This window comes from Macaca mulatta, chromosome 10 (assembly GCF_049350105.2).
Source record: "Macaca mulatta isolate MMU2019108-1 chromosome 10, T2T-MMU8v2.0, whole genome shotgun sequence".
Taxonomy (NCBI): domain Eukaryota; kingdom Metazoa; phylum Chordata; class Mammalia; order Primates; family Cercopithecidae; genus Macaca; species Macaca mulatta.
Window position 1 is genome coordinate 114,896,148 of NC_133415.1, and position 111,709 is coordinate 115,007,856.

The following is a 111,709-nucleotide window of genomic DNA, read 5'->3' on the forward strand; positions in this document are numbered from 1 at the left end:
TAGCTGGGACTACAGGCGCCCGCCACCTTGCCCGGCTAAGTTTTCGTATTTTTTAGTAGAGACGGGGTTTCACCGTGTCAGCCAGGATGGTCTCGATCTCCTGACCTCATGATCCGACCGTCTCGGCCTCCCAAAGTGCTGGGATTACAGGCTTGAGCCACCGCGCCCGGCCTGAAATCTGGTCATTTAAAAGTATGTGGCATACCAGCCTTGCTCCCGTTCTCACCATGTGATGTGTCTCCTCCCACTTCTTTTGTCACTGTGACTGGAAACTTCCTGAGGCCTCCCAAGAAGCAGATGCCACTATGCTTCCTGTAAAGCCTGCAGAACCATGAGTCAATTAAACTTCTTTCCTTATAAATGATGCAGTCTTGGTGAGGTGCGGTGGCTCGTGCCTGTAAAGTTGATGAAGACCTAGCCTGGCATGTGCTCATAAGAGCCAGCCTCTCGCCACAGGAGGCCATCAAGGTCAGGAAGACTCCAGGGAGTCCTGCTATGGGGAGACAGGATCCTTACAGGCTTTTCTGGAAACGCTGGAGCATGCTGGGCCCTCCCCATCCCCATAGCCACACAAGGCCTTACATGTGCTGGTGTGCTGAGTTCCAGAACCCCAGTGAGAGGCCCAGGAGCAAGAGGCAATAACCTAGGTGGGGAAGGAATGGCCAGGGAGGCAGCAGTTGCCTCTACTCAATGGCACATCAGTCCCAACTGCCAGTCCCCAACTGAGCAACCCAGCAAGTCACTTTTCTTCTCTGAGCCCCATCTATAAAAAGAGAGGGACTTGGCAATTAAGCAAGAAGACACAATAAAGGCATCTATATTGAAAAGGAAGAAGTAGGCTGGGCACAGTGCTCATGCCTGTGATCCCAGCACTTTGGGAGACCGAGGCGGGCAGATCACCTGAGGTCAGGAGTTCGAGATAAGCCTGACCAACATGAAGAAACTTCATCTCTACTAAAAATACAAAATTAGCCGGGCATGGTGGCGCGTGCCTGTAATTCCAGCTACTCAGGAGGCTGAGGCAGGAGAATCACTTGAACCCGGGAGGCGGAGGTTGCAGTGAGCCAAGATCACGCCATTGCACTCCAGCCTGGGCAACAAGACACCAAGAGTGAAACTCGGCCGGGCGCGGTGGCTCACGCCTGTAATCCCAGCACTTTGGGAGGCCGAGGCGGGCAGATCACGAGGTCAGGAGATCGAGACCATCCTGGCTAACCCGGTGAAACCCCACTTCTACTACAAATGCAAAAAAATTAGCTGGGCGAGGCGGCGGGCGCCTGTAGTCCCAGCTACTCGGGAGGCTGAGGCAGGAGAATGGCGTGAACCCGGGAGGCGGAGCTTGCAGTGAGCCGAGATCGCGCCATTGCACTCCAGCCTGGGCGACTAAGCGAGACTCTGTCTCAAAAAAAAAAAAAAAAAGAGTGAAACTCCATTTCAAAAAGAAAGAAAAGAAAAGGAAGAAGTAAAGTCATCTCTATTTGCAGATGACATAACCTTGTACATAGAAAATCCTAAGGAAGCCACTGAAAAAATATTAGAACTAGCACTTTGGGAGGCTGAGGTGTGAGGATTGCTTGAGCCTAGGAGTTCAAAACTATCCTGGGCAACATAGCAAGACACCGGCTCTACAAAAAAAATAAAAAATTAGCCAGGCATGGTAGCACATGCCTATAGTCCCAGCTACTTGGGAGGCTGAGACAGGAGAATCACCTGAACCTAGGAGCTCAAGGTTGCAGTGAACTGTGATCACACTACTGCACTCCATCCTGGGTAACAGAGCCAGACCCTGTCCCAAAATAAATAAATAGTAACTATTAGAGCTAACAAATGAGCACAACAGGGCTGCAGGTTATAAGATCAATATATGAAAATCAATTGTGTTTCTATACAGCAGCAATCAGCAAACTAAAAGTGAGATGAAGAGAAAAATTCCATAATACTTAGGAGTCAACTTAACAAAATAAGTGCAAAACACATATTCTGAAGACTACAATGCACTGTTGAAAAATTTTTTTAAAGACCTAAAGAAATGGAAAAACATCCTATGTTCATGGATTAGAAGCCTGAGTATTTTTAAGATGACATTACTGCCCAAACTGGTTTTTATTTGCATTTCCCTAATGCCACTGGTATGGTAGATTCAACACAATCCCTATCAAATTCCCAATTACCTTCTTTGCAGAAATTGATAAACTGTCCTTAAATTCATACGGAAAGGCAAGTAATCCAGAATAAACAAAGCAATCTTGAAAAAGAACAAAATTAGAGAACTCATACTTTCCAATATCAGAACTCACTACAAAGCTACAGTAATCAGGACAGTGTGGTGCTAGAATAAGGATAGACATATACATCAATGGAATAGAACAGAAAGACCAGAAAGAAACTCTCACATTTATGGGCAATTGGTTTTTGACAGGGGTACCAGGCACATTCAATGGGAAATTTGTTGAAACAGTCTTTTCAACAAATGGTGCCCAGAAAACTGAGTATCAACATGCATAAGAATGAAGTTGGATACTACCTCACGCTATATACAAAAATTAACACAAAACTAATTGATATAGCTTGTATATTTGTCCCTGTCCAAATCTCATGTTGTATTGTAAACCCCAGCGTTGGAGGTGGGGCCTCATGGGAGGTGTTTGGGTCATGGAGGTGGATCTCTTACGGCTTGGTGCTCCAGTCTGGTATGCCACTGCACTCCAGCCTGGGTGACAGGGCAAGACTCTGTCTCAAAAAAAAAAAAAAAAAAAAATTACACAGTCTCAGGTATTTCCTTTTTTTTTTTTTTTGATACGGAGTCTCGCTCTATCGCCCAGCGGGGAGTGTAGTGGTGCAATCTCAGCTCACTGCAAGCTCCACCTCCTGGGTTCACGCCATTCTCCTGCCTCAGCCTCCCAAGTAGCTGGGACTACAGGCACCTGCCACCACGCCTGGCTAATTTTTTGTATTTTTAGTAGAGACAGGGTTTCACCATGTTAGCCAGGATGGTCTCAATCTCCTGACCTCGTGATCCACCTGCCTTGGCCTCCCAAAGTGCTGGGATTACAGGCGTGAGCCACAGTGCCCAGCCAGTCTCAGGTATTTCTTTATAGTAATGCAAGAACAGCCTAATACAGAAAATTGTTGCCAAGGAGTGGGACATTGTTATAAAGATACCCGAAAATGTGGAAGTAACTTTGGAACTGGGTAACAGAGGTTGGTAGAGTTTGGAGGGCTCAGAAGAAGACAGGAAGATGAAGGAAGCTTTGAAACCTCTTAGAAACAGGTTAAATGGTTGTGACCAAAATGTTGATAATGATAAGAACAATGAAGTCCAGGCTGCCAAGGTCAGAGAAGGAAATGAGGAACTTATTGAGAACTGGAGCAAAGGTCACCATTGTTACGCCTTAGCAAAAAACTTGGCTGTATTCTGTTCATGCCCCAGGGATCCATGGTAGTTTGAACTCCATAGTGATGATTTAGAGTATCTGCTGGAAGAAGTTTCTAAGCAGCAAAGCATTCAAGAAGTGACTGGCTGAGGCCGGGCACGGTGGCTCATGCCTGTAATCCCAGCACTTTGGGAAGCCGAGGCAGGTGGATCACGAGGTCAGGAGATCTAGACCATCCTGGCTAACATGGTGAAATCCCGTTCTACTAAAAACACAAAAAATTAGCCAGGCGCCTGTAGTCCCAGCCGCTTGGGAGGCTGAGGCAGGAGAATGGCGTGAACCCAGGAGGCGGAGCCTACAGTGAGCTGAGATCACGCCACTGCACTCCAGCCTGGGTGACGATATGAGACTCCATCTCAGTAAAAAAAAAAAAAAAAAAAAAAAAAAAAAAAAAAGCTGTAGTGAATTAACACTTTGAGGAAGTATAAGGGAAAGCATGTTTGTGTTTCGCAATGTGAGAAGGACATGAGATTTGGGAGCGGTCGGGGCCGAATGATACAGTCTGGATATTTGTCCCTGCTCAAATCTCATGTTGAATTGTAATGTCCAGTGTTGGAGGGAGGCCTGGTGGCAAGTGTTTGGGTCATGGGTCCCAAACACCTCCTAATTGGTCCCTCATGGCTTGGTACTGTGTTTGTGACAGTGAGTTCTTTTCTTTTTTTTTTTTTTTTTTTTTTTTTGAGACGGGGTCTCGCTCTGTCACCCAGGCTGGAGTGCAGTGGCCGGATCTCAGCTCACTGCAAGCTCCGCCTCCCGGGTTCACGCCATTCTCCTGCCTCAGCCTCCCGAGTAGCTGGGACAACAGGCGCCGCCACCTCGCCCGGCTAGTTTTTTGTATTTTTTAGTAGAGACGGGGTTTCACCGGGTTAGCCAGGATGGTCTCGATCTCCTGACCTTGTGATCCACCCGTGTGACAGTGAGTTCTTGTGAGAGCTGGTCATTTAAAAGTGTGTGACACGTCCTCCCCCCTCCCTCCTTCCCTCTGCTCCTATTCTCTCCATGTGATGTGTTTACTCCCCTTTCTCCTTCCGCCATGATTGGAAGCTTCCTAAGGTGTCCCCAGAAGCAGATGCTACTATGCTTTCTGTAAAACCTACAGAACTGTGAGCCCATTAAACTTATTTTCTTATAAATTACGGTCTCAGGTATTCCTGTAAAGCAACGTAGGAATGGTCTAATATATTAATCAAAGACCTAAATGTAAGGGCAAAAACTGTAAAACTCTTAGAAGAAAATAGGCATAGACCTTGGATTAGGCAATGGGTTTTTAGATATGACATCAAACACAAGCAACAAAAGAAAAAATAGGTAAGTTGGAGATCATCAAATTAAAAAACGTTTGTTCTTCAACAGATGACATTAGGTCCAGTGCAGTGGTTTGTGCATGTAATGCTGAGGATGGAGGATCACTTGAGCCCAGGAGTTCAAGACTAATCTGGGAAATACAGCAAGACCCTATCTCTACGAAAAAAAAAAAAAAAAATCCAGGTGCCATGGCATGCACCTGTAGTCCCAGCTACTCAGGAGGCTGAGGCAGGAGGATTGCTTGAGCCCAGGAGATCAAGGTTGCAGTGAACTATGATCGTGCCACTGAATTACAGCCTGGTGACAGAGCAATACTCTGTCTCAACAACAACAACAACAAGATAGTTGGGTGTGGTTGTTCATATCTATAATCCCAGCACTTCAGAAGACTGAGACAGGAGGATCACTTGAGGCCAGGGGTTGGCAACATAGTGAGATCCCATCTAGCCAGGCATGATGGCTGGCATGGTGCACATGTCTGTGGTCCTAGCTACTCATGAGACTGAGGTACGAGGATCCCTTGAGCCCAGGAGCTCGAGGCTGCAGTCAGCTGTGATTGTACCACTACACTCCAGCCTGGATGACAGAGCAAGACTTATCTCAAAGAAAAAGAGGCCCTTATTGGCTCATGTCTGAAGAATGCAACAAGGGCACAGGTGGATTTAGCCTCCAAATTGCCTCTGGAGGTCTGTCTCTGTCCACTTTGGAGCAACATCCCCCCCAACCTACCCCCAGCAGCTCCAGGCTTGCAGCTGCCATCCAGGCAGCCCAAAGGAGGTGGAGGTGGGGAGGGGGGAAGCTCCATCCCTGCAGGGCAGCAAAAGTCCCAGGCCATCTTCCCATTGGCCAGGCTGGGATCACATGACCACATCTGAGCCAATCACCGTGATTTTGTCCATCCTGGGCATGGGGGAGGAGTGAATTCTGCCCTTCCCCCAGCCTTTCAGACAGTTTTCATATCTCTTGGTGACTGAAGTTTACAACAGCGGCAGGGCTGCTGTAGAATTCCTAGGGCTGGGACAAGGAAGAATGGCAAACCGGAAGTGAAAGCTGGCCCTTCTTGCTGTGGGTGCTTAGGTGTCGGGAGGGTATTTGGCCCCAGAACAGACAGCCCCTCATGCCAGCTCCATTGGGGAGATCTGTCATGAGTGCCTCACTTGCCATGAAGGCTGCCAAAGGCCAAGAGCTGCACACACATTGGGCTCCAGAAACTGACATCGGAAATGAAATACTGGGGTGGGGGTGGGGGAGGGGGAGCTGTTGGGGAGTGGGGATGATTCATGGATACAAAAATATAAATAGAATGAGTAAGATCTAGTTTTTGTTTTTTTTTTTTTTTGAGATGGAGTCTTGCTCTGTTGCCCAGTCTGGAGTGTGATGGTATAGTCTTGGCTCGCTGCAACCTCCACACCTCTTGGGTTCAAATGTTTCTCCTGCCTCAGCCTCTTTAGCTGGGATTACAGGCGCTGCCACCACGCCCAGCTAATTTTTGTATTTTTAGTAGAGACAGCTTTCACCATGTTAGCCAGGCTGGTGTTGAACTCCTGGCCTCGAGTGATCTGCATGCCTCGGCCTCCTAAAGTGCTGGGATTACAGGAGTAAGCCACCGTGCCTGGCCAGATCTGATATTTGATAGCACAACAGAGTGACTACAGTCAACAATAATTTATCATATATTAAAAAATAACCAGCCAGGCGCGGTGGCTCACGTCTATAATCCTGGCACTTTGGGAGGCTGAGGCAGATGGATCACAAGGTCAGGAGTTCAAGATAAGCCTGGTCAACATGGTGAAATCCCGTCTCTACTAAAAACTACAAAAATTAGCCAGGCGTGGTAGCACATGCCTGTGGTTCCGGCTACTCGGGAGGCTGAGGCAGAAGAATCACTTGAACCCGGGAGGGGGAGGTTGCAGTGAGCCGAGATTGTGTCGCTGCACTCCAGCCTGGGCGACAGGGTGAGACTCCGTCTCAAAAAAAATAAAAAATAACTAAAATAGTATAATTGGAATGTTTGTAACACAGAAAAATGATAAATGCCTGAGATGACGGAAACCTCATTTACCCTGATGTGATTATTTAGATGCCACATGCCTGTATCAAAGTACCTTATGTACTCCATGAATATATGCAACTACTATGCATGCATAAAAAATTTTTTTTCAATGAAATGAGACCAGGCAGCTCATGCCTGTAACCCCAGCACTTGGGGAGGTGAGGGTAGGAGGATCACTGGAGCCCAGGAAAACAGTGAGACCCCACCTCTCTCGCTCAAAAAAAAAAAAAAAAAAAAAAAAAAGCTGGGTGTGGTGGTGTGTGCTGGTATAGTCCCAGCTACTCAGAAGGCTGAGGTGGAACCATTGCTTGAGTCTGGGAAGTTGAGGTTGCAGTGAGCTGTGATCACGCCACTGCACTCTGCACTCCAGCCTGGGCAACAGACTGAGACTCAGGCTCAAAAAAGGGGAGGGGGGAGGACCCCCTCCACCTCCCCTGGAGCTGCACCTGGGCGTGTTGGCCCCACCGCCTGCCTCTCTTCACTGCTCCCGGCTCCTCTGCAGCCCCATAAGAGGCGCCGCTCGGGGCGCTGACTCCAGCCCAGCCCCGTGTGCCTTTCCCAGCCCCATGAAGACCTGCCATCATCAGTCTCAGCACCCTCCTTTGTGCCCCAAATGCAGATTCCCAGGACAGAACTAGCTGGCCCAGCCTAGGGACTGGTTCCCCTGGCCAGGTGACCAGCTCTTCCAATCAGTGGTGACAAAGGATATGGCCAGGCAGCACACCCATGCCGCGGGAGCCCCATGTCCAGTCCAGCCGGCGCATGGGGTGGACGCTGATTTCAAACGCAAGGACTACGGCAGCTTCCCAAAGCGTATGCATGACTCCTCACGAAATGGCACACGAGGACATTGCCGAGGGCATGGATTACGATGAATACCAGCATCCTCCCCATGGCAGAGGCAGAAAGGTGCCGCCTGGATCCCCATCCAAAGAAGGACTACACCCTCCTGCCGGGGGTGGAGTAAGCTGGCAGCCTCCAGATGACCATTTCAAGCCAGGTCATGTTCTTCTCCAGTGATCCGAGTCACTGTTGAGCAAGGTGGTGGGGCAGAGACAGCTATTTCTGCAGGCAGCAAGATGGGTTTGTGGACAGGACCGCACTCCACCTGGTCAGTGACCAGGACTCTCCCTGGTTCGAGAGGCACAGCCAGCCTGGCCGGCCCAGCTGTTCATGCTCTCCCTGCAATAACCTGGGAGAATGAGAGGGTGCAGAGACCGTGGCCAGTCCTGTGCCGCCACAACCCAAGCTGATATGGGTTCTTAAAATGTGTGGCGGCCGGGCGCGGTGGCTCAAGCCTGTAATCCCAGCACTTTGGGAGGCCGAGACGGGCGGATCACGAGGTCAGGAGATCGAGACCATCCTGGCTAACCCGGTGAAACCCCGTCTCTAGTAAAAAAATACAAAAAAATAGCCGGGTGAGGTGGCGAGCGTCTGTAGTCCCAGCTACTCGGGAGGCTGAGGCAGGAGAATGGCGTGAACCCGGGAGGCGGAGCTTGCAGTGAGCCAAGATCCAGCCACTGCACTCCAGGCTGGGCGACAGAGCGAGACTCCGTCTCAAAAAAAAAAAAAAATGTGTGGCAAGGGGGAGGATAATGGAATTGGAGGGTTGTTAACTAAGTCGCATTGACTTAGAGATGGATAATGACAAGCTGAGGGCAATTAACAAACAACTGAAGACTAAGTGTGAGAGCCGGCACGTGTTGGCTTCCAAGAAGCCCTCAGGGCAGGCAGGCAGCAGGGGTGCAGCACGAGCTCCAGTTCAAGTCCAGATTTCACAGCACAGTGGCTGAACGCAGAGATGGCTCAGCAGCCAGTGGAGTCACAGCTTAGGCTGTCAGGAGCCCTGGTCGGGAGCCCTGGGACACCCTGCTGGGGGTAGAGACTGAATGTGCAGACCGTGCTGAGGAGTTTGTAGCATTTGACCTCTGCTACAGGATGCCCCCTTCCCCATCCAGAGCCCGCTGTTCCCCAGAATCCTGTAGTGTAGAATTCTCTCCCCAACAAGACAACAGGCTCCTCCTCTCTGAGAGCTGTCCTGAATCCTCTCCGGGCCACCAGACCCCAAACCAGACCATAGCCCAGCCGGTGACACACTGGGCTGACAATGGAGGAAAGAGGCCACACCCCCGGGGGGCTGCAAGTCTGTCAGCGCATGCTGCCATGGCTGGGGGACACTCGTGGCACTGGATTCCAAGGGTGCTCAGGGCCCTTTTGGGCATCACGGCACCCCCTGGCCCGATCGTTTCTGTGCATGGACAAGCGCGGCCACCTCAGCCCGAGGAGGTCCAGTGGCCGGGACTCAGGGAAGGAGCATGAACCTCCAGGACCTGCAGTGGCCACAGCTGAGGCGGGAGGGTGCAGGAGGGAGGGAACGCATGCCAGGTGGGGCCCCAGCTCGGTCACGGCAATGGGGGTTCATCTGCCCACCTTCCTGCTCTATCTTCCCCCTGAAGGGGCTAGACCCCGAAGGAGCAGCTCCTGCCCAGGCATGGGACAAAGGCCCTGGGGCACAAGGGGTGGACAGCACAGAATGTACCACTCAGATCTCCCTTCAGAAAAGGACTAGGCACGTGGGGCTCATGTCTGTAATCCCAGTGATTTGGGAGGCTGAGGAACGAGGATAGCTTGAGCCCGAGGATTCAAGACCAGCTGAGGCAACAGAGGGAGACCCGTCTCTACAAAAACTTGGGGGAAGAAAAAGAAAAAGGAAAACAATTAACCAGGCATGGTAGCACATGCCTGTAGTCCCAGACACTCAGGAGGCTGAGGCAGGAGAATTGCTTGAGCCTGAGAAGTCAAGGCTGCAGTGAGCCATGATCACACCACTGCACTCAAGCCCGGGTGACACAGCAAGCCTCTGTCGAAATCAAAAAAAAAAGAAAAAAAAAAGAAAAGTGGCTCACACCTGTAATCCTAGTACTTTGGGAGACTGAGGCAGGTGGATCATGAGGTCAGGAGTTTGAGACCAGCCTGACCAACATGGTGAAACCCCATCTCTACTAAAAATACAAAAATTAGCCAGGCGTGGTGGCACACGGCTGTAATCCCAGCTACTCAGGAGGCTAAGGCAGCAGAATCGCTTGAACTCAGGAGGCGAAGGTTGCAGTGAGCCGAGATTGAGCCACTGCACTACAGCCTGGGCAATAGAGTGAGACTCCGTCTCAAAAACAAAAACAAAAAAAAGAGAAAAGGAAAGAGGCCAGGTGCGATGGCCCACGCCTCTAATCCTGGCACTTTCGGAAGCCAAGGCAGGTGGACCACTTGAGGCCAGGAGTTCGAGACCAGCCTGGCCAACATGATGAAACCTGTATCTACTAAAAACACAAAAATTAACCCGGTATGGTGATGCATACCTGTAGTCCCAGTTACTTGGGAGGCTGAGGCATAAGAATCACTTGAACCCAGGAGCCGAAATCACGCCACTGCACTCTACCCTGGGCAACAGAGTGGAGACTCTGTATCAAAAATAAATACAGAAATAAATAATTTTTTTTTAAAAAAGAAAGAGACTTGCTGCCCAGCTCCTTCTCCAGGTGTTACCTGCCTGTTCCCCAGTTTCCTGCCCGCAGCTGTTAGAGCCTTGAGGGTTTGCTTCTGATTTTGCTGAGGTGGCACCTGCTGGGGTGTCCGCAGCCAGTGACTGAGTCAGGCAGTAGTACCAGGACCAGCCACCTCTGCCCCGTCAGGGCTCCTGTACTGGCCACTCTTTCCTCCCAACTCGCCAAGCTCCCCCTAGGCTCAGCAGGTGCTGTGTCAGGTCCACATCTCGACCAACAGCTCCAGCCTAATCCGCTTCCCCCAGGTTTCCTCTCACGGGTGTTACCCTCCCATTAACTTTTGTACCCTCAGTTCCAGCTCCTCGGCGTCTCCTTCCTGGAGAAACCAGCCCACAGCCCTCTCACCTGGCCTTTCTTTTTAAAGTTTTTAACTTTTTTGAGACAGGGTCTCATTCTGTCACCCAGGCTGGCGTACAGTGGCGCACTTCGGCTCACTGCAACCGCCACCTCCCAGTCTCAAGCCATCTGCCCACCTCAGTCCTGAGCTGTGACTACAGGTAAGTGCCACCACACCTGGCTAATTTTTGTATGTGTTGTAGAGATGAGGTTTCACCATGTTGCCCAGGCTGATATTGAACTCCTGGGCTCAAGTGATCTGCCCACCTCAGCTTCCCAAAGTGCTGGGATTACAGACATGAGCCACCATGCCTGACCCAGCCTTTATTTTTATTTATTTATGTATTAATGTATTTATTTTAGAGAGAGGATCTTGCTCTGTCACCCAGGCTAGAGTACAGTGGCAAGATCACAGCTCACTGTAACCTTGAATTCCTGGGTTCAAGTGATCCTTCCACCTCAGCGTGCTGAATAGCTGGGACTGCAGGCACATGCCACCATGCCCAGCTAATTTTATTTTTAGTAGAGACAGGGTCTTACTATGTTGTCCAGGTTGGTCTCAAACTCCTGGCCTGAAGTGATCCTCCTGCCTTGGCCTCCCAAAGCACTGAGATTATAGGCGTAAGCCACCGCACCTGACTTCACTTGGCCTTTATTGATGACAGGCAGGAAAGGCAGAGAGGGTTCATTTATTCACTCAGCAAATACCTGAGTAGGATGTGTAACACCTTGCCTAAGACCATGGGTTCTCCAACCTGGGTTTGTATGAGGGCTCTGCTGGGACAGTGGGCATGTTCTCTAACTGCCCTGGTCCTCAGTTCCCTGGCTATAAAGCGGGGACACTCACTAAACCTGGTCCAGAGTGTTGCTTTGAACATCACACACACAAACGGCTCAGCACAATGCCCAGCACACACTCAACTATTAGGAATTTTGTCTGCTGTTATTTTCAATTTCTTGGTGCATTCACTTCAAGGTTTTGGGGATGTGGGGCGTACTATTCAGAAATTAGAATGCCTGGTCTGACAACCATCGGGGAGGGATGGTACCAAGAAGACTGAGGATTTGGAGTGGTGAGATCTGGGGGTTTCAGGGTGCATGGCTGCTATTCTCATGAACTTATATGGCTGGCTGGCTGGCAAAGCGGAGGCTGCATGTGTCGCAATCTCTGCGTCGCTCTTCCCAGGAGGGGGCTGCCGACCCCGGCCCATATAAAAGAAGCCTCTATCTGCTCTGCTCATTTGTGCCTGAGGCAGCTGCCGTCAGGCAGAGTGGACCCTTGGTTCTGAGGCACTCATCTGAGCAGGGAGATGCCTTCATCCCCGGGCGGAGGAACAGCCCCATGGAGACACCAACACCCTTTCCCCAGCCACAACCAATATCTTAAAAGTGAGGTTTCTGCCTCACACACGGCTCCTGGGAACAGGAAGTGGTGCAACCACTTTGGCAACCAATTTGGCAGCTTTTCACACTGTCAAACAAAGAATCACCACATGCAGGCGTGCTCGGTGGCTCACACCTAATCCCAGCACTTTGGGAGGCCGAGGCATGTGGATCATCTGAGGTCGGGAGTTCAAGACCAGCCTGACCAACATGGAGAAACCCCATCTCTACCAAAAATACAACATTAGCCGGGCGTGGTGGCACGCGCCTGTAATCCCAGCTACTCGGGAGACTGAGGCAGGAGAATCACTTGAACCCGGGAGGCGGAGGTTGTGGTGAGCCAAGATCGCACCACTGCACTCCAGCCTGGGCAACAAGAGTGAAACTCCATCTGAAAAATAAATAGGTAGATAGATAAATAAATAAGAATCACTACATAACCCTACAACTGTACATACCCAGGAGAAATGAAAACATATGTCCACACGAAAACACGCACAAATGTTCATAGCAGCATGATATGTAACAGCTCAAAAGTGGAAACAAGCCACATGTTCATCAGCTGGTGACAGATATGCAGCATCACACGGTGGCACTGCATTTAGCCCTAACGGATGCACCATGAAACCAAGAGACGCGCTACATGAAGGGGCTGGGCATAGAAGGCCATCTACTGTATAACTCCAAGTACGGGAAATGCCCAGAAAAGGCAAATCCACCAGGACAAAAAGGAGACCAGTGGGTGCCTGGGACTAGAGGAAGGAGGATGGAGAAAGGCTGCTAATGGGCATAAGGTTTCTTTTTTTCTTTTTTCTTTTTTACAACCTCCGCCTCCCAGGTTCAAGCGATTCTCCTGCCTCAGTCTCCCAAGTACCTGGGATTACAGGTGCACACCACCATGCCCAGCTAATTTTTTTTTTTTTTTTTAGTAGAGAGGGGGTTTCACCACGTTGGTCAGACTGGTCTCAAACTCCTGACCTCAAATGATCTGCCTGCCTCGGCCTCCCAAAGTGCTGGCATTACAGGCATGAGTCACCATGCCCAGCCGGAACTGTACACTTCAAATAGGTGAATATTACAGAATGTAATAAATAAAGAACCTTAATAAAGCTGTTAGACACATAAATAAATAAGGCACGAGTTCCGGTTCAACCCAGCACAGAAGGGCCAGATTCCGAGGTTCCACAGTGTGTGGGGAAGGCCATTTGCAAACACGCTCTGCCCCAAATGCAACAAGGCTCCCAGGGCAAATGGGGTTTCCATGTTCTGGTGCTTGGGAAAGACGAACACATATTCGTGTCCGTTCGCGACTGCCTGTATCAACGAGATGAGCCACCAGAAATGTCTCAGGCGCCATCCTCCCCATCCAGCTCCTGGTACCTGTTGGAAAAGCCTGGGGCAACCCTGCACTGGCACGCCTTCTTCTCACCTGGCCCATGCTCTGTCCCTTCTGCTGCACACACTGCCACATACCCAGGTATGGGCTTCACCGCCAGGGTCTGCCTCGGCGGGCCTGTGTGGGTGCCTGCCGGCTTCCGATGCACATCATTTCTTGCCACACAGAGCCCCAATCCAGCCTGTGCGCTCAGGGTGGTGAAGGCAGCGACATAAGGAAAGGATTACGGTGTTAACAAGTCGGAACTGAACGCGAGTAAAAATAACCACGTGCCCTGGCAGAACGCTTTCCATCTGACGGCGAGGATGTCTTGGTGCACGGACGAGGGTCCCCGGCGGCGCTGCTGGGTGAGGACAGGCTTTGGAAGGCCTGGCACACCTCTCCCGACATCTGCACTGCTCCTTTATTTACATGACCTCATTCCCGGGCTGTGGCTCTGCCCAGCAGCCGCTCGTGCAGCATCAGGCAGGCGTAAAGACAAGTGCCCAGCCTGGGACGCGCCCGCAGGCCTCTTGAGTAACCATGGCAACTCTCTAGGACGCACCCGACATCCTTTGCATGGAGTCAAGAGAGGACACAATGTAAGAGGAGAGACTCTTGAAGAAGAAGCTGCTTCCTTCCCTCATGCCCAGCGCCAACCTCAGGTCGGTCTCCATCTGGACATCTGCAGAGCATGAGCTCCAAGTGCAGAAATCGTGTCTGGGCTTTGTCCCCTCCTGCCGTTCACTACCTCCTCCCCCTGCCCCAACCTGAAGGCTGAGCACAGAGGACCACCAGGGAGGAGGCCCGGACATTGAGCACCCAGGGTTAGCAGCTGGCAGACTCAGCCAAGAATCCCAGCCCTGTCATGTGCTGGCCGTATGATGCTGGCTGTCACCTAGCCCAGGCTAAGCGCCTGGTTTCCTCCACTTCGAAGGTGCAGCACCATATTCGGAGGGCTGTGGAGGGGTTCGGGGAGGAAATGCATGGCCGGCTTGGGTACCAGGTCTGGCGCAGAGCAGTGGGACCGGACTGGTGGACACTTAGTAAGACAGTGGTGGATTGACTTAGAAGAGGCCTTTCATCGTTTACTTTCTATCCAAGTAGAACACAGGGCTGGCGAATGCTGTCCCACTCCAGCCATTCCTGAGCCCCTAAAGCCCAGGGGCCCCTCACAGTCACCGGGAGAGAAAAGCTACTGGCCTCCTGCTGACGGCCGTCTTCTGTTCCACCAGGATCTCTCAGCATTTTATCCTGCATTTTGAGGTGGCAGTGCCAGGGCTGGCCCTATCAGAATCTGACATTTCGAAAGCTGGTGTCTGGGTCTGCCCAGGTTCTCATCAGCTTCGCCCCGCTGTCCCTCCAGCTGCACCTGGAAGTGTGGCCGAGCCTGCCTGCTGGGTGCTGGAGTTTAACACGCTCCTCTTTTATTTTCCAAGGAACTTCCCATCATACAGGGTTCATCACGCGGGGAAACTCGGCTGTTGGGGTGGGAAGGGGAGAAAGGGAGGTGGAAAGGGGACAGGAGGCAGGAGGGAGAGACAGATTGGAAGAGGGAAGAGGGTCTGAGGATGCCTGAACTTCAACCCACTGGTGCTCATCCAGCCTCCTGGGAAAACAGCCCTGCAGAGCCCCAGGCAGGAGGAAATGGATTTTAACTGGATTCAAAGAGAGCAGGTCAGACCTCCATGAGAATTCCTGATTGTGCAAGATCGACTCAGCCCTCCCTCTTCACCTTACTGTCCAACCACCCCTGTGGTTCCCTGTGCCCCGAACACCCTCCCTGGGCCTCACTGTCCCATTCCCTGCCTGGAAGGCCTCAGAGCAAAGCTGGTGCTGAGCCTCCCCACCCGGTGCACCTGTGCCCTCCTGAGCTCCCTCCCGGCTGCCGCTGTTGCACCTGTGCGGTTGGAGGGTCTTCCTCAGGGGAGGGGGCCTGAGGAAGGCCTGAGGCCTGCAGGGCTTCCCCAGTCCCCTCTCCTGTGCCAGATCCTGAATGAGGGGAGGGGGACGGTTGAGTTGTGTCTCACCAGCACTCGACCACACTTCAGACCACTGACTTATTTTATCTGTGGACCACCCATCGTTAACCACCTGGGAATTAACTCAGCTGTTTCGTGTGGCTCCTGCTGAGCAATGACACCTGTGAGATCAATGGCTGTGCCAGTCATTCTTGCTCAGGGAGACATTAGAGTCACATGATGGTTTTCTGTGGGGGGGGGCACCCTTACCTGCTGCAGGATGCTGGCCTGTGCCACCCCAGCTAGACGGATGACGCAACGTAGAGCAGGGTCCTGCCTCCCTGTCTTCCCACCTGTCACTGGGGACCGCAGCAAGCTCCTACATACGCAGAGCGAGCATGTAATGAGTGGCTTGTGGCTGCAGCACAAACCTCTCCAGCTGCCCCTATGGCCCTCCCAGTGCCCTCTGCACATGCCCTCTGTTCCTACATGTTCCTCCAGAGTAGCCCCCGGTTACCCTCACAGGCATGATCTTCTGGGGTCCTCAAGTACACCATTGAGATGGGCAGGCAAAAGGAGAAACTGAGGCAGGTAGTCCAACTGGCCCAGGGTTTCCCAGAAGCCCCAGCTCGTTCCTCTAGATCCTTGGGCTCGCTGGTCTAAAGCCTGGTGATAACCAGGTGGGTGGGCTGTTCAGACCTGTGCACAGTAAAGAGCTGCTTATAGTGGAGGAATTGGATACACGTGCCCCAGCCTGGAAAACAAGCCATGCCAGTGAATATCCAGGTCGACTTAGGCCTGGCACAACTGCTTGCCTTCTCAGACCTCTCCCAAGTGCCCTCCACTTTGGGCAGGACACCAAGCAATGAACGGCAGGGCCTGCATTCCTGGACCTGGGCACTACATATATTTTTAGCCTCTGCCTTCCTGGGCATTTGCAGGGTGGCTAATGTTCTCAGGGAGCCACCAGCTGCACACCCATGGGCTGGGCGGGCACTCGGAGGCCTCTGGGAACTGCACCCTCCCTGCTTTCAGTCCTGGGGCTCAGAAGCCAGCTCCTCTTTCAAGGTAGAACCAGCTCCTGCTAGTGAAGCATGCACCCCAGCCCCAACACAGCCAGAAGCTTGTGGCTCAGAAACTAGCAGGCATGAAGTACAGGATCTATGACCTTGGATTTCCTTACTTGGAAAGTGGGGTGGGGTGGGGGATAGAAGGACTTTGACTCCACACGAGATCACCAGGCCAGGTCACTCAGGAGACCTGGTTGGCACCTCCTCCTGACAGGTGCACCCTGTATGTCCAAGTGAGGAAGGCTGTGCTATGTTGAGAAGCAGAGTCCAGGTCGTGCTTCCCAGGGCCAGATGCCCCGGTCGCTGGAGATCTCTCTTCCCAAATGTCCCAGTCACTGGAGACCTGTCTTCCCGGGGTCACGCTTCCCAGGGCGAGATGCCCCGGTCACTGGAGACCTCTATTCCCCGGGTCGAGCTTCCCAGGGCCAGATGACCCAGTCGCTGGAAACCTATCTTCCCTCAGCTGGGCTGACTCCATGGCTTTGCTGTGTCTGTTCTCTTCCTGCACACGACATTCCAGGAGCCAAGAAGCAATTCTGGAATGTACAGGTCAATCTTGGCAGATGAAACTGAATTTTCCCTCTTCTCTTCTGCTTCCTGTGTCCTCTTCCTTAAACCCATCACTGTTCTCTTACTGGCCATTGCTGGGCTCTGGTGGGAGCAGGTTGGCTTCACCTTTGTGAAGAGAAAAAGAGACAGTGTGCTGCAGCCCCAAGCCTGTGGAGGATGCCACCAGGCCAGACTGCAACTTCCCTGTGTGTGACTCCCCGTGCTGGGCCTGTTTCCCCTTCTGTCAAATGGGGAGTCACAGCACCTAACCTGCAGGGCAGGTAAGATCTTCTCAGCATAGTCAGAAATACATTTTAGGTCCTTACCAAGTCCACACTTATACAAACAGGTGAAATAAATATTTCACAAAATAATACTTACTTTCACCATGTAAGATACTGTTATTTTCTTTTTTTCCTTTAGAAATAGGGTCTTGCTGCCACCCCTGAGTGCAGTAGTCCGACCACAGCCCATTGTAGCCTCCAACTCCTGGGCTCAAGTGATCCTCCCGCCTCTGCCTCCACCTCCCCAGGAGCTGGAACTACAAATATGTGCCCCCACACTCGCCTTATTTTTTAAAAGGTTTTTTGTAGAGATGTGGTCTCCATATGTTGCCCAGGCTGATCTCTAACTCCTCGCCTCCACTGATCCTCCCGCCTCAGCCTCCCAAAGTGCTGAGATTACAGGCATGAGCCACCCACCACGCCTTCTGATATTTTCTATCTTACTCGATTTCATTTTTATTTATTATTATTTTTCTTGAGACGGGGTCTCACTCTGTCGCCCAGGCTGAAATGCAGTGGTGAGATCTCTGCTCACTGCAATCTCCACCTCTCAGACTCAAGCGATTCTCCTGCCTCAGACTCCCGAGTAGCCGGGGATTGCACGTGCCTGTCACCACGCCCGGCTAATTTTTTTGTATTTTTAGAGTAAAGACAGGGTTTTACCATGTTGCCCAAGTCCATGTTGGACTTGAACTCCTCACCTCAAGTGATCCGCCCGCCTCCGCCTCCCAAAGTGCCGGGACTACCGGCATGAGCCACCGCGCCCAGCCTATTTCATTTTTATAGTCACCACCCGCTATTTTTTTTTCCGGGTCCCAATATTGGTCCCTGATCTGATGATATTCACAGTCAAGACGGTGGCAAAAAAAAAAAAGCACACACCACGCGCCCTCGGTCACTAATCACGCAGAGTACACGCGGGGAGGGCCCGCGGCTAAGCGACTGAGGGCGGCCGAGCTTCCTGCACGACCGGGGAGGTGGGCAAGGCCTCCGGGCCGCAGCCCCGGGGACGAGCGGAGGCCTCCGAGGCCCCCGGTAGCCAGTCAGAATTTATTTTAAGGGAAATGGAAAGCTGCGGCCGGCTTTGGGAGGAGGAGCAGGATTAAAAGAGAAAGTGTGCTCAGCATGTTATATTTGGAGGCTGCCACGCCGGAAGCGCCGCCTTCCCGGGAGCTGCCGCCGCGGCCGCCCCCCGCTGGCACCTGGGCACCGGGGCGGGAGTCCTGGGGCTCCCCGGGAACACCCGGCGCCCAGGGCCTCCGCCGCTCCCCGGTCCCCCACGAGGGTGAGAGCTAGAGGCCCACCTGGCGCAAAATAGGGGAGTCGTCCGGACCCCACTTTTGTAGGAAGAGAAACTGAGGCCAAGGGGGCAAAACCCCAGTGTTTGCGGCGCCCAGAGTCGGGGCCGGGGCCGGCACGCGCGGGGGCGGGGCCTGGCGCTCCTCCCCTGCCCCGTCCACTGAGCGTGCAAACCGCAGCCGCCCACCCACGCGCACGCGCGCTCCGCCCGGGCCGCTTCCCAGCCCTCACCCCGCCCGCCGAGTCTCGTGCTCCCAGCTCCGCCAGGGGCCCGCCGGGAGCCGGCCGAGGAGGGGCGGAGCGCCGGGGAGACCCGCCCTCGGCCAGCGACACCTTGCTGCGCAGGCGCGGCGCGCGGGCCCGCCCCCCAGCTGGCGGCACGGCCATATTTAAAGGACGGCGGGCGCGGCGAACCAATGGGCGGCGAGCGTGAGGGGGCGGTGCGTGGCGGCGCAAGGCCCCGGATGTGGCTGCTGCGGCGGCTCCTCCTCCCCCGCGCTCCTCTCAGAGCTCCGGCCGCGCGCCCCTCCTTGGTTCGCTCGGTGCCCGCGCAGGCCCCTCGGGCGGCGGCGACGAGGCGCCTAGGCGGAAGCGGCGGCGGGCGGAGGAGCGCAGGAACGGGCGGCCAGGCCACCGCGCGGCTGCGGAGCGGGCCGCGGCCCGGCGCTCGTCCCCCCCCGCGGCCCGACGCACCCCGGCCGGCGCCATGAGCGGCTCCTCAGGCACCCCGTATCTGGGCAGCAAGATCAGCCTCATCTCCAAGGCGCAGATCCGCTACGAGGGCATTCTCTACACCATCGACACCGACAACTCCACCGTGGCGCTTGCCAAAGGTAGCGGCCGCCGCCCGCCCTCGCGCCCGCCGGCCCCAACCGCCCGAGTCCGCGGAGCCCGCCGACCCCCGTCCGCCAACAGCCCCGGCCCGCGCCACCCTCCCCGCCCCGGGGCGACCCCAAGCCCGGCGTTGAGACTCCCGTACCGTCCCGGAGCCTGGCGCCCAGACCCCGCCCGGAACCCACCCAGGGCACCCCTAGGCCGAGATCTCCCGCCCGCGCCTTCACCCCGGACGCCCCCCGGGCGCCCCCTCCCGCGCGCCGCCCTCCCCCAGAGCAGCCGGCCGCACAATGGTCTCCCTAGGCTCCCAGGGCGGCGTTATTGTGCGCGGGCGCCGGGCGGTGTTTGGTGAGGGGCGGGCCCGGCCCCGGCGGCGCCGCCCCCTCGGCCGCCCAGCCCACCTCTGCAGGTGCCAGCTCCGAGGGGCAGGGCGGCTCCCGTCTGCGGGCCTCCTCCCCGCCAGCCTGGGGAGATTCCTGCGGGGGAGCCTCGAGGTCGGGCGGCGGGGCCAGTGTCCCGGCCTCTCCCGAAGGCTGGGGGCGGGGTCACAACACGCGAATCCTGCAAGCCTTTCTGGAACCTATTAGACAGCTGGGGCCTTGATCCTGAACAAATACCGCGTCCTAATGCAGCTTCCTGCCAAGGCAGAAGCATCCGTTTGGCAGCCAGATGCCCCGGTTTAAACCGTTCTCCTGCTGTATCCTGACGTTCACACTGTGGGGCTTACCTTTTGGTGACAGCTGCCTGTGGGCGCTGATAACCCGCTGTAGCCGCTGGGAGACTTACAGGAAAGGGGCTGTTCTCTAGAATCAGAATCTCTGAGGTTGTTGAGACAGCGGGTGGTCCAGAGTTTCTTTGTCTTCATCACCCAGAGAAGATGGGGAGTGCACTTCCCCTGCCTCTCAGAGAAAAGTGCCGGTGGAGCCATGTCTGCCTAAGCCCACGTGTGCTGGATCTGGTGCTCGGCTCCCAGGGGTTCTTGAAGTGTCTAGACGCGTCTGAAACGCTTCTTAAGTCACAGGGAGCCGCAAGTGTAGAAGAAGAACTCGTTCCAAACAGGGAGTGTCTTCTGCGTGGCTCCAGGAGCTCGCTGAGCATGCCAGGGCTGTGCACTCACTTGCAGCCGTGGGACCTCACTACACTTATTACAGGAGAGCCCAGTTAGAGAGACAGCCCAGAGTAGGCCCAGGAGTTAGTAGGAGTTGTGCTCTTATGAGTTAGAGGCTGCTGTCCCACCCAGCTCTGCCCCTAGAGGCTTGCTAAAAGGAGATTTGGTAGGGCTCTGGAAGCCTGCTGGTTAGGGGTTAGTGGGCTCAGAATTCCTTATAGGTGCGGAAGCCGGGGTCAGAGGTGGCTTTGGTCATAAAGCAGCCAGCTGGCTGTTTGATCTACAGAGTCATATGTGAACAGGGAGGCCTTGTGAAGCAAGCCTTGTTTTGCTGAGAGCTCTGTACGTTGGTGTGTTCGCACATGAGACAGTCTGTGAAATTGTTCCTTGTTATCTTTGTGATCTAGAACTGTCTGTTGTCTGGAGCTTCACCAATTGGTGCGTTATCAGCACTGTCCACTGAAAATTGGGGTGTTAAGTAGTTGTTGAAATGTGGACCTAGAGTCCCTGTGTTGTGGCTCTGAGCAAGTGCCGCCGTCTTCTGGAAGACTTGGGAGCAGTGGTGTCAGGGTTGATTGAACTGGCTGAGGACAACAATAACGTTTCTCTTTCTCCACTCATAAGTGAGGTCCTTTGGCACTGAAGACCGTCCCACAGATAGGCCTGCGCCCCCCAGAGAGGAGATTTATGAGTACATCATTTTCCGGGGAAGTGACATCAAAGATATCACTGTGTGTGAACCTCCAAAAGCTCAGCACACACTCCCACAGGATCCTGCCATTGTTCAGGTAAGTGTGCCACTGTCTCTCTGTGCACACTAAGAGATGCTGGTTTCAATTTGGAGCTTGGTGGCATGTTTTGTCAGAATGCTCAATGTGAGGAATAACCTTTTTTTTTTTTTTTCCTTTGAGACGGAGTCTCACTGTGTTGCCAGGCTTCAGTGCAGTGGCGTGATCTCAGCTCATTGCAACCTCTGCTTCCTGGGTTCAAGTGATTCTCCTGCCTCAGCCTCCCGAGTAGCTGGGACTAACAGGCACGCACCACCACGCCCAGCTAAGTTTTGTATTTTTAGTAGAGACAGAGTTTCACCATGTTGGTCAGGATGGTCTCAATCTCTTGACTTCATGATCTGCCCGCCTTGGCCTCCCAGAGTGCTAGGATTACAGGCATGAGCCAAAGTACTCGGCCTGAGGAATATCCTTTTAATGAAAAGTGGCTTATTTTTTGTCTAGGCCATTGCTGTTCTCGCGGAAGGTGTTGATTCTTGTAGCACACACAGTAGGTGGTGTGTGCTGTGTCTCATGGCTCTTAAGGAAGGAGACCTGGGGAGCTGGGCGTGTGCGCGCGTGTATGTAGTGTAGTGTAGTGTGAGTGGATGCTCCTGGACCTGTGATGTTTGGGGCATAGCGTTTGCCCTTAGTTTCTGGTTGGAGAAGTCTGAGCCCTCAGCAGCTGCTGTGAGTGGGGTGACATACCTGCAGGGACTGCAGGCTTGCCCTTGGGTTATGCCCAGATGTTACATGCTGCTGTTGTACGACACCAGATTTGTAAGTCTGATGCCACGTTCCTGCTTATTGGGTTATGGCTTATTTTGCCCATGCTCACACCAGGGAGCCCAGATTAATATTTTCTTCACTTCTAAACTTAAATATTCACTGGCTCCTCTGGGGTTCAGACTGCACCAGGTTCCGTGCCGAGCACCCGTCCTGGAAGGTGGGATCACACGGGGCAGGCTTTGGCAGCAGTGGGGAGCCATCCGATGGCTTTGAGTTAGGAGAAATTTGGGTTAGAATTACATGGACAAGACGCCTGTAATCTCAGCACTTTGGGAGGCCGAGGAGGGCAGATCATCTGAGGTCAAGTGTTCAAGACCAGCCTGGCCAACATGGCAAAACGCCATCTCTACTAAAAGTATAAAAATTAGCTGGATGTGGTGGTGGGCATCTGTAATCTCAGGTACTCGGGAGGCTGAGGCAGGGAAAATTGCTTGAATCTGGGAGGCAGTGAGCTGAGATCACGCTGTTGCACTCCAGCCCAGGCAACAGAGCAATGCAATGTCTCAAAAAAAAAAAAAAAAAAAAAAGAAAGAAAGAAAGAAAAAAGAATTGCATGATTACATGGACAGGTGGAACTGGAACTGAAATGCTGTGGAAAAGGCAGCTCTCACCATACTGGAAACTGGTACCCCAAGGGCTCCTCCAGCATCTCAAGGATGCAGGCTGATGGGACAGTGCTTGTTTCCCAGCTGAACAAGCACTCTGATGCAGGCGTGTGGGGTGATGGGATGGCCTTCGCTGTTCTCACCCGATGTCTCATTGTTCAGTCTTCCCTGGGTTCTGCCTCCGCCTCGCCCTTCCAGCCGCACGTGCCTTACAGCCCTTTCCGAGGGATGGCGCCCTACGGCCCGCTGGCGGCCAGCTCCCTGCTCAGCCAGCAGTATGCCGCCTCCCTGGGTCTAGGTGAGTGACCTGTTTCTGTCTGGTAAACTACCCGTGCGTGTAACTGTCACTGAGTGGAGCGATGGAGCCTGAGAGTGGGGGCGTGCATTCTTGTCACGCTCAGCTTATAGACTGTTTTATTGCACACTTAGTAAATTACCCAGTGCAACTTCAGCTTGTGAGAGCATTTAGTAACTACTCAACTGAGAGTAAAAGAGGCAGCGGCCTGAGTGTTGGAACAGAATAATCAAATCAAAATTCATTCGAAGAGTCAGGGTGGATCTAGGTGGAAGTCCTGGGCCAGGTATGGTGGCTCATGCATGGAATTCCAGCACTTTGGGAGGCCAAGGCAGGTGGATCATGAGGTCAGGAGTTCGAGACCAGCCTGGCCAACATGGGGAAATCCTGTCTCTACTAGAAATGCAAAAATTAGCTGGGTGTGGTGGGACACACCTGTAATCCCAGCTACTTGGAAGGTTGAGGCATAAGAATAGCTTAAACCTGGGAGGCGGATGTTGCAGTGAGCCGAGATTGCACCACTGCACTCTAGCCTGAGTGACACAGCGAGACTCTGTCTCTAAAAATAAATAGGTGGAAGTCCTGGTATATCTGCTTCAAAGAAGAAATAGCTGATATATATGTAGTGTTACAGATGAGGTCTAGCTATTTGCACATTTATAAGCCTGTAAATATAGAAGTGAAATGCAAGCCCACCCATCATGTTCCTTGTTCTACTGCAAGTGCCTCGCTCAAAAATGGTTTCAACTGAGATTGAACAACCCCAGAATATGATTCTACTCTCTGTATGTAGAGAGAGATCCCGCTTTGTCCTTTACCTGGACCTAGCTTTGCAGATGGGCTCAGAGTATAGAATTGGCAGGTGATCCACCGCCCTTGCTCAGAATCCAGCATGAAGTAGTGAGACAGGGAACCCTAAATGAGGTCTGTAGGCCACTTGCTGCTACAAATCATGCTTGTCTTGGTTGCTGTTCCTAGTGTGACAGGTGGCCTTCCCAGCCCAGCTCTCTATGTTTCTAAAATATGTTTGTATGACAGAGTCCTACAAGAGGTTGCTTGGCTCTTTCCAAGCTTGCTAGACACAAGACAAGTGTATCCTGACTTATTTGTGTGCTTTCTTTTTGCTCTTTCTCCTTTATCTTCCTTTAGAGAAGTTGGTAAGCCCTCCAGCCTCAGCCGCTGCTTCCAGCCCTAGCTCTTCTCCATCTCCACAGCCCGTTTCAGAGCTTGACTTGTCCTCAGAGCCACAGCAGCTCACTGCCAAGGGTAACAGCAGTTTGGGAGAACTGCATGCTGTCTTGCAAACCGTTCTGAGAGCGAGGGGTAAAGCAGCAGACAGAATGACAGTAGCTGTAGCAGATCATTTGCCAAGCCCATGCAGCCGCTGAGCTGCTTGTTTGCTTCAGCACATAGTCCTGATTGTGAACTCTCAGTGTTAAAGAAGGGATTACAAAGAATCAGCGGAGTAGTTTGTTCTCTCCCCCTGGGTCCAGGTTCTCTATTGACCTGTACCATGGCTACCACATACGGGAAACTTCACTGTTCACAGAAAGTCATTTCCCTGGGGTTTTTGCTGGGTCCTAAACGTGTTCTAGAGTGCTGCAGGGGGGACTCCCCAAAGCACCTCACATTCCCATGCTGCTCTTTGATCTGTGTGGTGCATAGGTCACTTGTTTAGGGGATTCAAAATTAGGGGCTTGGGTGACAGTTGCCAACTGTTTGGCCAGGTGGACAGTATCAGCCTGATGGCCAGCTGGCCAGTGCTGGTATACACCACCTGTGTCTGTGCTGTGGTGGCGGCGGCACCTGGGGTTTCTAGACCTTTCCTCACATTCTACTCATTTCCCCTGAAGTTCTAAAATTCACATTGACAATCTTTCATATGTTTGTGTTACACGTAGCACCCTGACAAGCTGAACCATCGCCATTACCCGGCCCTGGTCCAGGATGATGCCTGGGCTTTCCTTATGGCACACAGCTGCTGTCAGTCTGTCATTCTGCAGGTGCTGCTTTCCAAATCCTGCATGTACTCAGTGTATCTGAGTTAGAGAGTAGTCGAGTAGTCATTTTTTTTCCCCACTTAAAAATGACACAGATACTTCTGTTGCTCTTAGGATCAGTTACCTAAACCTGTTCATAGGGCAAGACTTTGTTTGAAGTAGTTGGTTGTGTAAAAAGCAGACAAGCCCCATGTCCCTGCAGTCACAGTATGATCAGGAAGCAGGCAATGCTATGCTCGTCTCCCGGACATGCTGAGTGAGACAATCGGTGAGAAAGTGGCCCGGGTGCATTCCTGCCAGAGAACGCTTACCAGACCTCTATGCGGAGCCGCTCCCACCTGCCCTTTGAGAGCTTCTCTTGATCTGGTTACAAGGAATTTTTTACAGGGAATTTTTGTTGTTGTTTCTATTCCATAAAAACAGTAAGATGAGATGCCCAGTCTTCATGTGTATTGGGCTGTTGCTCTAATAATAATTACCCCATGGTTAGGGCGCCTTTTCTGTTTCAGATCTCTATTCACTTAACACCCAGTCCCACATTGTCCTGTTTAGAGTCCCCACAGGTCCTGGAACTTTGGAAAGGGAGGAGATGGAGAGAGGTGGGTGGTGCTTCCCTTTTTCTTCTTGGTTCAGAGGACCTAGTTTCTGAGGGTTCATCCCCTGTGCATGGGCCTCAGACTGCGGTTTCGTAGGCACAGCTCCTTGCCAAAGGCTACCTAGGAGCCCTTCGCGTCTTCATGATGAGCCTTTGCCCTTGAGAGAAGTGTAGGCTGCTACTGTCTCGCAAGTCAGCTCCTCCTCCATAATTTTTAGTTTTATTGTGTCTTAAGTGGAAATGACAGTGTTCTAGAATTTAACTTCAGAATTTGATCACTGCATTTTCTAGAAAATCCCAGGCTGGGCTGGTTCTTCTCCAGTATGGACCAGAGTGAAACAAATTCTCAGATCCTGAATTCACCAGGCTCTTGGGGCTATGAGCCCCTCTGGGATGGGAGCTTGTGTGGTTTTAAGAAAGCTGTTTCAGCACTGCTGGGGAGGTGCCTGTTTGTAGGCACGGTGTTTTTCCTCTCCTTGAGGTTCCCTAACTTGGGGAGCTCAGGGCTTTTGGGGTAGGGAGTCCAAAGATGAACTGGCCTTGGTGCTGCCCAGTGACTTGGCCTTCTTTTGCTGTCTGGGCTAGCCTCAGAGGGAACGGCCCAGTCTGGGGGTGCTTTGCCTGGATTTGGTAGAACCTCTAGGCAGTTGCCCTCCTTTCCTTCCTGACATGCCAGCAGAAGAGAAATGCCTGGAGGTGTAAGGCTTGCTTCTTTTCTCTCTGTTTTTAAACCCTCCTCCCCTCCTCAATTCAGGAGCTGGTTTTCCATCCATCCCAGTCGGCAAGAGCCCGATGGTGGAGCAGGCTGTCCAGACTGGTTCTGCTGACAACCTGAATGCTAAAAAGCTGTTACCTGGCAAGGGCACCACAGGGACGCAGCTCAACGGTCGTCAGGCCCAGCCGAGCAGCAAGACAGCCAGCGGTACTTGAACACATTTTTTCCTGGAGTTTGCTTGATGTTCTAGAAGTGGCACACTGCTTCCTGGGCTATTTTATTTTATTTTTATTAAAAAAAATACTACTTCCCCATCCTAAGCCCCATGTGCTTTTGCAGGGCAGGCCTGTGCAGCAGCCTCCTGCGGTGCTGCTGTGTGTGCCCCGTGGTGGTGGGGCTGCTTCTGGGTTCTGGCTTCCAGCTTCTGTAGGAGCTTTGCCTTACTCTTCCCTTTTGCGCCTTAGATGTAGTCCAGCCAGCAGCTGTGCAAACTCAAGGGCAGGTGAATGACGAGAACAGAAGACCTCAGAGGAGGCGCTCAGGTAACCCTTGTTGCCACTTGATTTCTGGGGACCATGAGTGATAAGGCTGAGCTGCTCTGCTTGCCCTCCTGCCTGCTTCTCTGGGTGCTGGTTTCCGGGGTGCTGGTGTGGTGTCGCTGCTTGTGTGCTCTGTCCCCTCTGTGGCCTTGGGGGTGTGCCTGGAAACTCCTTGTGAGGTGTTTGAGATCACCAGGTTGGTGACCTACTTCAGCCAGGGCTGTCCTTTGTCCTCACAGGAAACAGGCGAACAAGGAATCGCTCAAGAGGGCAAAACCGTCCAACTAACGTCAAGGAAAATACAATCAAATTTGAGGGTGACTTTGATTTCGAGAGTGCAAATGCCCAGTTCAACCGAGAGGAGCTTGACAAAGAATTTAAGAAGAAACTGAATTTTAAAGGTTTGGCTCATTATATGAAAATTATCCTCTGCACAGGAGTACCCCTAGAGAGTGTTAGAAGTAGAGGCCTGGCGGGGTGTGGTGGTTCATGCCTGTAATCTCAGCACTTTGGGAGGCTGAGGTGGGTGGATCACCTGAGGTCAGGAGTTCAACACCAGCCTGGCCAACACGACGAAACCCCGTCTCTACTAAAAATCCAAAAATTAGCTGGGCATGGTGGTGGGTGCCTGTAATCCCAGCTACTCAGGAGACTGAGGCAGGAGATCATTTGAACCCAGGAGGTGGAGGTTGCAGTGGGAGTGAGCCAAGATTGTGCCACTGCACTCCAGCCTGGGCGACAGAGCAAGACTCTGTCTCCAGAAAAAGGAAGAGATGCCTGGAGGAACTGGGGAAGCCAGGCGGGTGGTGAGCGGCAGTGAGGAATCAGTGATACGAGATGCCGGGAGCTGTGGAAATGGGTGGGATAAGGTGCGGACTGCGCGGCCCGATGGCAGAACGAGGCGTGTGCTAGAAGGAAGAAGAAGGGATCTCTGCTTTGCACAAGGCGTAGTTGGCGTCTCAGCCCGAGGGCGGCTCCCGAGCGAGCCTGGAGGGACCACCCTGCTAGAAGGCCGTGCGCTCTGCCCCTCCTGCACCTCCGCGTGTTCTGCTTCTCTTTGTAGATGACAAGGCTGAGAAGGGGGAAGAGAAGGACCTGGCTGTGGTGACCCAGAGCGCCGAAGCGCCTGCCGAGGAAGACCTTCTGGGGCCCAACTGCTACTATGACAAATCCAAGTCGTTCTTTGACAACATCTCTTCTGAACTCAAGACCAGGTGAGAGGCTGAATGAATGAGGGGAGGACAGTCCTCCAATCTAGAAAGGACAGGACTGAGGGCTCTCAATCTGAAGACAGAGCTGGACTCTGAGCCTCAGGGTAGCTGTTCTAGGGTCCTGCTTGCATTTCTGCGTGATGAGTGCAGGAGTCCCAGCAGGTTACGTGTGGGAAGCCTCTTGGGGATCCTGACCTGAGGAGTCGGCTGAGGTCAAGTCCCTGTTTCCTCTTGGCTTTGCTGCGCTGTCCCCACAAAGGCTGGGCTGCACTGCCCTCCCCAGCAGACCCGTGTCCACATTCAGCATACCTCACTGTGCTCTGCTTGCTGGTCCCGCTGGCCTGGCAGCCTGAGGACCTTGCTTTGCAGCCTGAGGTATGGCTAGAGCGTGCTCACACTGGCCTTCCTTCACTTCATGGTTTGAGGCGAGGGACCATGTGGTGTGTTTTATTTTTCACACCTAACAGCTGGTCAGAAGTCCCACGAAGCAACCTACAGTGTGGGCCGGGCTTGGAGATTTGGGCCCATTTGCCCTGCAGATTGAGCGCCAGACATGCCGCGGGGGGCGTTGAGGTGGCCTCAGAAGGCAGGCTGGAAAGCCCCACCTCCTCAGGCTCATGTTCTGCAGGGGAAAGATAGAACAGCGTGTGGTGGAAGGCCAGGCAGTGAGGGCAATGGGATGGAGCTGTGGACTCGATGGGAAATGGATGATCAGTTCTCACAGGTGGAGCAGGCTGCACAGATGAGTGCGGGAAGTGCTTCCAGACAGGCCGAGTCTGGGGGATGGATTCCTGTAGGGTTTTGTAGGGCATGGAAGTGACTGGCTTTTGTTCCAAGTGCTGCGGGAAGCTATCAGAGGGTTTTGTGCTGAAGCGCATGGTGCGGTCTGATGTTTTACGGCTTCTTTGGTGATAGTGGTTGGACAGTGGGCAAGTGTGGCTGCTGACTGGCCAGTTAGGGGACTGGTGCTGCAGCACAGGTGGCTTGGAACCAGGCGGTGGTGACAGAGGGAAGGGGTAGAGTCTAAATGTATCTTGAAGGTGGTGCTAACAGAATTGGTCAACAAGAGAAGAGTCCAGAATGACTCCTAAGTCTTTTGGCCTGGACAGCTGATGGGTGGAGTTGCTGCTGCTTTGAACACGGAAGTCTGTGGGCACAGCAGGTTTCCGGCTGAAGAGGAGCTCAGGGTGGGTGTGCTGCCCTGGAGCTGCTGTCTACGTCGGTGGGAGTGCTGGGTGGGAGTGTTGGGCGCACAGTTGGATGTGGGAAATAGTCTCCCGCTGGCGGCTTGTTTGGGTGGCATGAGTGTCCATGTTGTATCCCTATTTTCCCAACCCCCAAAGCAGAAGTACCACATTCCAGGGACCTTGTTCCATCTAGCCTAGCCCCCTCCTTGTCTAGGAGGGTCCACTTCATGCTCTGGTCTCGGGTCTCCTGGGCCCCTGGGCCTCCCCGGGGCTCCTCTAGCAAGCAATAGGGGTTGCCTTGGTAGCCAAGTAGTATCACTGCTTGCCTGTGGTGACAGAGATGGTAGAGACGGATCCTGAGCCCCTGCCCACTGTGGGGATAGTCCTGGTTGAAAGTGTGGGGGGAGCACCTGCAGTGCCAGAGCTGGGGTCCAGTGCTGACGGGGCTGCCCCTTCCCTGTATACAGTGGCCCCGGTGAGTCTGTCCCCTCCTTCCCTGGGCCGCTGAGGACGAGGCCTGGCCAGAAGCCTGGGAGTCAGCGCCCGCTACAATCAGCGTTTCTTCTATGGTTTAGCTCCAGGCGGACGACGTGGGCTGAAGAGAGGAAGCTCAACACGGAGACCTTTGGGGTGTCAGGGAGGTTTCTTCGTGGCCGCAGTTCTCGGGGTGGATTCCGAGGAGGCAGGGGCAATGGGACCACCCGTCGCAACCCCACTTCCCACAGGGCCGGGACTGGCAGGGTGTGAGGGTGCAGCCAAAGGTGAGTGGATGAGCCTTCTGAATGCTTTGGTGGGAGGGTGTAGGGTCAGGCACACCTAGAGAGCTTATGAAGGTGGGGAGTAGGCTCCATTTCCGAGGAAAAGCCAAACCGAGGGCCTCGAACCTATGAGTCACCCAGGGGGCTCCTGACCAACTTAAACCTGCATCTGTGGGGGCAGGACCCAGGCCCCAGCATCCTCCGAGTGAGACTGCAGGTGTGGGAGGTGAGGTGATGCGGGAGTCGCGTGGGCCGGGGGCTCACCACCCAAGTAAAGCCAGCGAGCGAGACCTTGCTCCAAAGCCAGTGTCTTGGCCCAACCCGGCCCTAAATGAATCAGAGGCTTCATTTTTAACAATGTTCCAGTGGATTTGTGGGCACTTTAGGGTCTGGGTAGAGCGTCCCACATGGGGTGCCTGGTGCCGACCCCAGGTGGGCCCTGGAGCTAGGGACTAGGCCTCCTGCCACTAGCTGCCTCCCTGTCCCCAATCTATTGTACAAGTAGGATTCTCAGAGTGGGCTGTGAGAGGAAACGGGGGAAGCCAGCCTGACTCAGGGCAGGAGGGAGGCTGAGTGGCTCCTGCTTGCCAGCAGGGGCAACAGTGCCAGCTTATCCCAGCAGCTGCTTGACTTCCTGTCATCTCTTGCAGGCTCCTACTCAAGTGGCGCAGAAATGACGCTGTGTGTCAGGACGCGAGGAAAACGCTGCACTTACAGGGAGAAGTGGTCGCTTTGTTTCTGGAGTTTGGAAGAGTCCCATACTGCTACTTATGTTTTGGACTTAACTGAACTTGGACATGGTCTGAGTTAGAACCACTTGTTTTGGGGAAGTATTCATGGGTAACCTCTTTGAGGTCTCTTTACCTATGTTTCCTTTTTAGTTGCGCATAGCCTAATTCTAAGGTTTTGGTATTTTGCAAAGAGGTTTCTATAGTGAAAGCTGAATCCTTACTTTGTGACTTTTTTTTTTTTTTTAAATGACAGCTTTGACTTTTAAAAGTGGAACCAAATCTCATTTGGCAAATGTGGCAGCCAACTGCATCTCTGTAACTCAGCTGACCCCTGGTGCTGCTGGCCTGGCACCCCCACTGCCAAGGGTGGGGTCTCAGGAGTCAGGGCCAGCATAGGGTGGTGTGTGTGTCGGGGGTGGGTGGGTGGGGGGCACGGAAGGGGTTGTCCCATGGATCATGTTGTATAAGTGAACCAGACCACCCTGATGGTATCCACAGTGATGTCAAGGTTGGGGCTGGCCAGCGGTGGGTGGACTACAAACATTTCGGAGTAGTGGCCAGGGGCCCTGGACACTAGCCTTGGAGCTGCTGCACAGAGCCTGGTGTCCACAAGCTTCCAGGTCGGGGTTGGAGCTGGGATGAGCCCCGGCAGCGCCTTGGCCCTTCTGTGGTCCCTGCCAGCCTCTGACCTAGGCCGGTCAGTCATTGCTGGACTCTGGCCACACACTGGTGTTCTCATCCACTTGGAAACGAGCCAGTCTTCTGCAAGGTCAGTTGACCAAGAGCATATTTCCCCTTGGTTGTACATCCTTGTTTTGTGTTTTTGTTTTAATAGTGGGTGGAGGGAGGGCGGGGTCTACATTTGTTGCATGAGTCGATGGGTCAGAACTTTAGTATACGCATGCGTCCTCTGAGTGACAGGGCATTTTGTCAAAAATAAGCACCTTGGTAACTAAACCCCTCTGATAGCTATAAAGGCTTTAGTTCTGTATTGATTAAGTTACTGTAAAAGCTTGGGTTTATTTTTGTAGGACTTAATGGCTAAGAATTAGAACATAGCAAGGGGGCTCCTCTGTTGGAGTAATGTAAATTGTAATTATAAATAAAAATGCAAACCTTTAAAATTTTCTTTTCTGATGCTCTAAGAATCCTGTTGACTCTGCTGCCCAGGTCACCTCTGCATCATGTCCAGGTCTGGAGCATACTTAGGCTGGTGGAATTTGGGGAGACTTGGGCCCCGTCAGGTGATGGAACAAGGCAGCTGACCCAATTGGTCGGGTGAAGTGCAGCCAGCAGACCCGGCTTCTCCCTGTGGGCCACCCTTCTGGGATGAATGGCTCTGCTCTCAGAAACTGGATACAAAGTCCTTTTAAAAACCCAGTTCACAGATAACGCCTGTATCAAGCAGTGGCCCCTTTGCCACCTTCCTGCTGCCTCCAAGCTCCCCAGCTCAGGAACGTTCATGTTCTCAGGCACCGTAGAGCAGGTTACACAGCCATGAGCGAGCTGCACCCTGGACCCATGCAGAAAAACAAAGATACGGCTGGTTCTAGGCTCAGAGCATCCCATTTCAGTCTAATGGGTTTCCAGGTGACCTTAAAAGTGGTCCTCAGAGAGGATGAGGAGACACATCAGCTGCATGAGTTCTCCTTTCAGTACCTGCCTGTGGCCATTGGGTGGGGATAATGGATATCCTTGACCAACAGAAAAATAAATCTTCTGTTATGTGTGCCAGATACTGGTGGCCACAGTCCTCACCCGGCTAGATGACTTGGTGAAACAGGTATTGCCTCCCAGAGAATCTCAAGGTAGTCAGGTTATCGCATACCACCTGACCTTGCTGTTAAAATGTTAATTGTTTTGACAATTGTACATTTTATGCTGAGCTCAAAATGTATCTGGGCCCCTTTACTCCTTTTTAGAAGGTATGTGCCCAAAACCAAGGACCAGAGCAAGTGGTAGCATGGGAGAAAAGGGGTGACCCGAGGACACAAAAGCCTTCAACTGCTGCTGGACTAGAAGCCAAAATGCAAGAAAGGGCAGAGAATAGCCAGAACAGTCTTCAAGAGAAAGTAGGGAGCAGACATCAAGATGTGGTCTATGAAAGTCAGACATGGAAAGCTGCTTTGAACAAAGCTGCTGCTCTACAGAATTAACCCAGGGCTACCTGTGTTTGTGTCCTTGACATTATACATTCATTAGGGGACTAGAATGAAGGTCTAAAAGCAAATGGAAGTCATTCTGTGTCTACAACAGAGAAACGGGTCTGCTGAAGGCCAGAGGTTTCTCTGCAGCACCCAGGGCAGCAGCTGATTTCCCAAGGGAGGAATCTCTGTCTCACACTGGCTTGCTGTCTTAGCCACAAGGAATAGAAAGGAAAGCTCAAACTTAAGGCAGCTCAGGGTTGAAAAAGAAGGGTGAGAGATGAGAGGAATACTATGATTGCACCTAAAGATACACATTCTCTTAAAGAAAAAAAAAGGTTAAAAAATACGGAAGTTTATTGTAGGACACTCAGTGTGAATAAATGGAATGGAAAGGCCTACACATCATTGAGACTCATCCATGATTGATTTGAATTTAAAAATTACAAGCAAAGACATTTTATTCATCATGATGCTTTCTTTTGTTTCTTCTTTTCGTTTTCTTCTTTTTCTTTTTCAATTTCAGCAACATACTTCTCAATTTCTTCAGGATTTAAAATCTATCAAAAAAAACTTCATGGTTACCTAAGCCAAACAAGGTGCCAAGGAACCAGCGCCCTCTTCTGGGGAGGGTAGCCAGGCTTTGGCACTGCTGCTCATACAGCCTCTTTGGAGAGGGACCTCAAGGAAAACAAGAGGATGCTGGCCTGACCTAGACAAGTATTAAGAAGCAGCAGCAGATCTGACTGGCAGCTGCTCAGCATGCCCAGAGAACACGCGTGGACCATCTAATCAGAGGAAGATGGGAATCTTCTCTTTGACGTATGGGGAGCCTCAGAAAAACATTTTCCTTTTTTTTTTTTTTTTTTTTTGAGACGGAGTCTCGCTCTGTCGCCCAAGCTGGAGTGCAGTGGCCGGATCTCAGCTCACTGCAAGCTCCGCCGCCCAAGTTTACGCCATTCTCCTGCCTCAGCCTCCCGAGTAGCTGGGACTACAGGCGCCTGCCACCTCGCCCGGCTAGTTTTTTGTATTTTTTAGTAGAGACGGGGTTTCACCGTGTTAGCCAGGATGGTCTCGATCTCCTGACCTCGTGATCCGCCCGTCTCAGCCTCCCAAAGTGCTGGGATTACAGACTTGAGCCACCGCGCCCGGCCCATTTTCCTAATGTTAAAACCACAGAATGACCCCATGATGTTTCCTTCTGAACTGGTACTGCCCTGATCATGGAGAAAACTCACAGGTAAAGAAAGCAGACAAACTTGGTGATTACCTTGAGGGGTTGATCTCGCCTCATGACAGCAAGTTCAATGTTTTTGCCACCTGACTGAACCACCTTGAAGGGATAGAAGACAGGAGCATTAGCCACCTTTCCCTATTCAAGACAAAAGCAGCTCTCAGGAGTACCTTAAATAGGTGTGTACCCAAACCCAAGTCCCAGGAATGGAGGTCCCAGTCCCCCAAAACCTGTGTCTTTGTCCTAAATGCATTTACGAAGTCTACTTGGGATGCCTGCACACCCTCCTGCCTCCCAGCACTGGGACTCCTCTCTATTGCACAGCAGCTGTGCTCAAGGCCCTCCCCTTGACATAGTGGTCACCACCAGGAATCTTGATGCCTACACTCCAGCCTGGCCTTCCAGCTAGTCCCTCTCTGGTTTCACCTGCTAGCACTTCAAGGTCTCAACAAAGCCCAACCATATCTCCAGTTCTCTAATCCCGACTTTAGCAACAGTTCAAGCCTCTGGAAGGCCTAGTGATGGCATGAGGAGAACAGATTCCACAGCTGGACAGCTGGGTTCACATCCTGCCTCTGGTTCTCATGCTGTGTGCCCGTGCACAACCCTCGGCTGCCCCAGCTGGATAAAGGCACTAATGATCACACCTTGCGTGGCTATTTCAAGGAACACAGCAGTTAGGATACACCATAGACCAGAGCAGTGCCGGGCACATAGCAGTCATTAGGCATTACTGTTGGATCCTTGCCACTTTCCTTGCTGCCCATCTACCTACCAGTCACCACCAAAACGTGGTATCTTCACCACCTTGCCTGGATTCCAAATGCAAACTTACTTCCAGGAGCGCCTTGATCACCAGCTTAATGGTCAAATCATCTGTTTCAATGGCTTCATCAGTATAGTTCTTCTCCAGGAACTCGCGTACTGACTTGGCACCCCGGCCTATGGCATTGGCCTAAAACAGACATGTATGTTGTCACGTGGCATAGGGCATGACAACCCAGGGCCAGCCCTGGAACACGGCTGCCCCACATGGGCCGCCCAGCCAGTGACGGTGGCAGGAGGCAAGCTGGAGTGCTGGACAGCAGCCCTGGACACAGGCCCTGCCTTGTGGCTTCCTTTTGCAAAGAGCTCTTTAGAATTGGTGCTAATTCTTACCAAGAATGGGATTATACCTTTTATTCCATTATCAAGAGGCAATGGGAGATTTTTTTCTTTTTTTTTTTTTTTGAGATGGAGTTTTGCTCTTGTTGCCCAGGCTGGAGTGTAGTGGTGTGATCTCGGCTCACTGCAACCTCTTCCTCCTGGGTTCAAGCGATTTTCCTGCCTCAGCCTCCTGAGTAGCCAGGATTACAGGCATGTGCCACTATGCCCAGCTAATTTCTTTTGTATTTTTAGTGGAGACAGGGTTCTGCCATGTTGGCCACGCTGGTCTCGAACACCTGACCTCCGGTGATCCACCTGCCTCAGCCTCCCAAAGTGCTGAGATTACAGGCGTGAACCACCACACCCGCCTGAGGATTTTAATTTATGTGGTCTATCCTTACAGCTTGCTGCCCTTTGATTTTCTTCCAAACAGCAATGTTTAATACTTTTCTTGCTCTCATAGGACTAGGTTAACTTAAACCGACTCATTCACTGATACAGGGCCTACAGCAGGAAGCCCAGGACCTCCCCTCAAAGCCTTTTTCTGGCAAGATTGTCCAAAGCCCCTTTGTTTTGTCACGAACTCACCTTCCAGGCATGGTATGTGCCCGATGGGTCAGTCTGATAGAGCCTAGGAGTGCCATCAAAGTCGAAACCCACAATGAGGGCAGAGATGCCAAACGGCCTGCGCCCATTGCTCTGCGTATAACGCTAGCAAGAAAAGAAGCAGGTCAGTACCATCCAACTAAGAAATTGCATGTGAGGAAAGAACCGTACTTAGTCAAAGTATGAACATTTTAAGTCATGCCTAAGCCCCCTCTCAGATTATTAGCAGTTGAAATGATGTATTAGCCAACAGCTTTCAACATCCTTTTCTGCATTTTCACTCCTAGAAAGACTCACCTAGCACCAGAATTGTACCATGGAGGACAACTCAGGTTACTGGAAGTTACTTTGACTGGTAGACATGTATTCTGCTTACACGTTAATGGCATTTCCTCATAGGGTGGCTTCTAGCCCCCTTCAACTGCTTGGTGACTAGTAACTCAGGATGGCAAGACAAAAGCTATCATTTCCCTCTAGACACAGGAATTTGGAATATCCCATTCCAGGACCTGAGAACAGAACAGTGTTACTCAAATTGGTGAGCTAGGTCAAGTTACGCTTGTGCAAGTCAAGATCAGGATCATGGAATAAATCAGTTTTCTGATTCATCTGAAGTGACATGCAAATCCACATGAAGTGACATGGCAGGACGACCCACCATGGCGGAGCAGTGACTGCCCTGCTGCCAGAAGTGAGCATGCGATCAGGCAGGCACCCACCTGCTTCAGGCTGGCGATGTAGCGGGTGATGTACTCCACAGTGACCGGGTCCTCCACAGTTAGCCGGTGGCTCTGGCACTCCACCCGGGCCCTGTTGATGACTATCCTTGCATCGGCGGTGAGGCCTGCAGGGAGAGCAGAGAGGCTTCTGCTGGAGTAGAGAGAGAGCACAACCTACAGGCTGGGGGATGGACACGATGACCTAGCATTTAACCTTCCACAGACCCCCAAACCGGCAGCAAAGCTATTCTAAGTGACTGGCAGTGGAACCTGTCAGCCCCTGGGAACTTCTAAGAAATTGGATACAGATGCTTCTCGATGTGCAGTGGGGTGGTATCCCGCTAAACTCATCGTAAGTCGAAAATACCCAGCTGAAAATGCATTGACTACCCCATAAACCCATTGTAAATAAAAAATTGTTGGCTGTTGTGCAGAATCTGGATTTTTAAAAACATTGTAGATTGAACCATACTAAGTCAGGGACTGTCTGTATATGAAGAATTGTGTGCCTCAGACCATACTTAAACACGGTACCTGAGTCCTCTTGGGAATCTTAGAAATTGAGTTAATCCCTAATTTCATTACATAAATTGAGATCTTCCCAGATTGGATCTGCTGAGAGGAGAAATGAGCAAGACCAAAACAGCGCTGAGAAGATGCCGAGGCATGGCCTGCATCCGCCAGTGCGGTCCTTTTTACTGCTGGGGATGGCAGGACGTGGTTCTGTCCTCTCCATGCCACAGATGCAGTTAGCTCTACAAAGTCCAGCTTTTCTCTAGATTGTAACTGACTGATACAGAAAAATAACAGTGGAGGTCAAATTGCACAGCAGCCAGAAGTGTTTTCATCCATTTAGCCATTTCTCTTTCACCCGCTATGGCAGAGAGGCCACCAAAGAAACTGGCCAACTTAAAAGTCCAAATTCATTTCTTTTAAATGATTTTCATTTACTCAGTTTATATGGCTCACAACAGCCCACACACCGAGTTAATCTCTAAAGCCCTATTCTTCGCTGAGACTCTGGAGAGTAAGACAGCGCTCCCCACCGACGCGTACCTGCAAAGGCCATGCAGACATTGTCATCCAAAGCACAGATCTTCCGCACTGTTCTTTCATCCTGCAGTTTGGCCACTGACTTCTTCTCCACACCAAGAACAACAATGTCTCTTCCTCGAACACCAACCTTTAATTAAGATCCACAAACCACATAAGAAAGTGACATGAGTGCTGGGTGCAGTGGCTCATGCCTGTAATTCCAGCACTTTTGGAGGCTGAGGTGGGTGGATGACTTGAGTCCAAGAGTTCGAGACCAGCATGGACAGCATGGCAAAACCCTGTCTCTAAAAAAAGTACAAAAATTAGCCAGGCGTGGTGGCTCAAGCCTGCAGTCCCAGCTACTCTGGGGGCTGGTGGGAGGATCGCTAGAGCCTGGTAGGTGGAGGCTGCAGTGAGCCATGATGGCTGGGAGACAGAGACAGCAAGACCCTGTCCCCTCACCCCACCCCACCCTCCGAAAAAAAGTGACACATGGTTCTACTGCCAGGCAGCAAGCACTAGGAGCAGATTTGAACCTCGGTCCTGCGGGATACGTACTCTGGGTAGCAGCTCCCACTGGAAGGTGTGTGCACCCACACCCCTTCCTCCTCCACTTGTCTGTCACTGTGGTTGGCACCACATCCTGCAAACCCAGGGGCATTCATCTACTGCTGGTAGAGCTAGCCCAGGCGTGCTCACCTAGGTGCCCAACCTGCGCCTTTCAAATGCTGAGATGTAGTTTTAGTTACAGCATAGCTAGTAAGTAACCATTATATAATCGGCATGTGTTTCCTTTCAACCCAATGAATCAAACAGTCCCATGCAAAGCCTGGAAGCCTCAGACTTTCACACTCGAGTCTGGTGTTCTGAAGGCAGTGTTTCTGTAGTTGTGAAATTGTATTGAGCCACAATGCACTGTTTCCTGCACTGTGACATACTCATGTGACAGCCGTGGGAAGGGGCCTGATTTGCCACCAGTGGACAAGGTGTCAACTGTTATCCCAAATTGTTTATGGCTGATACTAGAGAAGGATGTAGCTGTTACTAAAAGCACCGACAATCACTGACAGTCAACCCCGAGTCAAGCCAGAAACAAAGGGAACCATCATTGGGATAAACAGCGGCTCCTGGTTTAGAGCAGGGGCTTCTCCCGCTTAGCACTGTGAGCACCTGGGCAGGCTGATCTCACTGTTCCTGCCGCCCTGAGCACGGGTGGGATATTGAGCAGCGTCCCTGGCCTCTACCCTCTAAATGCCAGGAGCACCTCTGCAAGGTCTTAGACCACTAGAAAAGTCGCCACACACTGCCAGTGGCCCCTGTGGGCACAAAACCATCCCTGGCTGAGAAGTTCTGGTCTCAAGTGTTCGGGTTTTCCGGGAGCTTTCTCAGGTACTGACTCACTTGACCTTCAACTGACTCGAGGCCCAGAGAAGCTACATGGATTTGTTAAAGCCAGGTGCAGCCAACTGGCGGAGGTGGGAGTATTGGGGTCGAAGGCAGGGGTCAGCCGACTCCTAGTGCTCTTTAAGCTGACTTAGATCACCTGATGAATAACTGGGCCTTCATTTCAAAACAAAGATTCAGAAAATGAAAACAATTCAAAATTTAGAGAACCGTGTGTGCTTTCTTTGCCTGCTCAAACCTCTGAATACCAGGTGATAAAAGAATAACGATCTCACAGGCTGACCAACAAAACTGACACGTCTTGATGCTACGAATTTAAGTTTCAAACAATGTCACTAAGGTCAATGTACACGAGCCCTCGTCAAAATTGAAACGGCCGTGTTCAGACCAGTCCTGACCCGGGCGGCTGCAGCCCGGCCCCGGGAAGGCTCCTTCCGGCAGAGTGCAGGGACCCGGGAAGCGCCCGCCACCGGCCAGACCAGCGAGCTGCTTTGTTCCCGAAGCCCACCTGGGCCTAGAGAACAAGTGTTGCCCTGGAGCGGGTGGGGGTCCCCGTAACGGGGGACTGAGCAGTTCGCTACCCAGCCACCCGGCTGCGTGAACAGCCCCCAGCGAGCGCACAGTCGATCCCCCGCGGCCTGCAGCGGCCCTCGCCCGGCCTCTGCAAACCGGGTCGCCGATGCGACCCACGCGCCCGGCCGGGGCCAGGGGTGCCCAAGATGGCGTCGCCACGGTCCCGCGTGCCCGGTGCCCCACGCGAGGCCGGGCCCCAAGCGAGCCGCTGGGTGGGGAGAACGGGCCATCGCGGCTCACGCCAAACGCCGCCTCTGCAGGCACTCGTGGAGACCGGCAGCGGGGCCCGCGCTCAGCTACAGCCCCGACTGCCCACGCCGCTGCCCCGCGCACGCCCGCGTGCGCCCACAGCTCCGCGCCCGACCCCGACCCTCTCTCGGCTCCCCAGCCCCACTTCCGCCCGCGTCCCCGGCCCCGCGCAGGCCCCGGCGGCTCACCGCGGTCGAGCCCTTCTTGACCGCCTCCTGCGCGTACTCCACTTGGAAGAGATGGCCGTCGGGCGAAAAGACGGTGATGGCGCGGTCGTAGCTCATGCCGGCGGGGCGGCGGCCGAGTTCCTTCCGCCGCGACTCTCAAAAGCGCACACTCACGGCCCGCGCGCACCCGCGACTCCCGGCGCCACTGCGCCCGCGCCCCGCCCTCGGCGCCGTGACCTGCGCTGCCGGCGACGGGCGGCGTCAGGCGGCGTCGGGCGGCGTCAGGCGGCGTCGGGCGGACGTGCGGGCGCGCGCCGGGGCGGGGCCAGGCCGAACCACCGGTGGCCGGGGGTGGGAGGCGGTGCTCCGGCGGAGGGCCGGGCGCTGGGTGCGAGGGGGCCGCCGGGGGCCACCGTTCGGCACTGGGCCGCAGACCCTTCTGCAGGGCGGAGCGGCGGCGCCGCGGGCCCGGAGGCTCGGCGACGGCGACGAGGCGGACGAGCCCATGACGCGGCGCCCCCCGCGCCCCCGCCCCCTGCCCCCCTGCCGCTACTGCGGATAATGAGCGCCTCGGGCCGCCTAGCGCAGCCGGAGTATCCACCCCGATGACCACGGGCTGAGTCCCGCGCAGCCACCATGTCCGTGGCCTTCGCGTCCGCCCGGCCAAGAGGCAAAGGGGAGGTCACGCAGCAAACCATCCAGAAGGTGGGCCGGGCCGGGGCGGCGGCGCCGGGCGGCGGGGCTGAGGGCGGGCGCTCGCGGGGCCGGGGCGCGGGCAGCTGGCGGGCGCAGGGCGCGAACAAAGCCGGGGCGCAGCCGGGCGGCCGCGAACCCGGACGGCGGCCCGGTGCCCGTCCCCGCGTTCCACGCCTGCGCGCCAGCGGGCACCGGGCCGTGTGGGGGGCGCTCCCCGGAGAGCCTGCGCCAACTTTGTTGGGGCGGCGGGTCCCTCGGGCCGGGGCACGGGGCGCTGGGGGCCGGGCGGACGCTGGAGGGTGCCGGCCCCCGAGCGCGCTGTCCTCCGAGTCCGCGGCGCGCGCTGGGAACAGTCCTGGGCCGTGCCGGGCGCACGGGGACCCCTCGGGGCCGGGGCGAGGGCTCGTCGCGCTCCGCAGCCAGTCTCGGTGGCGAAGGCGGGCGGCGGGCGACACTCGCTTTCTGAGCTCAGCTTGGGGAGTGGAGAAGGGCGCGGGCCGGCCTCCGGGCGCACGGAGATGGCGGGGCCCGCGGCCAGGGCTGCCCCTTCTGCCGCTGGAGCGAGGCGCGGACGATGGAGGCACAGAGGGACGCCTCCCAATGCCCATTTGGAGGGCATCGTTAGGCAGCTCGGCCCCGTAAGAAGCGCACCGCCCACCCGTATCCTCGCGGCCACGCCGCATTTCAGCGTGACACCCTCCCCCGCCGCCTCGCCTAACAAACTTGGTGGATTTGCTCCACAACCTTTCCTCTAGCTCCGTAAGTTCGGCCTTGTGGATTTCAAGAGACAGCGTTTACGGGGGTTTGGGACACCGTTATCCAAAGCCCTAAGTTTTGAAATTGAGACTTTGCATTTTCTGCTGTTTTTCGGTAGAAGACAAATTCGGAAGAAAATCAGCATTAGCCATTCCCGTTTCAGTTGTCGCAACATCTTTTGGAGTGACATTCGTTTTTTCCTCAACTCCGACTCCGTCTTCACCCTGGTGGGAATGCAGGGATAAACAGTGGTATTCCTAGGTTCCCAGGAGCGGCGTGTCTCCCTAAGGGGGTTCACCTTGACCTTGACTGTGGCTCTTATTCCTTGATGACATGCCAGTCTCCTGTGGAAGTTGTCCTAAATCTATCGCCTATTTTGAGACTACCCTTGCTGTTGCTAGTTTTAGAAATTTGATGGTCTTAACAAATGAGAACCTTGGCCAACTCTGAACAGGAGAGATTGAGAATAGCAGAAACACAGATTTACAAGTGTGGCATTTTAATTTACGTAGTAAACACTTATGTGTGCCTACTGTATCCCAGACACTGTTCCAAGGGTTTTATAAATTTTAATTCATCCAATTCTTCATAGAAGCTACTGGCATCCCGTTTAACAGCTAAGGACGCTGAGGTCTAGGGAGGCTGTGCCTTGCTGGTAAGTGGACGCTGAAGCCCGGGGTGCTGAGTGCCTTGCTGCTAAGTGGCACAGCCAGGTGTTGAACCCAGACTGTGACTCCAGGGTCTGCTCTGTTGGTACCCCTTGATCTGGGAACATTTGGCCAGGCGGAGGTCAAGCTCTAGGCTCAGAGGCAAATGTTGGAACCCGGAGCATCTCCTGGCACTCTGGTTTTTTGGACCTTAGCAGTCATTGTTCCTGAAGCTACTTTTGTCTTCAACGTTCGTCCTGTTATTTGCACTGCGCACACACTTCCATTGAAGCTCCCCAAATTCTCCAGGTAAAAGTGTGTATTGAGGTGCTGCCCCAAACATCAGATTAGAAAGGAAGAAATGCACCTGTGGACTGTGTGTCCCAGAGCAGAAACTCAGCCTGCTGACCATTGGAAATGGATCTTTAGTTTAGGCTGCTGACTTGGCCTGGTAGGGCCAGCAGGCTGCATATTGGGCTTGGTGTTTTGACAGTGAATATATTTACCCAGGGATCTTTTACTGGGAGGTGTGAGAAGGCTGAGAAGTGTGTGAGAGGTGCGTGTTCTATGCCTAAAACGTGTGCTGTGTTCACAGTGTGTGCTAGTAGTCTCATGCCGAGAGCATTAAGAGAAGCCAGGGACCCCTCTGAAACCCGCTTGGTAGTGAAGGGGAAGGAAGAATACAACTTGTCCTTAACAACATAGTGTGTGGGTGGGGATCTTCCAAGCCAACTTCTACTCAACCTTCAAAGCCTCACTCAAATGTTCCCTGTCTCATGCTCCCTCAGCCGTCATGTGGCCCAGGAAGCACTTGCTTGGGCTCCTGAGTTCAGCATGTGACTGATGAATTCTTTGCTGATCCCCAGCCTCTCGTCGTGTCTGAGCACAGTTAGTGCTGAGCACGTGCCGGTGCATCTGTGACTCTGGTTCCATCAGTGGAAGTGTTTTGAAATAAGCAGATGCGTCAGTGTCCTGTGACTTCCTTGACACATTACCACAACCCAGGTGGCTTCAAACGACAGAAATGTATTCCCTTACAGTTTTGGAGGCCAGAAGTCCCAAGTCCAGGGGTCAGTTCCCTGCTCTTCTCTTGGCTTCTGATGGCTGTGGGCAGCCCTTGGTGTTCTCTAGCTTGTAGGTGTATCCAGCCAGTCTCTGATTTCATCATCATCTTTTTTTTTTTCTTTTTTTTTTTTTTTTGAGATGGAGTTTCGCTCTTGTTGCCCAGGCTAGAGTGCAATGGCACCATCTTGGGCTCACAGCCTCCGCCCCCCCACCTGCCCACGTTCAAACAGTTCTCCTGCCTCAGCCTCCTGAGTAGCTGGAATTACAGGCGCGTGCCACCATATCCAGCTAATTTTGTGTTTTTAGTACAGACGGCGTTTCTCCATGTTGGCCAGGCTGGTCTTGAACTCCCGACCTCAGGTGATCCGCCCCCCCCCCCCACCCCCCTTGACCTCCCAAAGTGCTGTGATTACAGGCATGAGCCATCATGCCTGGCCTCAATTTCCCAGTTTTTATAAGGACTCTAGTCATTGGTTTTAGGGCCTGCGTTAATCCAGCAAGACCCCATCTTTGTTTCATTTTCAAATAGCTTGTTTCTGGTACCTCCCATGCGCAGGGACTGGGGTCCGGGCACAGTTCAGCCCACAAGAGTGCATTTGTGGTGAGGGCTAGCTCAGAGAAAGAGAGCCATGAGGCGGAGGCAGAGAGTCACAGAGGGTCCCGAACCTGGCCTGCATGGAGTAGGTATTGGGGGACCCAAAGTGGAAGGGCAGGGAGTGCTGGGCTGATGTAGGGAGGGTAGCTGGTGGTGACCAGGCAGCAGTGCATGGGTGAGATGGTCAGAACCACTCTGCGGCAAGCACCACAAGGGACATGACTGTGCTAGGGAACCCTGTGGTGGGGCTGGGCCATGTCACCACAGTGGCCCTTGGGCCTGGCTGGCTGTTCTCTGGCCACCAGCTGGGAACTGTAGTGTCCTACTGTCCAGTGTATGCTCCTTACGCTGCTGTTGGGGCTGGGGCTGCAGTGGTCACCACGGACCATGTGGCCAGACTTGACCCCTGGGTTGCCTCCTTGCTGCTTGGCATACAGTAATTGGTCAATAAATGTGTTACTGTTTCTGTTAGTATTGGTTTTCTCATTGGTTTCCTTGGCCGGATAATAGCAGTGGTGTCTGCCCGTCTGCTGGGTGTCTGGATCCCCAGTGCCTGTTGCAGGGCAGGGTTGGGGAAGAGCTCTGAGGGAATGGGACAGAGCTGAGAGGAGGTGGGGCCCTGGGTCTGCCTGCTGTGTGGGTTTGGTGTGGGAAGACAAGACCTTTGTGGGGTGGGTTGGTGCCGTGCCCAGGGTCTGAGAGCCAGGGAGTGGTTGAACCTGGACCAGCCCTATCACATGCCCTTGGTACCCAGGTGCGGGGGTGGGGCATGGGCAAGGGGCACACTTCTGGGTGGGGATGAGGTGTGGAGGATGGGGTGCACACCCAGCAGACAGTGGGCACCCTGTGTGCTCCCTCAGACCTGGAACTTGCTGTCTGAAGGAACGCAAGCTAACTTGGCTAGGAGTGTTTGTAAGGTGAGAGCTGTCCTGTGACTGAATGGCTTGGGGATGCCAAGCCTCCCTTGCACGTGGCTGATTGACAGCATTCTTCCAGCTATCAGAGGCTCCCCCCACCTGAGAAGGGGAGCACGGGGGCCTGTCTTTATATCGCCAGGGATGAGGGGTGGCGTCCCCTCATTCTGGAGCCTGGGCTCAGCCCCGGGGAGGGACCCCGCAGCCACAGGCCTTGCTTGGCCTCCTTGCTGTCTTAGGTCAGGTGAGGGAGGCACTCTGCAAGGCCCTTGAGCCTGAGCGCTGTGGGCGAGGCAGGCAGGAGAAAGGCATTGTCCCAGAGGGAGCAGCCGCAGCCTGGCCTCTGTCCCCTCTGTCTGTAAAGCCTGGCCATACACCCTCTTGCTGGGCGCTCCTGAAGGTGCTCTTCCCAGTCCTGCTCAGCCTGGAGGGTGAGGAAGCATTTGGATAAAGACACAGTGCCTGCCCACTGCCCTTTACCCCTGACCTTTCCAAGGCTGATGGGTCTCCAGAGTCCCTGTCTGCCATCCAGTCGCTGGGTGTGGAGTCTGGAGGCAGCAGCTGAAGGCAGCCCAGGTCTTGCCCAGGTGGCGCTCACTAGCCAGCGGTCTCGGATGTTCTCCTTGAGGCTCCTGGCCTTTGCACGGTCTGTGCCCCAGGCCAGTGGGTTGGAGCCTGGGCACCTGCCTCTGTGTGCTTGGAGTCCGAGGACAGATTTCCTGGAATCCCCGGGCTGCAGATGGCGGAAGAGTCACGCCCGCCCCCAGTGGATGCAGGACTCACGCCCACCCCCAGTGGATGCAGGGGTCACGCCCTGTGGCGTGGTACAGTGGATGGAGGAATGAACAGGCCCTGGGTGCTGAGGCAGTTAGCGGGCCGGCACTGATGGCCCGTAAGGCCTGTGGGGCCTGGGAAGAGGAAGTGCAGGTCTTCTCCTCTGGTCCAGGCAGGCACCTCCACTGCCTCCCTGCCTGTGATCACAAGAGGAATCCGAAAGGTTGGGAGAAGGTGCCGTGGACGATTGCGGGAAGGAGGCTCCTGTGATGCTGGTCCGATTCTAATCGGCCACCACAGTTGCTGTGCACAATGGGGACGGAAGTGGCCTATTTATATCCTCCTCAAATTGGAAATAGGTGTGGGAAGCAGGCAGGTCCTTGGTGTTACCAGGATGAGGATGGGGGCCATGGAACTGCAGGAGGGCAGGGTGGGGCAGGCCGGACTTCCTGGGCTCACATTCTTATCCCGCCGATGGTGATGTGTGCTTCACCTTTCTGTGGCCCAGTTTCCTTGTCTTTAGCAAGAGGACAGGGCTGTGGCCTCCCTCCTAGCCTGTGTGTATGGGTAAGACAATGCCTGGCAGCCTTGTCATTGGTCAGCTTTAGCCTTTGATCAGGCACGCAACCAGCAAGGAACGGCCGAAATTTATCCGTGGCATTGGGAAAGGGAGGTAAGGACTCCGTTCCATACTGCAGGAAACCATCGCAAGTCCAGGGTCGTGTCGAAAAGAAAAGGCAGTGTCAGCACATGGACGGGATGCACACAAACGTCACATGTCGCTAGTACAGTAAGCGCATCTTCAGCTTGGGAACTGTCAGGACCAAAGTGATTTGGTTGTGCTGTGCTGTGAGACGCCCCAGAGCACCATGAGACTGAAAGGGACTGCCAAGGCGTGTGCAGATGCGGCTGCTGTTGTGTGTGTTAAGCATGTCTTCACATGTTCTTAGAGTCTTGGAAATTGCACACGCTTGTCAAACACACAGTGGCGGGGCCATGAGGCAGCAGCCAGCTCCCCCCAAGGAGACTGCACGTGTAAATTTGGGGGCTCTTCTGAAGCCCACACACCGACACATATTCCACAGTTGGGCGAATGTTCAGAGGGTCCCATTGGCTTCCATCAGTGGAGTCTGTAGTGTCGGCTTGCTGACCTTGGGGGCAAGGACGGAGCAGCTCAGGCTGGGCTCAGGGAAGGAGAGCTGATGGGTCAGCGATGTCTGCCCCAAGAACAGGAGTGGCAGGTGCTAGCACAGGTGCCATCGCCGGCTCAGCCACCTGCTGATGCTCAACCAGCTCTCCGGTCTGCCAGGCTGGTCCCTCTCACACCTTGATGACTCCTAGGAGTTGATCCTGTGTCTGTGTCCACGCCATGCGTGGGGAGTGCGTGGCAGCCCTGAGTGTAGTGGCAGAAGACAGGGAACAATGTCAACGTCTGTCCGAGGAGACTGAGTACTACGTTGTGTCCATGTTGTGGAATTCTCTGGAGCATAGGAAACATTGAGGTGGTTTTTTTTTTTTTTTTTTTTAAGACAGAGTCTTGCTCCTTCGCCTAGGCTGAGGCGCACTGACGTGATCACAGTTCATGCAGCCTCGTCCTCCTGGGCTCAAGGGACAGGTGGGGTCTCTGTGCTGACAGAGGACAGTTTCCGAGATTTTTTGAGAGGAAAGGGAACTCAGTGGAGCAGCGGGAGTGGAACGTTATCAGGTGTGTGCAGAGTCGGGAGGGGAGCGCATGGACTCCGTGCGAGATGCTTCCAGAAGAAGCAGAGCTGGCCTCTGGGTGGGAGGAGCCAGGGGTTCCTCCTACAAAATTAAAAAGGTTCCGAAAGTCTTTGTAGTTAGAAAGGACAACCACGAGGACACCGGAGGTGTTTCTGCCCAGCGTGGGCAGTGAGCCTCAGAGCCCCAGGCCTCCTCTGTGTCCGGCTTCCAGGGCCCCACACAGGTTCGTCACTGGGGAGAGACGGTTCTGCTGAGAGCCCCTCACCCAGGTTTTTGCCTGACAGCCCCAGCCCTTCACCTACTCTCTGTGGGCTCTGGGACCCCAGTTGCTCTCCGTCCCCACTTCTCATCCTCACTCCCTCGCCTACCCAGTCAGGACCCCACGGTGGGGCTTCAGCAGTCCCAGGCCCCATCCTTGGTGCCTGGCTGTGCCCTGGACCCTCCAAGACACGCCCTGTATCCCCCATCAGTCCCCGCCTGCCAAATCCGGCTTCTCTGCTCAGCCGCATGGTCCATCGCCATGGCCGCAGCTTCTGTGCCCCTTGGGTTCGTCTCCCTGTGGGTGCTGGGCTTGGCCCTGGGCATCAGCCAGCCTGACCAACAGAGACACGTTGGGGCTGCCCCTCAGAGCCTGAGACCACAGGGGTGACAATGCAGAGAGGGAGTGGGAGGCCCGGGTCTCCCAGCTGCCCCAGCGGCGAGCCCAGCCAAGCCCAGCAGAAGATCCTCCCAGCTGGCCCAGAATCATGGGAATTAAGAAATCATGTTTCGACCACACGGCTCAGGGAGGTTTGTTGTGCATTGGGTGGTGGATGTACGCAGCCGCTGGGATCTTGGTCCAGCCAGCCTTTGCAGTGAGCACAGGCTTCAGTTGAGAAAGTAACCCCTGCAATGGGCACAGGACTCCCGTCCCCCAGCAGCCCCCGTTCCCCTCTTCTCCAGCTCCCCAGAGCTGGCCTCCGTTCCTGGACACGCCCCATGGCCTTTGCACATGCCTGTTTCCTCCGTCGGGCCGCCCTTCCCCCACCTCACCCATGTGCTCCTGCCCAGCCTCCAGCCCAGCTGGAGGTCAACCCCAGAAGCCTGGGGCTCCGCTGCCTCATGGCCTTGAGCAGATGCTCACGCACGTTGGTCTCCACCTGACCAGCCACCCACGCCTACTCCACCATAAGCAGAGCGAGCTGCACCTCCTCACTGTCACCTCCACTCACCCAGGCCTAGGATGGGCACATTGATGAAGCATGCTCAGAGATGGGGTCTCCCCACCCCTCCTTACTGCGGCCCCCGATGCCAGCCTCTAGCTCTTCCGGATGGAGTTGCCACCTCATCTCTGTCCCCAGCACCCTCACCTCAGGAGGCCTCAGGCTACCAGCTGCAGTGCTTTGCCAGCAACGTCTCTGACACAGGTTTACCCCTGAACCTGTAGAAACTCAGCTTCTCTGGAAAGGGTGGGGAGAACTGTGTCTCACGATGCAGAAAAACACACAAGTGCACATCAGGAAGCTGCGAAGCAGCGTCTGCAGAAGACAGCGGTAAATGCAGAAAATGTTGAACGCTCCGGGCCGCGTGAATGGCTTCTTCGTTCAGCCTAGTGTTAGAGGTACAACCGGGTAGAGGAGACTCAGGTGGGCCCATCACCAGCCCTGGCAACCCCAGACTCACTTCAGGCCTCTTTAAGGTCATTTTGCAGATGATACCGTGAGTAAATGCTTGTTTTAGAGATTTTCATAAACACAGACATGTAAGAAACTAGAGATCGACAAGCTCCAGAGCGGGGGCCGCAGCTGCCTGTCAGTGCATTTTTCTCCTGTCGGGGTCTTTTGCTTGGATTTTGTGCTCACCAAAGCCACGTGGGCACATGAGGAGTCAAGACGTGCCATGGGCGTGTATGTTCGCTGTTCTCTCACACGGCTATGAAGAAAACCTGAGACTGGCTAATTTATGAAGGAAAGAGGCTTAATTAACTCACAGTTCCGCCGGGCTGGGGAGGCCTCAGGAAACTTACAATCATGGCAGAAGGGGAAGCAAGGCACCTTCTTCACAAGGCGGCAGGAAGGAGAAATGCAAGCAGGGGAAATGCCAGGCGCTTGTAAAACCAACAGATCTCGTGCGAACTCACTCACCATCACGAGAACTGCATGGGGGAAGCGGCTCCCATCCATCCAATTGCTTCCCACCGGGTTCCTCCCACGACACGTGGGGCTCGTGGGAACTACAGTTCAAGATGAGATTTGGGTGGGGACACAGCCAGACCGGACCAGGGTGTGAGTAACCTGAGGAGTAATGCCTCCTGCCTCCCAGAAGCACCCTCTTGCCCTTCTCAAGGCCAAACCAAGTGGCCACTTTGGAACGGGTTTAGGGCTGGTGACCGGGGAGAACAGGTCACCAGGTAAGGTCTGCCCTCCCTGCTGCACACCTGCGCTTCCCACTCATACCCGTCAGAGTGGCTTTCTCTGGGGTTGGATCTGCCTCTGCTGTTGACGGGTGATGACAGACACCTTGCTCACTGCTGAACCACGCAGGATCGTGTGACTGCTTTTCCTACCTGGCTTTTGTTTTCCCTGGAGTTGTTGATTGTTTTCCTTTTTGATCACTTGTCACTAGTGTATCTCCTCCTTCGCTCAGGTATTCTGGGTTTCAGTCTCGGGGCTGCTCTCCGTGGGCCTCCCACCGTTGGCCAAATTCCTTTAGCTTCTCTTGGGTTGGGTCTTGGATCTTCTCCTGGGATTTGCTCCCTTGGTTTTGGGAGGGAGGCGCATCATTTTATGGCCTCCTGAGAACAGGTGTTTGGGATGTGCCCCTTTAAACAGAATTCCCGTACTCCCCTCATCTGACTGCCCGCATGTTAACGCCCCCTCATTTGCTGTCCCCTCCCTCTTCTGTCCTGTGGACACGTTACTTTTGCCCTGACAATTTGAGAATGAGTTGTAGACTTGGTGCCCCTTTACTCCCAAATACTTGAGCGTGACTTTGCTGCCAACATGGACATGATACTGTACAAAGATTGAAATGGGGGAGCTGATGTGGCAGCAGCGCGGCCGTCTGCTCCGACTCACTCTGACTTCCCTGTTGTCCTGGTAATGGCCTTTGTAGAACATCCTTAAGGATTATTGGAAGGACCCCGGGACCATGTCTGTTGAGTATCTCCTGGTTGAGAACCACTCGTCCATCTTCCTTATCTTTGATGACTGGCAGTTTTCGAAGAATGCCAGCCAGTCATCGAGTGCCCTTGGTTTGGGTACAGGGTACGTTTTCCTAACTTGCGGGTCTGAAAGTGCGTCTGTTCTCCCTTCATTCCTGGTTGGGGTCTCGGCTGACGATTTCTGTGCAGAAGCCTCCCTCAGGATCAGACCATAGCCCTTCTGGAAGCCTCCGTGGTGAGTTCATCTCTCCCTCAGAGCCTCCCTCAGGCCAGGCCATCAGCCCCCCCCCGAGGTCATGACCCCTCAGGGGGTGTATGGAGCACAGCTCCTCCGGAAGTCTCCTTGGGATTGTCACCCCCTGTGGGCCCACATAGGAGGCTCCATGCCCTCAGAATTCACTGTCCTTCACGTGGAACCTGGTTTTTCTCTCCTGTCATGTTTAGGATCTTTCTTTGTCCCTGGTCTTTTTTGGCAGACTGGTCACCTGAGAGCCCTTCCGATGGGGAAATGCGTCCTTCAGCTCTGATTGAAGGATTGGGGGGTGATTTCCTCGCTGCTCCTATCTCTGGGGCTCCTGGAGGGCCGCGCTGGTCCACTCCTCTCTTCGCAATCTTTCTGTTTTCTCCTCGGTCGATCCGTCCTGCTTTTCGGGACTCTTCTTCAACTTCATATTCTGCTCCTCTGTTGAGCTGTGTTATGGCTAACAGGTTTTCACCTCCAGAGCTCTGCCCTCTGTTGTTTCTAACCAGCATCATCTTTTGTGAGGCTCCAGTAACCTGCATCACTGCACCAGCTGTCTTCGTGAGGATATTAATAATAGGTTTTGTTGGATTTTTTAAAAAAAATTTCAGGCCGGGCACAATGGTTCATGCACTTGGGGAGGCCAAGGCGGGTGGATCACTTGAACCTAGGAGTTCGAGACCAGCCTGAGGCAACACAGGGAGACCCTGTCTCTACCCCAAAAAAAAAAAAAAAAAAAAGCATTTAGCCAGGCATGGTGGCACACACCTGTATTCCCAGCTACTCGGGAGGCTGAGGTAGGAGGATCACTTGAGCCTGGGAGGTGGAGGTTGCAGGGAGCCAAGATCACACCACTGTATTCCAGCCTGGGTGACAGAGCGAGACCCTGTCTCAGAAGAAAAGCAATAGAAAAAAGTTTCCGTCTTGCATAACCTTCGTCTCTGGATTTTGGCCTCTGTGGCTGGTTTTAGCCTTTGTCTTTCAAATGGCACTGTTGTGGCTTCTGGGGATTGGAGGCCGGAGCGCCGCCTGCTGTGCTCAGGCAGGCGTGTGGTCGGTCTGTGGTTCGCTCTGAGGTGCACATTCCCTTCAGTGCCCGGTGTCTTTCCTCCAGGCTGGTCACTTTCCTGGAGACGCCCCCCTCATCCAGTCCCATCTCCTACCAGCAGATCCTGGACGACCCTGAAAGGTGCCGGAATCTTAACATTCCTGAGCCTTGTGGGGCTTCGCAGCACAGTGTGGCTCAGGCCAGGCGCCCTGGGGGCACTGATCTGGTTATCACTCATCCATGTGCTCTTCAGCTTCAAACTCCTGTGGCTGCCGTCTTGTGCCCTCCCCTTTCTGTCCGTAGAAGGCCATACCTGTTCCATCCTCAGTTGCCGGCCGGGGCGTGGGGCTTGGGGCGTCCAGTCTGCCACCTTTTGTTCCACCTGTCCTGCCCTTTTAGAAATAGGTATGTGTGTAACATATGTGAGAAAGTTCTCTGTATCCAGTTTTTTAAAAACGCACACCAGTACTGTGTTTTGTTGTGCGTGCATAAACTCCGCGGCACTGCCCTGGCCAGTGCACAACCGCGGGGCTCTGCTTAATGAAGTCGGCGGCTTGTGCCCCCCCGGCCCATCCCGGCCCCGTGCTGGGAGTGATGCTGAAACGCCGGCCGTGTCTAGTTCGTGTCTCTGGAGACAATCTCTGCCTGGGGGTTAGGAGTCGAGAAGGGGAAGCACTTAAAGGGAAAGCAAGAAAGCCCATAGTTGTCCCCTTCCTTCAGTTCATCTGGAGGCAGAGCCATCTGGAATGCCAGTGCCTGGCAGGTGAACTCACCCTCATCTGCCCACAGGTTAGCCTGACCCGCAGCGCCCCCTGGCGGCGCCCCTGTCTCAGGACGGCTCCTCGGCCCCATTGGGCTCAGCTGAGTGCAGGCCACCTTGTCCCCAGCAGGGAGAAAAGTGATAAAGAGTGGAAAGGGGGAAGGTATAACTTAAAGAAAAAATAGAGCAGGATAAACCAACTCTGAAGTTGTGGAGACGGGCGGAGGAGGAAGCTGAGTCGAGGGCAGTCACTTAGCTGGGGCTGTGGGCCCGGGCTCTGCTCTGCTAGGTGGCCTGGCTGGGCTCTCTCCGCCCTGGACTCCCTCTGCCTGTGGATGGGTTTGGGCCCCAAGGTCAGACTGCAGTTAAAGGGGCCACGTGGCAGGGTGGAGGCACAGCTGGGTGGCCCCAGGTCCCCAGGCAGGCAGGTGAGCTCCTCCTCCCCTTGCCCTAGGGGTCCCCTGCTCCAGGGCCTGTTGAGCTCCTGCTGGGAGCAGCCTCACAGGGCTGAGATGACCCAGCACGCTGTGGTGGAGCGAAAAGGCACGGCTTCTTCCTTGCGTGCTAGCCTCTGAGCAAAGGCCTTTTTATGGAAAGCAGCAGGTGTGGTGGGCTCAGTCCTGTGCTTCCCTGCAGGTGGAGGCGGCTGGTCACAGGGCGGGTGTCCCCTCTTTTCAGTCTCCTCCCACGCCCCCTCTCTCCTCTTTCACCTCCTGTTGGGTCTCCATGGGCCACCCAGTGCTGCCCCCAGGTGGACACCTTGGAAGAGCCGGCTCTTTTGTGCCTGCTCCCCATGGCCCGTGGGCATCCTGTGTGGTGTGTGCAGGATGCCACCTGGCCCCAGTCCCTGTTCCTCTGCTGCCACCCACCCCTCCCCACTCCTCCCAACCACCAGACTCAGCACATCCTGAGCACGTGCAGGTGTGTGGACACAAGGCCTTGGGCCGCTTGATTTGGGAGTGCTCCAGAACCCCCTGGGGCCACACGAGCACGTTCGGGAGGCCCTTTGGGAAGGAAACCTGGGGAATCTGTGGGCCCAGCCCCTTGCTGCTCAGGTGCGGCCAGGCACACGGGTCACCAGGTCACAGACAGGCTGAGCCCCTGCATCTGACAGGTTCCTGGCAGTGCCCATCTTGAATGTGGAGCGTGCTTGGCAGAGTGTGTGCCTGGCTGTCCCTGAACCAGAAGCCTCCATTTTGCCAGTTCTAGGAGCACGTGGTGCCTGCACAGAGACCCCGGCCCAGCTCTGGGAGGCCCACATCTGGCCGTTCACCTGAGTCACTTGAGACTGGTTTAATCTGGGTTTGGAGTCATGACCCTGTCTGTGCACACACACTTTATGTGTAAGATACAGAAGGTTCAAGACGGGACTGGCCTTCCCTGTGTGGCCTGTGGGCCCGTCCTGCTGTTCTGCTGCGTTTCAGCACTCCAGGGGTGAGGGCTGCGGGTCGCCAGCCCCAGGTCCAGGTCATGCCCGGTTCCGCAGTCTCACCCACCTTTCCTGCCCCCACACCGGCCTGTGTTGTGTGTGGTTTCTTCTACCCGTAGTGCTGTCCCTGCCCCTTCCAGACCCTTTCCTTCCCTTCCCCACCGCGGTTGGTGGCAGCCCCTGCAGGAAGTCTTGATGCCCCCCACCTAGGAGTGCCCTGGACCCCTGCTGATCCTGATCCTGAGGGGGGCAGCTACCTGTGTCCCACCCTGTGTGGTTGTGATTTGAGGCTGTCCCCTCCAGCTGGGGGCTCCAGGGCCTCTTGTGGGGTGCCCACGGGGTCCTGACATCCTTGCTGTCGACTTGGCTGACCCTTGCTGCACAGATGCTCTGCAGTCAAGGGCCCTGGAAGCTGGAGGGTCCTTCAGGGTGGGGGCTGCTGGAGGCACGGGGCCTCCATGTTTTCATCTGTGGGCTGAGATGGCCCTGCCGCTTACTGGCGAAGTCCTTAGCACAGGGATGTGTGAGTGTTTGGTCTGTGGTGGCTGAGGCCATGCATGGAACGACAGCTTCATGTACAGAATGGGCGTAGCATCCCAGATCTGGAAATTTGAAGTGCTCCAAAATCTAGAACTTTTTGAGCGCCAATATGAGGCTCAAAGGAAACGCTCATCGGAGCATTTCAAGTTTTCGGATTTGGGATGCCAAACCGGTGGGTCTAAAACAGATACCTCCAAATCTGGAAAAATCTGAAATGTGACACGTTTCACGTAAGGGCCACTCAACCTATATGAAAACTAGATGCGTAGCGGTGGCGGTTCATCCCGAGGGCCAGCGGCAGCCCCGCGTCGGCAGCGCCCGCTCACGCTCTCTCCGCAGATGCTGGACGAGAACCACCACCTGATCCAGTGCATCCTGGAGTACCAGAGCAAGGGCAAGACAGCCGAGTGCACGCAGTGAGTGCCGCCCGCCGTCCGCGGAACACTCTGGGGGTCATGCAGACTCTAAGCATGGAGGCCAGATATGTCCCGAGAGCCCCCCAGTGCGCAGGTCAGATATGTCCCGAGAGCCCCCCAATGCGGAGGCCAGATATGTCCCGAGAGCCCCCCAGTGCGGAGGTCAGATACGTCCCGAGAGTCCCCAGCATGGAGGCCAGATAAGTCCCGAGAGTCCCCAGCACGGAGGCCAGATATGTCCCGAGAGCCCCCCAGTGCGGAGGCCAGATAAGTCCCGAGAGTCCCCCAGTGCGGAGGCCAGATACGTCCCGAGAGTCCCCAGCATGGAGGTCAGATACGTCCCGAGAGTCCCCAGCACGGAGGCCAGATAAGTCCCCAGAGCCCCCCAGTGCGGAGGCCAGATAAGTCCCGAGAGTCCCCAGCACGGAGGTCAGATACGTCCCGAGAGTCCCCAGCACGGAGGCCAGATAAGTCCCCAGAGCCCCCCAGTGCGGAGGCCAGATAAGTCCCGAGAGTCCCCAGCACGGAGGCCAGATACGTCCCGAGAGCCCCCCAGCATGGAGGCCAGATACGTCCCGAGAGTCCCCAGCATGGAGGCCAGATATGTCCCGAGAGTCCCCCAGCACGGAGGCCAGATACGTCCCGAGAGTCCCCAGCATGGAGGTCAGATACATCCCGAGAGTCCCCCAGCACGGAGGTCAGATACGTCCCCAGAGCCCCCCGGTGCGGAGGTCAGATACGTCCTGAGAGTCCCCAGCATGGAGGTCAGTACGTCCCGAGAGTCCCCAGCATGGAGGTCAGATACGTCCCCAGAGCCCCCCGGTGCGGAGGTCAGATACGTCCCCAGAGCCCCCCGGTGCGGAGGTCAGATACGTCCCGAGAGTCCCCAGCACAGCTGCGAAGCGTTGCTGCCAGAACTGGGGTAGTTCCGAGGGAGGCGGGAGGAAAGAGCAGTGTGGGGAGGCCCGGGCCAGCCTCTGTGGGCAGCTCTACGGCCGGGAGACAGCACCTCCTCCAGGTGGGACCTCCTGTGACCCTAGGGCCTGACACAGAGGAGGGGTGTATGGCCAGTCTGCCACCCTCCAAGCGGCTGTCCGAGTGGCCATCAGGCTGACCTGGAGGCGGGAAGTAGGTGAATGGCCTCAGACACCCCTGGGTGTGAGTGGGGTGAGGGGACTGGGGCCCCACTGGTGTGAGGTGTACGAGGGGCCTTCCCTGGCAGAACTGTGCTTCCCCATTTCTTTCCAGGGCTTTCTCAGGGTCGCTGACTCTATGGAGTCTGCCCACTGCCTGGTTCAGCTGGACAAGGGCTCTGTCCCTCTGTCACCTTCAGGCCCCTGCCTCCTCGTGGCCTCCCCCATTTCCATTCTCTGAGCAGACCAGTGCCAGCTCCCCGTTAGCTGCTGCCTTAGAGTCTTTCCAGAGGTTTTGGTGTGGGATGGGAGCCTGCTCAGGGTTTGGGGTAGAGGCTGCCCTGCCGTCCCCACCTAGACCCCAGCACCCCGCCACCTGCCTGTGTCCAGCTGGGCAACCAGCTGGCCTGTCCCTGGGTGTCGTCTGGAGTCCGTGTCCTCATGAGGTTTGGTTGGTTGTCAGACTGTGGTGTTCACACTTTACTTCTGCCTTGGATCCACCTGGGGACTCCGTGGTCCCGTCCTCCTGCCTCACGCATGCCCGTCTCTTGCAGGTACCAGCAAATCCTGCACCGGAACCTGGTGTACCTGGCCACGATCGCAGACTCCAACCAGAACATGCAGTCCCTGCTTCCTGCCGTGAGTACCCGCTGGGGTGGTCCCCTTTACCCAGCAAGGACCCCGACACTGCCTAAAATCGGGAGTTGTGGGCATGTCACCTCAGGTAACAGAGATGACTCAGAGAAACCAAAAATACCACTAGAGTCACCAGAAATGGGAGTGTGGGCGGTGGTGACCAACCCTTCCTGACAGACTGGGGGTAACGACGGCGTCTGAGGTGGCCGGGTCGGAACTGTGGTTCAGCCTCTGTATGTATTGAAGGGAGGGAAGTCCCGGAAGAACCACTGTAGGAACAGCCGCAGCTCTCGGGTCGGGGGTGGGGAGAGATGGGATGGGGGCCCCTGCGTCTCCCTGGAACCTCTCCGGATGCTTTGAGCAGTTGTGAACCATGCACATGCGCTGCTGTGGGTGAAAACAGAACTTAAAAGAAAACGTGCCCAGCACAGTAAATTCTCCCAATGATAGTTCAAATATTTTATTTTGTTTGATTTTTTAAAAATGCATTTTTCCAAAATTAAATTGTCACCGGGAGTGCCGTATCTCCTAGCGACCCTTAGTCCTCGGCAAGCGATGATGTAAATGCCAGGATGCATTTCGTGAGTAAAAATGTTAAACCCACCTCCATTGACCTGTCACATTGCAGTTCTTCACCCTGCAGACACCCGCAGGTCCTGGTGGAAATTTCCTTTTTTTGGCCAGCTGTAGACAGCGTGTGTGTGCATACCTCCAGAGCTGCTGTTTGACCTTGATCTGGGAGAGTGCTGAGGGTCACTGCACACTCCCTTCCGTGTGGTGTGATCCAAGGTGGGCATGGGGTGGGGGGAGTGAGGGGACGGGGCACACGCAGCAGGAGCACGGGAAACAGGAGAGGGATCCCGCCTGTGCCAAGGCCCTTGGCTTGGAGGGGTCGTGGACGGGGAGCACAGAGGCGCCGGCCAGCTGCGCCTGAGAAGGACAGGGTGCATTGGGTTGGACAGGGGAAGGGGTTCCCTGCTGTCCCAGGAGAAGGAGGTCCAGCTTTTCAAACCCAGGCATGTGTGGATGAACTCGATACTAGCAGAGTTCCGAACGCTCACCCAGACACTCACTATGCCGTCTCCGTCTGGGCCTGGTGCTCGGAGGTCACCTGGCTGTTGGGCCTGGTGCTCTGCGGTCACCTGGCTGTGACAATGGCTGTTGATTACGAACATGGACCAGGTGGCCATGACATGTGGCAGCACATCTCAGGCGCCCTCTCATCCCTGGCCTGGCTTGTGGAGGTCGCTCTCCGTGAATTAACCGTTTTCCCTGGAAACTTCCTGTTGCCTGCAGCCGCCCACGCAGAACATGAACCTGGGCCCTGGAGCCCTGACTCAGAGTGGCTCCAGCCAGGGCCTGCACTCCCAGGGCAGCCTGAGTGACGCCATCAGCACGGGCCTGCCACCCTCCTCCCTCCTGCAGGGCCAGATTGGCAACGGTGAGTGCGGCGGGGGAGGAGGGCATTCCTGGTCACAAGGCCACCAAGGCAGCCCTTGGGCAGGCAGCTGCCATGGTGGGGCACCCCACCCGTCACAGGGCTGGGCATGGGGACCCACTCTTCCTGGGGTAGCCACAGGTCAGCTGCCATCGCCCAGGCTCAGGGCCGCAGCGAGCTTGCCATGTGGCTGGGATGAGCCCTTGCTCCAGATCGCCTGCTCTTTCTGACACTGTCATACTCCATTCATTTCAAATGCAAGTTGCCAGGTTCCAGGTGGATTGTGTAATAACAATGGAATGCTCCTGTCTTTGAATTAAGAAGCATGAGTAACGTTTGGAGACTATTAATAGTAATATAACAGGCCGGGCATGGTGGCTCAGACCTTTAATCCCAACCCTCTGTAAGTCCTAAACCAGCAGATTGCTTGAGGCCAGGAATTTGAGACCAGCCTGGGCAATATGGCAAAACCTCGTCTCTGTAAAAAATAAAAATATTAGCTGGGTGTGATGGTGCCCACGCGTGGTCCAAACTGCTTAATACTTGGGAGGCTGAGGAGGGGGAGTCACTTGAGCTTGGGAGGGTGAGGCTGAAGTGAGCCGTGTTCATGCCACTGCCCTGCAGCCTGGGTGACAGAGCCGGACCCTGTCTCAGAAAATAACAAAATAACAACAAATAAACAGTGCATGCTGTACATTGCTAGCATGTATGCTGCTTTTTTTTCTTTCTTTTTTTTTTTTTTTTTGTTTTGAGACAGAGTCTCGCTCTAGTCGGCCAGGCTAGAGTGCAATGGGCATGATCTTGGCTCTCTGCAACCTTCGCCTTCTGGGTTAAAGCAATTCTCCTGCCTCAGCCTCCTGAGTAGCTGGAATTATAGGCACCTGCCACCACACCTGGCTAATTTTTTTGTATTTTCAGTAGAGACGGGGTTTCACCATGTTGTCCAGGCTGGTTTCGAACTCTTGACCTCAGGTGATCCACCCACCTCAGCCTCCCAGACTGCTGGGATTTCAGGCATGAGCCACTGCACCAGGCCACTTATTTCTTTTTTAGTCACTTAATCATTAATAGTGATGTTGATAGAATCTCTTCCCAAAATCATTTGAAGGGAAATTGGGGCATCTTCACCTTCAGAAGTGGTGACCTGGCTCCCCAGCGCCTGACACCACTCCCTGCTCCCCCTGCCAGGGCCGAGCCATGTGTCCATGCAGCAGACGGCGCCTAACACGCTACCCACCACCTCCATGAGCATCTCGGGGCCTGGCTACAGCCACGCGGGGCCCGCCTCACAGGGCGTCCCCATGCAGGGGCAAGGCACCATCGGCAACTACGTGTCTCGGACCAACATCAACATGCAGTCCAACCCAGGTACCTCCTCTGCCTCTGCAACCCCGGGGGGCCTGGGCCTGCCTCCAAGACCCTTGACACATGCATGTTGGATATGTGTCCCTGGGGAGCTGCCCTCTTGCTGGGTGCTGCGGGAGAGGGGCCCGTGAATCAGGGCTGGCCGCCGCCTCTGAGAGCTTCCGGAGGGATGGGCACCAGTGGGTGCACAGCCAACCCCTCCTGTCCCCCAGCTTTGCGAAGGGTTGGAGTGTTTCCCATGGAGTCTCAGGGAATGCTTCAGGGAGCGGGGGCCACTGGCCTTGGGTCTGGACAGAGCACTGGGCTCTCAGAGGTGGGGGTAGAGTTGTTCCCCAGGGAGGGAACAGCCTGGCTAGAGGCACCTCAGTGGAGAAGACAAGGGGCCAGAAGCGCTGGGCCAGAGGCCCCAGCCTTTCTGCAGGGCAGCAGGAGCCCGAGAATGGGGCCATCCGCCATGGTGGCCACGTGTGGTGTTGGGCAGTTGAGAAGCAGCAGGTCCCCATCACGTTCCATGAGCATCGGCCCCGGTCGCGTTTCGTGGGCGTCGGTCCTGGTTGAGTTTCTTGAGTGTTGGAGACACATGGACTTCAGAGGCTTACTGCCAAAAAAGGGTGCCGAGGACCTCCTTAGGATTTTCTCACAATAACTGAGTATTAAGCGTTTGTCTTGGACATACTGACTCAAATAAAATGCACGATTAAAATGGATTTCACCTGTTTGTTTTTACTTTTTTGATGTGGTTACTAGAAACTTTAAAAAGTGTGGCTCGTGTCATTTCTGTTGGATGGCGCTTCGCTAGGGGCTTCTGAGCAGGGGACGTGTACGACAGGCCAGCGTGAAGGGCCGCGAGGTTGCACAGGTGCTAATGAGGGGACAGTGTGATCCCTGAGGCCAGCTCAAGGGACCAGGGAGAACAGGACTAGGGAGGGGACAGTGTGACCCCTGAGGCCAGCTCAAGGGACCAGGGAGAACAGGACTAGGGAGGGGACAGTATGACCCCTGAGGCCAGCTCAAGGGACCAGGGAGAACAGGACTAGGGAGGGGACAGTGTGACCCCTGAGGCCAGCTCAAGGGACTGGGGAGAACAGGACTCGAGCCACGGCGCAAGTGGGGTTGTCACGGGAGCTGTGTGTCCGAGGAGAGGTGGAAAGGTGGTGGTTGGCTGTGGAAGCCACTGGATCTTCCTGCCCAGGGGCTCTCCCTGTTTTCTGCACGTCGGCACATTTTCAAATAGTCGGTGTAAGCAGCGGGTCTGAGCATGCAGGGCGTCAGTGCAGGCCTTTCAGGGGAGGGTGGCGTTCTCGTGCGGAGCACAGGAAAATAACGAGGAACCTGCCTGGGCGCAGGAGGTAGTTGGGTGTGGGAGGGAGGGAGGGAGGCTTCCCGGGGTGATGTGGGGCCTCTGTCCTGTCGTGCAGTCTCCATGATGCAGCAGCAGGCGGCCACGTCGCACTACAGCTCGGCTCAGGGCGGCAGCCAGCACTACCAGGGCCAGTCGTCCATCGCCATGATGGGGCAGGGCAGCCAGGGGAGCAGCATGATGGGGCAGCGGCCTATGGCGCCCTACCGGCCCTCCCAGCAAGGTAACGCCCGGCCAGGCCAGGTCTCGGGCACGGCTGACCGCCCCGGGTGGTGAAGTGCCAGGCTGTGTGCTTGTCTGTGGGGAGCCTGGGGGAGTGAGGCTTGGGGCCTTGGTGTGGACACTGGGGGTGCGGGCTGGGGTGTGGCCCGCGGAGGGTCTGCTGTCCCCGAGGAGTCAGGGTTGGGGGCAGGGGCGGCAGTTGTCATTAAGAGTGTCACAGGCCGGGCTCATGCCTGTAGTCCCAGCACTTTGAGAGGCCGAGGTGGGCAGATCACCTGAGGCCAGGTGTTCGAGACCAACCTGGCCACATGGTGAAACCTTGTCTCTACTAAAAATACAAAAAATAAGTTGGATACGGTGACAGCGTGGGGTGTTCTCCTGGGGTGGGTGAGGCCGCTTAGCGAGGCCTTGGCTTCCCCAGCGAGCGAGGAGGTCCTCCAAGGGAGGAGGGTGCGGCCCGCACTGGTGCTGAATGTGGTTCCCCTGCAGGCTCTTCCCAGCAGTACCTGGGCCAGGAGGAGTACTATGGCGAGCAGTACAGCCACAGCCAGGGCGCCGCAGAGCCCATGGGCCAGCAGTACTACCCCGACGGTGAGCACTGGCGGCAGCCTGACCCCGCCCAGGACAGCAAAGCAGCTGCAGGGGCGAGGAGGGCAAGGAGGGTGTGGCCACTGCAGTGCGTCCCCAGTCGTTCCAGCTCAGGCTTGGGCTACAGGCAGAGCGGCCAGATGCCCTGCAGGAGTGAGGCAGGGGACGGGGTGAGCTGGACTGGCGGGGTGCCTGGCCTCTGCAGAGAGAAGCTGAGGCACACACCACTGCACTCGCCTCCACGCGGCCTCGCCTCCTCTTCCTGAAAGGATGTGGGAGTTGGAGGCGGAGAGTTGCAGCCCCCAGCCGTAGATAGGAGGAAATGTTCAAGAAGAAGCCTCCCGGCTTCCCAGAGAATGCCCTGAAGGTGACGGCTCCACCTGCAGCACCCCCTCCTGCCCCTTCTCATCTCTGCATTTTACCTTCGTCGCCTTTCAGCCTTTCCATAGCCCAGGGCTTGTGGAGGGGATGCTGAAAGTGGCTTGGTGAGCACAGTGGTTCACACCTGTCATTCTGGCACTTTGGGAGGCTGAGGCAGGGGGATCGCTTCGGCCCAGGAGGCAGAAGCTGCATTGAGCCATGATTGCGCCACTGCACGCCGGCCTTGGTGACAGAGCAAGACCCTGTCTCTAAAGTGAAAATAACAATAAAATAAAGTGGTCTTAAAGGCTGGGTTGATCCCTGGGAGGCATCCAGGCAGGGAGCTGGCCTCAGCCAGCAAGGGGCAGGTGCGCAGGCAGGTGGGCAGGTGGCAGCAGGGCAAGCCACCTTGCAACGAAGGCCTCGGTGAGGGTTGGACACCCCTGTCTGCGTCCTCCCAGGAGCTAGCAGCGGGGAGGAGAGGGCGGTCGGGTCACTAGCGTGGCCGTGTGGTGGGCACTGAGAGCGCTGATCCTCTGCATAAATCCCCAGGTAGCTTCACAGTCGCCCCGAGAAGGAGGCATTCATGTCTGTGTTTTAGTGAGGAGGCCGAGGCTCAGGAGGTTGGGGCATGGTCTGGGGGGACACGGGTCCTGCTGGCCCTGGGTACCTCCCTGGCCCAACAGCATCTCCCCAGCCTGGGTCTCAGTTGCCTCTTCCGGGACCTGTGCAGTGCGCAGCTTCTGCTGACTGTCGCCGTCTCCGCTTCACACAGGCCACGGCGATTATGCCTACCAGCAGTCATCCTACACGGAGCAGAGCTACGACCGGTCATTCGAGGAGTCCACACAGCACTACTACGAGGGGGGTAAGGAGCACAGCCGCGTGCTGGGCTCGAGCGTAAGCGCCACATGCAGCAGAGTTAAGAGGCTGCACCCTTAGGAGCACGCAGTGCCTGTCTTCATTCAGTGAGTCTCTTAAATCCAGCACAGTGCATGGGACGGGAGACAGTGTTCTGGGAACTGGAGATTCAGACTGTGTCGGGAGCCCCGCTTGCCTTATGTGTGTGTTCGTGAGACAGGAAAGGATTCAGCTGGCCATGCTGGGGTTGGGGGCACAGACTCTGTTATTGGGTCCGGCCAGGGAGCGTGGGGCCTGCGAGCCACTCTCAGGGCTTCCTCAGCCAGAGGCCAGCAGTGGCTGCGTTGGGTGTGGCCTTGCGTTTCTTCAGACACCTGCAGGCCAGGAAACAACATCTGTGGCTTGGGGCTTGCTGCCCTTCGTGGCAGTCCTGGGCAGTGCTGCGCTGGGGGCCGTGTCTCGGGTGGACTTGCCTCGTTCTGAGGTGTCTGTGCCTCCACCCTGGCTGCCCTGAAACCCCAATAGAACATCCCAGAATATGGAGTTGGGAAGAGGTACACACAGCCAGTTCCAACCCCATCCCCGGGATCAAGGTGGCCCCCAGAGAAGAGTTGATGATCGCCTGTGGGATTGCACGACCTCGTCTGGGAGGGAAGGTGGGCCTGCAGCGACTGGGGAGAGGTGCCTCGTGTCTGCTCACACTGACCGGCAGGCAGCAGTGGCTGAGGCCTTCCCACTGCAGGGCTGCAATTTAGCAAGAGGTAACAGTGTCAGTGAGGCTTCACCAGGTACACAAAGCAGGCGGGCTCTAAACACTACAGATTTCCTTGTTTGGGTTACTTCTTAAAGATTTAGATGTGTAAAAGTTTTGCTTCTGAGCTTACACGTCTCAGCCTGCTGTGAAGAAATAAAGCACACAAGTGTAGGCACATATAGAAACATCACGGTGTGCGCTACGATTGCCTACATTTAAATGTCAGTTATACCTTCATAAACCTGGGGGAAACAAGAAGTACATGAATACGTAATGAAAGTTTAAAAGAAGAAAGCCTGGATGCAGTGACTCATGCCTGTAATCCCAGCACTTTGGGAGGCCAAGGCAGGTGGATCACTTGAGGCCAGGAATTTGAGACCAGCCTGACCAACATGGCGAAACCCCCTCTCTACTAAAAAATACAAATATTAGCTGGCCGTGTGGCGGTGCACGACTGTGGTCCCAGTTACTCAGGTGGAGGTGGGAGAATCGCTTAAACCTGGGAGGCAGAGGTTGCAGTGAGCCGAGATCGCGCCACTGCATTCCAGCCTCGCAACAGAATAAGACTCCGCCACTGAAAAAAAAAATTGGCTGGGTGCATTGGCTTACACCTGTAATCCCAGCACTTTGGGAAGCCGAGGTGGGCGGATCACCTGAGGTCAGGAGTTTGAGACCAGCTTGGCCAACACGGTGAAACCCCGTCTCTACTAAAAATACAAAAATTAGTTGGACATGGTAGCATGTGCCTGTAATCCCAGCTGCTCGGGAGGCTGAGGCAGAAGAATCACTTAAACCCAGGAGGTGTAGGTTGCAGTGAGTCGAGATCACGCCACTGCACTCCAGCCTGGGCAACAAGAGTGAAACTCTGTCTAAAAAACAATAAAAATAAAAATAAAGAAATGGCCAGGCATGGTGGCTTATGCCTGTAATCCCAGCCCTTTGGGAGGCCAGTGCAGGAAGATTGCTTGAGCTCAGGAGTTTGAGGCCAGCATGGGCAACATGGCAAAACTCTGTCTCTCCCAAAAAAAAAAAAAAAAAAAGCCAGGCGTGGTGGTGGATACCTGTAATCCCAGCTACTCAGGAGGCTGAGGTGGGAGAATCGCTTGAAAGAGGCAGAGGTTGCAGTGAGTTGAGATTGTGCCATAGCACTGCAGCCTAGGTGACTGAGCCAGACCCTGTCTCAAAAAAAAAATGCCAAGAGGCTATCTTCTGGCATATTGGCTGCAGTGGTGCCTCCATAAGCCCTGGGAGCCGGCAGGATCTCTGCCATCATGGGCCTGGCCCTGTCCCTTCCAGCTGGGGCACAGGGTTCAGCCTTGTCCATGGCGAGGCGTCCACATGCATCTGCCCAAGGCTGACATACTTTATCCCAAAAACAAACGCAGGATGTGCTGCTCAGCCTTTTAATGTCTGATGTAGCTTTTTTTTTTTTTTTTTTTTTTAAAGAGACAGGGTCTTGCCCTGTCACCTAGGCTGAAGTGCAGTGGCGTGATCGTGGCACACTGCAGCCTTGAAATCCCAGGCTCAGGTGATCCTCCTGCTTCAGCCTCTTGAATTGCTGGGAGTACAGGCATGCACCACCAGGCCTGGCTTTTTTTTTTTTTTTTTTTTTGTAGAGATAAGGTCTCGCCATGTTGCCCAGGCTGGTTTTGAACTCCTGGGCTCAAGTGCCATCTCATCCTCCTGCAGTGGGGGGCTCCAGGTGTGCACCATCGTGCCCGGCTGATACGTACTTCTGTAGCTTGTCGTGGGTTACATACTCTTGCCTTCCATCATTGATGAGAAATTTGCAGGCCGGGCGCGGTGGCTCAAGCCTGTAATCCCAGCACTTTGGGAGGCCGAGACGGGCGGATCACGAGGTCAGGAGATCGAGACCATCCTGGCTAACACGGTGAAACCCCGTCTCTACTAAAAAAAATACAAAAAACTAGCCGGGCGAGGTGGCGGGCGCCTGTAGTCCCAGCTACTCGGGAGGCTGAGGCAGGAGAATGGCGTAAACCCGGGAGGTGGAGCTTGCAGTGAGCTGAGATCCGGCCACTGCACTCCAGCCTGGGCGACAGAGTAGACTCCGTCTCAAAAAAAAAAAAAAAAAGAGAAATTTGCTAAAAAGCTTAGTAACCTCTTAAGACCAGTAAGACAGACGGCGTGGTTTCCTCCTTGATTTAGAAGCATTTTATTCCATCTGCTTGTTAATTCGACTCTGACACGAGGAGTGTGTAGTCTGTAGGTGACACTTTACCATACAGCAGGTGGTACTATGAAGTCTTGCAGGGCTGAGAGGCCTGGGGGTGCTTTGCTTTGAAGAAACTGGTGGACATGTCATAGCCACCTTCAAACACAATTGTGGCCCATGGTGCAGTGGAGAGGCTGGGGGGGACGTTAGGAGGAATGGGTCAAAGGCACCATAAAGAATTTTCCAGGCTGGGTACAGTGGCTCCCACCTGTGATCCCAGCATCAGGCTGGGTGTGGTGGCTCCCATGTGTGATCCCAGCATTGTGGGGGCCAGGGCAGAGGATCACGTGAGCCTGAGAAGTTGAGACCAGCCTAGGCAACATAGTAAGACCCCCTCTCTACTAAAAATCAAAAACATTAGCCAGGTGTGGTGGCATGTGCCTGTTGTCCCAGCTACTTGGGAGTCTGAGGCAGGAGCATAGCTTGAGCCCGGGAGGTCAAGGCTGCAGTTAACTATGATCACACCACTGCGCTCCAGCCTTGGCAACAGAATAAAAAGAATTTTCCAACTTTGAGTCATCCCACAGCAGGATGAGTGGGACAGGCTGGTGCTGGAATTGTTCCTAGTGGTGGCATCAGTTAGGAGCCTGCAGAATCTGATAAAACGAGAGGGTGCTCATGCCCTGGGCACCAGTAATAGGAGGGGACCAGAGTGGGGCCGACCAAACCGGGAGGGGACAGCAGAGGCCACGGGGTCACTCATGCTGGGCAGGAGCATTGGGATGTGGTGCTCGGTGGGGGAGGAGCCAGGGGAGGGGTGCAAGTGCCACACTTGTATCACAGTGAGGTTTGCAGTGGATCAGACTGGACAGAGCCCAGCCCCTCGCGACCTGGCATCTGGGCGTCATTGCCGCTAGGAGAGACCGCCCATGAGCTGCAAAAGCCAGGTATGGAGCTGGGTGTGTGGGATGTGCCTCTGTGAAAATGCAGGCAAGATGGGACAGTACCTTTGCACACACGCACACTCACACCATCAGCCAATGGGCAAACACCAACACAACCAACAGAAATGCTTATGGGTAGGAGATGGGGTTCGGGCTCAGGCAGTCCAGAGCAGGGGTGGAAGCGGCCACCTTCCCAGAACCTCTTGAAGGTGTAGGTCTGTCTCTGTTTACCTTTGAATCATGTAGATGTATTGGCAGCTTCAGAAGTTAAATTAAACATCAGTGGGGCTGGGCACAGTGGCTCAGGCCTATCATCTCAGTGCTTTGGGTGGCTGAGGTGGGTGGATCACTTGAGGTCAGGAGTTCAAGACCAGCCTGGCCAACATTGTAAAACCCCGTCTCTACCAAAAATACAAAAATTAGCGGGGCATGGTGGCACATGTCTGTAATTCCAGCTACTTGCGAGGCTGAGGCACGAGAATCACTTGAACCCAGGAGGCAGAGGTTGCAGTGAGCCAAGATGACGCAACTGCACTCTAGCCTGGGGCAGCAGAGCGAGACTCCATCTCAAAAAAGGAACCTCATTGGCTGTCACAGAAACTGAAAGGACCTCACTTTAGGGCTGTCCACACCATCCACGCCTCCTGGAGTCGCGAGCATGGCTGGCGTGTCATGTGCATTTCTCAGCTCTTGCCAGGTGGTGACCAGCGTGTCCCAGGAGTGGACAACAGGGTGGTGTGGCCGGGGTCTGCGGGACACATCTTCCCCAGGCAGCGCTCGGGCCTCCTCGGCTGCATCCTCGTGTGGATCACTGTGTTTTTATGTGACACGGCTTTGAGCGTCGTTCACTTGTTTCTCGTGGCTGATTGCTCCTTCTGAGCAAGCAGAGGGTGTGCTCTGGCCTCTTGTTTCACAGATGCGCCGCGCTGCCCAGCACCTTCTCACAGGCACCCTGCAGAATGCCAGAGGGTTCTTAGAATAGAGAAAGAAAAGAGCCAGGCGCGGTGGCTCACGCCTATAATCCCAGCACTTTGGGAGGCCGAGGTGGGCAGATGACAAGGTCAGGAGATCAAGACCATCCTGGCTAACATGGTGAAACCCTGTCTCTACTAAAAATACAAAAAAATTAGCCGGGCGTGGTAGTGGGCGCCTGCAGTCCCAGCTACTCGGAGACTGAGGCAGAAGAATGGCGTGAACCCCGGAGGCGGAGCTTGCATTGAGCCGAGATCGCTCCACTGCACTCCAGCCTGGGTGACAGAGTGAGACTCTGTCTCGAAAAGAAAAAGAACCCTGGAGTACTTGCTGGTTGTGGAGGAAGGCCCCACATCTGCTCGCCCCGTTGCCTGGGCTCCCCACCGGCCCTGCAGATGTCATGAAACACGTCTGAAAACAGCGAAGGCCTTTTCTACAGAAGTTGTGCCCCCTTTCCCTGTAGAGTTATCTCAGCAGCCCCCTTTCTTTGGGGATAGGGCGGCTGCTGCCAGTTCACACTAGATCACTTGAGCACCCTCTGGGGTGTGAGAGCCAGGCCTGGTCCCTGTGTGCTGGGGCTGGGTGTTCTGAGCTGGCACTCATACTGCTGCTGCATACCTGCTGTGTGCCAGGGCAAAGCTGGCCCGTGTCCTACAAACTGACTCCTTTATTTATTTATTTATTTATTTATTTATGAGACGGAGTCTCTATCGCCCAGGAGTGCAGTGGCGCGATCTCCGCTCACTGCAACGTCCTCCTCCTGGGTTCACACCATTCTCCTGCCTCAGCCTCCGGAGTAGCTGGGACTACAGGCGCCCACCACCATGCCTGGCTAATTTTTTGTATTTTTAGTAGAAACGGGGTTTCACCATGTTAGCCAGGATGGTCTCGATCTCCTGACCTTGTGAACCGCCCACCTCGGCCTCCCAAAGTGCTGGGATTACAGGCGTGAGCCGCCACGCCCGGCCAAAAACTGGCTCCTTTATTATGTAAAGAATAAAGTGGGCTATCAAACATGAGAATATGCAGGCTGACCCTGACACCCTTGAAAGCCCACCCACCATGTCTCAGATGGCTTTCATGGGGGCAGGATAAAGGACAGTGGCCTTAAGCCTTCTCCCGTGATGGTGACAGCTCATTTGCCAGCTGTTGCTGGAACTGCCCCTGGATTTTGAGGAAGGCGTGGAAGTTCAGGACTCAAGATATTTCCTGGATAGAGAATAACTGGAGCCGGGCGCGGTGGCTCAAGCCTGTAATCCCAGCACTTTGGGAGGCCGAGACGGGTGGATCACGAGGTTAGGAGATCGAGACCATCCTGGCTAACACGGTGAAACCCCGTCTCTACTAAAAAATACAAAAAACTAGCCGGGCGAGGTGGTGGGCGCCTGTAGTCCCAGCTACTTGGGAGGCTGAGGCAGGAGAATGGTGTGAACCTGGGAGGCGGAGCTTGCAGTGAGCTGAGATCCGGCCACTGCACTCCAGCCTGGGCGACAGAGCGAGACTCCGTCTCAAAAAAAAAAGAGAATAACTGGAAAGGCTCAAGTAAGTTTTTCCAAAGCTCTCGCATTAGGAGGAGTTCAGCCTGGAATAAGAGCATGTGTGTGTTTTGTCATCCCATCTAACTACAGATTGAATTACCCTGATAGGTTTTTAAGCCATTCCAATGTGCATTATCTCAATAAAGCTGTTATTTAAAAAAATACTAGATTGCAGTTTTAAAATACTTACATTTTACAGCTTCTAAAAAAGGAAAGTTATTTCCAACCAGAAAAGTGAAGTAGAAAAATGAATTCTTTGCATGGAGCATGGTGATTTATGCCTGTAATCCCAGCACTTTGGGAGGCCGAGGCAAGCAGATCACAAGGTCAGGAGATCGAGACCATCCTGGCTAACACGGTGAAACCCTATCTCTACTAAAAATACAAAAAAATTAGCCTGGCGTTGTGGCGAGGCATTGTGGGTGGTGGTGGGGGCCTGTAGTCTCAGCTACTTGGGAGCCTGAGGCAGGAGAATGGCGCAAACCTGGGAGGTGGAGCTTGCACTGAGCCGAGATCGCGCCACTGCACTCCAGCCTGGGCGACCGAGCGAGACTCCGTCTCAAAAAAAGAAAGGTTATCTGGGCACACTGGCACACACTGTAGTTCTAGCTATTTGGGAGACTGAAGTGAGGGGAGCACTTGAGCCAGGGAGATGGAGGCTGCAGTGAGCTCTGATTACACCACTGCACTCCAGCCTGGGTGCCAGAGGGAGGCCCTGTCTCTGAAAAAAAAAAAAGAAAAAAAAAATTGTATGTGCAGAGACCCTATCCAAATAAGGTCCCGTTCACAGGTGCTTGAGTTAGGACTTAAGCATCTCTGTGGGGAGCAGTTTGACCTGCGGCACTGGCGTTCATCTCTGTCTTAGTCGTCGTATTAGCCGTTTTGTTTCTTAGCTTTCCATTTGTATTTCTATAAGACAAGAAAAATGGGCCGGGCGCGGTGGCTCACGCCTGTAATCCCAGCACTTTGGGAGGCCGAGGCGAGCAGATCATGAGGTCAGGAGATCAAGACCATCCTGGCTAACATGGTGAAACCCTGTCTCTACTAAAAATACAAAAAAATTAGCCAGGCGTGGCAGCGGGCGCCTGTAGTCCCAGTGACTCGGGAGTCTGAGGCAGGAGAATGGCATGAACCCGGGAGGCGGAGCTTGCAGTGAGCCGGGATCGCGCCACTGCACTCCAGCCTGGGCGACAGAACAAGACTCCATCTCAAAAAAAAAAAAAAAAAAAACAGAAAAAGTGTAATATAGTATTTGAAACGTTGTGAAAAAATAAACATGTCGAAGCAATGGATTTGGTTTTGGGATTCCAAAGTTACCGTGTCGTGAGTGGGCCTCAGAATGAGCCCCCTTAGCCCAGGTGGAAAGTCATTTCCGTGTCTCCTCCTCCCTCCAGGAAACTCCCAGTACAGCCAGCAGCAGGCTGGGTACCAGCAGGGCGCCGCGCAGCAGCAGACCTACTCCCAGCAGCAGTACCCCAGCCAGCAGAGCTACCCCGGGCAGCAGCAGGGCTACGGTAAGAGGGGAGCACATTCCTCGGGGCCCACCAGCGCCCACCCCTGCTGCACATGGGTACGTGCACAGTGACCCTGGTGTGCAGGCAGAAGTGTGATAAACTTATTTTGGATACTTCTAGGTTTCCAGAAAAGTTGGAAACATACATGCATGTAGACCTGAAACATCTTATTTTAACTTGAACATAAATTCATTGCCCACGTGGCCTGTGACGGTTGCCAGTGTCCCATCTGTCTGCCACCTGCACGCCTCATGCCCAGCTTCGACCTCTTTGACAGAGCAGGTCAAAGCCTGTGGGTCTCAGCCTTCACTGCAGCTTAGAATCACCCAGGAAACTTCTGACAAATAAGTTCTGGGCTGCCCCAGGTCTTTTGTTGGAGCAAAATCTCAGTTCTCAGGATGAGCTACACACACATGGTTTCTTATGAGGCTCGTGCCTGATTCTGCTGTGCTTGTTCAGCCCTTTACAGCCATTACAATAAATAGTATAAAAATCACTTGAGGAGGCTGGGCACGGTGGCTCACGCCTGTAATCCCAGCGCTTTGGGAGGCCGAGGTGATTGGATGACCTGAGGTCAGGAGTTCAAGACCAGCCTGACCAATATGGTGAAACCTCGTCTGTACTAAAAATACAAAAATTAGCTGGGTGTGGTGGTGGGGGCCTGTAGTCCCAGCTACTCAGGAGATGAGACAGGAGAATTGCTTGAACCAGGAGGTAGAGGTCACAGTGAGCCGAGATCACACCACTGCACTTCGGCCTAGGTGACAGAGCGAGACGACTCCTCAAAAAATAAAAATAAAATATTACTTGAGGCTCAGTGTGGTGGGTCATGTCTGTAATCCCAGCACTTTGGGAGGCTGAGGCAGGAGGATTGCTTGAGCCCAGGAGTTCGAGACCAGCTTGGGTGACATAGTGAGATCATCTCTACAAAAAATACAAAAATTAGCAGGGCATGGTGGCACACTCCTGTGGTCTCAGCTACTTGGGAGGCTGAGGCAGGAGAATCGCTTGAGCCTGGGAGGTGGAGGTTGCGGTGAGTCAAGATCACACCACTGCACTTCAGCCTGGGCTGGGTGACAGAGTGTGACCCTGTCATTAAAAAAAAAAAAAAAGGCCGGGCGCGGTGGCTCAAGCCTGTAATCCCAGCACTTTGGGAGGCCGAGGTGGGCGGATCACGAGGTCAGGAGATCGAGACCATCCTGGCTAACACGGTGAAACCCCGTCTCTACTAAAAAATACAAAAAACTAGCCGGGCGAGGTGGCGGGCGCCTGTAGTCCCAACTACTCGGGAGGCTGAGGCAGGAGAATGGCGTAAACCCAGGAGGCGGAGCTTGCAGTGAGCTGAGATCCGGCCATTGCACTCCAGCCTGGGCGGCAGAGCGAGACTCCGTCTCAAAAAAAAAAAAGGCCTCTATCGTATCAGTTCTTTCCGGAGCCTTTGACTTAGGCTTCCTAGAGACGGTGCCTCTGTCTCACCTGCCTGCAGGTTTCCAGCAGCTCCTGTGATCATTAAGTTACAAGTTGCAGCAGCCAGTGTGACTGGTGCCAGTGGGTTCTGGAGGGCTCTCCTGCCCTCAGGTAGCAGCAGCTCGGGGGAGATGGAGAGAGCCCATCAGCCCTCCCCATGCTGGTGGGGGCCTGGGGCACCGTCCTGGGACCTCACAGGACTGGAGGGGCTGGGGAGTCGGTTGTGTGGTGCTCTCGCTGTTCAGAGTTAACGAGGAGCACGTGCAGGTGCCAGGCGTTCTGGAGATTGACAAAAGGCTGATGCATTGAGACAGGAATTTTTTAAGGAAAAGAGGAAGAAGCTTTTAGAAAATTTTTAAGTTAAAAAAAATAAAGATGCGCCCGTTTTGGCCTCACAGTTCCTGGTGTTTTCTCAGGGCCTGCCCAGGGAGCCCCGTCACAGTACCCCAGCTACCAGCAAGGCCAAGGCCAGCAGTACGGAAGCTACCGAGCACCGCAGACAGCGCCGTCTGCCCAGCAGCAGCGGCCCTACGGCTATGAACAGGCAAGCTTTCTGGATGTTTCCAGATGTGCCCATCCACCGCGCCTGTGGAGACATAATGAAGATTTCTCTTATGGCCGTGAGGAATAATGAGCTGGAACTAACTGGCTTCCAGGGTTCCTTCCAGAATGTTAAGTCTCTGAGCCTGTAAGGTTTTTCAGAATTACCTCTGTGTATATGCTCACCTCAGTCATCCAGCTGGCTTTTCATACCCTGAGCTCACCGTTAGATCTGCATGCCTGGTTCTCACATTCGTTCACTCTGCCAGTGTTTGTCGCGTACTGGGCACGTGTCCGGTCTCTGCTGGGTGCTTGGTGTGTGGCCGTGCCACGAACCCTGCGCTTTCAGAGCTTATTATCTCGCTACGGAGACATAAAGTTGTCCCATAGGCCAGACCGTGCTGAGATCAGAGTGGCGGGCCCCGAGTGGAGCCCGCCTTCCAGGTGGGGGCACAGGCGGCTGCATTTGGCCCCTGTGGACAATTCCAGGATGAAGACACAGCGGGGAGTGGCAGCCCCAGGCTCAGCCCAGGGAGGGGGAGCCCTTTCTGCCCAGGAACAGTGAGCAGGGCTTTGAAGGAGCTGAGGAAAGAGAAGCTTGGAAGATGGAAGAGCGGGAGCTCTTGGGACAGTGAGGAGGCCGGCTTGGCGGGAGGTGACAGGGACAGGTGGGCGTGGGGGCCTCCATAAAGCAGGCATCGCCTTCCCTCTGGAGGAGGACAGGGTCTGTGTGGCGGGAGCACTGCAGGAGCGAGGGCCTCCTAGAGGAGAATGAGCCAGGCACAGGAAGAGGGCGTGCCAAGGTCCTGAGGCACCGGGAGGTTTGTCCCAGTGAAGGCAGCCCGAAGGAGGCTCGGTAGCTGGAGCATGGGGCATACGAAGGAGAATGGTCTTGGACATTTTTTGGAGCCTCCTTTGAGAGAGTCCTTAGCAGGAAGTGGGTCTGTGTTGGTGAGTCTGAGCTGGCCAGAGGTGTTAGGGACACTTTACACCGCCAGTGAAATTTCAAAGCACTACGTCGATCAAGGTTGTTTTTCTCAGGGAACTGGGTAGGTAAGAGGCCGAATACTATTTTTTAAATGCTTCTCGTCCTCCTCCCTCAAGAGGGCAAAGGGTCACCAGGTAGATGTAGAGAAGCCTAAAGATCATGTAACACAGGCCCCCTGCCAGGGCACAGTACTCAGAAGGTCATGCCTGGGAAGGGCACGCCGATGAGGCATTTACACAGACGTTAGGAGTGCTCCTGGTGTGCTCTCAGGACACCGTGAGGCCACTGCAGCCGACGCCAGGGGCCGCCTCTCCCCAGTGTGTGCTGGGCGCCGGTCAGCGGGGAGCAGGCCCCAGCTTGGCCCTCTAGGCTTGCACAGGAGCGTCATGCTGGGGTCTGGAAGGACAGCAGTCTGCATCCAAATTAGAATTAATGATTCTGACGAGACACTATACCTCCTTCATACAGTCCTGAAAATAACTTACTTGGATTTTGTGAAATAAGTGAATGTCCTAACTTAATTATAAGACTGAACCAGAGGACATATAACTTTATGCCTACCTATGAAAGGACCGTGACTGGTTGTGGTGGCCCATACCTGTAATTCCAGCACTTTGGGAGGCCAAGGCAGGAGGATTGCTAGAGCCCAGGAGTTTGAGACCAGCCTGGGCAACATAGCGAGACCTGTCTCTACAAAAAATAAAAAAAGTAGTCGGGCATGGTGGTGCATACCTATAATCCCAGCTACTTGGAAAGCTGAGGCAGGAGGATCCCTTGAGCCCAGGAGTTCGAGGCTGTAGTGAGCCGTGACTGCACCATTGCACTCCAGCCTGGACTATAGAGAGCAAGACTTTGTCTTAAAACAACGAAAAAGAAAGGCCAGGTATGGTGGCTTACACCTGTAATCCCAGCACTTTGGGAAGCTGAGGCTGGTAGATCACCTGCAGTCAGGAGTTCGAGACCAGCCTGGCCAGCATGGTAAAACCCCATCTCTGCTAAAAATACAAAAATTAGCAGGGTGCCTGTAAGCCCAGCTACTCGGGAAGCTGAGGTGGGAGAATCGCTTGAACTGGGAAGGCAGAGGTGAGCTGAGATCGCGCCACTGCACTCCCGCCTGAGTGACAGAGCGAGACTCCATCTCAAAACAAAGAAAAGAAAAGACACAAAGCAATGGAGAAGACAGAGAATTCCACATTTAGGGGGAAATGTGTCCATCTAACTGCAGAATATTAACATAACATAGTCTTTAGTCAGAATCAAGTGTAACTGGCCATGGCGTTTTGGCACAGCACTGCCGGCGTTGGGCGTCTCCTAGGGGCCGTCGTGCACACGGTGTTATGTTTGCAGCATCCCTGGCCTCCACCCACGATGCCAGTAGCACCCCCGTTGCCCAGTCTGACAATTTAAAATGGCTCCAGACATTGCCAGATGCCCCCCAGGGCAAAATTGTCTCCATATGAGAACCACTGGGCTACACTTAAAAATGTGCTGAGGTGGCCAGGCACAGTGGCTCACGCCTATAATCCCAGCATTTTGGGAAGCCGAGGTGGGCGGGAGCAGACGGAGACAGACGAAATCGCGCCATTGCACTCCAGCCTGGGCAACAAGAGCGAAACTCCCGTCCCAAAAAAAAAAAAAAAACACTGAAGTGCTGAGGCGTTGGGGCTGCCCATGGTTTTACAGGGCTCAAGGGCTGCCATGCCTTTAGCTGAGCAGCTCTGGCTTTGAGGCTTTCCATCTTACCCAATGGTGCAGGGGCAGAAAGACATCAGAACGGACTCCTGCTAACTAGGACCATCACAGGCGGCTCTGGGAATGAAAATGTGACAGGCTGTGTTCACCAGGAACGTTATGTGGACTGGATTCTTGGTCAGGCGGGAACAGCTTTCCTCCCTCCCCGACTTCCTTGCTGCAGGCACTCAGGAAATCTGATCATTAACTAGCTGGGGGCACAGGGAGACTCAGGCATGCAATGATCGTTGTCTTCCTCTGTGGCAGTCACCCGAGCGGCTTTTACCACAGATCCGATGCTCCGTTTCGCTGCTCAAGGAATTCTCTGTCTTGTGGCCTTGTGGGGCATGGGCTCTCTAGTTCTCTCTTCATGCTGTTGTTTTCATCTGTTGTTGTTGTTGTTCTTTGAGACGGAGTCTCGCTCTGTTGTCCGGGCTGGAGTGCAGTGGTGCGATCTCGCTCACTGCAGCCTCCGCCTCCCAGGTTCTAGCGATTCTCCTGCCTCAGCGTCCTGAGTAGCTGGGATTACAAGCACGTGCCACCACACCCAGCTAATTTTTGTATTTTTAGTAGAGACGGGGTTTTGCCATGTTGGCCAGGCTGGTCTCGAGTTCCTGACCTCAGGTGATCCTCCCACCTCAGCCTCCCAAAGTGCTGGGATTACAGGTATGAGCCACCATGCCTGGCCTCTTTTTTTTTTTTTTAAGACAGGGTCTCACTCTGTCGCCAGGCTGGAACACAGTGGCATGATCTCAGTTCACTGCATCCTCCACCTCTCAGGCTCGAGTGATTCTCCTGCCTCAGCCTCCCAAGTAGCTGGGATTACAGGCACGTGCCACTACCACTTGGCTAATTTTTTTTTTATTTTTAGTAGAGACGGGGTTTCACTGTGTTGGCCAGGCTTGTCTTGAACTCCTGACCTCAAGTAATCCGCCCACCTTGGCCTCCCAAAGTGCAGGGATTGCAGGCATGAGCCACTGCGCCTGGCTGAAGCTACTTTTTTCCATTTTTTGGTACAGATGGTGTCTTGCTGTGCTGCCCAGGCTGGTCTCAAACTCCTGGGCTCAAGCAGTCCTTCTACCTCAGCCTCCAAATTCAGATTTTTTTTTTTTTTTGGAAATAGTGTCTCACCCAGACTAGAGTGCGGTGGCATAATCATGGCTCACTGCAGCCTTGACCTCCTGGGCTCAAGCCATCCTCCCACCTCACCTTTCAAGTAGCTGGGACTATTGGCACACGCCACCACACCCGGCTAAGTTTTGGATTTTTGTAGAGATGGATTCTGGCCATGTTGCCCAGGCCGGGTCTTCAGATTTTTTATAGATTGAAACGCATTACCCTGGTCGTCCCGCTCCCGTTTTCTTACTTTAGCGGGCTGGGGGACAGATGGTGTTTGCATCAGCTCCCAGGGGGCCAACTTGGAGGAGAGCCTTCCTGCATAGCAGGCCCAGTGTAAGGCTCTGATGCCAGGCCTGGCACAGGCCCAGCCGCAGCGATGCCAGCGTGCGACTGAACGAATGAACCTTTGGCCCTCTCTACGTTGTTAGCCCCAGGCTTGGCCGGTGGCTTCTGGAAAGCCGTTCGCTGCCCGCCTGAGATGTGGGCAGAGGTGGTTTGCTTGCCATTGTCCCTCCTACCCCGTGTCCTGGCTGGGGTGGACGTCTGTCTTCCTTTTACTCGTGACTATAGGGGTGTAATCTGTGTCTTGATCTCTTTTAGGGCCAGTATGGAAATTACCAGCAGTGAGGGACACACGTTCTGGCTGGAGCCCTTGTGGTAGCGTGTTCATCCAGGGGCCGGATGGGCTGGCGGCAGCTCTGGTGAACTGTGACATGTTGGTTACCCTTTCGCCCAGTGCCACGTCTGCATGTGAAGCGTGCTCATTTCATGCTGGGTATGACGCCGAGCGCGCACCCCTGGCGCGAGACAGCGCTTGGTGGTGTGATACTTTTGGTGCTGTGTATAGTATTGTATGTCGGTACATGGAGAGGTGTCCTTTTTTTGTCCCCCTGCCCCCTTCTCAATGTTCCTAGCTAGCTTTGGGGGCCATTTTGTCATCAGCATTCTGTACCCAGGGGGCGGGACAGATCTCGAGGACACCACAGTCCACCTGTTCCCGTCAGCAGACCTTAGGTCTCGTTCCCTCCCCGTGCAGTGTTGTCGTGTGGGTTGTCAACTTCTCTTTAACTGGCTACACCACAGCTGGACACACACAGCCCCTGGAGGGCAGCCTCTTCCTGTGCCTCGATGGGGTGGGTGGGAGGGCATCTTCTGTGTGTTGGGCCAGTTTCTGTTACATAACGAAAAGGATAAGCACCTCCCACGGGAGAGGCCACAGATGGCCACTTCCAGAGCTTGCTCATTGCCTGTCTCTCGCCAGCTCCGTTTATCCAAAAAGGTACATAGTTTTGAATTAAAAAGTAAACAGGGATCAGTGACTGTATTCCAGATAAATATGAAACATAGTTTTGAATTAAAAAGTAAACAGGGATCAGTGACTGTATTCCAGATAAATATGAAACATAGTTTTGAATTAAAAAGTAAACAGGGATCAGTGACTGTATCCCAGACAAATACGAATCCCTAAGGGCCGCGGGCGAGTCGCCTAACCCGGGGCCGGCGGCATTGCTGAGGGAAAGAGGCAGCTCTCTGGGTTACTCTGGCTCTGACCCTTGTTCAGCTGATGGTCATTTCTGGGATTGGAATAGTTAATACGCCCGATTCTAAGTTGATAGGTAATTTAAAATATTCAAATCAAATTTTCCAAACAGTTGGCAAGTTGTTTATTTTATATTATTTCTTCCAGGACCTACTTGCTCAGATCTCCAAGCAAGCATTTCTTTTCTTTTAGGGATGTCTGAAAGTCACATCCACTAACATTACTGTGTTCTTTCTAATGAAAAGTAAAGGTTTTTTATAGAGAAACTTGAGTAATTTTTACATTTCTAGGACATTAAATCCCATTTAAATTCTGTGTGAACATTAAAGACAGCACACTTGCAAAAGTATGGTCAAAGGAAAAAAAAAATCCCACATTTCCATTAATAAGTAGCATGGACTTTTGATCAACCTTTACGTGGAATAATAATATTCATATTTGCCATTAATCCTTTTAAAAAAATCTTTGGATAAATGCTGATGAATTTCCAAGAACTACCAAGAAAATACAAAAGATATCCAATGCTTGATATATGAGGCCTACTAATAATGATATTTCTCTTCAATTGATGTTTTGTTTTAAAAGTTAAAATTCTTGGCCGGGCACAGTGGCTCACACCTGTAATCCCAGCACTTTGAGAGGCTGAAGCAGGCAGATCAGCTGAGGTTGGGAGTTCAAGACCAGCCTGACCAACATGGAGAAACCCCATCCCTACTAAAAATACAAAATTAGCCAGGCATGGTGGCGCATGCCTGTAATCCCAGTTACTCGGGAACCTGAGGCAGCAGAAATGGCTTGAACCTGGGAGGCGGAGGTTGCAGTGAGCCAAGATTGCGCCATGGCACTCCAGCCTGGGCGACAAGAGTGAAACTCTGTCTCAAAACACACACACACACACACACACACACACAGTTAAAAGTAATTATCCAGAGTTGCTTTAGAATTTACAAGTCACTTATGTGTTTTGCCTGAATTAATCCTGACAGCCCCTATGAGGAAATCTGGAGTAACAGTTCCCATGTTAGAGATGAAGAACTGAGGCACAGATTAAAGGACTTGCCTGTGCCGAATACCAGTCCTGTTCCAGGACATTCTCCCCTCCTCTACGGGACAGATGTCACACACAAATGGGGACAGAAGTGTTTATTTTGTAGGCGTAAGGGTTTTTAAAACCCTTAACACTGGTGAGGGCTTAAAAATAAATATATGTTCATATTAAATTACTGAAATGAGAGTTAATTGCTAATTGACAAACGTATTAGCAATTTCAGTTAGGGAGTCATCTCCCTTGATTTTGTTCTTTTCCTGTCGATTTTCATAGAACTAATTTGCAAACTCAATCGGGGACTAAAATTTCCCACTGAAAATGTTAAACATTTTAGATAACTGTGAAAATAGTTTATTTTTATTCCTTGCCAATCTGGGAATATGCCTTTTATGTGTGTTTGTGTGTTTTTTTAAGTGCTGTATTAATAATACTTTCTGAAAGAAAAGGACACTTATCCCAAAACTTCAATCTGAAATGTCTTACATTAAGAATATCTTGAATGTTGTGTATATATTTTAAAAAGCACTTTGCAAAATAGTTTGTACATTTATTTCCTAATTTATACATGATTTTTGGTGTTAATATATTTAATGATTAATAACAGAATGTTTATTTAATGTGTTGTCCATTTTTATGTAATATTGTGATGGAAAGTGATGCCAGCAATTCCTTCTCATTAACTTACTCTATCTTCTGTCCTATGAATGTTGAGAAAAGCTTAGGCTAACATGAATTGTTTGTGAAGTGTGGTTGATGGTGCTTTGTTTTTTTCTGACTACTTCTATGGAAGGCCAGTGGAGAAGCAAAGGAAGATGTGAAAATTGACGCTCATTCTTCTTCTTGTTCCCTGACATCCAGCAAATTGTGAATTTGAAAAATGATGACCACAATTTTCAGAAGGGCTGACAAATTCATATTGGTATGCAAAAGCTCATCACCCATTAGGGTTTGTTGTTGAATCGACAGTACTTAGCATATTAAAACAGTACATCAGAACTCATGCCAAGAGTCTTTATGAATGGGATTAAGGTGGACAAGATCTCCTAAGATCTGAAAAGAAACCTTAATACACTCATATGGTTGGAGTCTTAAGTAAACCTCTGATTTTGTCAGAGTTTTTCTACGTATAGGCTTGAATAGGGGGCATCCCTTCAAAACTGTACAAAGAAGACTTTTCCATTTAAAAATTTTTAGCCACTTCATTTCTATTTATTGAACAGGTCAAATTTGTCTTGTTATTTGTGAGTACAGTACATTTAAAAAACATCCTTATCGGTTAATTTTTTTTTTTCAGCCGGAGATTGACGTATAAATTGTTCATGCTTTTGGTGTAATCTCTTAATAAACTGGTTCTTCAAAAATCATCCTATAAAGTGGGTTTTCATGAAGTTAATGGGATTTTGGTGTGATTTGTTTTGCAAATACTTACTACCAAGACCCGGTAGATTGTCACCTCGGCTCCTGGGCAGTCCCCGTGCGTCCGCGCCGCATTCCCCGCGGCGGGAAGGCGGAGCCAGGGACAGGGCGGTGGGGACGGCGTCCCGGGGCTGCCCTGCGGTCCCCACTGCCTGCTCTGCGTTGCCCAGTAGCCTCCTCGGGCAAGGGCGGTGTCCTCATCAGACCTGGGAGGCTCCGCAAACGCCGGAGGGGTCGGAGGAGCTGGGGGTCCCTGGACACCGGGTGGAACGGGCGGGGCGGCTGTCCTTGTGTTCGGCAGCGAGGGCGCCGGCGAAAAGCGCGGGTGCAGCTGAGCGCTCCGCAGCCTTCCCGCTGTTCCTCCTGCTCCCGCTCCTAGGGACAAGGTCCCTCCTCGGTTCCGCCGGCGTATCTTCTGCACCTGCGCACTAGGCAGGGCTTGGCGCTGCCCAAGCCGAGAGGCCCCGGAAGTGGTCGGCCGCTTGCGACGCCCCGGAAGTGACGTGCTCTCCCGAGCCGGTGAGTGCGGGAGCGGGGAGCTTGGTCCCCGGGGGTGGTCGCGGCCCGGGTGCGAGGAGGGGCCTCGGCTTTGCCGCGGGGTACGGGGCCGCTGGGAGCGGGAGAGGCCCCGGCCTAGGAGCTGAGAAGCCTGGAGGGCTGCCGGGCTGCGAACCGCGGTGGGGAGCGGCGCCTTGCTCCCCAGTCCTGCCCCACTCTTTCCGCAGAGCCGCGTTTGGGGGTCGGAAGTCCTGTCAGCCACCCGCGTGCTTCTCTGTCACAGGGATGGGTGCCGCGTGTGAGTTCCGAGTCAAGTTGTTTAGGAATTTGCCTAAGTATTTGCCTAATACTTACGGCTGTAAGTATTAAACATTTTCTTCTGGAATTTTAAAGTGATTATTGGTAGTGTACAGTTGCACAAAACAACATAAATATATGCACATTTGGATGATAAAAATAAAGTTTTGTATTGTAAACGCTCCTCAAGGAGACGCATTGCCAGATAGTTCACTGTCCGTGGGTGGCTTTTGCCCTGTGAGAGCCGGTTATCCGTTCTGTTCCCGTTTACGTTCTCGTAGCTGCAGCAGCGGAGGAATGGCGTTCACGCAGACCCGTGGATGGGAATCAGGGAATTGTTGGGCAATGTCGCTGGAGAAATACCTTTCTTTTGTAAAGGGGTGGACCCATTTGAAAAAAAATAGGAAAGGATAACTCATATTGTTTTAAACGCAAGTTCGTCCTCAGGCAGTTCTGTTTTAGCAGAGAGAACGTAGCAAAACTTGAGAAAATGGATTCCTTTGAAATTATCCTGGCCTTAGTCCCTTGGGAAGTCTATGTGTACGTGAACCTCAGTGGGAAGATTCCTGCGGTAAAATGCAGGTGTCAGCAACATGCCAGGGAGGCCAGAGGACACTGTGTGACTTTGGGCAAGTGACTTAACCTCTCTGAGTCTCAGCCTCCACTGCTTTAGATGGGCATAAAAAATGTAAAGTCAAGAATGAGGTTTCTGCTGAGCGCGGTGGCTCACACCTGTAATCCCAGCACTTTGGGAGGCCGAGTCGAGCCGATCATGAGGTCAGGAGTTCAAGACCAGCCTGGCCAACATGGTGAAACCCCATCTCTACTAAAAATACAAAAAAGTAGCCGGGTGTGGTGGCAGGCGCCTGTAATCCCAGCAACTTGGGAAACCGAGGCAGGAGAATCCCTTGAACCAGGGAGGTGGAGGTTGCAGTGAGCCGAGACTGCACCACCGTGCTCCAGCCCAGGCAACAGCGCGAGACTCTTTCTCAAATACATTTAAAAAAAAAAAATCATTTTTCATGCTCACAGGAGGATTTGAGGAGGGTTTATAAAGGGACCGTTTGCAAAGAGAGTATAGGTAAATGACGGTTGGTCCTTTATCCTGGAACTGTGTCAGTGGAGTTTCTACTCCTGGACGCCAAAGGATCAGGGAAGACAGCAGTACCAGGAGAGGGAAGAGTCACTGGGGAGGGCTTCTTGGACTGGAGGTGTAAGCCTCAATCTGAGTGGGCAAGGAGGTCCGTGTCCCAGCCTCCTGTTCCTGCCTCCGGTCTCTGGTAGAGGGCCAGGTCCCAGTAGGTTTTCCTAAGGGGCAGGCTCAGGCTCCTGACACACAGCACAGGGCAGGGTAGAAAGCTGGTCTGGAAAAGCAAGTGGAAGATAGCTCAGCATGCAGTATTACCCCTCGCAGGATATTATTGTTAGGAATACATTTAAAAGTGGATATATTGGTAGGGCGTGGTGGCTCACACCTGTAATCCCAGCACTTTGAGAGGCCAAGGCAGGTGGATCACCTGAGGTCGGGAGTTCGAGACCAGCCTGGCCAACATGGTGAAACCCTGCCTCTATTAAAAATACAAAATGAGCTGGGTGTGGTGGTGGGTGCGTGGTGGAGGATACTCGGGAGGCTGAGGTGGGTGGATCACTTGAACCCACGAGATGGAGGTTACAGTGAACCAAGATCCCACCATTGCTCTCCAACCTGGGCTACAAGAGCGAAACTCTGCCTCAAAAAAAAAAAAAAAAATTGCCAGGCGCGGTGGCTCACGCCTGTAATCCCAGCACTTTGGGAGGCCGAGGCGGTTGATCACCTGAGGTCAGGAGTTCAAGACCAGCCTGGCCAACGTGGTGAAACCCCGTCTCTACTAAAAATACAAAAATTAGCCAGGCGTAGTGGCACGTGGCTGTAATCCCACCTACTCGGGAGGTTGATACAGGAGAATCCCTTGAACCCAGGAGGGGGAGGTTGCAGTGATCTGAGATCACACCACTGCACAAATTAGCTGGGCGTGGTGATGGGTGCCTGTAATCCCAGCTTCTTGGGAGGCTGAGGCATGAGAATTGCTTGAACCCAGGAGGCGAAGGTTGCAGTGAGGTGAGATGATGCCATTGCACTCCAACCTGGGCGACAGAGTGAGACTCCTGTCTCAAAAAAACTTTCTGTGATGAGGGCAGTGTTCTAATCTGTGCTGTCCCATATGGTACCCACTCGCGATGTGACCATGAGCACTTAGATGTTGCCTGAGGGACTGAGTTTTTACATTTTCATTAATGTTAGCCAAATGGCCACATTTGACCAGTGGGGACTGTACTGGACAGGTTAAGGGCAGCCTTGTTGGAAGGAAGATAAAGACACCAAAGAGCGGCGTGAAACAGTGGGATTTGTTCATCTGGCAAGGGAGAGCCACAGCACTCAGCAGACCTCCAAAGAGAAACTGAAAGGGCAAACAGGAGGAAGCAAATTAGGCAAGATTCCGAGTTCAGGTCTCTGGTTGGCTTTGCGGCCTTCTCTGCGGTTGATCTTCAGGTTCCGTGTCACCCGCGGCAGGAAGTCTGGTTTCCAGAATATCCGGGCTGGATGGTGTAACGTCCCAGCAGGCTGAGCTGTGACTGTGCTTGTGTTGATGAGCCTGAGTCGTTTTTCCCCGGCCTGTTTTTATGCCCCACCCCTGACCCATCTGACAGCTCTGGGTTAAGTCTCTCCACCTGTCTGCCTCAGTTTCCGCAACTTTAAAATGAGGATGATGAAGGACTTCACAGTTTTATGAGGACTGAATGAGTTAATCCCTGAAAAATACTTAGAACAGTATTTTGCAAGTAGTGAGGTAGAGGTCTTGAAGGTTTATTGTTAAATGATTTTCAGGTACTTTTTGTATTTGGCACTGCCATAAATGGGGTTTTTTTCTTAATTTTAATTTACAGTTGTTTGCAGCTGGTATTTAAGAATACAATTGATTTTTTTATATTAGCCTGATAACCTGCCATCTTGCTCAGTCACCTTATTGTCTTCTTGTAGACTTCCTGGGGCTTTTTTTTTTTTTTTTTTGAGATGGAGTCTCGCTCTGTTGCCCAGGCTGGAGTGCAGTGACGTGACCTCGGCTCAGTGCAACCTCCGCCTCCCAGGTTCAAGCGATTCTCATGCCTCAGCCTACCGAGTAGCTGGGACTACAGGCGCCCGCCACCACACCCCACTAATTTTTATATTTTTGGTAGAGATGGGGTTTCACCATGTTGGCCAGGCTGGTCTCGAACTCCTGATCTCAAATGATCTGCCCACCTCGGCCTCCCAAAGTGCTGGGATTACAGGCGTGAGCCACCGTGCCCGGCCTTCCCTGGGATTCTCTATGGAACTCTGTCCTCTCTTCTGTAAACAGGGACAGTTTTATTTCTTCCTTTTTTCCTTTCTTTTTTTTTCCCCTTTTATTTCAGTGTGTGAAAGGACATTGTTGCATTGGAATGGTGCATGTGGAGGCCCTTTTTCTCCATCGTGGGAGGGAACCGTTCGGTCTTTCTTCATTAAGTGCGATTAGCTGTAGGCCCCGTGTAGTGCCCTTATCAGGGCGAAGATGTTCCCGTCTCTTCCCAGTTTGCTGAGATGTTTTGTTTTCCTCCTCGTGAGTGGGTGTGGAGACGGTGGTACCACCTGTTGATACACAGAAGTGCCTGGGCTGAGTTTCGACTGCTTGATGTGGCCTTGTGTTGAGATTACCCCTACTAGGTCTTGATGTGTAATCCTTTCTGAACTGCTGGATTCAATTGGGTGATATTTTGTTAAGAGTTATTTGCATCTATGTTCATGAGGGGTATGGTCTATAATTTTGTTTTTTCATAGTGTCAGGTTTTGGTGCTAGCCTCATAGGATGAGTTGGATAGTGATCTCACTTCCTCTATTTTCTGAAAAAGTGTGTAAGATTGGCATTGTTTCTTCCTGGAATGTTACATGGAATTTACCAGGAAAACAAGCCGAGCTAGAGTTTTCCTTTGGGGAGTGTTTTTTAATAACAAATTTAACTTCTTGAGTAGATACAGGGCTATTTTAGATTGTTTATTCTTGTGTTTCTTTAATAAGTTGCCTTGTTCAAGAAATGTGTCCATTTCATGTAAGTTGAATTTGTTACTGAATTTGCTGGCGTAAAGTAGTTCCTAGCATTCTCTTGCCCTTCTGCTGTCTGTAAGGTGTGTGCTGATAACCCGTGGAACATTCTGACAGTGGAGAGTCGTGCTCTCTTGTTTTCCGGATCAGGCTAGCTAGAGGTGTGTTAGCTTGTCTCTTCAGTGAGCCTGTTTTTTCCCGTTACGTCTTACTGTTGTTTCTTTGTTTTCTTCTGCTCTGTATGATTCTCCTCCTTCTACTCCATGCTTACTTTGCTCTTTCTGGTTTCTTGATTTGGAGCCTTCGGTTACTGATTTTAGATCTTTCTGCTTTACCAAGGTAACCATTAGAACTGTAAGTTTCCTTCTAAACACTGCTTTAGCTGCATCTCTTAAATTCTGGTATTTCGCGGTGGCGGGCGCCTGCAGTCCCAGCTACTCGGGAGGCTGAGGCAGGAGAATGGCGTGAACCTGGGAGGCGGAACTTGCAGTGAGCTGAGATCGCGCCACTGCACTCCAGCCTGGGCGACAGAGCGAGACTCTGTCTCAAAAAAAAAAAAAATTCTGGTATTTTGCATTTTCATTATCATTCAGTTCAAAACATTTTCCAGTTTCTCTTTTGATTTCTTCTCTGACCTGTGGATTATTTAGAAGAAGCTTGTTTAATTTGCAGGTTTCCTAGATATTTTCTAGCTATTGACTTCCAATTTAATTCTGAGAATATTCCCTGTGGTTGGCATTCATATACTTCCCACCCCTCCAAAGCCACAGGAGCTCTGTCACCCACGCTGGACTGCAGTGAGTGGTGTGATCACAGTTCACTGCAGCCTCCAACTCTTGGGCTTAAGTGACCCTCCTACCTTAGCCTCCTAAGTAGCTGGTATTATAGGCATGCACCACCATGTCCAGCTAATCAGCTAATTTTCTTTTTTTTTTTTTTTTTTGGTGGACACAAGGTCTCACTATTTTGCCCAGGCTGTTCTCGAATTCCTGGCCTCAAGTTATCCTCCCGCCTTGGGCCTCCCAAACTGCTGGGATTACAGGTGTGAGCCACTGCACCCAGCCTTTCTGTATACTTTAAATAATCTCTAGATTATTTATAGTATAATACAATGTAAATGCTTTGTAAATAGCTGTTATACTTTATTTTTTAAATTTAAAAAAATTGTTGTATTATTACTGTTTTGTTTGTTTTCCAGATATTTTTGAGCTGAGGTTTGTTGACTCCACAAATACGGAGGGCTGACTGTATATGATTTCTTTTAAATGTATTGAGACTTCTTTTATGACACATCTTATGGTCTGTTTTGGTGAATATTCCACCTGCACCTGAAAATAGAGTATACTTTACAGTTGTTGGATGTACTGTTATATAAATGTCAACTAGATAAATATTTTGATAGTATTGTTCAGATTTTGTATCTTTACTGTTTTTCTATTTTTAGACATAGGGTCTCAGGCCAGGTGTGGTGCTTGTAATCTCATGCTTGTAATCTCAGCACTTTGGGAGGCCAAGACAGGAGGATCGCTTGAGACCAGGCTGGGTAACTGGGAGACCCCGTCCCTGCAAAAAAATTTTAGAAGTTAGGCACAGTGGCACTTACCTGTATCCCCAGCTACTCGGGAGGCTGAGGCAGGAGGATCTCTTTAGCACAGGAAGTCAAGGCTGTAAGGAGCTGTGATTATGTCACTGCACTCCAGCTTGGGTGACAGAGTGAGACCCTGTCTCAAAAAAAAAAAAAAAAGCGTCTCGTTCTCTTGTTATTGCTCAGGCTGGAGTGCGGTGGCGTATTCACAGCTCACAGCAGCTTTGAATTCTTGGGCTCAAGTGATCCTCCCGCCTCAGCCTCCCAAGGAGCTAGGTCTACAGGGGTGCGCCGCCATGCCCAGCTAATTCCTTCAGTAGAGACGGAGGTCTTGCTATTTTGCCGAGGCTGGTCTCGAACTCATGGGTTCAAGAGTTCTTCCCGCCTTGGCCTCCCACAGTTCTGGGATTACAGCCAGGAACCGCTGTGCCCAGCTGGCTCTTTTTAATCTACTTTGTCAGCCTCTGCCTTTTAATTACAATTTGTACACGTGAACATTTAATGAAATGATGTATATGGTTAGATTTAGATGCACTTTTATTATTGCTTTCCTGTTTGTCCCCTCTGTTTTTTGTTGTTTGTTCTTTTTCTTCTGAATTGTTGGGCTCGTTCTGAGCATTTCATTTATCTGTTGGCTTCTTGGATCTGTGTCTTTGTGTTGTGTCTTAGTCATTGCCCTGGAGGTTCCAGTCTGCACACCTCTTAGCCTTCACTGTCTGCTCAGAGTTCATACTGTGCCCCTCACAGAAACGTGGGGACCTTGCAGTCATCTGGGTCCCTTGAATCCCCTCCTGACCTTTCTGTTGCCTTTCATGTGTATTACCTCTATGCGCGTTGGAAGCCCACTACACAATATTTTTTTTGTCTAAAGTCTTACATATTTAAGAACTCCTAAGAGGAAAACAATAGTATTTTATATTTACCATTTCTGTTGCTCTCCCTTCCCTCCTCAAGATCCAGGCTTCCCTCTGGTATCATTTTCCTTCAACCCGAGGAACTTTCTTGAGCGTTCCTCATACAGCAGGTATATTAGTGACAAACTGTGTTCGTTTTCTGCCATCTGAGAATCTTTATTGCACCTTCCTTTCTGAAAGAGATTTTCCCCGCGTATAGAATGCCTCGGTGCCTCTTTTCTTCAAGCACTTAAAAATATCCTACATAATGGTAAAAAGCAGGGTGGATCCTGGCCTGGGTCCTGGAAGAGAAGGATGCTCTTGGGAAACTGCTGAGCCCCGAGCCCCACCTGGAGCTCAGTTAGTAGCAGTGCACCAGTGGAGGCCACACAGGTGCGGCTGTGGGGGACACTGGGGAGGAAGTCCGCGGGAATGCCTTTGCACCTTGTCCACAAATCTAAAACCATCTCAAAATCGGCGGTCCTTTAAAATATATTTACAGGAAGGATATCAAGGGGAGGGTGTCCCATGGACAGGTGGGCCGGCATGGGAACTCAACCAGTCGGGGAACAGAGACCTGCCGAAGAATGGGGAGCTCTGGGAGCAGGCGGGGAGGTGGAGCTGTGGGCATGTCCCAGTAGGGGTTGAGCAGCTCCATAAATATCTTAAAGGGCACGGAGGCACAGTTTCTTATAGTCAGAGAATGGAGTTAGCAGGACCACAAGAGAAAATTAGAATGAGCCCAGAGTGTTGAGTTGGGAATGAGGACGTCCTGCTCACAGCTGGCCTGCTGCTTCCTGTCTGCTTCCTGTGTCAGGGCCGGCCCGGAGTCAGGAGAGGCTGAGGAAGCCGGGATTGACAGCTGGCCTGCCGCCTCCTGTGGGATTGACAGCTGGCCTGCCGCCTCCCGTGTCAGGGCCGGCCCGGAGTCAGGAGAGGCTGAGGAAGCCGGGGTTGGGACGCAGACTCTCCTGAGGGGAGAGGTGCTGCTGGGACTGGGGCCCACGTGGGAGGGTATGGGGAGGGGCTGTTGGTCATGGCCAGTCTCGATGGCACCCTGGTTCTGGAGGGGACACCATTGTCTGTAGGAAACACACATGGAAGGTTCTGGGTATAGGGAAGTCCAGTCGGCGACTGACTCAAGTGATTCCGGAGGAAGTTCTTTGTACTCTTCTTCCAGCTTTTCTGTGATTGCCTCAGAATTAAAGCAGAATGGCCAAGGACCCCGCAGAGGTAGTGACCCCCCAAAGGAGGTGGCACCTTTTGGAGGAGTGAGGCCGGGGAGAGGGAGGCGTCCGAGGCACTGTGAGGGAGGAGGCGGGCGGTGTCCCCTCGTTGTGCTCCCGCGCTGGCCTCGTGTTGAGTTTTCAGCCATCCACTGGGGCCCCTTCTGTACACACCTCTCGTAGTCAGGACGGGGAGCGCCTTGTAAGGTCCCTCCTGTGGGACCTGCTGAAGAATGGGGAGCTCTGGAAGCAGGAGGGCATTTGTGCTCATGGTGAAGGTAGGGGCTGTCCTCTCCTGGAGGGCAGGGTCAGCGACTTCCTCACTGTGCCCTTGGCACTGGCAAGGTAGCTGGCTGTCATGAGCGGTGGAATGAGTGAGTGACGGCTTAAATGAGGCTTTGAGAGTGACAGTAGCTGGCACTTAGAGTCTGCAGCTGTGCCGACCCTGCCGCCCCAGGGGTGTTTCCACCCACACCGCACATCAGGCACCAAGTGTGTGGGTTTTCTACACCAACAATTCGCCCGTCCTCTGCAGACACCAGCCAGGCATCCTCTAATTCAGTTCACTCTGACCCTGCCGTGGTGATCACGGACCCCGGGGTTAGGGGCTCAGTCACACCAACCCGCCCCCCACTTCAGATGTTGACCGCAAGTAGTGGGTCCCTGGGGTACCCACACTTCTGTCCATCTTGCTACACATTGGGGGTTCCTATGACCCCTTCAGGTTTGATGATTTACGGGAGTGGCTCACAGAACTCAGGAAGGCACTTAGTTTGCATTGCCAGTTTACTATAAAGGATGCCACAGCGGGCACAGGTGGGCAGCTGGGTGAGGAGGGGCACGGGCGAGGCCCAGAGGGTCCTGAGCACAGGAGCCTTTGTACCCAGGGAGTTCTGTGGCTGCCCTCACAGCACAGGGATGAGTTCACCAAACTGAAAGCTTTCCCAAGCCCCTAGTTCAAGGATTTCCATGGAGGCCTCGTCATGGAGACATGATCAGTTATGAACTCAGCCTCTAGCCCCTCTCCCCTGTTTGGAGGGTGGGGGTGGGGCTGAAAGGCCCAGGCTTCTCATCATGGCTTGGTCTTTATGATGACCAGCCCCCTCCCAAGGCCATCCAGGAGCCCACCAAGAGGTGCCTCATTAGAACAGAAGACTGCTGTCACCCAGGAAGTCCAAGGGATTTAGGAGCTCTGCACCAGGCACCCCTATCACCCCTGTCACTCAGGAAATTACCAGTGTTCTGAGAGCTGTGTGTCAGGAGCCAGGAGCAGAGGCCAAGTGGACACTTCTCATTCTGTCAGTGCCACAGCCAGGGCTGCTGTTGTGCAGCCATGTGAATCAGCTCAGCCCGTCCTCACCCAGCCCTGTCCTTACAAGTGAGGAGGCTGAGGCCACACAGGTGCGTGGCCTTCCCTTAGAGTTGCTTTCCAGAGCCTGGTGCTTAGCCGCTATGCTCCATGGTTAATATTCTTGTGTTCCAATATAACAACTTGAAAATTACACAAGATAACACTGTTGATAACATTTGAATAAATGGGTGTTTTTCAAGAAATTTTGACTTGCACTTCAGATTTCCTTTTTAATATTTTCGTTGAGCGGATACTTGCTATTCCATAAGAGGATATGTCCAGTGTTGTGGAAGATTTAATGTTTTCAATCCTTTGTACAGAAATCCTGCTCCCAAGTCACAGATAGGCTGACGGGTCAGAGGACAAGACGTGACCCAGGGCCGAGACGGTGAGTGACCAGGAGAGTCAGACTCATCAGTTCACTTGTTTGTTTGAGAAACGTGCATGGAGACCTGCTGCATGAGACCCTCCTCTTCCGTTTCTGTTTCATGCCCAGGGTTAAACCAGGCATCTCATTTTGCCAATCTGACTTCTGTAGGGGCCATGTCACCTGCAAGGCTTTTCTCAGCAAGATTGAGGACCGTGTTTGAGGACGTGGGGCATTGGGCTTTGTCCACACGGGCTGGCCTCAAGCCCAGCCGGCGACTGCCACAGCAGGCTTCTCCCAGGCTGCTCTCGGTCGGCTGTGCGGACCACGCCAAGCGTCAGGAACTCCCGGGGAAGAAGCCGCTCTCTGAGAAAAAGCTGGTGAGACTTCTGGAGTCAGAGCAGCTTGCCTGTCTCCTCCTCAGAAGGCACAGGGTGTGGTTTTGGGTCCTCCTCTTGATCTCATCTCTGTGATCTTGGTGATGGGGCATGTGGAGCTTCCTGAAAATGGTGGGGTGAAACGCAGGCCTGTGTGCGAAATCCCACACTCAGCAGATCCCAGCAGGCTGGGAGAGGCGCTGGATGCTTGGAAAGCTGTGATACAGGCTACTCATTTTACCATGAGCCTGTGTATCTTACATGTATGTTACATATATCCTTTAATATGTGTGGCTATTTCTTAAAACAAATGTAGGGGCTGGGCGTGGTGGCTCATGCCTGTTATCCCAACACTTTGGGAGGCTGAGGCAGGCGGATCACTTGAGGTCAGGAGTTCGAGACCAGCCTGGCCAACATGGTGAAACCCTGTCTCTACTAAAAAAAAAAAAAAAAAAAAAAAAAAATTTAAATAAATAAATAAAAATAAAACAAGTCAGGGCAATAGACCCTCCATTTTATGGTTCTTTAAGCCTTACAAGTTTTTCTTGTTCTGTTTACCAAAACCTCCTATTTAAAACATGAATTGTCTCTAATAAATTCAAGAAAATGCACATTTATGACTCCCTTCATTTCCTCCTGAATGGAGGGGCTTTAGATAAACATTACTGGGACAAACCGCACTTCCAGTGGAAAAGCTGCTTTGGTGGGATGTGTGCTCAAATAGCTGAAGTGTCTGCACAGGCTTGTCTCATCCCCAGCGGAGAAAGTGAGCCGAGGTTTTGTCCTCCGTGTAGTGCTCACCAGTGGGGCTTTCTTCCCTGTCTGGTGGATTTTGCTTGCGTTGGCACATGACGGCATTACATATTGAGATTTGGAAATAGCAGTTCATGGTTTTTCCACATGGTGGTGCCAAAGAATCTTAAAATGTTTGTATATTTTCTTTTAAAAAAAAAAAAAAACAAAAAAGCTGCATTTGAGGAGTATTAGATGGGAGTGCAGAGGCAGCAGCCCTGGGACAGGGCTAGGGCGCATCTGTCCGTGCACATGCATGGGCAGAAGCCAGGCGTCCTCCCCAGGGTGTGGTGAGGTTGCAGCACCCTGGGCCGCGGGAGCTGACCCTCCTGTGGTAGGAGCTGTTGTGTGTTGAACAGTATCCTGGTTGGTTCTCTCTTTATCCAGATTGTACCTACCTTAGTGACCTAAAGAACAACTTTCCGGCCGGGCGCGGTGGCTCAAGCCTGTAATCCCAGCACTTTGGGAGGCCGAGACGGGCGGATCACGAGGTCAGGAGATCGAGACCATCCTGGCTAACAAGGTGAAACCCCATCTCAACTAAAAAATACAAAAAATAACTAGCCGGGCGAGGTGGCCGGCGCCTGTAGTCCCAGCTACTCGGGAGGCTGAGGCAGGAGAATGGCGTAAACCCGGGAGGCGGAGCTTGCAGTGAGCTGAGATCCAGCCACTGCATCCCAGCCTGGGCGACAGAGCGAGACTCCCTCTCAAAAAAAAAAAAAAAAAAAAAAAAACAACTTTCCTGGCCGGGCGTGGTGGCTCACGCCTGTAATCCCAGCACTTTGGGAGGCCGAGGCGGGCGGATCACAAGGTCAGGAGATCGAGACCATCCTGGCTAACACAGTGAAACTCCGTCTCTACTGAAAATACAAAAAATTAGCCGGGTGTGGTGGCGGGCACCTGTAGTCCCAGCGACTCGGGAGGCTGAGGTGGGAGAATGGCGTGAACCCAGGAGGCGGAGCTTGCAGTGAGAGATCGCACCACTGCACTCCAGCCTGGGCGACAGAGCGAGACTCTGCCAAAAAAAAAAAAAAACTTTCCCTCCAGCGAGGGGCTCAGTTTGCATCACGACATTTTTTAAATGAGCGCTGTTTTCGTCAGGCCCCAGAAAATACTCTTTCTTCAGAGTCGAAAGCCTGGTAATTATCCAGGAACGACTCTAACTCCTTGTTTCCCTGTCGCATCCTGGGAAACTGGAACTTTCTAAGAGTAAAGATCTATGATTTCAGGAATGGGTTTTTTTTTTTTTAATGGAAAAACACATTATTTAAGGACTATTTCCTAAACAAGATGTGGGTTTTTTAGGTTAAAAATGCTGATTTTTGTTGGTGGTGGTTTTAAATCAGTCTCACCCAGAATAAGAAATGCTGAATTTTTGAAGTGTAGGTTCACACAGAATACTTACATCTGCATTGTGGGTTTACCTTGGTCTACAAATGCTACTGACTTGTAGGAACTGTTTTTTTTCTTTGGATTTTAGAAGCGATTAGCAGTATTAGTGTCATTAACCTGTAATTGTAATAGGCTGTCGTAAATGGAAGAGGCACATCTCAAATGGATGTATGGTCTCGTGAAAGGACCTCGGAGTGTTGAGATGACGTGGGATACTTGTGCTCTCTGTAGAAAAGGTATTTTGTGGACTGTCGGAGAGTGCTTGTCTGTGGAGGAAACGGAGGCGCCGGGGCAAGCTGCTTCCACAGTGAGCCCCGCAAGGAGTTTGGAGGCCCCGATGGAGGGGACGGAGGCAACGGCGGACACGTCATTCTGAGAGGCAGGTGCCCTGGGGCAGTGCGGGCAGGGCTGGGGAGAGGCTGAGGCGGGAGGATCACTTGAGCCTGTAAGTTCAAGGCCAGCCTGGACAATATAGCAAGACCGTGTCTTTTTTTTTTTTTTGGTCTCAAGGTTTGTGGATCTACAAAAAATTTTTGAAAAAATTAGCCAGAGGTGATAGCGTCCACCTGTGGTCCCAGCTACTCAGGAGGATTGCTGGAACTCAGAAGTTCAAGGCTGCAGTGAGTCGTGATCACACCACTGCACTCCAGCATGGGTGACGGAGCAGTACCCTGTCGGAAAAAAAAAGGAAAAATTTTTTTTTTTTTTTTTTTTGAGACGGAGTCTCGCTCTGTCGCCCAGGCTGGAGTGCAGTGGCACAATCTCGGCTCACTGCAAGCTCCGCCTCCCAGGTTCACGCCATTCTCCTGCCTCAGCCTCCCGAGTAGCTGGGACTACAGGCACCCACAACCGCGCCCGGCTAATTTTTTGTATTTTTAGTAGAGACGGGGTTTCACCGTGGTCTCAATCTCCTGACCTTGTGATCCGCCCGCCTCGGCCTCCCAAAGTGCTGGGATTACAGGCGTGAGCCACCGCGCCCGGCCAAAAAGGAAAAATTTTTAAACCCAGCTAGGCGCAGTGGCTCAACCCTGTTATCCTAGCACTTTGAGAGGCCAAGGTGGGGGATCACTTGAGCCTAGGCGTTTGAGAGCAGGCTGGGCAACATAGTGAGACCCTGTCTCTTAAAAAATAAAAATAATAACCAGATGTGGTGGCACACACTGATAGTCCCAGCTACTCGGGGCTGAAGCAGGAGGATGGCTTGAGCCTAGGAGGTCAAGGCTGCAGTGAGCTCCGATTATGCCACTGCACTCCAGCCTGGCCAACAGAGGAAGACCCTGTCTTAAAAAAATAAACAAAAAAAACCCCTGATGTATGGATATCATTTTTATAAATTATATGGATATTCAGCCAGACACAGTGGCTCACAGCTGTAATCCCAGCACTTTGGGAGGCCAAGGTGAGGGTATCGCCTGAGGTCAGGAGTTCGAGACCAACCTGGCCAACATGGTGAAACCCCGTCTCTACTAAAATACAAAAAACAAATTAGCTGGGTGTGGTGGCGGGCACCTGTAATCCCAGCTACTCGGGAGGCTGAGGCAGGAGAATTGCTTGAGCCTGGGAGACGGATGTTGCAGTGAGCCAAGATCATGCCACTGCACTCCAGCCTGGCCGACAGAGCAAGATTCTGTCTAAAAAAAAAAAAAGAAAAAGCAACTTTGAACATGTTTTGTTTTGTTTTTTAATTTCAGGAGCCCAGAGTTTCCTGTCAGGGAACCTGACGTGCCGGTCGCGTGAAAGCACGAGGCCTGTGCGGTGGTCTCAGTGGGTGCTGCCAGCTGCTGGTTTTATTCACACTCACTCAGCATAGACACAGAGCGAGCTGGGAATGAAGCATTCACAACAAAGTCGTAGAATATAACTACTTTAAAAAATGAGAAATTTAAACATTTTCAGAAATGATAGCACATTTTGAAGGAAAATAAGAATTTCACTTTAAAAAAAAGACACTGCTGGTTCTGTAACTTCTGCTGCAGCCTCACTCCTCGCTTCCATACGTATTTTTAAGGTTCTTAAACTGGACCCAGAGACGTCAGCAATAGGCCGTGGTTGCCGTAACACAAAGGGACTGAGATTCTTGTTCTCGCTTTAGTTGACCAGCAAGTCAAGTCCCTGTCGTCGGTCCTGTCGCAGTACCAGGGTTTCAGTGGAGAAGACGGCGGCAGTAAAAACTGCTTCGGGCGCAGTGGCGCCGTCCTCTACGTCCAGGTGAGCCGAGACTGCCAGAGCTGGCCCTGTCCCTTTTGTTCTGGATCATCCGGCTCCTGGGGGCCACTGTGTGACCCACGGGGCCCCTGTGACTTGACACCCACAGCCAGGAAGCAGCACAGTGGAAGCAGAGGCTGGCAGACAGCGGGAAAGCAGCCCCACCCCTCGAAGCAACCCCAGACAGGCATTTGTACCAGGGTCGCACTACGTGCATGTCTAGTGAAAGACTCATGAGGCCGGGCGCGGTGGCTCACGCCTGTAATCCCAGCACTTTGGGAGGCCGAGGCGGGCGGATCACAAGGTCAGGAGATCGAGACCATGGTGAAACCCCGTCTCTACTAAAAATAGAAAAAATTAGCCGGGCGCAGTGGCGGGCGCCTGTAGTCCCAGCTGCTCGGGAGGCTGAGGCAGGAGAATGGCGTGAACCCGGGAGGCGGAGCTTGCAGTGAGCCGAGATTGTGCCACTGCACTCCAGCCTGGGCGACAGAGCGAGACTCCGTCTCAAAAAAAAAAAAAAAAAAAAAGACTCATGAAATGATTCTCTTCTAAAAAGAGGGAGCCCACGGCACGCACACTTCCTCTGCCTCTGGCCCCATGAATCGCCCTCTGACTGAGGGAGGCCACTGGCACCCAGCGGGCCTGCATCTCCTTTGTGAACTGTTTCATTCTTCTCTTAGATTAGCTGTTTTCCGGTTGCTTCAGTTCACCCTAATGTTTTAGAAACACTATTTGAAAAAGCCCTTTGTGTAGTCAGAAGGGTGTGTACCCAGCCCCATGAAACCTCTGGAGCTCTGGGACCTTCTCCTTGTACTCCAGAGCCGTCAGCAGAGGTGAGTGGGGCGGGCAGCCACCCGGCACAGTCTGCTCTTCTTTCCTTAGCACTTGCTTCAGGAATGGGTTAAGGCCACCTGTCCTCACTGCTCATAGAGCTCAGCTGATGAGTGCCTGCTGTTTCCCAGGTCCCCGTGGGCACGCTGGTGAAGGAGGGAGGCAGAGTCGTGGCCGACTTGTCTCGCATGGGAGACGAGTACATCGCTGCACTGGGCGGGGCAGGAGGGAAAGGCAACCGCTTCTTCCTGGCCAACGACAACCGTGCCCCTGTGACCTGTACCCCTGGACAGCCAGGACAGCAGCGAGTTCTCCACCTAGAGCTCAAGACGGTGGCCCACGCCGGGATGGTAGGTGTCCCCACTGCCAACAGCATCTGCACACACTGAACTCTAGAAAATCCACTGTTCTCGATGGGGATTTGCCAGTGGCCTAGAAGAGAACAGCTGTGCGGCTCACCTTTTTCCCACCTGTACACTGCTGACTTCCCTCTTTCCCCCAGGTGGGATTCCCCAATGCCGGGAAGTCCTCACTGCTCCGGGCCATTTCAAACGCCAGACCCGCCGTGGCTTCCTACCCGTTCACCACCCTGAAGCCCCACGTCGGGATCGTCCACTATGAAGGCCACCAACAAATAGCAGGTAGAACTTCCAGAATTCTCCCAAAGGTTACGTTTAAATGACATAATTCAGAAAAATAATGATGTAACTCTTAAATTTAGCTTTCTGTTTAAAATGTAGCATTGTTGACCGGATGTGGTGGCTCACCCCTGTAATCCCAGCACTTTGGGAGGCTGAGGCAGGTGGATCACGAGGTCAGGAGATTGAGACCATCCTGGCTAACACAGTGAAACCCTGTCTCTACTAAAAATATTCCACTAAAAATACAAAAACCTAGCCGGGCGTGGTGGCAGGCACCTGTAGTCCCAGCTACTCGGGAGGCTGAGGCAGGAGAATGGCGTGAACCCGGGAGGCAGAGCTTGCAGTGAGCCAAGATCGTGCCACTGCACTCCAGCCTGGGTGACAGAGCGAGACTCCATCTCAAAAAAAAAAAAAAAAGAAATTCCAGCCCTGAGGACAGTATTTCTTCCCACTCTGTCTGTGCCCCTCTTTCATCTGTGGAAGCTCAGCAGCATCACAACATGTGACTTAAAAGCTTTCCTTGTGCCGTTTGAGAGAATAAAACTTTTTCCCAGAAGACAATGTACCCATTAAAAATAGTAAGCCTGCTGGTAAGGTTATTTGGACGGCACTTTTTATTTGCAGAGTACTCTACAATAATTTCTGTCAGTAATCAGATTATTAGTAGAGTACAGGCAGCCATTTTCCTCTTTTTTGAATCCTATTTGAAGCAGAAAGAGAAGGTATTAAATGTTCCCTACTAGATGGACCCATCACCATGCCGGTCTCCCAGACATCTCCCAGCACTGAATTCCTCGGGTGTCAGTTGGCCCAATGAATCACCCAGGTGCTAAATCAAATGGCTTCAGTTCAAGGTGGTCCTTGAAAGGAAAGTGTTAGAACTCAGGAAATCCAGCCTCCGCAGTGGGCTCCAGGCCTTCCCTCCCAGACTCGAGATGGAAGGCGCTCTTGGTGCTGGCTGGGCCGAGTGGTCACCTCGTGTGCCCCTGTCTTCCCTGCAGTGGCCGACATCCCTGGCATCATACGAGGCGCCCACCAGAACAGGGGTCTGGGGTCCGCCTTCCTCAGGCACATCGAGCGCTGCCGCTTTCTCTTGTTCGTGGTGGATCTTTCTCAGCCTGAGCCATGGACTCAAGTTGACGATTTAAAATATGAACTGGAGATGTATGAAGAGGGCCTGTCTGAGAGGCCCCACGCAATCATCGCAAATAAGATTGACCTCCCTGAAGCCCGAGCCAATCTGTCCCAGCTCCGGGATCACTTGGGACGGGAGGTCATTGCGCTGTCAGCGCTGACTGGTGAAAACCTGGAGCAGCTGCTGCTGCACCTGAAGGTGCTGCATGACGCCTACGTGGAGGCCGAGCTGGGCAAGGGCCGCCAGCCGCTCAGGTGGTAGCCATGCCAGAGCGGGGTCGCCTCTGGGCCTCCCTGTCTGAGCAAACCTGGGTGTGAACGAGGTGGCTTTGAATGCATAAAGAAAGTGCCTTGTGGACACATAGGAGTTGTGGTGCTTCTGGGTCTCTGGGGCCCCGCCTGCTGGCCTGGGATGTCCTCAGGTGGGGGAGCATTCTGTGCCCCCAGCCCGCCTGCCCTCCGTATTTCCTGCGTCTGTCAGCGTGCGCCCCCAGCCCGCCTGCCTTCTGTATTTCCTGTGTCTGTCAGCGTGTGCTGACTGATTAGCCAGTTGGCTCCTTTGTGCTGATTAACACCCCTAATGAGGGGTTGGGGTGCCCATGACAGGGTAGCCCTGCCGCTGACTCGGGTCTGCGCCGTGCACGCATGGACTCTTGGGTGAGCTCAGCAGAACCGCACGGCCAGAGCCCCAGGTCAGAGGTGCAGACCCGGGTTCTCAGCACAGTGCCCGTCACGCTTCCATGGCTTGCTACGGAGAGAGACCTCTGGATCCACATTGGGGTTGGGTCTGGCCCATTGTCCAGCAGCCCTACAGTACAGCAAGCCCAGGCACCAGTGTCTCAGGGAGGCTCACTGCTGCACAAGGGGTGGGGCCGGGGACGCAAGTGCAGGCAGAGCAGCGCAGGCAGCTGTGTGCTTTTCTCCATCAGCCGTCTGAGAAGAGCAGTGAGGCCAGCTTCTTCCTGTCCTTCAGAACGCTGCGCTGTGCTCGGTGGGAGCCAGGAAGCCTCAGGCTTCACGACTGAATGCACCCAATATCCGACCCAGCTACGTGTTTCTGGCTGGGCTGCCGTGTGCACAGCAAGTTAACTAAAGGGGGTGTGGGCCATGGAACTGTCAGCGTTATTCCCGGAAGGCAGCCGTGGCCTAGGCAGGGTGTAGTGAGGAGTGGAAGGAGACATGTGCCTAGAAATGTGGGACGGAATTTCCACTCGGCTCCGTTTGCTGGGGATTTAAAGAGAATCCTTGTGCTGCGCCAGGCAGTTGCCAAGCCGAAGGGAGACGATGGGCATCCCTTGGTGGGACGGCAGCTAAGGGGGCCTTGCGTTTGCCCCTCGAGGCTGCCGCATCACCTTTTCTGTCCATAGTTTAAGTCTTTGCCGTCAGGGATTGATGCATCCGAGCCAGGCCCATGCCTGGTGTCTCCCTGACTGCAGAGGGGCCACAGGGCAAGGACAGCTCAGCTGCTGGCAGCCTGCCTGTCCCATAGACGCCCCCCAAGTAGTCTCCGACCTCTGACATGTCCCTGAGGGACCCCTAAGAAAGAAAGTGGAGGGGACACTCCAGAGGCTGACGTGGGAGGATCGCGTGAGCCTGGGAGGTCGAGGCTGCAGTGAGCTGTGATTGCACCACTGCACCCCAGCCTGGGTGACAGAGCGAGACCCTGTCTCAAAAAAAAAGAAAAAGAAAAACAGAGCATCCTGGGCTCAGTGACTCACGCCTGTAATCCCAGCACTTTGGGAGGCTGAGGCGGGTGGGTCACGAGGTCAGGAGATCAAGAACGTCCTGGCTAACACGGTGAAACCCCGTCTCTACTAAAAATACAAAAAATTAGCCGACCGTGGTGGCGGGCGCCTGTAGTCCCAGCTACTCGGGAGGCTGAGGCGGGAGAATGGCGTGAACCCGGGAGGCGGAGCTTGCAGTGAGCCAAGATTGCGCCCCTGCACTCCAGCCTGGGCGACAGAGCGAGACTCCGGCTCAAAAAAAAAAAAAAAACAACAAAGTGGAGAGGACAAAAAAGCAGAGAAGGATGATCAGAGCGGGACCCTCAGCCCTTCGAGGAGAGACAGCAGCCTCAGGTGAGATTAGCCGCAAGGGTCCTGGGCCGCTTCTCTGCACGCTGGGGTGGGGCGCACCTTGCACAGTAGGCCAGCGCCTGGGCTTTCAAGAAGAGCAATTCCGTTTTGATCTCACATCAAATCTGCAGCTAGAACATGACAGTCCTTTTACCCGAACCTTTATTTTAATGTCTTATAATTTCAAAGGTCCTTCTATCCTAGAAACCAGAGATGGGTTTTGCATCTATTTGCTTTTTCTTTCAGGCCACCACAAAGGATTTTGTGGAGTTAACCCAGGCCTGAGAGCGTTAATTATCCCTGGCTTTCATCTTTATGCTCTTGCAGGGGGTTGCTCAAAATGCCTGGTGGCCCGACCTCTGCACGGAGCCCCTAGCCCAGCCTCCCCGTGGGCTGGAACCTTGATCTAGGCCTGAGTCTGGCTGCTCTGGGGACAAGCCCTCGTCCTTTGCTGAAGCTGAGGCTCCAGAGGGGGAGTCACCGCCACGAAGGTTGCCCAGAACTTTCCTTGCTGCAAAAAGCCCCCAGACTTCTCCCTGCCACACACACAGCTCTTGCCGTCGCGTTCTAGAAGCTGACAGCTTTCTCTCCAACACTGTCCTCCCTGAGTATGGTAAAGCTACACTTGGCTTCCCCAGGAGCTTCCTGCCTAGAAACAAATTTTTGCCACTCTGCTTTTCAAATGGGATATATGATTCATATACCACAAAATTCACCACTTTATATAATTCAGTGGTTTTTCATATGTTCAGAAGGTTGTGCAACTGTCACTGCTATTTCCAGAACATTTTCATCACCCCAAAAACCGACCCAGTCCCCGTAAGCATCAACCCCCTCTTCCCCCTCCCCCGGGTACCCACCCATCTACCTTCTGTCCACAGGGATCTGCCTTCCAGACAGATCCTGTAATTGGAGTGTACGCTATGTGGCCGTCTGTGCGGGTCTTTAGTAGCCATGCCTGAGGCGGCCGACACTGCGGTCCTTAGTTACAGAAGGGACCGCGGGTGAAGGTCAACCCCCCACTGTCAGCATGTGTGGGCTGCCTCGGACACAGGGTCTTTGTGTATCCCCAGTAGCCTCAGAACACCTGACCCAGAGAGCGTCAGTAAGCACTGGCAGGGCAGGTGCACAGAGGATGGTGCGAGCACGAGGAGCCTTTAGGCTGCTCCTAGTTCTAAACTACTTTTTTTTTTTTTTTTTTTGCTCTTGCTCTCTCACCCCGGCTGGAGTGCAGTGGCCAGATCTCAGCTCACTGCAAGCTCCACCTCCCGGGTTTACGCCATTCTCCTGCCTCAGCCTCCCGAGTAGCTGGGACTACAGGCGCCCACTACCTCGCCTGGCTAGTTTTTTGTATTTTTTAGTAGAGACAGGGTTTCACCGGGTTAGCCAGGATGGTCTCGATCTCCTGACCTCCCAAAGTGCTGGGATTACAGGCGTGAGCCACTGCACCCAGCCTGAAATTATATGTGTGTGTGTGTGTGTGTGTGTGTGTGTGTGTGTGTGTGTGTGTGTGCTGCCATGGAACTGGGCTTCTACAGGGGATGCTCAGGGCAAACTCCTCCTTGCCCGTGTCCAAGTGGAGGGTGGCAGGGCCCCAGGGCACCCAGACCCCACCCGGACTGCCACAGGAGAACTGCTCAAACCCAGGAGTCGCAGGTTGCAGTGAGTGGAGATCGCGCCACTGCACTCCAGCCTGGGCGACAGAGTGAGACCCTGTCTCAAAAACAAAAAACAAACAAAAAACCCTAAGCGGATTCTGCCGTGGGGCGTGTGGCCTCTCAAGGCCAGGGAGGTCGTTCCTGCTTCATCCTCGGCTGGCGGTGGCAAGGCTCCTGCCCCTGCCCCGTCTTCACGTAACTTCACCCCGTGTGTGTCCTCTTATCTTCTGGACCCAGTTGTGGGATCTGGGCCTCTCTAAACCCAGGATGGCCCCATCTTGAGATCTTCAGTTACATCTGCACAGACCCCATTTCCAATAGTGATATTCTGAGGTTCTGTGGATGTGGATGGGGGGGCACGTTGTTCGATCCCAAGCCACGTCCCTTTCCATCTCTTTTTTTTTTTTTTTGACAGCAGTGGGTGGGGTGCAGAGTCTTGCTCTGTCACACAGGCTGGAGTGCAGTGACGCAATTTTGACTCACTGCAACCTCCACCTCCCAGGTTCAAGCAATTCTCCTGCCTCAGCCTCCTGAGTAGCTGGGATTACAGGCGCATAGCACCATACCCGGCTAGTTTTTGTATTTTTAGTAGAGACAGGGTTTCATCATGTTGGCCAGGCTGGTCTCAAGCTCCTGAGCTCAGGTGATTCGCCCGCCTCGGCCTCCCGCAGTGCTGGGATTGCAGGTGTGAGCCTCCATGACCGGCCCCCCTTTCCATCTTGCTGTTGTGTGTGCTTCCCGGCGCACGTGCTATGCTGAGTTCAGTCTCATGCAGGGCCTTGGCCTCCTCACCTCGCCAGTGCGGTGGCTCTGCCCTCGGGTCCACCCCACGTCCCGCCATGCCTGTCACCTCCACCCCTGCCCTGGACAATGGCAGTGGCCTGCTAACGGCTCCCCTACTTGGTGACCGGGCCCCTCAATCTTCCCATGTGGCTGCGCCAGGGAGCCAGGCCCCTCACTGGGAGTCCCTGATGCCCACAGCACTGGCCCCACCCCCCCTTCCTGTGTCTCGGCCACACTGAGGCTGCTCCCCAGTGTTGCTGATCCCTGTGACCCCGTTCCCTGCCCAGACACCCTGTGAAATGCCCTCTAATCAAAAAGCCAAAGACAGCCACAGCCACTCTGCACAGCTGGGCCCACCACCCTCTGTATGTGCACTTTCCACGCTATTCACGTTAGCCACCATCCTCCACCCTCTCGCCTGTCCTGAGCTCCTGGAGAACAGATAACTCGTTTGTGCCCAGAGCCCAGGTTGGCGCTGGCCCCAGGAGGGAGTCCTGAAGGGCAGACATGCTGAGGCAACTGGATTTTCTCGTCAGTGAACACACGGGCCAGGAACCTGTCCTGGTGCCACTAAAAAGGCAGCAGAGCTGTGGGGTGCAGCAGCGCTTGGCGGGGGCGGGGGCAGCTCTGCACGCATGGCGTCTGCCTGGGGACCGCAGGTGTCAGGCCAGGGAGAGCCAGTGCTGAGAGGTCACACATGATGGTTCCCTCTACAGAGTGTTCCAGAAACAACAACGAGGAGAATGGATTGGTGGTCCTCGGGCTGAGGAGGGTGGCAGGGTGGAGGTAGCCATGGACAGAAAAGGGCCGTGCCGGGGTCCTCGGACCGTCATTCTGTGTGTGGGTGGTGGGGCCACGAGTCTGCACATGTGAAAGGATCCTATTGGCTTGGTGTTTCAGGCTGGGAAGATGACCGTCTCTGGAGGTGGAGGGTGGCGATGGGCACGCGGCAGAGGGAGAGCCACTGAACCGCACGCTTCAGGTAGCTCAAGTGGTCAACTTCATGTTTATCACCACGATAAGAAATATGACATAAAACGAAACATACACAGCACGCACGAGTGCAGGGGAGTGGGAACCTGCATGCGGCTACGGCGTGTGTGCTGTGGTCTCGGAGGGTGGCTCACCCAAGCTCCCCTGTGGGGGAAGCCGATAAAGGGCACATGGGGTCTCTGTAGTGTTGCATCCAACGGCCTGGAATCTACAACAACCCGAAAGAGGAAAGTCAAGACGTCGGGAGCCCACTGCCCTCTGGCGAGCCCCTGGAGGCTCCGTGGAATGTTCGGGCTGCATCCTCCTGGGACTGTCCCCTCCTGGTGCTCTTGCTCGGTCTCTGCTGGAAGAAGGCAGCGTGAGGTCAGCTGACCACAAAAGCAAACTTTTCTCCAGGCTGCACACCCGCTGGCATTAGGCTTCTGCAGGAAACATCCCTCCTGGGCTTTGCCGCTGCCGAGGGTCCTGGATCTGGGGACATCTCCGGCAGCACCACCAGGCAGAGGCCGTGTGGAGGGCACACAGCAGGCCCAACCCTGCCTGCTGTTCAAATAGTTCATATTCTTACCGCCAGGACTGGCTCCACAAACAGCCCCACCCCCAGGCCAGGGTCTCCACTTCTGAAAGGAGCCAGACAGTCAGAGAGGACCCTAGGCTCCTCCATGTGACATGGGGGTAGCCACACAGGCAAGACAGAGGCAGGGTCCCTGGATGTGGCCTAATGACCTGATGAACCTATGAGGTGCAAGGCAGACCTGCATGGGAACCACCACCCCTCCCCAGGAGTGGGTGCTGGAGACAGGGTTCGTGAGAGACAGGGCTACCTGATCGTTTTTTCTTTCTTGTAATTGTCTGGTTCCTTAGAAAAAAAAAATTGCTTCTTTGCAAAAAATCAATGGGTCCCAATGGATCCATGATGTTCCCCAGAGCCAGGAAATCATTCTGCTTTCTGCCATGACCTCCAGGGGGACAGGCCTGGCCGTGGCCCGGCTGGGTGTTGAGGGTGGGGACCGAGTGTCTCACTCCCTCTACCGTGTTCCCTCCTCAGTCCAGTGGAGATAACAAGACCCAGTGAATGAGCCAAGGCCATGCCTTCCCCTCCTGGGCTTGGAGCAGGCTCCCTTCACCCTGCCTGGGCACAGATGGGCACCTTCCCTGTTCAGGATCCTCTGGGCTCACAGGGGCCCTGGGTGTTACCTGGGATCCCCAGCCAACGGTGGAACAGAGCCTCATGGGTCTGGTGGCTAGGCCCCCCAACCCCCGTGTGCTGGGCAAGCCACGCCCCCAATGCCCAGCCTGCCACCCCCTACCAGGCCCCAGGGTCCAGGTCCCAGGAAGCCACTCCCTCAATCCCCCACCCAACCCCAGCACTAGCGCTTTCTCTTCCTCGCCAAAGAACTTCGTGGCTTCTTAAAACTGAGCGCCCCGGCTGGGCGCGGTGGCTCACGCCTGTAATCCCAGCACTTTGGGAGGCCGAGGCGGGCGGATCACGAGGTCAGGAGATCGAGACCATCCTGGCTAACATGGTGAAACCCCGTCTCTACTAAAAATACAAAAAATTAGCCAGGCGTGGTGGCAGGCGCCTGTAGTCCCAGCTAGTTGGGAGGCGGAGCTTGCAGTGAGCTGAAATCGCGCCACTGCACTCCAGCCTGGGAGACAGAGCAAGACTCCCTCTCAAAAAAAAAAAAAAAAACTGAGCACCCACCCCACCCGCAGTGTCCCTGTCAGTGGAGGGAGGGCCTTGGAGGGAGAGAAAAGGGAGTGGGCAGGTTTGCTCAGGCAGGCGCAGCCCACGCCGCTAGAGTGGAATTTTGGATTTACAATGAAGAGTGCCCTGCATGGGAGGTGCATACTGAAACATTATTCGTCCTGACAGTGAAGTTCAGATTTTGAAGTTCAGGGTCCCACATCTTGTCTGGTGACCCTAAGGAGCGTCCTGCATCTTATCTGGTGACCCTAAGGAAAGGAGGTGGTGACAGGGAGAGTGGTTTTGACACTGATTTTCCTTAGTGGTGCCTGCCGGGAGGGGGTGCCGGGAGATGGGGCCACCTAGGGGAGAGGACGGCCAGGGGTTTGGGGGAACAAGGTACACCCTTCCCCGAAGCCTCCCCTGCCTTCTTCCAGCCCCTGAGGGAGTGGTCTGGAGGGGCTGTGGGCAGGGGCTGAAGCCTGTCCCTGCTGGGGCCACTCAAGGCAGGCCACCTAGGTGAGACCTCTCATGGATGCCTCCTGTGGACAGAAAGGATGGCACCCTCCTCTCTCCAGAGCCTGCTGTGTTGGAAGATGCCTTTCCTGCTGGCGACTAAAACAACACATTAGTATCTACCAAAAAATAATCTAACTTCCACTTTTCATTAATCAGAGCCACAGACCTCTCGTGGGTGGGAGTGACCTGTTCCCCCATGAGATAGAGGTTGCCAACCTGGACAGAGTCTCAGCGGGATGCCAACCTGGACAGAGTCTCACCCGGCAGTATTTTTCCCACTCCAACTATAAAAACGCATCTTGTATGGGCTTTAGGAGAGAAGGTGGACTTGGTAACTTGTAAAACATTAAGCCCCAGGGCTAGCTTCAGTCAGGGCTGGATCCAGGTGCTCAGACGACAGCATGGGGAATCCGCCTGCCCCAGCTCTCGGCTTGGTTTTCCTCCGTGTTGTCTGCTCCAGGCAGACTCCCTAGGCGGCCTCAGTGAGGGTAGCCTTGAAGGCAGCCAGGATGGCTTTTCCAGCTGGAGAGGGCACCTCCTTCCCGGGTTCCCAGCCAGGACTGCCACCCACTGGCGGGGCTGGGGATGTGATGTGTGTCACCCCAGACCCATTCTGGTAATGGTGCTGAGCCATGCCTGAGACTCACATGAACCCTGGAGCCCAGGGGTGGAGTTGGCCCTACTGAGCCCACCAGAGTGAGGGGGGAGTGGTTCCCCAGGGAAAACTGCATCTCCTGAGCAGGTGCCTGAGGCATCCCCGAGAGCTGAGGGGTTCGGAAAATGGTCCCAAGTTATCTGCATGATGTTGACCAGGCCAATTAACCTCCTTCAGTGAGATGGGTTTAGCTGAGGAAAGGGCTCAGAGCGGTAGTGCTGTGGGCCGGGAGCCGTTCTTGTTACTATGGTCTGAGCGCGTCACATGTGCCTGGCAGCTAGATGATTCCTCCCAGGCAGGCGCCAGAAAGGGACCCCTGAACCTTGGCCCTGCCCCTCCCTGCTCCAGCCCTGCTGGGCTTCTACCCCTCAACGGACCCCTGTGTGTCCTCAAAGGGAAACTGAGGCCCCTCTGGAGCTTGATCCTTGACCCTGCCTCCTGTTCTAGGATCCGAAGACCCTGGATGTTCCCCCCAGCACCAGTCCCTGTGTGTGCCATCAGGTCCAGGGAGGGCTTTGGCCCCTGAGGGCATTGGGAGCAAGACATCCCTCCATCCTTACCAGACTTCAATGGGGTGGGGTGGGGGTGGGGGGCTGTTTGGTCCACAGGGGCTGCGGGACCTGTCCGAGGTCACACCACTGGGAAGTGGCCCCAGTCAGACCGACCTTCCAGTTCAGCCGACTCCAGACCCCATGCTCATTTCCAACCCATGAGAAGGGAAAGAGAGAGGGGGTGGGGAGAAGGTGACCCTCCAGGGACCTTGGCGACCTCCCCCAGCCTCCTCCAGCCGGCCACCTCCAGCCCTGCCTGCCGAGAGGCCCAGCGCTTAATGACGTTAGCACGGCACTATCCGCTGCGAGCAGGTGTGTGCATCACCAACAATGGAGCAATTTTCGGTAATGATGGGGAGGCCTGCAGCGGGCGCCAGAGCTGCTTCCTGCCCGCGGGGGCGAGGGGCCTGCTGAGCTGCAGCCAGACAGGGAGAGTGGTGCCAACTGGATTCGGAGGGCCAGGCAGAGGCCACTCAGCAACCACTGCTCCATCCACCCCCGAGCATGGCCAAGCCCATTCTGTAGGGGAAAAAGCTGAGGCCCAGGGAGCCCCGGCCTGGCCTCTTAGATGGACAGGGATGGGAAGGGACAGGGCTGGCATCCTCCCAGGAAGTCTGGATTCTAGTCCCAGCCTTAATGCAGACCTGCTGGGTGGCCTGGGGCGGTCCCCGTCCTCCAGGCCTCAGTTTCCCTTCCAGATACACTTTCTGCCTGACCTGGGCAACTGGCACCTCGGGCTCCACAGCCTACCCCTTGCTTCTCCCTTTTCTTTCCCCCAATACCTGCCCCAGCTCGGCTGAGTGGGGTCTTGTGCCCGGCACAATGGAGGGACCCCAGTGGCACTCCATGGATGCTTCCTGTGAAGATCGGCGGAGCTGAGGTCTGGTTCTGAGGCCCACAGAGGCTTCCTGGATGTCCCACTCTGCTCTCCATCCCGGGGGATACCCCCACCAGCAACCACAAACAGTGGTGTCCCCCAAGAGGGCACAGTCCATGGGAGCAGGGGGAGCTGCTTACACCTGCCACACCGTGGTGCCCAGAACACAGTAGGCACTCAGGGACAGCGTGATGGAGCCAAAAGAGCATGGGCTTCAGAGTCACACCTGGCGTCCAGTCCTGGCTGCACCCCTGACTGCCAAGTGTGGCGTGGGACCGAGATGTCACCAGCCTCCAAAACCCTGGTTCTCACATCTGTAGAACGAAGAGCATCTGTGCCTCCCAAGGTGACTTCAAGGGCATAGGGTTCCCCACCTGGACCTGGCACCCAGGAGAATGCCAGTAAATGTTGGACGAAAGCTTCTTTTTTTTTTTTGAGATGGAGTCTCGCTGTGTCACCCAGGCTGGAGTGCAGTGGTGCGATCTCGGCTCACTGCAAGCTCCGCCTCCTGGGTTCATGCCATTCTCCCACTTCAGCCTCCGAGGAGCTGGGACTACAGGCGCCGCCACCACGCCCGGCTAGTTTTTTATGTTTTTAGTAGAGATGGGGTTTCACCATGTTAGCCAGGATGGTCTCGATCTCCTGACCTCGTGATCCACCCGCCTCGGCCTCCCAAAGTGCTGGGATTACAGGCTTGAGCCACCGCGCCCGGCCGGACAAAAGCTTCTTCACACCTCCAGGCCTGGCTATAAGCACTGGTTGGGCTAGGGGCCCAGAGAAACAGTGCCAGGCAGCCATGTGTTCCCCAGGTCAGGGCTCCAGAAGCCTTGCCTGGGGCCCCAGTTGTCCCTTGCCGTGCCGCTGGCTCACCAGTAACTGGGACTTTCCTATAGGACGGAAGTGGGGTTGCCTGCTGGGCACCCTGAGAGCTCAGGGGCTTCATCCCAAGCTGGGAAGGATCCTCACCCAGCGTGTGCCCAGAACCTGTCCCAGGGACACCCCAGAGCCAGCACGAGGCAGGTGAGGTGGCCAGACACACAGCCAGTGGCAGCCTCTGAGGGCCTGGGCTGGGGAGACCCTGCTGGCCTGAGCCCCTATTTCCTGAGGACCGCCCGGGGCCTGGCTGCAGCCCTGTCTTTGCGGACCGAGGGTTTCCATGCTAGGTGGCTAGGCCGCCCACATGCACCAGGGCATCCCCCTGTGTCCCCGGCACGCCCTGTTCCTCGGGGACTCAAGGCTGGCTGTTTGTTGGTCCAATTCACAGAAGCTCAGGGACCACGTGTGTGCTTGCCCTGTGCAGCCCACTCCCCACCACCGTGCCTGTCATACAGTAGGTGCTCAGTAAACAGCAGTGGCCTGGGTGGAGAGACACCCAGGCGGCGGCTCCAGCTCGGGGCCTGCAGGCTCTGTCTCCCCTCCCAGAGGCTCACTGCTGGAGAGAGGCCCGCTTGTGTGTTTGTTTGTTGCAGAACTCGGGCCCAATAGACTCAGTGTCTGTCTTCTCTCCTCCTCCATCCCGCACAGGAGCTCCAGGGAGCGGCAGTTTCCAGAGATTGAAGGCAAAATTGCTTGAAAGCCTGTGCTTTTATCCTCCAATTTGTAGCCATTTAGCAGGGCCGGGTGGAGGGGCAGCCGGGGCTCTGCTGGGCTGTCGGCACAGAAGCGCCCATCACTGCAGAGAACGGTTCTTTGTCCTTTCCCAGACAGCTCTCAGCTACGGGACCAACACCCGCTGCGGGGCCAGGCTGGGTGGTGGGGGACCCGCAGGGGAGGCCAACGGCCAGTCTGCTGGAGGAGCCTCAGGGCCTCCCAGAGGCAGGAGGGGCACCCCACTCTGAAAGTGACATCTGCCATCATGGTTCCAGCTCCACTTGGGACTGTGCCCAGTCCCAGAGGCAGAGGTGCACACGGGCTGCGACAAGAATTATGAAGGAAGGCCCAGGTGTCCCCAGTCTTGTCTCTCCCTCTGTCACTAAGAGGGGTCTTCTGTGGCTTCTGCCCAGGAAGAGGAGCCTGCTCAGAGGGATCACTTGGGTGTCTGGGAGGCAGTCAGAGGTCCGTGAGCGGGAAGGAGAGCGGGGATGGTGGGAGAAGGAGTGCGGGGATGGGGGAAGAAGGAGAGCGGGGATGGGGGGAAGGAGAGCGGGATGGGGGGAAGGAGAGCGGGGATGGTGGGAGAAGGAGAGCGGGGATGGGGGGAAGGAGAGCGGGGATGGGGGGAAGGAGAGCGGGGATGGGGGGGAAGGAGAGCGGGGATGGGGGGAAGGAGAGCGGGGATGGGGGGAAGGAGAGCGGGGCGGGGGAGGAGGGGTTGTGGAGGTTCAGATTCTGGGGGAAGTTTCCAGGGAGTTTGAAAACAAAAGTGCAGGTCTGCTTCCAGCTTCGGGGCGTGAGAAAAGGTCTGGAGGTGAGGCATTTTGCTGTTAGCTTCCCCTCTGCAGTGCTGTGAACTCGAGTGGCTGGGAAGCAGTGCTTTGAGGGGGAGACGCAGGCCTCCCTGCCCAGGTGAACCCCCCACCCCACCCCCAGCACTGGCTGTGAGAGTAGCCAGAAAATGGCAAGATTCTCTCCCTGCGGTAGGAAGGAACGATGTAAGCGCATGTCCAGCAAGGCTGCACTATTGGAAATACAGTGGGCTCAGAGATGTCAGGGCCCTCGAGGCTGGAGCTGAGGGAGGGGATGTTGGGGAAGGTGGTACCTGGCCCACCCAGTTTACATCTCACCTAGCTTGGGCTTGTCTAGTTTCCAAGTGGCCTCTGAGTACCTGGTGTGGTCCGGCGTCTGCCTCCTTCTCCTGGGGCCCACGGAGCAGATGCAGCCGCCTTCAGGATTGAGGCTCACAAGCCGCAGCAGAGGGCATCACCTTCCCTCCCTCCATCTTCCTCCAAGTGTCCCCATCCTGCACCCTCAGTACCACCTCCAGGCCTTTGCCCAGGACAGCTCCTCTCCCAAAGATGCATCCACTCTGGGGCTTATCCCTTCTAGCAACCCCTCCAGCCTAGCTCCAGCAGGCAAGCCCAGACCCTCCGCTCTGGTCACTGCAGTCCCTCTGCCACCCAGCCCCTGCACACACTGGGCATGGCCATGAGCCTCCCCAGGCTCCGAGTCTTGCTGGGGTGCAACCCTGCTCCTGACCAAGAACGATGAGGCACCTGTCCTGGGGGCAGGAAGGCTGCACAGGGCAGGGGCTGCATGTCTGTGTTCTCAGCACCAGAGCGGGCCCCTCCGGAGCAGGGCATGGGCTGCATCTCCTCACCCGCCAGCCAGGTCTTGAGAAGTGCAGGGGTTGGCAGGAGGGCACATGAAACCCTTCTTGGGATTATACCCTGGTGTGGCAGGCTGGTCTTTCATCCCCACTGCAGCCCCCACACACTTAGAAGAAAACACAGAGACCTCAGCCTCACGCATGTCTCTCAGTGGTTTCTTATCTCCCTGGAGTCTCTCCTCAAAGCACGAAGGCTCTGATCACCCCACAAAGTCCTCAGGAATCAGCACCAATAAAAAAATACACTTTATTGTGACCTCACAGTTTGCAGAGCAGCGCAGCGGGCACAGGCAGAGGAACATGCAGAGCGCGTGGCACGGGTGCACAGGACATGGCAAAGCGGCCCCTGCCTGGGCACCTCCTCTGGACCACCCCTGCCCGCCTTGGGACCCTCAGGCCCGGCCGGACCCCCTCCTCCCAACAACCCCTAGAGGTCCTGGCCGAGCAAACAGAGTGGCCAGGGCAGGCTTGGCCGCCAGGGCCAGCATG

The 111,709-nt window shown here is 54.0% G+C and overlaps 5 protein-coding genes and 1 long non-coding RNA gene across 29 annotated transcripts; 3 read left to right on the forward strand and 3 right to left on the reverse strand.

Moving 5' to 3' along the window:
• Positions 1-14,504: 14,504 nt before the first annotated feature.
• LOC114670527 (uncharacterized) lies at positions 14,505-18,946 on the reverse strand. Of its 6 annotated transcripts, XR_013400107.1 has the most exons (5): positions 18,841-18,943; positions 16,591-17,152; positions 15,925-16,106; positions 15,678-15,786; positions 14,505-15,589 (listed from the first exon to the last, which is right to left on the reverse strand). It is a non-coding gene; the product is annotated as an uncharacterized LOC114670527 (long non-coding RNA). The 6 variants fall into 6 exon arrangements; XR_013400106.1 differs by having other exon boundaries at positions 14,505-15,786; positions 18,841-18,946; XR_003720206.2 differs by having other exon boundaries at positions 14,505-16,106; positions 18,841-18,946.
• A 129-nt stretch (positions 18,947-19,075) lies between these two features.
• On the forward strand, positions 19,076-31,867 carry LSM14B (LSM family member 14B). Of its 7 annotated transcripts, none has more exons than XM_077948275.1 (10): positions 19,076-19,442; positions 21,176-21,339; positions 22,875-23,010; positions 24,157-24,273; positions 26,357-26,524; positions 26,782-26,859; positions 27,096-27,257; positions 27,920-28,070; positions 29,722-30,015; positions 30,663-31,867. In XM_077948275.1, exons 1-9 carry the CDS (start codon positions 19,316-19,318, stop codon positions 29,999-30,001), a joined length of 1,383 nt encoding a protein of 460 aa, XP_077804401.1. In that variant the 5' UTR covers positions 19,076-19,315; the 3' UTR covers positions 30,002-30,015; positions 30,663-31,867.
• A 1,359-nt stretch (positions 31,868-33,226) lies between these two features.
• On the reverse strand, positions 33,227-40,229 carry PSMA7 (proteasome 20S subunit alpha 7). The gene is made up of 7 exons (XM_015148659.3): positions 40,042-40,229; positions 37,649-37,775; positions 36,593-36,717; positions 35,856-35,978; positions 34,957-35,076; positions 34,158-34,220; positions 33,227-33,447 (listed from the first exon to the last, which is right to left on the reverse strand). Exons 1-7 carry the CDS (start codon positions 40,135-40,137, stop codon positions 33,355-33,357), a joined length of 747 nt encoding a protein of 248 aa, XP_015004145.1. The 5' UTR covers positions 40,138-40,229; the 3' UTR covers positions 33,227-33,354.
• Positions 40,230-40,571: 342 nt separating this feature from the next.
• Positions 40,572-80,420, forward strand: SS18L1 (SS18L1 subunit of BAF chromatin remodeling complex). Of its 10 annotated transcripts, none has more exons than XR_013400105.1 (12): positions 40,572-40,725; positions 54,585-54,765; positions 56,453-56,537; positions 57,831-57,975; positions 59,161-59,340; positions 60,756-60,920; positions 61,409-61,510; positions 62,643-62,735; positions 70,504-70,623; positions 72,507-72,634; positions 77,069-77,243; positions 78,156-80,420. XR_013400105.1 is itself a non-coding variant. In XM_077952136.1 (12 exons), exons 5-12 carry the CDS (start codon positions 57,846-57,848, stop codon positions 77,093-77,095), a joined length of 945 nt encoding a protein of 314 aa, XP_077808262.1. In that variant the 5' UTR covers positions 40,572-40,725; positions 54,689-54,765; positions 56,453-56,537; positions 57,163-57,323; positions 57,831-57,845; the 3' UTR covers positions 77,096-80,420. The 10 variants fall into 10 exon arrangements, 8 of the variants coding, with proteins under 8 accessions (XP_077808262.1, XP_077808263.1, XP_077808261.1 ...); XR_003720207.2 differs by having other exon boundaries at positions 54,689-54,765; XM_077952136.1 differs by adding an exon at positions 57,163-57,323 and having other exon boundaries at positions 54,689-54,765; positions 77,069-80,420.
• LOC144331581 (uncharacterized) lies at positions 40,731-41,399 on the reverse strand (the record flags this gene model as incomplete). Its single annotated transcript, XM_077949130.1, has 1 exon — positions 40,731-41,399. A coding segment is annotated over exon 1 (669 nt), but the record flags the coding sequence as incomplete, so codon positions are not given.
• Positions 77,218-98,523, forward strand: MTG2 (mitochondrial ribosome associated GTPase 2). Of its 4 annotated transcripts, none has more exons than XM_015148639.3 (8): positions 77,218-80,991; positions 90,739-90,806; positions 90,957-91,165; positions 93,578-93,725; positions 95,439-95,554; positions 96,514-96,732; positions 96,885-97,023; positions 98,025-98,519. In XM_015148639.3, exons 3-8 carry the CDS (start codon positions 90,962-90,964, stop codon positions 98,417-98,419), a joined length of 1,221 nt encoding a protein of 406 aa, XP_015004125.3. In that variant the 5' UTR covers positions 77,218-80,991; positions 90,739-90,806; positions 90,957-90,961; the 3' UTR covers positions 98,420-98,519. The 4 variants fall into 4 exon arrangements, with proteins under 4 accessions (XP_015004125.3, XP_028683059.2, XP_015004124.3 ...); XM_015148638.3 differs by having other exon boundaries at positions 80,967-81,328; XM_028827226.2 differs by lacking the exon at positions 90,739-90,806.
• The last annotated feature ends 13,186 nt before the right edge of the window (positions 98,524-111,709 follow it).

Coding starts and splice junctions, on each gene's coding strand:
- MTG2 (XM_015148639.3), top strand. CDS start 90,962: ATGTCACCTGCAAGGCTTTTCTCAGCAAGATTGAGGACCGTGTTTGAG. Junction 96,733..96,884: donor CGGTGGCCCACGCCGGGATG/GTAGGTGTCCCC, acceptor TCTTTCCCCCAG/GTGGGATTCCCCAATGCCGG. Junction 97,024..98,024: donor AGGCCACCAACAAATAGCAG/GTAGAACTTCCA, acceptor TCTTCCCTGCAG/TGGCCGACATCCCTGGCATC.
- LSM14B (XM_077948275.1), top strand. CDS start 19,316: ATGAGCGGCTCCTCAGGCACCCCGTATCTGGGCAGCAAGATCAGCCTC. Junction 26,860..27,095: donor ACCTCAGAGGAGGCGCTCAG/GTAACCCTTGTT, acceptor TTGTCCTCACAG/GAAACAGGCGAACAAGGAAT. Junction 28,071..29,721: donor TCTTCTGAACTCAAGACCAG/GTGAGAGGCTGA, acceptor CCCTGTATACAG/TGGCCCCGGTGAGTCTGTCC.
- PSMA7 (XM_015148659.3), bottom strand. CDS start 40,137: ATGAGCTACGACCGCGCCATCACCGTCTTTTCGCCCGACGGCCATCTC. Junction 37,776..40,041: donor TCAAGAAGGGCTCGACCGCG/GTGAGCCGCCGG, acceptor TCTTAATTAAAG/GTTGGTGTTCGAGGAAGAGA. Junction 34,221..34,956: donor TGATCAAGGCGCTCCTGGAA/GTAAGTTTGCAT, acceptor TATCCCTTCAAG/GTGGTTCAGTCAGGTGGCAA.
- SS18L1 (XM_015148654.3), top strand. CDS start 40,657: ATGTCCGTGGCCTTCGCGTCCGCCCGGCCAAGAGGCAAAGGGGAGGTC. Junction 56,538..57,830: donor TGCAGTCCCTGCTTCCTGCC/GTGAGTACCCGC, acceptor TGTTGCCTGCAG/CCGCCCACGCAGAACATGAA. Junction 59,341..60,755: donor CAACATGCAGTCCAACCCAG/GTACCTCCTCTG, acceptor CCTGTCGTGCAG/TCTCCATGATGCAGCAGCAG.